Source organism: Hippocampus bargibanti, linkage group LG09 (genome assembly GCF_051943395.1).
Source record: "Hippocampus bargibanti isolate YZ-2025 linkage group LG09, ASM5194339v1, whole genome shotgun sequence".
NCBI classification, from domain to species: Eukaryota; Metazoa; Chordata; class Actinopteri; order Syngnathiformes; family Syngnathidae; genus Hippocampus; species Hippocampus bargibanti.
The window spans coordinates 17253325-17396944 of record NC_142742.1 but is presented as its reverse complement, the minus strand read 5'-3'; the positions used below and the strand labels follow the sequence as shown (position 1 = coordinate 17396944).

General features: G+C 42.0%; 3 protein-coding genes and 2 pseudogenes across 4 annotated transcripts; 4 read left to right on the top strand and 1 right to left on the bottom strand.

Annotated features, from left to right (window-relative positions):
- Positions 1-1560: 1560 nt before the first annotated feature.
- Positions 1561-3179, bottom strand: LOC148893855 (uncharacterized; annotated as a pseudogene). Its single transcript, XR_016116102.1, has 2 exons — positions 2564-3179; positions 1561-1661 (listed from the first exon to the last, which is right to left on the bottom strand). The product of XR_016116102.1 is annotated as an uncharacterized LOC148893855 (transcript).
- A 24073-nt stretch (positions 3180-27252) lies between these two features.
- kif6 (kinesin family member 6) lies at positions 27253-92579 on the top strand. Its single transcript, XM_089004396.1, has 22 exons — positions 27253-27384; positions 31978-32087; positions 34489-34563; positions 38636-38783; positions 39288-39397; positions 45357-45486; positions 47874-48080; positions 56449-56592; positions 56704-56790; positions 60683-60786; positions 62703-62808; positions 64466-64619; positions 68495-68692; positions 75096-75198; positions 76586-76641; positions 83260-83310; positions 83468-83555; positions 83665-83800; positions 84567-84649; positions 85667-85747; positions 89068-89183; positions 91983-92579. Exons 1-22 carry the CDS (start codon positions 27325-27327, stop codon positions 91997-91999), a joined length of 2364 nt encoding a protein of 787 aa, XP_088860522.1. The 5' UTR covers positions 27253-27324; the 3' UTR covers positions 92000-92579.
- Positions 50003-50553, top strand: LOC148893854 (zinc finger protein 445-like; annotated as a pseudogene).
- A 4226-nt stretch (positions 92580-96805) lies between the features above and the next one.
- On the top strand, positions 96806-113332 carry LOC148893852 (potassium channel, subfamily K, member 16-like). Its single transcript, XM_089004477.1, has 5 exons — positions 96806-97440; positions 99397-99511; positions 99583-99749; positions 99854-100022; positions 109982-113332. Exons 1-5 carry the CDS (start codon positions 97126-97128, stop codon positions 110188-110190), a joined length of 975 nt encoding a protein of 324 aa, XP_088860603.1. The 5' UTR covers positions 96806-97125; the 3' UTR covers positions 110191-113332.
- Positions 113333-113385: 53 nt separating this feature from the next.
- Positions 113386-123094, top strand: kcnk17 (potassium channel, subfamily K, member 17). Its single transcript, XM_089004942.1, has 6 exons — positions 113386-113601; positions 117895-117960; positions 121903-122017; positions 122148-122314; positions 122376-122544; positions 122614-123094. The coding sequence occupies exons 1-6, from the start codon at positions 113386-113388 to the stop codon at positions 122850-122852; spliced, it is 972 nt and encodes a 323-aa protein (XP_088861068.1). The 3' UTR covers positions 122853-123094.
- Positions 123095-143620: the final 20526 nt, after the last annotated feature.

Genomic DNA, 143620 nt, shown 5'->3' with positions numbered 1-143620 from the left:
TCGACCACTGGGCCTCACTATACTGACTCTAACAACAACCACAGCACCACCACCACCACCAAAAACATCAACAAAACAACAACAACAACAACAACAACAACAACAACCATCATCATCATCATCATCATGTCTGAGTTTGTGTAAATCGGACTTTTGATGAATCAGAATCAGAATCATCTTTATTGCCAAGTATGTAGAACACACAAGGAATTTGTTTTCGGTCGAACACGCTGCACTAGTATCATCAGCAAAAATATTGCAAAGAGGCACTATACAATTCCATTTGGGCTACTGTTCAAAGAGTTATTCGCTTGGGGGAAGAAGCTCTTGAAATGTCTGCTGGATTTGGTGCGCATGGATCGGTAGCGCCTGCCTGAGGGGAGTAGCTGGAAAAGGTGGTGGGCAGGGTGCGGGGGGTCCAGTATGATTTTCCGCACCCTAGTTTGGAGTCTTGCAGTGTGCAAGTCCTCGAGAGTGGGTAGGGCGGTGCCAATATTTTTTTTCCGCCGTCCTAACTGTCCGTTGAAGTCGGATTTTGTCCATTTTTTGTGGCGGCCCCGAACCAAACAGTGATGGAAGAACGCAGGATGGATTCGATGATAGCCGTGTAGAAATGTTGCAGCACCTCCTGTGGCAGACCATGCTTCTTTAGCAGCGTCAGGAAGTACATTCTCTGTTGGGCCTTTTTTAGGATAGAGTTGGTGTTGACTTCCCACTTCATGTCCTGGGAGACTGTGATTCCCAGGAACTTGAAGGTCTCAACGGTTGACACCAGGCAGTTGGATAGTGTGAGGGGTAGCTGTGGTGATGGATGTTTCCTGAAGTCCACCATCATCTCAACTGTCTTGAGCGCGTTCAGCGCCAGGTTGTGACGGCTGCACCAGAGGTTCAGCTGCTCCACTTGTTGTCGGTACGCAGACTCGTCGCCGTCTTTGATGAGACCGATGACCATGGTGTCGTCTGCGAACTTTATGAATTTGACAGCTGGGTGCGTTGAGGTGCAGTCATTCATGTAGAGAGAGAAGAGCAATGGAGAGAGGACGCATCCCTGCGGGGCTCCAGAGCTCGTGGTTCGTGTTGAGGATGATATTTTCCCCAGTCTGACCTGTTGTGTCCGTCCTGTCAGGAAGCTGAGTACCCACTGGCAGATCGTAGGGAACATTCCAAGCTGGAGAAGTTTGGGGATGAGGAGTTCTGGGATGATGGTATTGCACGCAGAGCTGTAGTCCACAAACAGGATCCTTGCGTAGGTTCCTGTGTTGTCGAGGTGGTCGAGGATGTGGTGCAGTCCGATGTTGACTGCATCCTCCACAGACCTGTTTGCCCGGTAGGCAAACTGAAGAGGATCTAGCAGAGGTGATGTTCTTTAGGTGGTTCAGCACGAGGCGTTCAAAGGACTTCATGACCACAGACGTCAGAGCAACAGGTCTGTAGTCGTTCAATCCCGAGGGTGCTGGTTTCTTTGGAACTGGGACGATAGTAGACTGTTTGAAGCAGGATAGGACTTCACACTGCTCCAGGGATCTGTTGAAGATTCGTGTGAAGACCGGAGCCAGCTGGTCAGCGCAGACTTTCAGGCAGGAGGGGGACACTCTGTCAGGTCCCGCAGCTTTCTTGATCTTCTGCTGCTTGAAGAGCCGCCTCACGCCCAGTTCGTGGATCTGTAGGGCATAGGGCGGAGATACGGTAGTTTCTGGTAATGGTGGGCATATGAGGGAAATGGGGGTTCCCTTTTTAAATCGGCAAAAGAATGTATTAAGGTCATCAGCCAGACCATTGTCGTACACTGCCTGGGGTGATGGTAAACGATAATTTGTTATTGCTTTCAGGCCATTCCACACCGATGCAGAGTCGTTAGCGGAGAATTGTTTGTTAAGCCTCTCCGCATAACTCTTCTTTGCGATGTTAATTTCCTTTGTCAATCTGTTTCGGGCGAGTTTGTAAAGCGCTCGATCGCCGCGTCTAAATGCGGACTCTTTCTCTTTCCTAAACTGCCTGGGTTTGGGAATGAACCACGGCTTGTTGTTGTTGAATGAGCGGAAGGACTTTGTTGGTACACACATGTCCTCACAGAAACTAATGTATGATGTTACAGTGTCTGTGTATTCATCCAATGTGCCCGTTGAAGTTTCAAAGACGCTCCAATCAGTGCAGTCTAAGCATTCTTGTAGCGCTAACTTTGCTTCATCAGTCCATTTTTTAACTGTCTTGAGTACCGGTTTTACACATTTGAGTTTCTGTCTGTATGTGGGAATTATGTGGATTAAATAGTGGTCAGAAGGACCCAATGCTGCATGCGCCACAGACCGGTATGCACCTTTCAGTGCTGTGTAACACTGATCTAGAATGTTTATTTCTCTGGTGAAACAGTCAATATGCTGCTTGTATTTGGGAAGTTCACGGTTTAGACGCGTTTGATTAAAATCGCCCAAAATGATCAAGGGTGACTCTGTGTATTTTACTTCGAGTTCGTTTACATGGTCCGCTAGCGTTTGTATACACGCGTTAGCATTAGCTTGTGGCGCGATGTACACGGCGACGAGAATAAAGGAAGCAAACTCACGTGGCGAGTAGAATGGCTTGCAGTTGAGAGACAGCGATTCCAAGCCAGGGCTGCAGTGTGCGTCGAGCATCGTGACATCGGTGCACCATTCTTCGTTGATGTAGAAGCATATTCCACCACCTTTGGATTTCCCCGATTGCCCCGTGTCGCGGTCGGCTCTGAGGAGACGGAAGCCGGGTAGCTGTAGCGCGGAATCCGGGTGGCGGTCACTGAGCCAGGTCTCAGTGAAGCACAGCTCAGCAGAGCGTGCAAATGTTTTATTGGTTTTTGTGAGAAGAAGTTCGTCCATCTTGTTTGGTAGTGAACGTAGATTAGCGAGGTGGATCGATGGGAGCGGCGTTCGAAATCCACGCTGCCGTAGCTTGACGAGCACGCCGGCTCGCTTACCCCTCCTACGCCGACGTCTCAAAGCTCCGTACAGAGCTGCTACGCCGCTCGCGAGCAGCCCCGAAAAACCTTGTAGATTTTGGTGTGTCGGTGAAAATAGTCCAAAAGTGGATTCCCCAATGCTCAGTAACTCTTCCCTCTTGTAACTGAGTCGCGTAGGGTCGCAAAAAACAAATGAAAATGACAAAACCAGGAACAATACTAGGGAGCGTATGACCGAGGTTGCCATTCGCGGCGCCATCTTGGATGAATTTGCTGCTCTTTGCAATAGACATAAATGGCATATACAATTCCATAAATCCTCTGTGTCACTGCAAACATGCAGTGTCCTCAGAGTGACACCACCGTAAATGAAGTGTTTTTTTTCCAATGAAGTCAGTAATAAGGGAGGTACAGTTTTGAACACCTCACTGCCTGATTTCAATCAGGGAAATAGATGATCCTACGACTGTCATCGTGCCACGGTTAAAGACTGGAAGTCTGAACAATTTGTGATAATATCACATTTTCGCTCATTCTGCACAGAAAGCCAAGAACAACATCGAGTTGGTTGCATCTGTGTTTCGATGTTTCAAGACGTGCCTTGAATTGACAAGTTGAACATGTGAAAAGGTCTCGTCAACACCTTGTGATCCCAGGAGCGTCTGGGAGAACAGCATAATTTCTAACTGATTTAACAGACATGCACATGTCCTGTAGGTCTAGTCAATGAGCTATAATGTAAAGTGAAAGAGAAAGTAGAGGAGGGGATACATGATATTTAAACTAGACAGCTTAGATAGTTTTCAAATGGGTTTCCCTTTAAAATACCCCTGCTCTTGCAAAATAGAGGTTAAGACTTCATTTTGTCTCATGGATCTAGTCTACAGACGCATGCTTTATAATAATGCTTAATAATAATAATAAATAATACAGTGATGAGAAGGTTTCTTCAGCCGTCATTTGTACTTTTTTGAAGGTGTCGAACGTTTCGCCTCCTATCCAAGAAGCTTCGTCAGCCTACAGACGACAGCTGAAGAAACCTCATCGATGGACCACTCCTGTACGACTGAGAGCTTACACAGACGTAAATAATAATACATTTCATTTATAAGCGCCTTTCAAAACTCTCAAGGACACTTTACAGTCTTAGGATATTTTTTTCTACGGCTGATCAGCGGCAGCCTCACGCACCAGTGTTCACTAAACCCGGAAGTAACATCAATGGCCCAGTGGGAGTTTGAAAAGACACCTACTATTGCACTATTATATTACTTCTCATCCTAACAAGTAACACATGAATGTGTTGAGTACACTGCCAAAATACTTTTAAAAGGAAAGTTTATCCCAAAACTTCTTTTCAACATATTCTATGTTCTGCTAGTCTCAATGTGGCATTCCGATTAGTAGTGTATTTGTGCAACATGAGTTAAGCAGAAAAATGCACCTGTTTTTGTCCATATCAACGGGCAGCCATTTTTCCACTTGCTGTCAACTGAAAATGACTCAGCAAACAATCGTGGCACAGCATCAGCAAACAGGACACTATCAGCTCCTGTCATCACAGTCAAAGTGATGCCAATGATGATGATGTCATGTACATGTGCGCACGGAAATTGAACTAATATTTTATTTGGAGACAACATTCTTATCATTCAGAAACAAAGCTGACCAATATGGAAAGATGATCAATTTTCATGTTGATCAGGCGGTTGCTGCTCAATGAATGAATATATTGATGACATCACATCCAAGATGCTTGCGTTAACTCAGACATTGTTAAATTGGTAAGCAAAGGATGTATAAAACATAACAATGGTACTGTATGACCAAGTACATTAAACGGCACATGCATAAATTAACCGTAAATTTTTCCGATCCGCTTTATCCTCACAAGAGTCGCGGGAGGAGATGGTGCCAACCAGCCCTATTTGGGCAGCCGGCGGCGTACACCCTGAAACGATTGCCAACTAATCACAGGATAAACAGAGACTAATAACCATCCGCGCTCACAAGCACACCTAGCGACAATTTAGAGTGTTCAATCAGCCTGCCACGCCTGTTTTTGGAAAGTGAAAGGAAACCCGAATGTCGGGAGAATTCTTCTGCAGGCACAAGGACAACATGCAAGCTCCACACCGGTAAGCTGGAGACGGAACCCTGCTGAACTTCTCCACTGTGAGGTTGATGCCCTAACCACTCAACTGTAGCCCCAACTGCATAAATAAAATGAAATGAAAATAAAAATACTGTGTGTGAGTTTTTCTTCGATGAGTCATCCCAGGATTATTATCAGATGACGCCTCCATTAAAACCAGAGGCAGTTTTTGTGTACTGGAAGACAAAAGTGGCAATTGAACTGACACAAGTTTTACAGGCCCTTTTTATCATGTTAAGATTTTTGCACATCTCCTGTACTGTTATGATTCCTCCAGTATCTGCCATAAATAATGATCACTACACAACAGTAAGACCAATATTTTTTATTCCCCCACCCCAAAAAAAAGAAAAAAGGGCACTTTAGTTTCTTACTCTACACCATTACTCTTTATAGATCCATATCTTGCCTCGTGCTGACACTGCATGAGTCTCACAACAAAGAATTGCTAATACCTCTTGTCCTAATTTCTTCCATATAACCCCTCTAACCAGACAGTGTATACTGTGTTACAACAGTACTATGATATTGAATATCTTAAAAGTATAATCAATTTTACATGTTTATGAGGACAGATTCTGTTCCCCTGATTCAAGGCATCCTGGGTGACACTTTCTTCATAAACTATTATAGCCCAAGTGATTTTTTTTCCAAATTGGCTTCCAGTGTCGAGTCATCCTCTGCCACGGAATCCCAAATTTATGCCCAGACGTTACTCAGATGTGTTTGCCTTGTAAAGTGCCAGTTGAATTGTTTCCTGTTATTTAAAGCGTCTTGTTTCTCCTCACTCGGCATTCTCTGTACAGCTGACCCCGCTGTGCTCTTTGACACAGCACAGAGGCACTCTTTTGTCCATGGAACTGCATGCTCTGCTAGTCCCCCCTCACCCCCAATGGTAATCTGCTCTCTATTTTATCCTGTTGTATGTAACCTCTCTTTGATGTCATGTGATGGTAGAGAGTGAAGGTCAATCTGTCTAAATCAAAACATCCACATTAGTTTTAACCCTGAAACAATAGCAGGTCAATTGTCTATGTTGCTTCCTTTCTCCTTTTCCTGGAATGGGATCATGCTCTTTGGTCAGCATTCTTACACTGGGTATTCAATGTAATGTAACATCCACCCATCTATTATCTGATCTGTTTATCCTCAACAGGGGTCGTGGGTGTCCTGGAGCCTATCCCAGTTGTCTTTGGGCAGCAGAGAGGTATACCTTGAACTGGTTGGCACAAATAGACAACCATCCATTCGCATTCACAAAAAGCTGATTACCCGAAACAGAACTCAAATGCACAACTTCTGCACATTAATATAGACATGCTAATTAGTCAAGCACCGTGCAACCCCAACAACATTCTTTTGTGATTGTTCTCATTATAATCACAGAGTTGAAGCCTATTCCCTCCATCCATCCATCCATCCATCCATCCATCCATCCATCCATCCATGCATCCACCCACCCACCCAGCCACCCACCGACCCATCCATCCATCCATCCATCCATCCATCCATCCATCCATCCATCCACCCATCCATTGTCCCAGCCGCTTATTCTCACAAGGGTCGCTCCCTGGGACGAATCATTTTAAGTATGTTACGAACACACAAGGAATTTGTCACGACTCGTCTGAGCCACTCGAGTAGTCCAGCAAACAAGTCAGTCTGACAAAATACAGTTTACATTTACAACATAAACACAGTCGTTTTTCCTTCCGGGCTTCCCGATCCTAAGCTTTAACAATCCAGTTACTGAGGTTGTTCGTGCAGCAGGACTGTTGAGGCCACAACATCTTAGCTGCAAAGAACACTTTGTCACTCTCATTTAATGCTTAACATGCTTTCTAAAGGTCTCAATCATCGGTTGATGGAAACCAAAAAATATGCCAGCATAACTGCACCACTGGAGCATTATTTTATTTGCAGGTTCTTCAAATGAGTTGTATGTCTGTATTTTGACATATGCATGCTGAGGTTTACAGATTTTCAGTGACAACATCATCTGCACCAACCTGTGCATAGAAACTCTTTGGCCTAATTCATTGTGACATTTTGAAACAGATCAATATCTGGATGCTCACATATCCCACAGGACTACTCGTGTAGTACCAAGACAAGTTGATTTACCGAGACGTCATGTCGGTTCGAGTTTTTACCATTCGTCACATTGTGGGATGGTAGGAGCATAGCAGACAAATAACTGCATTTTTCTATCATTTTTTTTATCATCCTTTGACCTCAGGGGCTTCAAGGGGTAACCCTGTGCTTGATTTGTGTGAAATTTTGAGTAAGGCCGTAATTCGGCACACAAGCGCATAACATGTATATTGCTGTGACAAGGAATTTGGATGCAACAATGCTCTAAAACAGCAGGGATTTGACCGGCCTACAATGGCCTACCTCAAATTCCTTGCAGGCATTTCCTCGGTTTTTATGTAAGACTGTTTGTGTGCTGAACCATCACCTGGCCCTGGCTCCTGTCAGTAAGCACAAAAGTTGCCAGCATTTGGTGGGTTTGTGACGGAAAATGTGGAGAAAGTGGATTTAATATCGGCACGGCCAATAAAGGCCTGAGTGTGTCATTCCAGCTGCAAATATTTATCTTGTCCTCTTTCAACCCTGTCTCATTTCATATCTATTTATTTTTGCTCTATTACACCACACGGTCTTGTGCTACTCTTTCATTACTATAAAAACTCACATGGAAATTGTCATCACTGTTACTCCCATGCCTCACACGTGCAGCAGGCCAAGCGCATGCAGCTGCTGCACTCGTGAAGAGATGGAAGGAAGGAAATACAGGTTGATGGATGTGGGTCTCAACTCAATCAACAACCATACACTGTACACTGAAAGAACACACCCGCCGAATGAATTAAACTACAGAAGGACCTCAAATTTGCAATTCCTCAAGAGTTCACATACTTTTACACAATAGCCCAATATTTGCAAGAAGAAGATTCCTGGGTAGTCTCACTAAATTTGGTATATTCAGAAGGAAATATTTACTTTGGTTCAGTGGTAAACACATTTTTAGATGTTTATGGGTGTTAAAATCCACATTGTACCTGGGAATTTTGTGCAGATTTATGCAATTTAATACCACCATCCCCACTACAATTAGAAAACATCAAGCTGTACACAAAATGGCATGAAGCAGCATGCAAATTTGACCGAACATAATCATTTGTGACTCTAAAGTGTCCTTGAGAGTTTTGAAATAATAATAATAATAACAATAATAATAATAATAATAATAATAATAATAATAATAATAATAATAATAATAATAATAATAATAATAATAATAATAATAATAATAATAATAATACAGTGATGAGAAGGTTTCTTCAGCCGTCATTTGTACTTTTTTGAAGGTGTCGGACGTTTCGCATCCTATCCAAGAAGCTTCGTCAGCCTACAGACGACAGCTGAAGAAACCTCATCGATGGACCACTCCTGTACGACTGAGAGCTTACACAGACGTAAATAATAATACATTTCATTTATAAGCGCCTTTCAAAATTATTATTATTATTATTATTATTATTATTATTATTATTATTATTATTTGTTTGATGAGCCTCATTTGGGGGTCTTATTTGCTGAAATCAAACTGTGTTAAAATTCAGAACATAATGTCTTGAATCATTGCTCAGCACAATTTGAAAGAGTGCATTTGAACCAAAGCTACTTTATTATTATTATTATTATTATTATTATTATTATTATTATTATTATTATTATTATTATTATTATTATTATTCACATTAGGGGATTTATTGACAAGTGATGACTTGGAAATTCTTCAGATGGCGTTTAGTCCAACAAAGATGGCTTGCAAGCCCCTGGTGGCTCATCATTGTTAAAATCATGTCAACGGTTATACTGTGGAAAAGATTAAAATGATAAATGTCTGAATTTCTTCGGGGACTTGTATCTCAAAATGCAAACAAATCAGGTCCTTCGAGGTTGACATTTTTGTTTCCACCGCAGTTGCATTTCGCTTGCCCTAAATATGTTGCAATATTTTGGAATCAGATACTTAGCAAGTCTCGACATAATACCGATTATGCAATGATGACCTCGAAAATCCTGTCCCGCTAAAAATATCCACCAAAGGAGACGCTGCAAAAAAAGATAATAATAAACAAGGTATGTGTCATGTTTCTCAACCAAATGGATTCATTGTACATGCCGGGAATAGTGTGCAAGTACTCAGATGAATATTCCTCAAGCAGTATTCAAAGAAAGCTGTATGATAACTAACAGTCATTGACAAGCAAAAAGGCAACTAAACAAGAGTGTTGTTAGCAGTGGAAGATTCTGAAAAGTAAAGATGCTGAAATAAAAGGTTTTATCTGACTGCTTGAAACAACAATAGACATGAATGCCTCTTCATACGAAATGTTACAAAACGTCTCACCAGGAAAATGTTTTCACCAGTCGGTCGCCCGGTCACGATGCTGAAGTTTGCCTTGGACATTTTTGAAGAATTGTTAAAAGCCGACAAAAAGCAAACGTCCTTTGATCAGTTCTTTACAAAAAGGCAGGCAAAACTCACTTCTGCGAGATAATATACTAACGTGGTCAAAAGCTGTTAAATGACCGTCATTTTTAGTACTTATCCTATTCTGTTTTTTTACATGATGCACAACTCTCATTTATTGTGCAAAGAAATTTCTACAGCCAATTAATTTCATAAGCGCCTTTCATGGTCTGATACAAGCCACAGTGAGTAGTAGAGCTTTGAAAGGCGCTTATAAATAAAATGTATCAGTAGTAGTAGTAATAGTAGTAGTAGGAGGAGGAGGAGTATTAAGAGTAGTAGTAGTAGTAGTAGTAGTACTAGTCGTAGTAGAATTACCGGTAGTAGTAGTGCTTAAAATGGCGCTTATAAATGAAATGTATCATCCATCCATCCATTTTCCGTACCGCTTATTTTGTGTTTTGAAAAAATATATTATGTAAACTTTATTTCATTCATTGAAGGTGTTCCTTATAGTCTGGTGCGCCTTATACATGGAAACAGTTTGAAAATACACCATTCATTTGGAGTGTGCCTTTACTCCGGTGCGCCTTATCCACCCATCCATCCATTTTCCGTACCGCTTATTCCTCATTAGGGTAGCAGGGGTGCTGGAGCCAATCCCAACTGTCTTCGGGCACAAGGCGGGGGACACCCTGAATTGGTTGCCAGCCAATCGCAGGGCACACCTAGGGACAATTTGAGGTGGTCAATCTGCGTGCTATGCATGTTTTTGGAGTGTGGGAGGAAACCGGAGGACTTGGAGAAAACCCACGCGGGCCCGGGGAGAACATGCAAACTCCACACAGGGAGGCCGGACCGGGACACGAACCGGCGACCTCTGCACTGCGAAGCCGGTGTGCTAACCATTCGAATACCAATGTATTATTATTATTATTATTATTATTATTATTATATAATGAAGTCCAAGATGGCGCCCGAGTAGGCAGCCGTCAGCAAGTGCTCTCAGGAGCCTTGTTTTTTTTGTTTTTGTTTTTGTCTTGTTTTGTCTTTTCTTTTGTCACTTTGTGTTGTTGTGTGTCGTGTGGAATGGATGCGGATTGTTTTTCAGCATTTTTGACCACGACATTCATCAAGGAGGAGACTGTGCTGAGCGGTTGCGCCTTTTCGGCAGCATGAATATGCCAGTACTGTTTTTCAATGGGAGGAATGTCGGTGCCATTCGACTGTCATCGCTGGACACCAAAGGGGCCATTGTGCTTTTTTGCACCTGTAATGGGCAGCATCTTCACGGTCCCGCTTTGTTCAGCGGAAAGGTCGGTGCTGTTGGACAGTCTGCAGCTGGATGGATGCATGGCTTGAGGAGCCCGAGATAAGAAGAAAGGAACGTCAGCGCAGAGTGCCGATGCGTATGTGGAACTGTTGCGGCTTGGAATTGAAGCAGATTTATGTGGAACAGGAGATGTGAGACAATCTCTTTTCGTCAATGGATGCTACAGCTGCGTGTTTGATTTCAACATTTAGCTTGTAGTTGACGTGCACGTTACACCATGATGTCCCTGATCCACTGGTGGAAGGACACTTTAATCCTCTCCTCTTTCATCTAGAAATGCTTCATGTCATCACAAAGAGGGTACAGCAAGTCTTGAAGAATGAATGACTCTGTCTTTGTTTTGTCATATTGTCTTTGTATCATATTATTTGTTATTTAGGTTTTTTTTTTGTTCTTTTGACTTCAAGACGGCGCCTCGAGAGTGGCTGCCTTTCCAGCAGCTCATGTATTTTGTTTTGCTACTTTCATTCCTTTCATCACTTTGCTGCTGTGAAATGTAAATTTCTCCACTGTGAGACTAATAAAGGCAAATCCAATCCAATTATTATTAGCATTAGCATTTGCTATCTATTAGCATTTGCTCGCTATTTGCTATCTATGAGCAATCTGGCTGGCTAGCTAGCGATCTATTCACTATCCAGCTGGCTGGCAATCTAGCTAGGTATCTGTTGGCTATCAATTGGCTAGCTAGCTTGCTTTCTATCTGAGTTACTTCTGGGTTGAGTGAAGGCTGGCACATGTGGCTGCCGCTGCTCACCCACAGAAAAACTTATCCTGTGTCTGTAAAGTGACCTTGAGAGTTTCTAAAAGAAATGTATTATTATTATTATTATTATTATTATTATTATTATTATTGAAAAGTACATTTTTCTGAAATTCAATTTTTCCCTGACACTTTCTTTTCCAGAATAACAAATCTAAATGAAACCCAGCCCATGTCTCAATGCTGGTCTATCCTCAAACTCACCTCTCCCTAAGAGAGTCATATACAGTATTTGAGGAATGCAGACTGAAGTTTGATATGGCCTGGCCTAGCAAGCAAAACAGAGGGCAGAAGCCTCAGAAAATAACACAGAACCAAAGCCCAAAAGAATTCCCTTGGACACAACGACTGACCAGAAAGCTGTGCAGTGGAGGAGAAGTCTGCCTTAAATAGCTCCCTCAGACTCCACTGCTGTAGTTTGCCTCTGATAGACAGACAGTCAGCCCTTTGGTTTTATGCGTTGTTTTACCATAACTGAATTTAAATTCAATACATATGCAGCCACAGCGGAAGTAATATTCTCGATGAAAGTCTGTGTCAAACGGAAAGTGTTTTTGGGCAACATTTGACCATAAAAGGGTGTTCTTGACTAATGTTTTTTTTTACTTGGGATGAACAATCAAAGAAACAAACAAACAAATAAATAATTATAAGTAACCTGATCCTGTTTATCTGTATGAGAGACTCATTGGACTCAATTCAAGGTCTAGTCTGTGCTGTAGAAGATTTGAACAGCCTCACACATTTCTACGTCTCTCATGGGTTAATTCTTTCTTCAAATCAAAATCATGCAGGGCCAAAATTTGCAGTATGTATAATATCATCAAGAACGAAATAAGTAGTTTTTGCAAAATAAAGCCAAACTACAGCTCATAACCTTGTGTATACGTAGGGATTGAGAATCTGCAATTAACGGGTACCAGTTTTAAACTGACAATTTCGTTTTGATCATTTTTCATTGTAATTCGTTTCTGCCATTTTGAGGGAAAGAGAGGCTGGGAAGTTCCACAATTTTCCATAAACATGCCACGAACTCTGGCATAGCAGCTCTGTTAAAATTCATGACCCCTAAAACACTGATTTCTGTTTGGCCTATTGCAGGTACGTGCTTACTGTCCTAAAAATGTTTCAAAATATGGTCAGGAGAAAAATTAGTTATCCAGCAAAACAAAACATCAATAAACACCACAATAGTTTAATTTTGAGATCCAAAAATGGCAACTTTTGCATTTACCAAAGATTTTATGACAGCCATGTTTCCTGTGCCTTTCCTTGACCTCCAGCCAGACACCATCAATGATTATGGACATTTACATGTTCTCTTTCGGCAGCCATCTTTATAAATCTCATGTACCGGCCCTGAAGGAAAGTACCAGCATCATCACTTTACAAATTATAGCTTTGCCATTCATCACAGAGTATGACTTTTATCGAGTCCGTGAATGCCGATGCAACCTTGTCTTTTTCTCTTTCGCTATTGTATGTGGATCCCATTGACAGTGTCTTCTAGCGTTTTTGCAGATGTTAACTCCAATTTCCCTTCAACAGGCATTGTTTGGTATTGCTGTGTATTTTTTTTCCATTTTGTGACGTATTGCTTTAAGTTTTCTGTCCTGATGCTTTGATGTCTTCCTTGGTTTCCCAATGTGCTTGCCTTGAAAAACTTTCCATGTTGTTTGTACTTGGTACAGCTTTTTAGATACAGCTGTCTGTGAACCACTAGCATCTTTTGCAGCAATGCATGCTGATTTACCTCATTGTTGAAGTTTTATCGTCCTCCATTCTTCAAGTTGACATCTCACATGTTGGAGCCATGATACTTATCAGTCACACTTGTTGCAACAGCTCTCAAACGTCTGATCATTTCGTTTAACTGCAGACCATTAAGTAAATCTAATCTGATGCAGATGTTAGTTTAAGGAATATCATTTTGTGTAGTGATTCCATGTATCGTATTGTTCGCACTATAAGGCGCACCTAAAAGCATTCCATTTTCTCAAAAGCTTACAATGACTTATGATCCTATGCGCCTTATATATGTATCAATCTTCCGATTTCTTAGACCAAGTATTTAAAAAATTCTATAAAGCACTACAACTTACAGCTATGCATACGCTCCCCAATTTACAAACATTCGAATTAAGAATAACGGTACATAGTACGAACAATTTTGCGGGTACAGTATGTCGAAGAATGTTCAGACAGAGATGCTGTAAGCTAGATTTTGTATTGCGGGCCTTTTTCCGGCCGAGCTCGCTTGCGATTGGCTGCTTACTGTGCTTCACGCACACGTACGCACACAGACACATTAGCTTTTTCAAGGGCTGGATGTTTACACAACAGACACCAATGCTGACCAATCAGCGCTATGTGTGATGCCAATGATTTCAGGCCCCGATCCGCCGAGCTCGCTTACGATTAGCTGCGTAGAGTATGTGGGTGGGGAGGAAATCCCTCTTCCCCGTTGACGCTCTGAGGAGGAGGCGCGACTTGGCTTACAATTGGCTGTGTGGAGTATGTGGGCGAGGAGGAAATCCCCCTTCCCAGTTGATGCTCAAGGAGGACGCGATGCATTACAAAAAGTAATGGACGCTGGCACGTAATTCAGGAATTATGTGCCAGCAGCTTCCGTAATGGCTTACTGAAGACCCAAGGATATATCTCACCATACTCCAGTAGTTAGAGCATTTGTGTTTTATACTCCTCCGTTCAGTATTTGACTTAAACATACATTCCAAACGAAATATCGCACTGAAGCAACTTATGAACAAACTCACCTCACAAACGACCACTCGGAATGTATCTCGTCCGTAAGGTGGGGAGCGTCTGTAGCGGTTGTGAAAGCTGTATTGTATTGTATTCCATTTAGTGGCTCCATACCAAACCGCAGACATTAATGTAACTTCTGTACTATGATGAGATGCGCCTAGTAAATTACAACCCTATTTAAAAATGCCATTCAGTAAAGGTGCAGTTCACACTCTGAAGCCCCTTATGGTTAGAATTTTTTTTATTTTTTTCTCAGAATTGAGTGATTCCATAAAATATATCCCTTTGCTTGTTCTAAAAATGTACCTCTTACCGAGTGACACATTTTGTTTTCTTGATTTCTTTCAGTTTTTTAAGCGTCATCTGAGACTGATAATCAAAGTTTGTAGATACACCGCACTGCACGACAAAGCAGTTGAATAGGAAAGCTTCAACAAAAATGGATCTGATTGATGAGTGCCCCCCGAGGCAAAGTCGAACTGTGCACTAGTGTTAAATCATGTCGATAAAGACAGTGCGGAACCATCTCTGTTTAGATGTTCTGCAACAACGCAAAGAAAATTGCCACCAACATGATTTTACAAACACCAAATCTCTTTATGTTTCATCTCCAAGTAGGCAATGACAAGTGGCCTCTAGCAGCTTGCTGCCATGACAGCAGGATATGGTTTCTGATCGTGCATTGGTCAAAGAGGATTCCTGCGCGAACTACAGCCAAAGATGGAACAACACACAGGGATCCACACAACCTCAAATATCAAATCACAGAGTGGCAGAATCCTCTTTGGTTTTTAATATTGGCCTATCCAGTTTCGAGGGAACAATGTAAGATGCCTTCTTAACTGATTGATCAACGTTTGTTGCTCAGCTTGTCGCATGCCCGCAATCATGTTCAACGTTGCAGTCAACGTCTATAAATATATCGCAGGCAGTCACACAGAGCACCAGGGACACACAAAACTCGACATGCGCAGTCAGTCAGCAAACCACAGTTTGGGCTGAATAAACAAGCCGTGGCAAGGACTGTTCATGACTGTTCCACACATTATTTGTCTCTTTCTCCTGATTTTAAGAGGTGATTGCAATTGAATCAATGTTTTGCTTACGATCTCTATCGATTGACACTCCGCAGTGGCAGACCCTATCCATCCATTATCTAACACCCCGTGACCCTGTTCAGAGTAAGCGATGTTAACATGGATGCATGGACTGTAGCGGATTCTAGCATATAAATCTGATGAGTTATCGCATTGCATAAGTGAAATGAATGCTTTTCGTTTTGGTTTGTGCTGTACAAGTTGTATAAATATTTGAAGAGAAGGTTTCTTCAGCCGTCATCTGTACAAAAGTGAAGGTTTCGGACGTTTCGCCTCCTATCCAAGAGGCTTCGTCAGCGAACTAAAGTCTGACTGGTCGTATCGGCCCCATTTATATATCCCTAATGTCCAGACCTGGTGGCGCCGGACACAGCTATGATAGGTCCCTACTCTCAGGTTGGGGGGGGGCGTGGGACCCCCCCCCCCTGTGGCCCCACTGATTGTTCCTACATTCCTGACTAACGATTGGCCTATTACACCCACTCCCCCCGGTATCACCTCATCAGCATAACGACCCTCATCAGCATTGCGAAAGTTGCCTAACCTGTTTTGCCTGAGCAGGCTATTGTATGAACGATCCAAATTGAACCTCACACCACCAGACCGGTTTAATGAAGGATTTTGTTGTTTTATAAGAATCGCCTCTTTCACCCCCCTTTCAAACCATCTATGTTCTTTCGCTAAGATTTTAACCTCATTGTCGTCAAATTTTTGTCATAATTAAGAAACAAGAAATTCAATCCTTCACAGATCATCTCAACTCTGTAGACTTCAACATTAAATTTACTCGTGAGGACATTCAAGAGAACCAACTAGCCTTCTTGGATTGTAAAGTAATTATAAAAGAGGACAGAGCGCTAAAAACAGAAGTCTTTAGGAAGGCTACGCACACTGACCAATACTTACTTTTTGACTCTAACCACCCTTTACAACATAAACTAGGAGTTATCAGAACCCTCCAGCATAGGGCTAAACTAATACCAACTAGCACTGAAGGTAGAGAAAAGGAGGCAAAACATATCAGGAGAGCACTCACTAACTGTGGGTACCCTCAGTGGTCATTCAACAAATGTCAGAAAGAAAGAATAGCGAACGAAACCAATAATTCTCAAGATTCTAAAAGGAGAGGAGTAGCAGTACCGTACATTGCAGGAGTTTCTGAAAAATTACAAAGAGTCCTTTGGCAACATAAAATTCCTACTTATTTCAAACCGATAAACACGTTAAGGCAAAAATTAGTGCATCCAAAAGATAGGCTACCAAATGAAAAACAAAGTAATGTAGTTTATTCCATACATTGTAAGAATGAAAATTGTAAAGAGCAGTACATTGGGGAGACTCAACAAATTCTCAAAAAAAGACTTTATCAACATCGCAGGGATAATACTAGTGGGCCTCAATCGGCAGTACATTTGCACCTAAAAGCTAGCAACCACTCATTTGACGACAATGAGGTTAAAATCTTAGCGAAAGAACATAGATGGTTTGAAAGGGGGGTGAAAGAGGCGATTCTTATAAAACAACAAAATCCTTCATTAAACCGGTCTGGTGGTGTGAGGTTCAATTTGGATCGTTCATACAATAGCCTGCTCAGGCAAAACAGGTTAGGCAACTTTCGCAATGCTGATGAGGGTCGTTATGCTGATGAGGTGATACCGGGGGGAGTGGGTGTAATAGGCCAATCGTTAGTCAGGAATGTAGGAACAATCAGTGGGGCCACAGGGGGGGGGGGTCCCACGCCCCCCCCCAACCTGAGAGTAGGGACCTATCATAGCTGTGTCCGGCGCCACCAGGTCTGGACATTAGGGATATATAAATGGGGCCGATACGACCAGTCAGACTTTAGTTCGCTGACGAAGCCTCTTGGATAGGAGGCGAAACGTCCGAAACCTTCACTTTTGTACAGATGACGGCTGAAGAAACCTTCTCATCGATGGACCACTCCTGTACGACTGAGAGCTTACACAGACATAAATATTTGAATGAAAGATGCATGTGTGTGAATGTGATCACGTCTCTGTGCGTATTGAATATTCATCAAGTGCCATATACTGTATACTCTTACGTTGATAGACATGCTATTGACATTGCCATTGGCTGTCCCTGTACTGTGTAAATATGTGGAAGTGAAACCACAGTTAAACTACAGCTAGCACAAACTTATTTACGTATTTATGCTTATATTATGTTAACAGTATATGAATGATTTCACGGAAAGTAAATGTTTTAATGTGCATCATCCATGAAGAATTAAAGAGTGTTGCCACACCTTAGAAACTTGCTGTCTGCAACTCCCCTGACCCCCCTTGGGGTGAAACCTCAGCTATTTCAAATCTTCTTCTTTTCCTTTCGGCTTTTCCCTTCAAGGGGTCGCCACAGCGAATCAGTAACCTCCATCTTCAGAGGTATGATACGCATGTTGTTTTGGCCCAGCTTTTACGTCGGATGCCCTTCCTGACACAACCCTCTGTATTTATCCGGGCTTGGGACCGGCACAAGAAGACTTATATCCCTTTGTGGCTACAGAACAAGCAACACACTCAGTAAAAGGCTCCCAAACACAAAATGATTTCAAATGATATTTAAAATAAGAGATCACATTTCCTCCAAGAAGCCCAGACCAGCGCATGGATTGTGTTTACCGCTTTTCTTGTGCTTGTCTGGCTATACTGTATAATTGCTTTAACGAGAGGGGATATGGTCAATCCTTCAAACCACTGTCAGTTTTTGAGGGAGCACAATACGAACAAGATTAATCACAAAGATTTGAATCGATGAGAAGGTTTCATCAGCCGTCATCTGTACAAAAGTGAAGGTTTCGGACGTTTCGCCTCCTATCCAAGAAACCTTCACTTTTGTACAGATGACGGCTGAAGAAACCTTCTCATCGATGGACCACTCCTGTACGACTGAGAGCTTACACAGACAAAGATTTGAATGCATTACAATTTGCCTCATGCACAGTTCTCATGCACAGTGGGAATCAAATTGCCAAATCTCTGAAAATGAAGAGTCAAAAATGGTGCAGATTGCATTTGTTGTGCGTTCATACATTAGAACACAAACCAAAGCGGTTCTTAACACAATCGTGTTAACTGAACAACAACACACAAAAAATGATTTTATGATTATCTTTGCTTTTTGTCTGTTTGTGCGTGCGTGCGCACGTGCATTTGCAAATGTAACTAATGCTGCTGAAAACCTCGAAAAAGTGCTTTGAAACTTGCCAAGACAAGCAGCAGGTAGTCAGACATCATTCTAATACAGTAAAGTCACACTCATTAATTATTTTTTTGACTTGTAGTGTTTCAAAAACAAAAGTGCCGAACAAATTGTCTCTTTCAAGTCACTTGGCAAACCCAGAATACCGGCAGTAAATCTTTTGTCCAGTCATCAGCTCATCTGTATTCGAGCACCAACATGTCAGCAATAGTCAACCGAAAGGGTCCACTGTCTTCTCAGAGAGCCATTGTCTCTCACATAATAGAAAATACCCCCCAAAACAAAGTCCGGCACGAAGGAATGCAGGACGTGTGTTACCATTGTGAAACACATTCTGTCGAGTAGATTACCCACACAGTCCTCTCCGCAATATTTCTCCCTCTCCGGGCACTATCACGGTTGTTTTCCTACAATTATTATGTTAAACAATTTTTCGTCTTTCCACAATTTCAAAGTAGTATTGAAGGACAACCAACATCACTTTTTTGTTTCCTAAAAAACGCTTTATAGCATCTAAAATACCCAAAACACGCAGGCTGATATTTGCAAATGCAAAACACCAATAAAAATGACTTAAAGTGTCCAAAATCTGCAAAAAAAATTGAGCTGTGAATTCGGCATTTTCAGAAAGTCCCGCCCCCAGTTCGTGACGTCACCCCAAGACATCTTGCCTTGCTCGAGAATCAAAACAATGGCTTCAGATTCGGAGAAGATGTATTCTTGTTACACATCCAGTTATGAATATGATTCAAATAGTTCTGAAGAGGAAAGCATACATGCAATCGATTAAAGAAGGTCTTCAGGGTCATTTTGAGTGATCAAGACTGAGGTGTAGTGTCACAGAAAATGCAGAAGATGGCGGCAGAGCTCCGTTGGAAATAGTTTTATTCTTCACTTTGGAATTTTTGTCAACGAATATCAAAGAGTTGTCTCTGTGTAACATACAACCATTCACCATTGCGTTATTTATGTTTTCCTTCTAATTTCGCCATCAACACGGATCAACACGAAATTTTCAGACCAAACAAAGTACCGCAAAATGCATTGAGGTGATGCAAGGTATGTCCTTTCTCGGTGAGGGGCGTTCCTTCAGTGACGTAGGGTGAGGACTCGTCACCAACTCAAAAACAAGACTTCCGGAATGTTCAGCGTGAGTCTTAAAATGTAAAATATCGCTATATGCGGTGGAATTTTTGTAAAATACGCTCAGTAGAAGTCATTTCAAGCGATTTTACAAATTATGGACACAACTTGTCCGGAGACGTCGGTTGTCCTTTAAGTAAGAAGAATGCCTCCTGCTTGGCTACATTTGGCATCCATCCAAAGATCAGATGAAATAGTGGAAACTGCATGACACACCTATGCTGAAACGGGAGACAATGGTAAAACCATCACTCTACTAACAACCTCTTAAAAGCCTGATGTATGGTTCTTTAACTTGACAGTATGATGATTATTAAATATTCATTCTAGTGTGGGATGTGTTGTTGTTCAATTTCACCCATCTACTATTAAAGATGGAGTTTGCGGATAACAAAAAAAAAAGTATTTATTATGTACGTATGAATGATACGAGAGTAGAATTTTAAATGTTATTTTTAAATCATCCTTCTCCAAAACCATCATATATCTAATTTGATTGGCATCATTATTTGAAAATGCATCACACACGGACAAAAATATCCGATCAGAAACTTAAGAGACAGAAGGTTTGACTGAAGAGGTTGTCTGTCATTTGTTATGCACACATGGTTACACGCCAAAGCTTTGCTCAGACTTGTTTGCTTTGCTGGATTATTCACCTCTGGATAACTACAAAAAAATGAAAAAAGAGGGACAGCTTTTGAGGCATAACAAAGGGAAAAAGGGAAAAACACGTCTAGCACAGTGTCCTATTTGGTGGTAACATTTAGGACTTTGCCTGTTGGCCAATTTGGCAGACCTCACTGCCAGATTCCAATGTTCAAGCTACACAACAATTGACAATTTAAACCAGAAAGTCTAAAAATTCACCTGCCCGGAACTTCTTTAAATAATGGTGCAGCTGATCGAATGCAACACAGATCTAGTGTTTTGACTGAATCCAGGCACAATTGTGGAATGTGTGAGGAAGCACAGCAGAAGTGGGATCATAATATATATGTTAATGTACTCGACATAAGATAGTATGTTGCAAACTCTACACTGGAGCCGAGAGTTGAATTCAAAACCTCAGAACTGTGAAGCAGAATGTCAACCACTAGTTTTATCATGCTGCTGTCCTCAATTGTAGTAACTACAAGTACCTGCAGCTACTTTCCCCGACTGCATTTACTCTGACAGACTTGTTCCTGGTGCAACGAAAACAAAGGTTCTCATTTTGAGAATGATTGATGATAAGGTTTCTTCAGCCGTCATCTGTACTTTTTGAAGGTGTCGGACGTTTCGCCTCCTATCCAAGAGGCTTCAACAGCGAACTAAAGTCTGACTGGTCGTGTGCCCGAAGACGGTTGGGATAGGCTACAGCACCCCGTGACTATAATGAGGACCAAGCGGTTTGGAAAATGGATGGATGGACATTAGGTACACATAGACCAGTATTTTGCAACCTTCATTGAGCCAAGGCACAATACAATACAATCAATACAATATGTCTGTGTAAGCTCTCAGTTGTACAGGAGTGGTCCATCGATGAGAAGGTTTCTTCAGCCGTCATCTGTATTTGAAGGTTTCGGACGTTTCGCCTCCTATCCAAGAGGCTTCGTCAGCGAACTCAAGTCTGACTGGTCGTATCGTCCCTATTTATATATCCCTAATATCCAGACATGGCGGCACAGCTATGATAGGTCCCTACTCTCAGGTTGGAGGGAGCAGAGGACCACTCCCTGTGGCCCCACTGATTGTTCCTACATTCCTGACTAACGACTGGCCTATTTGCCCCACTCCCACCGGTATCACCTCATCAGCATTACGAATGTTGCCTAACCTGTTTTGCCTAAGCAGGCTATTGTAAGAACGATCCAAATTGAACCTCACCCCACCAGACCGGTTTAATGAAGGATTTTGTTGTTTTATAAGAATCGCTTCTTTTACCCCCCCTTTCAAACCATCCATGTTCTTTCACTAAGATTTTAACCTCATTGTCGTCAAATGAGTGGTTGCTTGCTTTTAGGTGCAAATGTACTGCCGATTGAGGCCCACTTGTATTGTCCCTGCGATGTTGATAGTCTTTTTTTGAGAATTTGTTGAGTCTCCCCAATGTACTGCTCTTTACAATTTTCATTGTTACAATGTATGGAATAAACTACATTACTTTGTTTTTCATTTGGTAGCCTATCTTTTGGATGCACTAATTTTTGCCTTAACATGTTTATCCGTTTGAAATAAGTAGGAATTTTGTGTTGCCAAAGGACTCTTTGTAATTTTTCAGAAACTCCTGCAATGTAAGGTACTGCTACTTCCTCTCCTTTTTGTATCTTGAGAATTTTTGGTTTCATTCCCTATTCTTTCTTTCTGACATTTGTTTAATGACCACTGAGGGTCCCCACAGTTAGTGAGTGCTCTCCTGATATATTTTGACTCCTTTTCTCTACCTTCAATGCTAGTTGGTATTAGTTTAGCCCTATGCTGGAGGGTTCTGATAACTCATAGTTTGTGTTGTAAAGGGTGGTTAGAGTCAAAAAGTAAGTATTGGTCAGTGTGCGTACCCTTCCTAAAGACTTCTGTTTTTAGCGCTCTGTCCTATTTTATAATTACTTTACAATCCAAGAATGCTAGATGGTTCTCTTTTAGAACGATTGCATTGTAGCAGTTGAGGAATGAGAACACACAGTCGATTGGAGTACGTCTTTATTCCAACTGCTAACAATGAGAAAGTGAAGTAAAACCGAAACTGCAGTGAAATATATGTGACATAAACCCGCCCCCTCCTGTACACCTGCTGGGTGAGATGCCCGGTCCCAGTGCCCGCCACACAGCCCCCCCCCCAGAACACCCAGAAGGACAGTCAAGGCGAAAATCTTGCAGGGGGCTTGACCAGCCTGCCACAACGACTATGCAGTCCGTCGTTCAGTGGTAAAGGTGAAATTGCTCGGGCAGGTGATCCGGGTGAGAACTGAGTGGGGGAACGACACTCATGCCGCGGAGAGGCTGGAGGTTTTGGAGGGCGTCCGCGACGTGGGACCTGGGCCGGCGAAACGTCCTCGCCTGCAATTATGTGAGCCGGCTTGAGTCTGTCTATAGAAACGCCCTCCCTTCTCCCACCCATATCGAGCACAAAACTCTTTTCCCCGTGTTCGAGCACTCTAAACGGGCCATCATACGGCGGCCGGAGGGGAGAGCGGTGGGCATCATGACGCACGAAGATGAAACGGGCTGACCTGAGAGCAGACGGAACGAATATTTTGGGGACGCCGTGGTGAAATGGTGCTGGAGCCAGGGGCTCCCCTGGCAAAAGGGGGAAAGAAGGTGCACCCGAAGCTTCAGGCAGGAATTCACCAGGGATGCGGAGTGGCTGACCGAGTACTAACTCTGCCGGAGCGGCGTTAAGGTCTTCTTTAGGAGCTGAACGTAACCCGAGCAGGACCCACGGAAGCCGGTCAACCCAGTTACCGTCCGATAGTGCGGCCCGTAGCGCGGCTTTAAGTGACCGGTGGAAACGTTCACACATCCTGTTAGCCTGTGGGTGGTAGGCCATAGTGCGGTGTACCTGCACACCCAAGGACTGCGCCATGGCCGACCAGAGCTCGGACACAAACTGGGGGCCTCTGTCCGAAGTGATATCGGACGGCGTGCCGAAACGTGGGACCCAGGATGACAGAAATGCGCGGGCAATGTCTGTCGAGGTTGTGGAGGACAGGGGGACAGCTTCCGGCCACCTAGTCCGATCGACCATAGTGAGGAGATGTGTTCAACCCTGCGAAGGAGGGAGGGGCCCGACCAGGTCCACATGGACGTGGTCAAATCTCCTGGCCGGAATCGGAAAAGTTTCTAGGTTCGCCCGGGTGTGCCTGTGGACTTTGGCGCGCTGACATGCCACGCATGCAGCTGCCCACTTCCTGACGTCCTTTCTTAACCCAGGCCAGACAAACTTGGCCCCAAGTATTTTGACTGACGCCCGGACGCCAGGGTGTGAAAGGGAATGAATTGAATCAAAAATTTGCCGACGCCACTCCTGCGGAACCACGGGACGAGTGCGACCCGTAGACACATCACAGAGGAGAGCGGGACCCCCTTCACACACTGCCACCTCCTCCAGTTTCAGGGCCGTGCCTGCTGCCTTGAGTTCGTGGATGTCCGGATCCTCAGATTGGGCCGTGGCCATCTCTGAGAAATCCACCCCGAGCTGGACTGGACAAACGATCGTGCGTGACAGGCAATCGGCCACAGGGTTACATTTGCTGGCCACATGCCGAATGTCTGTTGTGAATTCGGAAATAGCCGCTAGATGCCGTTGCTGTCGGGCCGACCACGGTTCGGTCACCTTGGACATGGCGAATGTAAGGGGTTTATGATCGACGTAGGCGGTGAACCGGCGCCCCTCGAGGAGGAAACGAAAATGGCGCGTTGCAAGATAGAGTGCTAACAACTCTCTGTCGAAAACACTATACTTGCGTTCGTTATCTTGCAGCTTCCGACTGAAAAATGCAAGGGGCTGCCATTCGTTCTCCACAAGCCGCTCAACCACCGCCCCTACGGCAACATCAGACGCGTCGGTAGTCAAGGCCACCTGTGCGGTTGAGATCGGGTGGACCAGAAGAGTTGCACCCGCAAGAGCCTCCTTGGCTCGTTCAAAGGACTGCACTCGTTGCGGGGCCCACTCGACGGGGTCATTAGCCTTCTTTTTTCTCAAGGCGCCGTAGAGGGGTTGTAGGAGGTCGGCTGCGTGAGGAAGAAACCGGTTGTAAAAATTTATCATGCCCAAAAACTCCTGCAAAGCTTTAACTGTGGCTGGGCGGGGGAAATTCACCACAGCCTGCACTTTGGCGGGTAAGGGGATGGCACCCTGTGGAGAAATGCGGTGCCCCAAGAAATCGATCTTGGGCAAACCAAATTGGCACTTCACAGGGTTAACGATAAGGCCATGCACATCAAGATGCTTGAAAACCATCCTTAAGTGCGACAGGTGTTCCTCTGGTGAAGGGCTGGCCACAAGAATGTCGTTGAGGTAGACGAACACAAAATCTAGGCCTCGCAAGACTGAGTCCATCAGTCTTTGAAAGGTCTGTGCCGCCCCCTTCAGGCCAAAAGGCATACGGAGGAATTCAAAAAGGCCAAAAGGGGTTATTACTGCAGTTTTTGGCACATCTTCTGCCCGTACCGGAACCTGGTGATAACTGCGAACGAGATCAACTTTGGAAAAGATCACGGCTCCGGCCAAACGTGCGGAAAAGTCCTGGATGTGCGGAATTGGGTAACGGTCGTGTGTGGTTACATTATTAAGCCGACGAAAATCACCGCACGGCCGCCAAGAACCGTCACTTTTGGGCACCATGTGCAATGGTGAGGCCCACGGGCTGTTGGAACGCCTCACGATGCCCAAGCGCTCCATCGTCGCGCACTCCCCTTTCGCCATTGCCAATTTTGCCGCGTCGAGGCGACGAGCGCGGGCAAAAACTGGCGGGCCAACCGTGGGAATGAAATGTTGTACCCCGTGTTTTGTATTGGCATTGGAAAAGGCGGGTGTGGTTAACGACGGATAATCGGTCAGCAGGCGTTCATAAACGTTACCTGACGTTAAATAATTTGCGTGCGTCAAGGCTCCAAGCCCTCCAGCCTCACATGGGAAAGTGGCGAAAAAGATGGCGTCGATCAAACGACGGTTAGCAATGTCCACAAGCAGTCCATGAGCGCATAAAAAATCCGCGCCGATTATCGGAACTGTAATTGAGGCCACAATAAAGTCCCACTCGAATTTTCGTTCGTGGAAACACACAGTTACCGACCTGGTGCCAAAGCTGGCAATGGGCGAGCCGTTAGCTGCGCGCAGGGGAGGCCCACATCCACCTGCCGTCTTGTCCGAGGCCGTGGGCGTCAGCAGGCTTACTTGTGCCCCGCTGTCCACCAGAAAACGTCTACCTGACGAGGAGTCTGTGATAAAAAGCAGCTCGCTTTCGTTGCCGGCACCCACGGCCGCTATTGGGTGCCGGCGCTGGCGTTTCCCGGAGCCTCGTAGGTGCAGGGTGGTGTGCAGCGTCGGGCCTTGGCGCCAAACCGCTGGTGGAAAAAACAGAGGGCTTTCTCGTGTCGCTTCCGCGTGACCACTCCGGCTACTAGGGTCGGGTCGATGTTCGCTGCCGCCCCGCCGAGGGGTTCGGCCGTCACGCTTTGCACGGCGAACCTCCGTGTCGCCAGCAGCACCCGGTCCGCTTCTTCAGCCAAACCTCGGTAGTCGCCGGTGGCTAGGCACGTCGAGTTGGCTAGCACGGCGCGCACAGAGGCCGGTAGCTGGCGAAGGAACACGTGGGGGAACAGGAATCCGCCGTCATCCGAACCCAGTAGTGACAACATTTTGTCCATCAGGTCCACTGCTGTTCCGTCGCCGAGTCCGGGAAGAGAACGAAGCCTGTCTGCTCTCTCAGAGGCCGACAACGTGAACCGTCGGAGCAGCAGGTGTTTGAGCGCTGCGTATTTTTCGCTCGGTGGAGGTGCATGCAAGAGAGGCAGCACACGACGAGTCGTCTGTTCGTTGAGAGACGCCACGACCAGATAATATTTCGGCTCATCTGTCGTGACGCCTCGTAGGTGGAAAAGCGCTTCCACATGTCGGAACCACGAAGCCGGGTCGCTACTCCAAAACTCGGGCAGCTTCGCTGCGTAGGCGGCAGCTGCGAGCTGAGGCGCCGGTCGTGGCGGCATGGCCGTGGAAGATATCTCTTCGTCTGCTGTCATGAACATTTCGAACGTCGGGGTCACCAGTGTAGCAGTTGAGGAATGAGAACACACGGTCGATTGGAGTACGTCTTTATTCCAACTGCTAACAATGAGAAAGTGAAGTAAAACCGAAACTGCAGTGAAATATATGTGACATAAACCCGCCCCCTCCTGTACACCTGCTGGGTGAGATGCCCGGTCCCAGTGCCCGCCACAGCATTATAATTAATTTTCTTGCATTTCCTAACAGATGATGCAATAATGTTAAGTTATTTTTCTACACATAGAAATGTATGCAAGTATGACAGCTGACGTTTAACCAATTTGCATTATGAATAACTGTCAAGGCTCAGTAACCTGATGAATATTGAGTAACGGGTGTTGACTTGAGCATACAAATACTGGTAAAAAAAACATGTTTACAATTTGACTGTCTTTTTTAAGCAACCATGAAGGTACGCACACACAAACAACCTCGAAACTGGTGTGACTGACGTGTCGGCTTTGCCAACACACGTTTTTTTTCTCCCTTCTCCCAGAGACCATTTTCTCAATATAAACGATCTTTGTAAATCGCCACCACCCGCCCCCTTCACTCGATTTTTGGTCACTAGGCAACCAAATTGAACGCACTCCAGCATCCAGCCAACTGTCGCGAGTCAGCGCAAGTCAGCATACAAAACGGAAAGTAAACAATTGGCCTTTCGAAAGATATAATGGTAAAACAGACGATTCAAATATATGCCCGTATAAAGCCCACCAAGAAAAATACCGCGGTAAGTTAACACGTGTACTCGACAGTATGGGCGCAAATGCACGCATGAACGGAAACTTTACTGCCGAACTTGTGTGTCCTGTGTCACGTCCCAAGAATTGCACGGGGAAAAACACAGCTACAGTTTAAATGTTTAACCCAATTGAAAATCATGCTTTGGCCTCCCATTTTTAATTTGCAGTGTCGATTTGTTATGCATCAACGACAAGCGCAAAAATACATTTTGATTTATAAGCGCCTTTCAAAACTCTCAAGGTCACTTTACAGACATAATATCCTCTTTTCTTGGCTGTTCTTGAATGCACCATAAAAGTAAAAACGTGTGTTTTGCAGATTTTTTGTTATTAATAATCAATAATGATATAAAGTAATTCATTAAATAGATTTTATTGTTTTCAAAACGACCACCAGATTATTACTGAATGACACCTGTTGAAATCAACCTCACAGAACAACAGAAAATTTTGAGCAGATCACATTATAAATCCAACACATTTCATTATGTTGGAACATCATCTAAAAAATCTCAACGAGACCTGATGCTTGCCCTCTATACAACAGGTGTTAAATTCGAGGTCAAGGGGGCCAGATCCAGCCCACCACATTATTTTATATGGACTGTGAAAGTAAATCATGTGTGTCAACTTTCATAATCCTTGTACCAAATTTTTGACAAATCATGAGTTGAGGTTTTACAATATTTTGTGTTACTTTTTTAACATAACTATTTTTTAATCAGAAATAATTCGACAACCTATTGTACTTCCGATTATTAGCCATCAATTTGTGCGTATTTGTATGAGATGATGAAAAATCCATTTCGTATCACACTCATAATAACTCGATGAGGGCAGCTTTTATTGCAGTACAAGTGGCCGACAGCAAAAATGATAGACGTACTGTACAGAAGAATGTGTTTTTTCTTTTTGTGTGCATTATGTAATCTCATCTTTACCAGTTATTAGGTAAATTTGGCTTTTATTGGGTTGACATGCAAAAAGCCCCGGAAAAGACTTCCTGCAATCCAGTTTATTGCCTGGCTACGGCAACTGATGGAAGGAATAAATCAAATTACACAGATGGGTTCCGTGGCCATTTAGCATGTAGGGACAATATCTAGCACAATGAAATGACCACAGCCACATCATTGAGGATTTTTGGACGCTCTGCGCATATACATGCGAAAGTAACAAAACAAAGGACTGTCAATGCAAACAATCTAATCATTAATGTTGTATTCTTTTCTTTGCCTCAACCCCCATGGTCTTATAATTGCATTAGTGTCTTGGTCACATATGCCACCACATATGTTGAGGATCAAAACCAAAGAACGAGAGTGTTCAACGTGACCCAGCTGACCTCACTTTCAATGTCAACCACTGCCTTAATGTTTGTTGGTTTAATGTTTGGCAGTTTTTTGAGTATCCCTTGGGGCATGACTTTGGCCTTAGTAAGCACATTTCTAAAGTGCATTTGCTACACAGCACAACAATGATATATATATATATATACACCCCCCCCCCATTTCTATAGCCTTCCACATGATATGCGTTCCAGCTTTTCTTTTTGGGGCAGACAGTAACCGCACCACAAAATGCTAAATTTGCAGCCTACAAATGGCTGTTGTATTTCAGGATTCAGCATGGACTTCATGTATGGGACTATGACATTATTGACAACGTTTGAAACAAACATCCCCATACTTTTTGTGGATTAGCTGGAGTCAATTTTACCTGTCTTCAAGCAAGCGCCAGGGTGCATCGTGATCTGGTCGTCTTCCACTTGCAGTTCCCAAATTACATTATTCAGTTTGTCCATGACAGGCATGCTTTTGGAATGTGGTTGGGCTGAACCATATATCATTTTGGGATCAAAATTATGATCTCGGACCAAACGATTTTGTAAAAAGCATTCTTATGCTCATAAGCTCACTAACTAGAAGCATGTTGCTACTTTTGAACAGGTCCCGGGGTCCTTGGCTTTTTATTTGTTGAAGTGATTTCATTTTATAAAAGAACAGACATGTTTATAATTGGATTAGCCTTTATTAGTCTCACAGTGGAGACATTTTACAGCAGCAAAGTTATGAAAGTAAGACGAAAGGAATGGAATACGTAGAAAAACAAAATACGGAACTGCTGTAAAGGCAGCCCTATCTTGAAATCAAAAGAACAACAACAAAAAATAGGTACAATGTGACACAACACAAAACACACCGACAGTCTTTCAATCTAAAGCACTTTATGTACCCTCTGTTTTTTGTATGAAGCAGTTCTAGATAAGAGGAGAGGATCAAAGCAACCTTTTCACCAGTGGATCAGGAACATTATGGTGGAATTTGCACGTCTGCTACAAGCTAAATGTTGGAAGCAAACACAAAGCTGTACCATCCATAGACAAAAAGAAATTGTTTCACATCTCCTGTCCCACATAAATCCACATCAATTCCAAGCTGCGACAGTTCCACATATGCATCAGTGCTCGGCGCTGACGCTCCTTTCGTCGATTGCAGGCTCCTCAAGTCATGCATACATCCATCCGCAGAATGTCCAACAGCACCGACCTTTTCGCTGAACAGTGTGGGACTGTGAAAATGCTGCCAATTACGGGTGCAAAAAAGCACAATCGACCCATAGCTGTGCAGGGATGACAGTCAAATGGCACCGACATTCCTCCCAATCAAAAACAGTGCTGGCATATTTGTGGTGCCGAAAAGGCACAACCGTTCAGCACAGTCTCCTCCTTGAGATAATAATAATAATGAGATATGGCAATATATGAATGAATAGAAGCAGAGTGACAAAGGATACTTTCTGATCCTTTACACTAGAACTATTCACCTTTTTGGCAACCCAGTGACATAGTGGGTAGCGCATTGACCCTACAGTGAAGAAGTACCGGGTTCAAATCCAGCTGTGTGGAATTTGAATGTTCTCCACACGATCCAGGTCTTCTGGTTTCCTCCCACTTTCCAAAAACACGGATGGCAGACTGATTCTCTTCTTTTCCTTTCGGCCTTTCCGTTCAGAGGTGGCCACAGCAAATCAGTGTCCTCCAACTAACCCGGTTTTGTGCACCCTCTTCTCTCACACCAGCTACCTTCATGTCCTCTTTGACAACATCCATAAACCTCCTCTTTGATCTTCCTCCCGGTCTCCTGCCTTGCAGTTCAAAGCTCTTCATCCTTCTCCCGATATAGTCACTCTCTCTCCTCTGGACATGTCCAAAGTATCTCAGTGTGGCTTCTCTGAACGTCTCTCCAAAGCCTCGAATATGAGTTGTCCCTCTTATGTACTCATTCCTGATCCTATCCAACCTGGTCACTCCCAAAGACAGCATTAGCATCTTCGTCTCTGCTACTTCCAGCTCTGCTTCCTGTCTTTTCTTCAGTGGCACTGTCTCTAGTCCAAACATCATGGCTGGTCTCACCAACGTTTTATACACCTTTCCTTTCATCGTAGCTGAAACCCTTTTATCACACATCACACCTGACATTTTTCTCCAGCCATTCCAGCCTGTCTGTACATGCTTCTTCACCTCTTTTCCACACTCTCCATTGCTCTGGACAGATAAACCCAAGTACTTAAAATTCTGCACCTTCTTTATCTCTTCTCCCTGAAGCATCACTCTTGTATTTGGGTCCCTCTCATTCACACAGATATATTCCGTCTGCGACTGATCTTCATTCCTCTCCTTTCCAGGGCAAACCTCCACCTCTCGAGTTTCTTCCCGACCGGTTCCCTGCTCTCGCTACAGATCACAATGTCATCTGGAAACATCATGGTCCAAGGATATTCTTGTCTAGCATCAGCTGTCAGCCTGTCTATCACCATAGCGAATAAGAGGGGGCTCAGAGCTGACTCCTGGTGGAGTTCCAACTCCACCTTGAATTCGTCCGTCACACCGACAGCACACCTGACAACTTTCTTACAGTCATGATACATGTCTTGCACCACTCTGGCAGACTGATTGAACACTTTAAAAGGTCCCGAGGTGTAAATGTGAACGCGAATGGTTGTTTATCGCTGTGTGTCCTGTGTTTTGCTGCCAACTAGTTCTGGGTGTACTGCCTACTGCGTGAAGACAGTGATAGATAGGCTCGAGCACCCTTATGAGGATAAAGCAGTTCCAACATGTACAAATGTCAAAATCAGTTCATTTGACTTAAAATATTTAGATATACACCAGGGGTCTCCAAAGTTGGTCCTCAAGGGCCGCTGTCCTGCCTGTTTTCCAGCTCATTCTGGAGCAATGCACCTGATTCAAATCATCAGGAACCGTTTTGATGCCGCTTCAGAGCTGGCTAATGAGCTGATGATCTGAATCAAGTGTGTTGTAGCCGGAGCAGTGGAGAACAGACGGTACAGTGGCTCTCCAGGCCTGGATATGGGTATCCCTCATACAAACTATTACATTTTGCACAATTATACGCGTGCCGACGTACTAATCACTAGCAGCCACACTGCTGTTTTTATGCAAAAAACACACAAAACCTTTTTTTCACGCTGAGATGGCTTGTAACATTATACATTGAGTTTTGGAGGGTACGTGGCACCACAGGTTGATTGACTCCTGTTGTTTCTGCCTCCCTTAGGTGTACTCGGTCAACAATGACCCACAAACAAGTGCAGCGCTGGATTTTGTGGTACCCAAGGACATGGCTGATGGCTTTGTAAACAACAAGAGGGAGTGCTTCAGTTTCAGGTACTACTGTTAGAGATTGATTTAAAATGTAATGCTGAAAACCCCGAGAGGTCAAGAATGAACTTGGACACCGATTTTTTGGAGTACCGTATTTTCCGTTATATCAGGCGCACCCAAAAGCTATGATTTTCTTCAAAAGATGACCCTGTGCCTTATATGCAGACACGCCTTACATGTGAAGTAATATTGAGCTACAACAGGTCTCACAACTACTGTCAGCAGTCACCGACTCTATTTCGCCCTGTAGAAGATGTAGTGCGTAACCCCAGGCTCAATATAGCGCCTTATAATGTGGTGAGCCTTATATTTTGAAAAAATATATTATATATATTATGTAAACTTTCTTTTATTCATTGAAGGTGTTCCTTATAGTCTGGTGCGCCTTATACATGGAAACAGTTTGAAAATACACCATTCATTTGGGGTGTGCCTTTACTCCGGTGCGCCTTATCCACCCATCCATCCATTTTCCATACTGCTTATTCCTCATTAGGGTCACGGGGGTGCTGGAGCCAATCCCAACTGTCTTCGGGCACAAGGCGGGATACACCCTGAATTGGTTGCCAACCAATCGCAGGGCACACAAAGACTTACAACAGTCACTCTCACACTCACACCTAGGGACAATTTGAGGTGGTCAATCTACCTGCCATGCATGTTTTTGGAATGTGGGAGGAAACCGGAGGACCCGGAGAAAACCCATGCGGGCCCGAGGAGAACATGCAAACTCCACACAGGGAGGCCGGACCGGGACGCGAACCGGCGACCTCTGCACGGTGAAGCCGGTGTGCTAACCACTCGACTAACGGGCTGCGGTGCGCCTTATACACCGGAAAATACGGTGCCTTTCTATTCTTCTAATCCCGGTGCGTTTCATCTCCACGTCTGTCTTTTTGCACACATTTTATATATCCTAAACATCTGGCTCGTACATTTACGGTCCATTATACATCTTGCGAACAACCTCTTCTTCCTTTAAATACATTTAAATACCTGCATCTCTTCAGATAAATTTAAAACGGCACTTTCTGGATCTATTTCTGTCTGGCTTTGTACAATTTACATAGTGTGCACCGCTATGATTGTCTTAAAGTGATGTCACACTTCAGGATCTCGCTTCGGGTCGAACATTACTTTTTTGAATTTTAGAAATATTTATTCTTTTTTAAAAATCTTACTTTATCAGAATCAGAATCATCTTTATTGCCAAGTATGTAGTATGTAGTATGTAGTATGTAGTATGTAGTTCTGTGTTGATTGTGGTATAAAATGACTTCATTGGGGATCCATTTTCAGAATCAGAATCATCTTTATTGCCAAGTATGTAGAACACACAAGGAATTTGTTTCCGGTAGAACACGCTGCACTAGTATCGTTGTCAAAAAAAACTGCTAAGTGGCACTATACAGTTCCATTCCGATCCACTTATCCTCCCAAGGGTCATGGACGAGCTGTAGCCTACCCCAGCTGTCTTTTGGGGTACATTCTGAACTGGTTGCCAACCAATTGCACGGCACACATAGACGAACAACGATTTGCACTCACAATCACACCTATGGGCACTCTAGAGAAATCTGAATTCTGCGTTTTTGGAATGTGGGAAGAAACTGGTGTACCCAAAGGAAACGCATAATATGCAAACTCCACCCTTGGAAGGACGAATTGAACCCTGCACCTCCGCACTGTAAGGTCGTCATCCTAACGAGGTTGACCACTTCAATCTCAATCTCCAAATGGCTATCCCATCCAATTTCTTTCACCTCATTTGGGTGTGCTGCGTCTGAGCATGAGGCGAGGTACACTCTGTACATGAATTACACTTGGGCTTGAAGTAAATAGCAGTAAGACTGCTGGAACGGCCCAAAATAAAGAATTGAAAAGTTAAAATTGTTGTTACCCAGGTTGCATATCAAGAATAATCCGTCTACCAGCTCTGTCATTGCTGAACCAGAACATCTGGTGGTGAAAGCTGCAGCCTTATATACCCTCTGGGCAGGGCTCACGCCACGCTTCCAAGCCCTAAATTCACAGTTAGGGAGTCAGACACTAGTGGACATGGAGCGTCTTTGCAAACCACAAGCTCTTATAATAGCTTGCGGAGGTTCCCTTATGCCCTTGTATAAATACAATTTCCACATTTAAGAAACCTGCTGGGCGGATTCCATTCACATCGCTCTCATCTTTTATTCTTTTTTGGGGGGCTTGGCGAAAGCAAGGTTCAAGACTACTTTAAAAAAAAAAAAGGACAATGACTTTGAATCTAGTTTTGGAAGAGTGCACAAGTTTAACAATTTTGTGTGTGTCCCGTTAGATGAATTATGTTGTAGTCATAGTTGTCGTAGTAGTAGTAGTATAAAAACATTTGAAGATCAAAGAAAATACAATTTCTTCTTTTGCCCAGGTTCCAAAAAGTGTTCGATCAAGCAACAAACCAAGAAGACATTTTCGAACACATCGCAAAACCAGTTGCAGACAGGTAAAAGTGGCATCCCACTATTGCTTTGATCTGATATTTTCTTGTTAAAAAAGTTATTACTGTGGGCATTTATTATTATTTTAAATATTTTAATTTTTATTCACATATAATAAAATGCAAGATTCTCCCATCTTTGGATAACACAACTCATCCGAGTTTAAGTCCTTTCACATGAACTTCACCGAGCGTAACGAACAGGAAATCAGCTCAACTCAGTGTTTCAAGATGCAAATGAAGGATGCCTGATTTTTGGTGTACTTGACAAACTTAAACCACTAAGTGGTCTCAACTGGCAAGCAAGATGGAACGTCCTGCCATTGTGAGTGTCAGAATTTTTACAAGCCACAGCACAGAGGATCGCTGTGAGCCATTTTCATCTAAAGTGACAAAGTGCTGTATCATGAGACAAACCTCCTCAAAAGTCACTCTCTATATGAGCTAAATACAATGTGAGCTTTCAAAGAAATTTAAAAGTACAATAAAAAAGTTATTTTTCTGCCATGGCTCTCTATCCCTCACAATTCTCAAATAAATATTATTACTGTAAAGTAGAAAATTGTAACATTTAAACGCTACCGCATACAAGATGCAGTGGAGGTTCCTTTCCAAATGACTACTATATGGTCCTCTTTGCTTTCCACACTGTTCGTTCGTTCGTTCGTTCGTTCGTTCATTCGTTCGTTCGTTCGTTCGTTCGTTCGTTCGTTCGTTCGTTCGTTCGTACGTTCGTTCGTTCGTTTGTTCGTACGTAGGTAGGTATGTATGTATGTATGTATGTATGTATGTATGTATGTATGTATGTATGTATGTATGTATGTATGTATGTATGTATGTGTGTGTGTATGTATGTATGTATGTATGTATGTATGTATGTATGTATGTATGTATGTATGTATGTATGTATGTATGTATGTGTGTATGTATGTATGTATGTATGTATGTATGTATGTGTATGTATGTATGTATGTATGTATGTATGTATGTATGTATGTATGTATGTATGTATGTATGTGTGTATGTATGTATGTATTTAGTAATTGAATGTATGCAGTTATTGCCCGACTGATATTAAAGGAAATTGAACCCAAATTGCTTGGACAAGCAGCAGTTAAAAATTCACCTCTTTAAACTTTTCCGCCCCAAACTTAGTTCATTCCAGCTTTAATGCCTGCCAAATTGGCAACTTGCTATCCAGTAGGGAAATCAGCCACGAGAAGGAGTTCACATGGAATTTCCTGTCATTAAAGTTGGTTGTTGTAATGTAACAAGGTGTTTCCTCCTCCTTCTATGCCCCCCTCCCCCATTCATCAGTGTGACTATAAATTTGAGTGGTTGTTTTTCTACTCCCCAAAAAACAGTATTTGCCCTGTGATAGGCTGACGACTAGTCCTGGGTGTACCCTGCCTCTGGTGCAGTCAATGGGCTGGGATAGGCTCGTTCTCACCCATGGTGAGGATATGTGAAATACAGAAAATAGGGACTCATTCACCATGCTAATTAAAGGTCGCTACAGAGGCTGTGATACAACTGCTCTGCATTATATAACATTGTTATTAGTAGGAGTATTTTTTTCGATTAACTCATTCACTGCTGTTCATGAATTTATTCGGGAATTGAAAATATGACGTAGAAAAAAAAACTGGACTCTTGTACTGTAAATATGGGTTGATGCAATCCAGCTACATATATCAAAATACCTTTTCTTAACACTTGCACGATGTACAGTTTTTATGAAATGGTTTTGCACATTTACAGTACACAGCTCAGTCTGCTGACATTTTTTACTGTGCTTAGAATGTCTTGTTTTTCTATGCTTTCACCCCCCCCCCCCCCGACCCCATCCCTTCAAATTTCCCCATTGTGGGATGAATAAAGTTTTTCTGATTCTGATTTTTTGAGTGCCATTCCCGAATTTCTTCAGGTTTTGTTTTTGTTTTTTTCATGCTTGGGTGCCGATAAAGCACTGGTCATGGCCCCTGGCAATGTTTTTTTCCACAATGGGGCAGCATTTCTCCTTTTCCATGTTAGCGCTTTGTTACAGCTTCAGCTGTTGTTAAAGCACTATATAAACCAATATGTGTCTGTATTGCATTGTATATTGGACAGCCACCCTCATTTCAAGCTCATATAATTCTAGACCCATATAACTTAGGAATTAACTGTTTTTTTTCTGATGAAAGAAGAGGGTCTTAGGTTTCTAACACTGTATCGAATGTTTATGTAGACCTAAAACTCAATATTATGTGGGTCCTGGAATTCAAGTGACAATGACAAAAACCCTGGCACTGGAGTGGACACATATTTGCAAATGTCTGGCGGTGAATGAGTTAATACTTCCATTAGAACATGTGAAAACCTTCAGGTTGGCTGGGCCAAGTTGGGGTTTGGGTTGTCTTCATCCGTCATACATTTAGCAGTCACCCCTGGTTCACAGCAGTTGACTGGACTACACCCTGCAGTTTAAGATTTTCGCCCCTAATGTCATTCCCATGCTGCTTTCAATATTTCATTTCCCTCTATTGCACCGAAGTACTATTGGGTTCCATTTGCTCCATTCGGAGCCAAACCAAAATATACCAGTTGAGTGGGTTTTCTTTCACTCACACTTGAAGACGTTTTCCTTCATCAGATATCTGTCGCCATATCGTCTCTCCACTCGAGTACATCCATCTTTTCCAGGAGATTTATAATGTCACATTTAATTTACTCTGACTTTGATCGAATAAGGCAGCGGTAGGGAACTCCAAGTTACTCGAGAACCGTATCGCGTCTGTTTTAGATCCCTCCCTGCTTGATCACACCTGATTGAAACAATCAGATCATCAGCAAACTCTGAAAATGATAAGGATAAATTGAATCAGGTGTGTTGGAATAGGTAGTTGCCGAACCCTGTAGTAAAAGGTCTTCAATAAAAATGCATTCCGAAGAAACGGTGATGGTGATGTCATTGAAATTGCAAATGACCCAAATGCAGTAAAGTCTCGTTATATCGATATTCAAGGGAGTCCGAAAAAATATCGATATAACCGGGACTATCGATATATCCGACCCTGTTTGCATGTAATTTTCCCCGTGCGTGCATAGAAATAGTATCGATATAACCGGGACTATCGCTATATCCGATATCGATATCACGAGACTTTACTGTATTAACTTTACACAGTTGTAAAACAGGAAGATAGTTTTGAAAGTAGCACTATTGAATAATTCATGACCTCTGCTAAGCCAATATACTTTAAACTATTTTACTTAATGGGATTACACAATGATTACACAATGATTTTTTTTTTGTAGAAAGGGCTCAGCTTGAGCCATGCAAGACTCCGTTACAATTTTAAAGGCATTGAATAATTTATTTTTATTTTATGAGACTGGCCAGTCTGCAGTCCAAACATGTCACCTATCTCCCAACATGTTTCACGTTATTAATCAGAATCACAATCATTATCCAATGACAGTTGTGAGACAATGTGGAAAGTATCAAGAAGTGTGAAAATGATGAGTGGTAGAGGACAATGCTATAACAGTTTTTCTGTCGCTGCAGAAAATCATTGCACCATTTTAAAGTCACTGATAGAAGAAGTTGACGTGTGCAATCCTACAAATATCCTTGAGAGCTTTCAAAGGTCTCGTATTGTGGAATATAGCTCAGTGAATTTTTGTGCATAACTGGAGCTACAATCATTATTGCAGGACTGCTATTCCATAATTGCAAAGAGCCGCTACATAGGTAGATTTGGGTTCCTTATTCTCGAGGTAATGCCTGGAAGGAAGAGGCTGTTTGGGTGTAAATGTTGCAGGCATAACATTATAAGGTAATGATTAGTTGCTTAAAACAGTTTATCAATTAATCATAAATTGAACATGATTTACAAGTACGTACACTATTCTCCTTTTTTGTTTGTTTTTATTTATGTTTAACTTCCCAAGATCAATGGAATTGCAGGTCTGTGGGAATGGGATCCACTTTCATTTTACGAGTCATTATCTCGTGTTCCGCTGATGCAAGTGTTCTCAGTGTTATATAGTATCTTGTATCGTGGTGTTGTATTAATAAGTTTTATCTCTGCAGTGTATTGGCTGGCTACAATGGCACCATCTTTGCATATGGCCAAACAGGAAGTGGGAAAACCTTCACCATCACAGGAGGGGCAGAGCGCTACAGTGATCGTGGCATTATTCCCCGCACCCTTTCATACCTCTATGAGCGTTTCATTCAGGTCAGAGCATCAGCACTTATCAATCACAACTGTGTTGACTCTAATTTTGTCGAATCTTCTCACCAATGAAATCAGGATTTTTTGTTCTTTGGCTCTCGTATTTTCATGTTTTTCCAAACATTGATAAATCATGCACACATGCACTTTCATATTCCACTCCAACAAATTTGTGGGGTTCACACAATTGTCTATTATAGGGAAGAGCTTAGTGTAGATCAGTGATGACACCCTGCTAATTGTTAAATGGTCTTTAGACTTTCAGGCAATATTGTGAAAAGGAGAACATGATTCTTTACAAAAGATGCCAGATCCAAGATGTTGAGAGGTAGCCGAGGTCAGAGGTCAGGTCTGTACCTATTTTTTCAGTGCTTTTGAAACTGATTTCAATAACTGATACATAATAAGCAATTCATTCACAGCTATAATTCACTCGCAACTGCCCAACGTAAAACACTTTGTTTAATTCATTCAGGCAGCTTTTAATATGTGCATTCTGCCCCACAGGACAGCAGTACAATGTATCGTACTCACATATCTTACTTGGAGATTTACAACGAAATGGGTTACGACCTCCTGGATTCCAGACATGAAGCATCTCGACTGGAGGACCTACAGTGAGCATGTTTTTCAGAACTCTTTTTGATGACAGATATAAAGTGAGATTTTACAATTTTTGGCCACCCCTACTCTGTCCACTCCTCTCTTCAACGTCTTTCAAAACCATAGGGGTATTTGTCGAGGAAAAACATTTTGACCCCAAAACCCAAGTATATTAGCTATCTTGATGTAGCAGTTTTTAATCCAGTTGTGAGGTAGAAATTTTCACCAAACAATGCAGGAAAATGTAAAATCCTGAAGGAACTTCTGGCAGTCTGTTGTCACAATCCGATCACAGTGACAAAAAATCAGGGTTATGTGGATTTCGTGGGTTTTCAAAGGTCAGTGACCAAATAGTCCAAAACTATAAACAGTATATATTACAAAATATATTACAAAAGTTGCTGATAGTGTAATGGTACAAACGCCAGATTTGTGTGCGTGTGGCATGGGATCAGTTTATACTCTGTGAAGGAGTGAATGTGGGTGTGAATGGTTGTTTGCGTCCGCATGTGCCCTGTGACTTTCTGGTGACCAATTCAGGGTCTGCCTTCCGCACGACGTCAATTAGTATATGCTCCAGCAACTGGCCCCGCGCCCTTGTTCAAGATGAGTGGTGTTGACAATTGATGGAGGAAATATATTACGCAATGTTATGTTTTGTTTTGTTTTTGCAATCAGAGAGAGGATAAGTGCATCACACGCACACGCACACACACACACACATACACACACACACACACACACACACACACACACACGCGCACACACATACACAAACACACAAACACACACACATACACACACACACACATGCAACACACACACACTCACACATGCACACACACACATCCACCGACACACACACACACACACACACACACACACACACACACACACACACACACACACACACACACATAGGCGCATCCGCTTGTACACACAGGTCTTCTGTAATCTGCAGCTAAACATAAATGGACACAAAATTATGTGAATACATTCATTTGGATGTTTTGGACTCAATCAGGTGCCAAAAATCTGAAAAAAGATCTGGACATCTCTATATGCTCTGTAGAACTATTTAATTGTTACCAAAAAAGATTACCGGTACACGTCACTGTCGCCTTCTCTGCCAGATGCTGAGGAAGGTCAGCCCTGTCCAAAGTGGTTCCTGTTCTTATACTATCATAACCACTCCCATACACATCTGTGTGACTCCATGGTCTTAGCTGCATTCAATTGGTATCTGTGTCAAAAAGTGACACAGATACAAGTCGAAAGGATATAATGGCTATACTGTCACTCAATTAGATAGGTGACTATCTAATTATGAGTGCCAAAGAGGCCTTAATCTCAGAATGACATGGCAAAGATAATGGTTGGCAGATCTATTGTAACTGTGAAAAGACAAATTACCAACACTTCCATCATTGTATGATACGTGTGAGCCCAAGGGAGACTTATTCCTCCACTGCCATTTAAGAAGCTGGAATCTACTGTATGGTGAAAATGGTCATTGTAGTATTTGCCAGTCTAATATGGACTGCCAACAGGAATCACACTATTCAATCGCAATTCATGCAGATGAAATTCATCATAGATTTTACACTGAAGGGGAGAAGAAAAGCTTTTATAAAGAAATGCTTTTTCATCGCGCTTATTACCGACACTCTTTGTAGTCTAGATATAAATCACATTTTTTTTGTCTTCAGCCGTTTCTTTTTTCTGTCTTCCTCTTTTGTTACTTTACTGTCTGCCTCTCCCTCTACGTCATCTGTCCTATTTGACTTTATTGTCTTGTTTGGAGTGATTTTTTTTTTCCGTCACAGGAAATATATCAGTTAAATAGATATTACACGTTTATGCAACCAATTTGCACTTTGTTCTGTATTCAGGCCGTGTTTCAATTTGAGGCACTTCTCTATTTTGCAGATGATTCTGCTCAAGGTTTAGATACCCACAAATCACAGTCTTCCGGAAATAGCCAGTGCCCGACCTTAACCATGTTGTGGCTACATTTGCTGATTCAAGGAGAAACTGTGGCTGAGTTGGTCTGCCTTTCTCTTCTACTTCCCGTGTCTCGTGACATCAGTGCACTCTCCTATCCTCCTCTGTAACATTCGACTATGACACGACAGACAAAATGTCTCAAAATATGAGACATTAAATTGACTTTTTGGTTGTGTTACATATTTTATTTAAATAGAATTTAATATTTTTGACAGGGTTAATTGGGAAATTAATGGTGGTGAAAAGAGCAACAATCACAATATTCTGTGAGAACGTCGCCTTTGGGTGTTAATGTGCATAATGTTCTTGACTCATTTTAGTGTCAGCATCCTTCGAGGTACTCCAAGAACTAAATCAGATCGAGTTGTGTAGAGATATTTATTTGACACATTCTTCATGAATAATTATAATTTATAGTGTTATATCTGTAATGAAGATGATTTATTTATTTATTTTTTCAAGATGGCGCCCCCCTGTGTGGCTGCCTCCACAGCAGCTCTTTCCCTTTCTTGTCTACTTTTTCACTTCTTTACTTTTCCGTTTTTGCTTTGCCTAATCTCGTTCCATAAACCTACGGAGAGGAGATGGGCATCTTTTCTTTTGCTCATCGCCGTTATTTTTTACTTTTTCATCGCTCCTGTGAACGGGGAATCCACGCGCACGCGGAATCCCATTGTTTACAGTCGAGACCAGCTACTAGCGTGGCGGACTAATAGCGGACTAGCGGCCGCCGCACCAGACATCCCCGATGAACTGAAGAGGAGGAAACGAGGATGTCGGGCCGGGAAAGATCGCCGCAAAAGAACGAGGAAATACCGACACGTTCTCCCGTCCGTCATCATGGGGAACGTGAGATCGCTCCCGAATAAAATGGACGAGCTGGCGGCGCTAACACGGCACCAGAGGGAGTACCGGGAAGCCAGCTTGCTACTCGTCACGGAGACATGGCTTTCGGCAATCACTCCGGATGCCCACGCAGAGTTGGAGGGCTTCCAACTCGTACGAACGGACAGAAATGAAGGCAGCGGTAAGCAGAAAGGAGGGGGGATTGCTGTATTTGTGAATGACAAATACAGCAATCCTGGGCACATCACGGTGAAGGAAAAACTTTGCACTCGGGACATCGAGCTGCTAGCCGTTAGCCTCCGGCCGCATTACCTGCCACGGGAATTCTCACACGTCATAGCCGTGACGACGTACATTCCCCCTACGGCAAATTGCGGCGCTGCCTCCGATGCCCTCATATCTGTTGTAAACAAGCTGCAAACCCAGTCCCCCAACGCATTGTTTATCATCTCAGGGGACTTCAATCACATTTCCCTGAAATTCTCCCTCCCAACATTCACACAGTATGTAACTTGTGCCACCAGAGACAATAACATATTGGACCTATTTTATTCAAACACCAAGGATGCATACAAACCCTCCCCCCTCTCGGAAGAGCAGACCACAATATGGTTTATCTCCAGCCTGTGTACAAACCCCTTGTCCAGAGGCAACCAGCTGTGACCCGCACGATCAAAAGATGGTCCACAGAAGCTGAAGAAGCTCTGCGGGACTGTTTTGATTCAACCAGGTGGGAGCTCTTTACTGAGATTCATGGGAAAGACATTGACTCACTCACCAACACCATCACAGACTACATTAACTTTTGTGAACAAAACACCGTACCCACCAGGACTGTGCGGTGTTTTGCCAACAACAAACCATGGATTAATCCCGACATAAAAGTCCTCCTGAAGGAGAAGAAAAGGGCTTTTGTGTCGGGCAACAGAGAGGAACTGAAGGCCGTGCAGGTCTAACTGAGGAGGAAGATCAGAGAGGGGAAGAAGGCCTACAGGATGAAAACGGAGGAGCAGCTGCAAGCCAGCAATGTCGCTGGTGTCTGGAAGGGCCTGAAAAACATCTCAGGCCACAAAAGCCCAGTGACATTGAACGAAAAAGACAAAGACTGGGCAGATGAACTCAACCGCTTTTTCAATCGGTTTGACAAGACGCCAGCCGCCCCCGGCCCACCGTCAACTTCACCTGTAGCTGCACCTGCACCAACTCTCACTGTGGCCTTACCCTCCCTGCCCCCTCTCACGACCAGCTTTCCACAACCAACATCTGCCCTCCCAACCGTTGCCACACCCTCAGCCGCCACTCTGCCTCCTGGTTCCTGCCTGTCTGTCACAACTGCGCAGGTGAGGAACCAACTGAGGAGGATGCAGGTGAGGAAGGCAGCAGGTCCGGATGATATCAGTTCCCGACTCCTCAAGACCTGCTCCGACCAGCTGTGTGTCATTGTCCAGCACTTGTTCAACCTGAGCCTGAAGCTGGGCAGAGTTCCACAGCTGTGGAAAACGTCATGCCTGGTCCCAGTGCCCAAGATTGCCAACCCCAAAGAGCTCAACAGCTACAGACCGGTGGCGCTGACGTCTCACCTGATGAAGACGCTGGAGAGACTCGTCCTCGCCCACCTGCTACCGCTGGCAAGCTCATCGCTGGACCCGCTACAGTTTGCCTACCAGCCCAGCATCGGTGTGGAGGATGCCATCATCTACCTCCTCCATACGGCGTTGCTGCACCTGGAGAATGCTGGGAGCACGGTGAGGATCACATTCTTCGATTTCTCCAGTGCCTTCAACACCATCCAGCCAAGTCTACTGGGGGACAAGCTGAGCCATGCTGGATTACAGATTACCTCACGAACAGGCCACAGTACGTGAGAGTAAAGAACTGTGAGTCGGGCAGGCTTCTCTGCAGCACCGGAGCGCCGCAGGGAACAGTCCTGGCTCCATTCCTCTTCACCCTCTACACCCCGGACTTCAATTACAACACCCAAACCTGCCACCTGCAGAAGTTCTCTGACGATTCAGCTATTGTCGGCCTCATTACAGAGGGAGACGATAGGGAGTACAGGGGACTGACAAAGGACTTTGTGGACTGGTGCCAGCAGAATCACCTCCAGATCAACACCGGCAAAACCAAGGAGCTGGTGGTGGACTTCTGCAGGAAACAATCGTCACCTGCACCATTGAACATCCAGGGTTCGGACATTGAGAGGGTGACCTCCTACAAGTACCTGGGTGTTACTCTCAACAATAAACTGGACTGGACAACAAACACGGATGCCCTAATCAAAAAGGGACAGAGTCGCCTCTTCCTCCTCAGGAAACTGAGGTCTTTTGGAGTTCAGGGGTCACTCCTAAAGACTTTCTATGACTCTGTGGTGGCTTCAGCCATCCACTATGGCATTGTCTGCTGGTCAGGCAGCATCACCACCCGGGACAGAAAAAGACTGGAGCGCTTTGTCAAGCGGGCCAGTTCTGTCGTGGGCTGCTCGCTGGACTCTCTAGAGGAGGTGGGCAACAGACGGACGCTAGCTAAACTAAAAGCTATGACGGACAGCCCCTCCCACCCCCTCCTGCCCATCCTGACAGCTCTGGGTAGCTCCTTTAGCCAGAGACTATTACACCCGCGCTGCAAGAAGGAGAGGTACCGCCGCTCGTTCCTACCGACTGCTGTCAGGCTTCACAATTCCCAATGATCAAATGTGAAAAAAAAAAAAAAAAAAAAAAAAACTGGACACTTGTAAATATGGGTTGTTGCAATATATCTAAATGCATTTCTTGATTCTGCACTATGTACAGTCTTGTTTATAGAACGGTTTTTGCACATCTACATTTGCACAGTATACAGTTGACATTTTTATTTTGTTATGCTTAGAATATCTTGTTTTCTATCCTTTCACTCCCACCCCAACCCCATCCCTCTTCAATTGCTGCTGTGGACTGCAAATTTCCCCATTGCGGGGAAAATAAAGGTATTCTGATTCTGGTTATTCTGATTCTGATGGATGTCAATGGTTTGGACATTGTATTCGCTGGTTTCGGCTGATCTCATGCGTCCTTGTGTTTTATTTGAAGTACATTTATATTCATGTGTTTTTTTAAACAATGTTGCATGTTTTTCTTTTCGCAGAAAAGTAATTATCATGGAAGACACTGACCAGAATATCCACCTAAGGAACCTTTCCCTGCAGCAGTCTGCAAATGAAGAGGAGGCTCTCAATCTGTTGTTTTTGGGTGACACCAATAGAATGATTGCTGAAGTAAGTAGGGGTGTGTCGAATGAGGACGTTGTCGGATTATCATACACAGTCAAACAAATTAATAACACCGGGAAACAATTTAAAAACCAAATTCTGTTAAAGTAGATTTTCATGATGGTTGAAACTAAAATTAGACATTCATATAATGAAATTCTATTATCTTTACTCTCAAGTGTTATTAACATTATTTGTATTTGTTTTTTCAACTGTAAACACATCTGTGTCTTTTCGGATCTACAGAAGCTGAATAATAATTACGGTTGTTGTAGTAGTAGCCATTACAATCCCAGCACCCTTACTTTTTGGACAGCTGATTTCTCATCCTGTTCACCCAAACCCACCTTGTTCCTAAAAATATCATGATGAGCCTTGCCAGAGGTTGTTTTCGGTATTTGCTGCAGGTCATTAAAAAATGTAACCTCTCTTTGTAATAGGCAAATTATGTACTTCATAGAACAGATTGTTTTGAATGGAGTACCTGCCTACCAATTACATTTGATATGAACCAAGTTCATGTATGTAAAACGTGACAAAAATGTGTGAGCTATCGCTCCATCTGACCAACACACATGCCCATACATACAGTACATACAGCAAACGAAGGCTTTGGGTTGGCCAAATTCTTCGTTTGCTGCGTTTTCAGAAATTTTAGATCTCCTGCTTTGCGAGATTGTCACATGTCGTCGCCGTCCTGGGCGCGCCCCGCCCCTCCTGTCATCTCCTCCGCTGCTCCCTGGAGACGGCCCCTCCCATCATCACGCACCTGGGTTCCCACAGCTGTCATTCCCTTGATTGTGCCTTCTGACTATATCTACCGATCGCGCAATACAGTCTCCGTCGGAGTATTCAGAAAGCTAACCTCGCGACCTCCCTTCCGTCAGGTCTGCATTCTTTTTCCCTCACTCATCGCCATTGGTTTTGTTTGTGCACATGCTCACAGTAAAGACTTTTCTTGACTCACAAGTATCTGTCTCGCCGTGTACTTTGGATCCGAACCCACGCTTTCCCTCGTCTCTTGAGTCCTGCCTCCTAGCCTCAAGAGACGCAACAGAGATGAGTTGCATTACATAGGCTGCACTTACCAAAGGGCAAGGGTGCAAACAATATCTGCATTGTCAATTTCTCACTGCTAAATTTATCCCAGAAGTCTTTGCTCCACACAGAGCAGAATTCCAACATATTTTCAGAAACCATCTTTCAATCCCTACTGTATGAACTCATTTGTTTATGGCTATACCACAACTGTTTCATTGGAAATAAATTTCACCTTCACTATGGTACTTCCACCTTTCATTTGACCCCCATTTTTCTGTTCTCCTTGTCCTTACTTCAACCTTTTGGTGCAAAGAAGCTGATTTCAATTTTCTCTTGTTTTGGCTGTTGTAGTGATGGATTGCTGAGTTGTACTAACAAAGTGTGTGGTCAACACACTTTACATCAACAATGCGTTGATCAACATGTGGTCAACTCACAACAAAAGAAAGTCCCACATTTCTTCAATACTGATTCAATCCTTAGTGCTTTTGGCAAATTATGATGTTGAGTCTATTTCAATTTTCTAACACAATACGGGTAATGTATTATAGTCAAATGTAGGCTCACTACTCTGTGTCAAATTTTATACAAGGAGACACAGATAGGGTGAACCAATTAGAGGTAAAATATTCAGCGCGACCCGATCCGAGATTCACCTCCCTTGATTAGCACTGTAGCCTCATTGTGGAAAATTTGGACATAAATCAAGATGATAGCTTTATCTTACACCGTCTTGACACCATGAAACAGTTTAGGGGTCATAACACTATTTCATCATGAACATCCTGCATTTTTTTTCTTTGTGCGACTCTTTCCACGATAGGTCTTCGTCAGGGAGTTTTCACTTGCATTTACAGTATTTGTTCTCAGACAATGTCAGGGCAATAAAGCCCTCATTTTGAGTACAACTGAATTCTAATTAAAATTAAGCATGTATCGGAGTAGCTGTTGCATGTCCAAATAGTTTTCATTGACCATCATGTATATGTATCACATCTTGCTTTCGTTAATAAAGCTTGTTTGTTCAGAATGAATCACACTCTATTTTTTGTTTGTTCAGAATGAATCACACTCTATTTTTTGTCTCCATCCTGTCACAACCCACTGTAATTGGTGACCATCTTAAAATCCACCTCAGCTTTTGCTAAACTGTCACCATCTGTTAACCTCTCATTGTTTCCGCATGCGCCAACATATGTTTTACAGAGCAGATGCAAAAAAAAAAAAAACACGAGGATAAAAAGAAACACATCTGTTGTTTGAATGAATCACAGATGAAAAACTATTTTTCCACCTCAGCCCCAATACATGATGATGTTGGTACTTATTGTCTTTTCTTTTCCGATCTTCAGACTCCCATGAACCAGGCCTCTACACGGTCCCACTGTATATTCACTGTGCACTTGTGTAGGCGAGAGCCAGGCTCTGCTACACTACGGCGCTCCAAGCTCCACTTGGTGGACCTGGCTGGATCGGATCGTGTCAGCAAGACAGGCCTAAATGGGCAATTGCTCACTGAAGCCAAATACATCAACCTCTCCCTCCATTACTTAGAACAGGTATGTCATGATGCCAAAAGAAATGTTAAAGTAAGACCGATCTCACTTTTTTGTTTCCTAACTGACATCAGAAAAACGTTTTATAGCATCTAAAATACCCAAAATACGCAGTATGATAATTTTAGTCAAATGCAAAACACCAATAAAAATGACTTAAAGTGTCCAAAATCTGCAAAGAAAAAGAACCTGGAAGTGGCCAGTTTCAGAAAGTCCCGCCCCCTTCTTCGTGGTGTCACCCCAAGACGACTTGCCTTGCTGGAGAACCAAAACAATGGCTTCAGATTCGGAGAATATGCTTTCTTGTTACTCATCCAGTTATGAATATGATTCAAATAGTTCTGAAGAGGAAAGCATACATGTTTGCAATCGATTAAAGAATTTATTCCATGCCATTTTGAGGCAAAAGGGGGGGGGGGTGTATCACCGAAAAAGAGGCAGAAAATGGCGACAAAGCTCCATGTATGGAATTAATCAGCCCGTTTCCACAGGCTGATTAATTCATTACACGGAGCTTTGTCGCCCTCTTCTGCCTCTTTTTGGTGCAACATGAAGTTTTCAGACTGCTACAATGTGTCCTTTTTTCGGTCAGGTGCGTTCCTTCAGTGACGTAGGGTGAGGACTCAAAAACAAGACTTCCGGAATATTCAGCGCAAGTCTTAAAACGTAAAATATAGCTATATGCGGTGGAATCTTTGTAAAATACGCTCAGTAGAAGTCATTTGAAGCCATTTTACAAATTATGGACACAACTTGTCCGGGGACGTCGGTTGTCCTTTAAATAATTTTGTGTGTTCTGGATTTGGGATGGGAGAAAGGTGCGCATTTCTCCCCATCCAAAACAGAAGAGTCAGGCGACCACTAATTGTCTCTGAGAAGGTGATTGCAACCACCTGGGAATGGCCAATTGCTGCTGATTGGCCAGAAGCTCAGGTGAACCACCTTTAAAACCAGACTGAGGAAGTCATTTGGAGGAGGAAGAAGAGGGAGAAAGGACAGCCCGGAGAGCAGTGTTACCTGTTGTCTGCCGAAAACCGACATCCCTTGAGACTTCAAATAAAGAAAACTCAAAATATCCTTTCTGGATCTGGCTGAGTGAACTTTTATCATCTTTCCACCTGCTTGCTGTCTCGCCGCACAATTGGTGGCAGTAGTGGGATCGTTTCACCCTGCATGAAGAAGGTGCGATCGTTACGCCTTGCTGAAGTGGAAAAGATAAGAGAATGAAGATGAAGAAGGCGGGACGAGGAAGAAGTCATGCAGCACGGGCCAACCAAACTGACCTGGAGAATTCTGAAGAGGATCAAGGAAACCAGCAGCTTGAGTTGCCCCAAGAAGATGCTGTTCTTTTTTTCCATGAGGCGTGTGACAGTTCCCAAGCCAAGGCTGGAACCGAGCAGAGTGAGATGGAACCAGTGGTGAAGCCTAAGACTCAGACAGTGTGTACAAGCACAGCTCAACTTGATGAGGAATTGGTGAACGAAATCAGAAATTTCATGCAATATTCTAAACATAGAGAGGGGATGTTGATTGAACAGATCAACCAATTAAGAGATCAGATGCACCACAACAAGCAAGAATGGACATTTGATAGTCAATCGAGTCAACATTATCCTCCTCTAAAACCACAGCCCCAAAACACTGACCCTCGAACATCCAGGCCAACAAACCTTCCTCCAGCACAATAAACCCCCATGTTTGGTTACCTACCATATGCCCAACCCCCACAGTTTCCTTGTCCAAGACAAGCTGCAGTTCCCATTGTTTCTGAACCGAGAATTCCAGAACTGAGAGAGGGTGAGGATGCAGAAAGTTTTTTTGTCAGGTTTGAAAGAATAGCTAAAACCTGGTGGTGGAATTATAAAGAGTGGGTTGCTCGAGTAGTGACCTTGCTGACTGGAAAGGCACTTGAGGCATATGCTGGCATGGATGAAGAGCAGGCCCAGTCCTACGAAGCCATTAAAGCAGCAGTATTAATCAAATACATTACTGAAGAAACTTATCGACAGAGGCTTTGACTACGATTGTTCCAATGGGAGCGACTGTCACAGAAAGTTATAATCGACTGAAAGGACTGTACAGAAGTTGTACGCGCCCTGATCACCGCAGCTAAAATCAGATTGGAGAAGTCGTCATTCTGGAGCAGTATTTGTAAATTCTTCAACCTGAAGTCCGCATTTGGGTTAAGGAGCACAAGTCTAAGACTGGAGAAGAGGCAGCGGAGTTGGCTGAGCGCTATGTAGCAGCACACCGGGAGTCATACAAGAGAAGAGGACCATCTGCGTAGCTGAAATATGAGAGCCCTCAAACCATTCAACAGGCAGACAGGGGTAAAGCTGACAATCGGGCTCGGAGACAGTCTTTAGTTTCAACCAAAAGGTGACTTTATTTGTTTCAATTGTCAGCAACATGGCCACAAGGCTTCCATGTGTCCTGTATGAAAATCCAGAGCCGTAGAATTTTGTTCAGTACCTAAAGCTGGGCAGGAAATCTTCCCAAATGGAAATTATTGAAAACAAAGACATACAACATCTGTCACGGTAAATGGGAAAGTGGTAAAAGGACTGGCTGACACAGGCAGCAATCAAACGTTAGACAGAGCAATTTTAGTCAGTAATGACATGCTCAATTATGATCAAGTTGTAAATATCACTTACAGTCAGGATTATCCCACCACTAATATGACTTTTGAGATTAACGGCCAATTTTTCATACTTAAGGTTGGCGTGTTGAAGAATGTATTTTATGAGGTCGTGTTGGGGGATGACTTGCCTGTATTGGACCATGTTGTCCGTAAAATTGCGAAGGATTGTACATGTATGGCAGTCACGAGGCATCAAACAAAAGGGTTGGAACCATTACCTAATCTCGATGATACACTTGTACAAGCAGGAGTCAAAATAAAAGAAAAGTGGACGGCAGCGCAGGCAGGAAAAGAACTGGAGATGTGTTCCTTCTAGCATTCCAATGAAAACTGGTATGGAGGCCACAAGCATTAAATATTTAAAAAAAATTATCCAACTTTGAAATCACTGTTTGAGAAAGTTTATGAGGTCGATGGGGTGTCAGTGAATAACACAAAGTGTTTAGGAAAAATCACAGGAGACCCCTTTATGTTAAAAAACGACTTATTGTCACACCCTCCTCAGCTCCAGGAGTGTGCCCCACCCCTCCTGTCACTTCCTCCTCTGCGCCAGGAGTGGGCCCCTCCCCTCCCTGCTCTCCGGACTCACTCACCTGATTTTCATTCCGTTAATTGTGCCTTCTGGCTATAAAAGCCACCCATTCTCGCTCGGTCCGCGCCGGTGTCTTCTCCGTAGATCACTGTCACCCAGCAGTATGCAGGTCTGTTACGCTGGTTGCCTGGTTTCTGTTTGATTTTCTGTTTGCTTTGTGTGTCTCAGTAAAAGCCCTTCTTGAATTTACCATCTCCACCGTGTATTTCGGATCCAACCCCTACTACTTTTCTTCGTCCCTCGAGTCCTGTCACCACTCCTCGAGCGGACGTGACACTTATTGTATCTCTCTGACACTGCAACACCTAGATTAGTTATCCCTACCATTTACAGGCAGCTCATTTAGGACACACTTTTCCATGGGCCGGACATCTAGGATAGGCAAAGACGTATGACAGAGTCAGTCAGCGATTCTGTTGGCCAGGGCTCTATAAAGATGTACAAAAATATTGCAGGCTATGTGGCACTTGTCAAATGGTTGCACCAGCAAAAAAATATCTGATAGGGGCCATTTACAGCCATTACCTATCATGAGTGTCCCATATGACAGGATAGCCATGGACATTATTGGTCCATTGCCAAAGAGTAGCTCAGGATGCAAGTATGCTCTTGTAATCTGTGATTATGCAACCAGGTACCTAGATGTTTACCCATTACGTTCTGTGCAGGTGAAACATGTAGTCCGATGTTTGGTTGAGTTATTCTCGAACAGGCATACATAAAGAGATATTAACAGACCACCTATATAGCCAGTCAGCTTGGAGTTAAAGGAATAAGAACCACTCCATACCATCCTGAAACCGATGGTCTTATTGAAAGATTTAATGGGACATTACAACAAATGCTGAGGAAGTTCATTCGTGAAACTGGTAAAGACTGGGACAAATGGCTGCCTTTTCTTATCGAAAAGTGCCCCAAGCGTCAACTGGTTTTTCTCCTTTTGAGTTGCTTTATGGTAGACAGGTCCGTGGACCCCTGGATATGCTGAAGGAGAACTGGGTGGCTGGAGAGGCGACGTCACGCAGTGTCATATCCTATATTCTTCAAATGAGGGACAAGCCGGAGAATTTCAGGGAGATGGCAAAGAAGCACCTGGAGGAGAGTCAATGAAACCAAAAGGTGTGGTATGATAAACACGCCAGAGAGAGAGATTTCCACCCTGGACAGAGGGTGTTCATATTGTTACCTACGGGACCAAGTAAGCTACTGGCAAAGTGGCAGGGCCCATACACTGTGACTAGGAGAATAGGACCTGTCACATATGAGATTCTCTGCCCTGACACACAAAAGAAAAAGCAGGTTCTCCATGTGAATCTCCTGAAGTTGTATGCAGAGTAACAATCGGAACCATTGAGCTCCCAGAGCCTATTCATCAGAGAAATCTCGGTTACTGAGAGGGAGGAGATGGATGACGCTGTGATGACACCCAAGAGGGAAGGGGGTACTTCTAAAGAGACGTTGTTGCACCTGAGCCCAAAGCAACACATTCAGTTGACAGAGGTAAGGGAATCATTTCCTTCCCTATTCAAAGATAAACCCGGACGAACTGATCTCATCACCCACAAGGTTGAGCCCAAAGAAGATAAACCTGTACGTTTGAGGCCATATCGGATTCCAGAGTGGCATGTTGAACCACTGAAGCAGGAGATACGAGCAATGCTTGATGTGGGGATCATCGAACCATCTAAAAGTGAGTGGTCTAACCCAATAGTGTTAGGACCTAAAAAGGACCCCACTCAGCTACGATTTTGCTCAGACATGAGAAAGCTCAATAGTGTCTCATGTTTTGACTCCTACCCTATGCCTCGGATTGATGAGCTGCTGGAAAGATTAGGGCGAGCAAAATGTATTATAATGCTTGATCTGTGTCAAGGATACTGGCAGGTCCCTCTCGACCCCACCTACAAAAAATACACAGCTTTTCAGATTCCGGGGTTAGGGCTCTTCCACTACACAGTTTTACCATTAGGTCTGCATGGAGCACCAGCGAACTTTCAAAGATTAATGGATATTATCCGTAAGGACTTTTCCAGTTTCTCAGCTGCCTATCTCTACAACGTATTGATCTACAGTGAAGGTCGGGAGGAACATCTGCACATGAAGACCGTCCTTGGGAAAATACAAGCGGCTGGACTCACTATTAATGAGAAAAATGCTCCTGGGCACAAGAATAGGTGAGTTACCTGGGACATTTGATTGGGAAAGGAAAGATTCAGCCCCAGGTGGAGAAATTGAAGTCAGTGGAGAACATACCAGCCCCCCAGACCAAGAAGCAATTGGGATCATTTCATGGGCTGATTGGTTGGTTTAGGAGGTTTATTCCACACTTTGCTACATTACCTGGTCCTTTAACTGACCTCACAAGGAAGAACATCAAATCTCCTCTACCATGGATGTTTTGCAAGGTGGTGATGGCGGGTGCGGATCCCAAAAAGCAGGCAGGAGGGAGCAGGAGGTTGTGTTTGACAAATTGTATTAAAATAAAGTCAGCAGGAACAAAATGTAAAACATCAAAAATCATCTGAACAGAAAAAATACACAGCATCAAAAGAAAACTAAGATTAAAAGTCCGCCAAGATGAAACAAACATGCACACATGCATATAACATGCATCAACATGCACAATGCATACAACAATGATCCGACACCGGATGGTCGTGCCGGGAGTCCTTTTAAGTGTCACTGATTGTAACAACCAGCATCTGCGAGGCAGCAGGGAGGCTGACAGCGCTACTCGGTGGTCGCCAATCCGAACATGGCAGTCCGCCAAGGCTCTGGACGACCAGCACCTGTGTGGGTACAGGCAGGGCCAATAGCGCCACCCGTTGGTCGCCAACCAGATCATGACAATACTCCCCCTTCAAGAGACTGCTTCCAGAAGTCCCAACAGTCTCCCAAAAGGTCCACTTGCCAGGGAACAATAGTGGAGACGGCAACCGCTGCCTCTCCAGCATACGATGGGCGGCGGACCGATGGGAACGGGACTCGACCTGACGTGGACGTGGGCGCGGCACGGATCGTCGTGGGTGTGAGTGCGATCCCTCTCGCACATTCATGTGACGATGCATGGCTCAAGGCGGACGTCGAACTGCCAGGCGCAGAGTGGCACCCCGGACTGCCGTATGGGACCAGGTCTCGGCCGGACGCCGACGTGGGCGTGAACTGCCCGGCACCAGGGAAACGAGACCAATCCTGAGCCGCTCCGGGATCCAGCGGTGAGTGGGGTCTCGGACTGACGTTGACGCAGACGTTGCACGGCTCGTCGTGGATGCGACTCAATTCCACATGCATGACGACAGCGTGGCTTGACGTGGGTGTGCACTGCCAGATACACAGTGTCACCCTGGACGGTCACCTGGAAGGAGGTCTCGGCCGGACGTTGACGTGGACGTTACGGCTCGTCGAGTGACGCAATTCAAACTCGATGAGGCGTGGGCTAACGTGGACGTTGCACTGCCAGGCACAGAGTGGAAATGAGACCGGTCTGTTGTACCTGCGGGATCCGATGGTGGGTCGAGTCATTCTGTCACATTTTGCAAGGTGGTGATGGCGGGTGCGGATCCCAAAATGCAGGCAGGAGGGAGCAGGAGGTTGTGTTTGACAAATTGTATTAAAATAAAGTCAGCAGGAACAAAATGTAAAACATCAAAATCATCTGAACAGAAACAATATAAAGTATCAAAAGAAAACCAAGGTTAAAAGTCCGCCAAGATGAAACTAACATGCACACATGCATATAACATGCATCAACATTCACAATGCATACAACAATGACCCGACACCGGATGGTCATGCCGGGAGTCCTTTTAAGTGTCACTGATTGTAACGACCAACACCTACAAGGCAGCAGGCAGGCTGACAGCGCTACCCGGTGGCCGCCAATCCGAATGTGGCAGTCCGCCAAGCCTCGGGATGACCAGCACCTGTGCAGGTGCAGGCGGTTCCAACAGCCCCACCCGTTGGTCGCCAACCAGATCATGGACAGCAGCGTGTGAACAAGCTTTTAGGGCCTTGAAGTTTTTCATCTGTCAAGCTCCTGTCCTGCAGAGTGTAGATTTTTCCAAGGAGTTTCTAGTCCATGTGGATGCTTCGGATGTTGGTCTTGGTGCAGTTCCGGTACAGGGCAGTGCTGGAGAAGAGAGACCCATCCTGTTCCTGAGTAGGAAACTCTTTGAGAGGGAGAAGAAACACTCCACAATTGAGAAGGAAGCCCTAGCCATCAAGTGGGCAATTGACTCACTCTGTTACTACCTCCTTGGTCGGGAATTCAGATTACAGACTGACCATCGAGCCCTGAAGTGGATGCACTCCATGCAACACCAGAATGCCAGAATATTGTGGTGGTGTCTTGCCCTTCAGCCATACCAGTTCACCATTGAGCATTGCCAGGGTAAGAAAAATATTATTGCTGATTATTTGTCAAGAATGTCTGAACTCTGAGGACAGGGTGTGAATCATGTCATGATGCCAAAAGAAATGTTAAATAATGTTGTGTTTTCTGGATTTTGGATGGGAGAAAGGTGCGCATTTCTCCCCATCCAAAACAGAAGAGTTGGGGGACCACTAATTGTCTCTCAGAAGGTGATTGTAACCACCTGGGAATGGCCAATTGCCTCTGGGACCTGATTGGCCAGAAGCTCAGTTTCTGAGTTGCTTCATATTTTTTTAAGGTTAGAAATAACATATTCTGGTGGTCCAGTGGTTAGCACGTCCACATCACAGTACCCCTGCATCCCAATGTAGAGTTTGCATGTTCTTCTTCCGCCTCCGTGAGTTTTCTCTGGATCATCCGTTTTCCTCCCACATTCCAAAAACATGCATGAACACTCTAAATGGTGTGAGTGTGGATGGTTGCTTGTTTCTGTGAGCCCTGTGATTGGCAGGCAACCGGTTCACGGTGTTCCCTGCCTACTGCCCGAAGACAGCTGGAATAGGTCACCCCCCACTCCAACCCTAGTGTGGATAGAACGGAAAATGAATTAATGTGATTTCAAAAATTGGCAGTCCTGCAAATAATAGCAGGACCCACCATATAAGTGTTTCCTTCAACTCCCATATGACTGTTATTTTGTGAGCTGTCCGATCCTTCATTTGCACATACAGCATTTGCCTCTTTTCACTTTGCTTTGATTCAGGTCATCATTGCCCTGTCAGAGAGGAATCGCTGCCATATTCCATACAGGAACTCGATGCTGACCTCTGTGCTAAGAGATAGCCTTGGAGGCAACTGCAAGACCACTATGATTGCTACCTTGGCAGTTGATAAGAGGAACCTAGATGTAAGACAGATATGTCTACTGCAAGTCATATCTTGGATATTTGTCCAGATTGTAGACAAAATACAGATTTTTTGTTAACCTTTCCAACTTTTGATTTTACAAAAAATATAGGAGTCCATCTCAACATGCCGCTTTGCCCAGCGTGTGGCTATTATCAAGAATGAGGCAATATTGAATGAAGAACTTGATCCCGCTTTGGTGAGACAGCCGCATACTCTTCAATAGCTCACTAGTCAGTCTTAAATACTAAACCTCAAACACAATTACACCACATCTGCAATTACAGCCGGGCCTTTCACATGGCTTCTAAGTTTTAATTTGATCAGCAAATTAGTTTTCACTTCAACTTCAAATGGAACAAAGTGTATACTCCCATGTGTTTGAAGTGTCCTCTTCAGCAAGCCAAAACCGCTTTTTCCAATTCAACATTTTTTTGGTCTTCAACACATTGTTGCCTGCCTTTTTTGGTTATATTTCAAAATTTCACAGATTGCATTTTTATTCTCTCCTTATCTTGTGTACATGGCTTCGAATTTGTTGTGATATTTTTTAGCTCAGTACCTAATATATTTACAAAGCATCCAACTGAACAGTATTGAATTTTTGGCTTTACATGCTAACAAGAAGTCCAAGTCCAGTTGTGGTAAATGCAGAGATACAGTGACATCAGCTTACCAGGTTTTAAAGACACCCCGCAAGTTAGTTCATGGACCAATACACATCGACCAATACACATCAAACAAGACCTACCCTTACTCCATTTATTCAGTAACATACATTACATAGTAATAGAACGGTGACGTGTGACTATTAGATCCATGAGCCCGCCACTGTATTCCCCTTCACATTTGTCTCCCAAATGTGGTGGTGGGGGGCGGGAAGGCCTGATTCGCACATCCATCTCACAGTTGAGATGAGAATGACAATCAAATTTATGTTTATATTCATCAAGATGACAGAGTACCTACCATCTTTGTAATGTAGTAAAAAAAGTGAAGGAAATGTGTGAAACAAAAATTAACAGCTCGAGCATTGTGTAAGAATAAAAACTTTATTCACTTGTTTAAAGTTTTCAAATGTCTCAACAAATCATTGCTTTTCAGGCTTGGTTGCATGGTTAAAATATACAGTAAAAAGTGTTCCAGACAAGTATGGTTTCCTCAAGAGCGTTAAGGGTTGTCCCAACCGTAAACTTAAAAACTTAAATTTTGTCTTGTTTCTTCTTAAAGCCATGACCTCACTGTTGAAATTATGGTCTTCAAAGCCATACTTATACTATATTGAGTTGACCTGTGTCATGATAAAATTGCTGAAATGGTCAAAATCATTCATTTTAAGATGCAACAATTTACCCTAACCTCCCTTTCTTAAATTTAAACACCATATCATCTACCCGGGAATGCAGCAATGATTACTACATACATATAAATGCTATACCGTGTTTGGGAGCAAGGTAACTCCATTGCTTCACTTTTTGTTTGTATTCTTACTGTTTTGTCATATTGTGGAAATGTGCCCCCACCCCCACCCTTCCCCACATTTGTCCAAAATGTACATATCCTACCATTTTGTTGAGGCCAAACAAAAGCCCTTTTAGCTATTGTGAGAAAACATGCCTCTGTTTCCCTCATCAAGTAGGGCCCCATAATTGCAGCATGTTTGTGTGTGGCAAACTATGCAACAGTTGTGAATTTAAAATGTAACCTGTACTTATACAGGAGTGCTTAAAGTTTACTGCCTGTGTGAGTGTGTGTGTGTGTGTGTGTGTGTGTGTGTGTGTGTGTGTGTGTGTGTGTGTGTTTGTGCCTGTGCAATCTCTGCGTGTTTGTGTGTGTGCGTGTGTGTGTGTGTGGGTGTGTGTGTGTGTGTGTGTCTGTGGCCACAAAATAGTTTTCAAAAACAATTTGTGTTTAAGTCATCACTACTTTGGTGTGTTGTAAGTTTATTGACATCCGTTTGTGACATATAATTTTCACATAATAAGAGCAAAATTAATTTGTCCGAACCATTTCCATGCAATAAAATCTGTATGTTGCCACATTGCACTAACTTGGACCACGAAATGCTATGCTGACATCATCAGTCACACTTTCGTAGTGCTTTTCCCGAGTACGGTGTTTGAAATTCCGCCATGGGGTTGTGGGACGCATGTGGGCTGCGCCCCCTGAAATAGACTACTGCTGATTGTGCTGTCCAACCACTGGTGGTCAGCTTTTGAGGATGCAGCTGGAAGTCTTACATCAGGCCACAGGTTCTAAAAAAAGGTACCTTCTGCAGCATGCGACCACAATGTCAACTGTGATATTTATGGTTCAAAAAATAAATTATAAAGTGGACTATAAATAAATATTGTTTCAGGCCTGCCCCAAAACACACCTCAGGTCGCTTCATTCTGGGTAATGGGCAATTTACACGGTTTGACATTAGGCGAGATTCCCACCTTGCACTTATCTAATGCGTTTGCTTGAATAGGAGACGTCTTATGATGAAGAAGGTAGTGTGTCGCTGACACCCAGTTGGTGTTTTTAGTCAGGAGAACGTTACAGACAATTATAACTCTCCATGCTGTTTTTTTATCAGGGAAACAGGATGCATGTCATAAAACTATTTTATAGGGCTTTTGAATTGGAAATTTAAGGTACCTGCCTGACTTGTTTTTTGAGGCATGGCGCTGACAGCCTCTTGTTTTTCTTTTGAAAGAGGAATGACTGGTGTTGCGTGCCTCGTGGTAGTGGACTGGGCGTACAAATCAGTCCGAATAAGGGATTGTGTTTGTGGATCCAAAGAATTGGAAATTTACAAATGTAAAATGTCACAAAGAAACTAGCTATAGTGAAAGGACTAGCAAAGAGACTAGCAACAATTGTTTTATTGTTCTGTGTATTGTTCTTTTAATTGTAAAGTGCCTTTGTGTGTTCAGAAAGGCGCTTGTAAATTAAATGTATTACTATTATTATAAAGAATAAGAACTTAATTGGATGAACGAACAAGGCTATTGTATCTACCCCGGTCAATGATGACGCCTCGTACTGATGTCCAAAACGTTTATTGTGGAACACTGTGAAAACTAAGACATTTAAAACAACAATCGACATTACAACAATATGTTCGACAAGACATACAACAAATAAGCAAATTGATAACGTAGTAGATAAACTTTAATGACATAGACTTTATCGTTCCCTTTCTCTGGCGATTTCTCTCGCAATTTGTCTCGTTCTGTCTCTCTCTCTAGCGTTTTCTCTGGTACATTGAAACACATGACACGGAATCGGAAGTGATCATGACATAATAATTCCATCTGTGCTGTATGTCATGCATATTAGCATATTTGACAATAAAGCTGACTTTGACTTTTGACTTTGACAAAATATAAATTAAGTATTAAAGATGATTTTAAGAAAAAAACATACATGTGAAGGTTCACATAGAAACGTTAAACACTTTTACAAAATAACACAACCAAATAAATTATATTTTTGTTTTCATGGCAACCAATGACAATATTGGCGCCAGTTACAGCGATAGTAATGTTCTTGCTTGTAACTTGGGACTGATAATGTAAATGGAACCTTTTTTTTCAACCATATTTAGAGGAACCAACACATACTCAGGCTGGTAAGTTCTGTAAATGTTGAACTTGCAGTTTGCCTGAGTGCGCCCGATTTCTCATCATATCCCAAATGCTTCATTTCTAAACCCTACCTAAAGTGATGCGCGATCATTTCAATCAACATTCGCTAGTACAGAGGCTTTTTTTTCCTAAAGTCATGTATGGAAAAACAATGTATGGAGTCAGATAACATCAGACAGACTTAATATGCAGCCACCAGAGACAGTTTGTTTGGCCCCCTTCGTTTTCTGGTTGCTGCATCCAACTGTCTGGAATCACTTAAATGTTCCTAAAAATGCATTAGCGTGATAGACCACAATATTATCTCATCACTTGGCAGCGGTGACATGACCTGGATTTGTGTGTAAATTGGAGGATGCTCCGAGTAATGTCAGATATCAAAATGCTCATTCACCTCTGTCATGTTTACATTCTGTGTACTTGCATGTTAACCCCTTGTTTTTGTGCAAATTACAGTTGATTGCGCGCCTAAAGCAGGAGGTGCAGTCTCTGAAGGAGGAGCTGACCCTGCTGACAGGAGAAGAGAGGGATGAGCAACTAACGATCAAGGAGATTAAGAAGTATGTGTTGTTTGTAAATTGTAAATCCAGGACTTTGGTCTGCTGCCCTCTAATTCTGCTATGCCTAAATACAAAATAACGAGTCAGAGCGGTTTAGTTTTTAGAGTTTGCAATGCACATTTCAGTTTTCCTGCCACATGATCTCCAGTCCTCTCTAATCTGTTTGTTACCCCACAGTTTTCATCACATATCGCTTCTCACTTATAAGCAGAGAAACCCCATTTGTTAGTAGTATAAGGCAGTGGCGGTCCGTGCATTTCACACCTAGGCCTTCAGTGAAGTCCTACTTAGTCCGACTTGAACAAATATCCCTCGTAATACCATAATTTATGGCACAACGGCTGGAGATATCATTTACAAAAGCACACGCACGCAGTACTGGGCGTGGCATCACCTTAATCGTCTACAACACAGGCTATTTTCCGGAGCAAATACACATCAATAAATCTGCATCAGCAATTAGAACTTCTCACTATACATGATACTGCAAACACTTAAAAATAAAAGGAAATTTAAAATCATTTGTCCACAAAGTTTTATGAAGTCCACCAAGAATATGCAATCTTTAACAAGATTTTACGCTAAATTACAAAACGTCAGTTTAATATAAGAAAAACAACAAGACGTTCACAAAACAAACTATTTGTTGAAAATAAAAGTAAACCAATCTTTTTCATTTGTTCTTGAGAATAGGCCTACCTACATGCGACAGTGAGTTGTCCTCTCCTTCAGCCATTGTGCGTTAAAAAAGCGAGTAGATATACTTGGTTTTTCTGCTAAAGTTTCCGGGTCTGATCTGTTGTAGCTTGGTTGATTTGCATAGCGCTGCCTCCGCTGAGGGATGAGGTAAAGTGAGTATCCAATCACAGGACGCGTACATGTCATGTTCAACGCGAGGCCCTCTCGCTGGCCTTACTGTGCCAACTCGTGATCTGATTGGCTATCGCAACTATATATCAACTACATGTGCCCGTTCATGTACAGCGCACAGATGCCCTCACTGTTGATTCTGAAGGCGTCGGTCAGATTTCATACAGCCTGGCGACACAAGCTAGCTGAATTCTGATTGGATTAAAAACTCTGACCTACTACAACACTGAAAGGAGCATAACCAAATGGATATAACATCAAGAAGACAGTATGTAGAATAATTATATATATATATATACAGTAAAGTCTCGTTATATCGATATTCAAGGGAGTCCGAAAAAATATCGATATAACCGGGACTATCGATATATCCGACCCTGTTTGCATGTAATTTTCTCAGTGCGTGCATAGAAATAGTATCGATATAACCGGGACTATCGATATATCCGATATCGATAGAACGAGACTTTACTGTATATATATATATATATATATATATATATATATAGAAAAAATACTTTTTTTAATGAAATTGACTTTTATTATAATTATGATAATGATGTCTGATTATGTTAGGCCAGCAGAGAAGGCCTTGCTTGCTCTGACGGCCCACCACTGGTGTAAGGATATTTTCCCCTCCTCAGATGATGAGGCACAGCCTGACAGAGCTAAACTTTGCTCTAAAAACCTCTCATTTTGCAGAAGATCAAACTGAGACTGCAATGTTCGCTTCGGTGCTTTGTCATTATGTTTGGATGAATAATAAAGACGTCACATTTTTGCTTTGCTATGATCTGCTTGGAGAGTTGCCTCCTAGACGTTTCAGGGTTTGCTTCCAAAACTTGGGGAACCAATGTTTGGACTACCATCCAGTGATAGTTTATCAACTGACTGCCCCGCTGGAAAACAATTTCAAGTAATTTGTTGTCATTGAACCAACCCAAATTAAATACTTAAATATAGATTATTTTTGTTGAGCTGGTGTTGAGTGAGACTGATTATAACTTGTGAGTGTGGTGTTTTAAACTGTTTGTCTGTGTGATTAGGTTGGAAGAGTCAGTCGAAGCCTTTCTCGATGATCCTGGACCAGACATGACACTGACTTTGGGACCAGACATGAGAAAAATTCGGTACTGTTTTTATCTGCTCAAGGTAATAGATTGACAATTTCTCCATCTTTGTCTCATATCTGTTTCTTCTCTCGATTGCTCTGATGGACGAATAATCGTCGTTTTCCATCAGGTTGTGTAATACAGGACTGTAAGAAATTCTTCATACAGTCCATTTGCGCTTTGTGATCTTAAAAAAAGGAGGGTACAGTCCTTTCTGTGTCTTATCAGGGTTAATGTACTGCATAGCGTACCACCCAGATATACCACCAACATGTTTGTGATGATTTATGATAGTTGTTGTAAACTAACATTTTTTTTTCCTTTATGAGCACATATTAAGACGTTCGTAAAGTCCAGAATAATGAGGTGCCCATTGTATTATTTCTATTATTTTCAGAAACTTAAGAGGATAAAAGTAGAGATGTCTTGATGAATTTTGGGGACAATCAATTACAGTTTTCAAAAATGAAGCGTGTTTGACTGTTAAGCCATACATGTTAAGTTTCAGAAATCATAAATAGGGAGATTTTCGTACTTGCGACTCTGTAGTGTGTGTTAAAATAATGTGAGTGTTACAAAAGTGGAAATTAGAAATAAATAAAACAAAAATGTTTCATTGTTTATACATTCAATTACTATACAAATGTATTTCGTTTTTTACATTGTTTCACCTTAGAAATGAACTGTGTGTATTGTGTCAAAAGTTGCTTTATAAAGTGAGTATTGTGGTCAAAATCGGGAGTCTCCCTACCAAATTGTGAGACTTAACTTGTATGTTAAGCCTGTTTATATTGTCTTCCGCTGCCTTGGGCTGGCTGCATTGGCTAGCCATTTATGCAGTAATGTAAATGTAAATGTAATGTAAAGTCACGTAATGGTAATGTACAGTTCGATAAAAATAAACATGTAAAATGAAAAATACTCCTGATTGTTAGATCTTCCTGATGAGTTGAACGTTTTAAGCAAGTCAAACTGACTGGTCATTGCTCATCTGGGCTTCTACCGATCTGTTACGGAACTGTTCGAATGAACAATTCTTTTAAGATGGATGCCCTTCATGGCGCTCTTCTCTCCATTTGCACTGAGCTTGAGACTGGCCTTCAGTTTGTCATGCTATGTTGACCCGTACCCATTTTTCTAATGTCCCTTTACGTGTCTTTTTAACTGTTGAGAGGGAGTGAGCGAGCAAAGAACTCACTGTATGTACCAGATGACCATTTCAATGAAACAGAAAACCAAAATGATATCTTAGCGTATTGTGTCTTTGTTAAGACAATGAATCAAAGGTGTTCCGATTTGACTTAATGTTCCATTAGAGTTTAGTACTTTTGTGGTATGTCCCATTTGAATTCATGCCAAAGGTAAAGTTTTTCCACTTCACACTTCATCATATTGTATCGTTATGCACTGTGCTTTGCAAACTATTATTATATTTCTAGTGGCTTCATCAGGTACCACTAGATTAGAATATTTGCTTCCGCCTTACCTATATACTGTATTATGTGCCGCGTGCTGTCAAATGCTGCAAAAACCCTTGAATGTGCTTGCTTATCAGTGTTTGTGAGCCTGAAACTTTTTTGAGCGTTGTTGACCAGTCTATGTTAAATTTCTCCTTGTTTGCATGTCAGGCAATCAACATGTTTCAGAAATGTGTCTTGTTTGTTTGTTTGTTTTTTTTTTGTTTGGGGGGTGAGCAGACAATGATCCTTGGCAACAGAAGTGGAAATTGCAGTAACCATGATATACAGCAGTCACCAGAAGCCATAACAGGGGGAAAAGATCCTGGGCACCACTGTACAGAGGAAGTTAACAAACTCAAGGAATTGTTGGAGCAGCGTGATAATGAAATTAGTATCCTTTGACATGTTAGAAACAAAAAAAATACTTGGTTTATTTTTCATGAAAGTGGAATATTGCTGCATCCCGAAAGACTTTTGTTTCATGTTTATTGTCCTGTGATCATCTACATTGTTGCCATATTCTGATGACAGTGGTCATGATTGAATCTTCTTTATTTAAAAAAAATCACTCTCAAACAGTTTTGTTTCTCACCGCAAGTGCCTACCAATGACAAGGACAGCTTTGCTTTCTTCGGAGGTCACAGTGCGGTCCATTAAAATTGGAGCAACATGTGGACCTTAATTTCAGTCTTGTGTCTCACCGCACTGGTTTAATGGTATGCTCTATATTTCCCATGATGTCTGCTTTATTGGACAACTTAATGAAAAATGACAAAAAAAGATGGAGCAGAAAGATTGAATGAACAGCATAAGATATGCGTGACCACAATATTTGTACTCAATGGCTTTTGAGGGAGTCCGTTGATCCAATGTGGAGCCCCACCAAGACATATTTTCACCCTATACTTCACGCTTATGGCGTGCTTAGCATAAATGAAGATATCAGATGCCAGACATCTCCATGATGGAAAAACCTGGAATTTGAATCAGAACTTGTATGAAACAATGACGTGAAACCCAGGCATAGTGAGTTGCTGGTGGGTTTAAAACTTGGCAGTTTCAAAAATTAGTGCAAAGTACTGTAATTGATGGATGATCATACCGTTGTTTCCACTAACTTCACCCTTTTTGTTGGCTGACATCATTATAAAAGTTCTCCTCATACTTTATTTATCACATGAAATAATGGACTGTTATTTTCTACAAAAAAACTAAATGCACTGCTGACCACCACAGTTTTTGTGATGTTGTCTCTCCGCAGCTAGACATCTGCTAATGTCATGAGTGACCACGCAAGAGGGATATACAAATTTATTATAATGGAATGTGCTTCACTCACCAAATGTACACGAGGCTGTATTCAGTGTAGTCAAGAATCATTGTTTTATTCATATAATTCCGTACATAGTATGAAAATCACTCAATAAATAAGGTGATGATGTTTTTTACAGTATGATGACTTCTAATATTCCCCATGGTCGAGTGGTTAGCGCGCCGACTTCACAGTGCAAAAGCTCTTGGGTTTGATTCCATCTTCGGCCCTTGGGGAATTTGCATATTCTACGACGTGCCTCTGTGGGTTTTCTCTGGGTACTCCAGTTTCTTCCCACATTCCAAAACATGCATGGAAGGCTGATTGAAAACTCCAAATTGTTCCTTGGTGTGAGTGTAAGCGCAGCTGGTTGTTCATCTGTGTGCCCTGCGATTGGTTGGCAATCGGTTCAGCGTCTGCCACATGCACCCGAAGACAGCTCCAGCATGCCCCACCACCCCTGTAAGGATAATGAATGGATGGATGGACTTCAAAGACACATATGAGTTTACGTTATCTTTTTTTTTCTTTCAACGTTGTCTCCCATATCTGTGATACAATTTTCCCATCTGCGCACAAGTAAGTCTGTGTAAAAGTATTTTAACTGATGTATTAGCCAGTCGCTCACAACACATTTGACTGAATTGTCACTTTGAAACTTTATGCCTCTCTTAAATGCTTCAAAAGGACCAAACTGGTAAAAGTCTGAGGCTATACGGGTGATGGCGAAGCAGTTCCTGGTCCAGCTCATTGATGGTCTGCAGTCTCTGGGTTGCTGTATGAGGGCTTGGGTTGTCATAATGCAAGATGGCTCCTTGTGGTTGATCACTTCTCCATTTGTTCTTTGTGTCTCTTGACCTGCTTCAGCAGTTCACAGTAGTTGGCACCAAGTTTGGAAGTGACGATAGTTAAAAGTGATGTGAACGATGGCCTGTGCACAGAAAAGTGTGGTATAGTGCTGGGAGACTACATAAAAAAGTAAACTTTTATCTGTATTAGAAGTCGCTATACCAAAAAAATTGCCTAATTTATTGAATGCCCCACATAAGAATCGCTGGCTTTGTTTGGTAAATTCCACATTTTTCCACAAATCCATAATTGTTACTTTGTCCATATGTGTCTGCGTTTCTTTGATGATGCATTGTTAATGTTTTAGGGTCTTCTAAAAAGTGCTGAGTATGAAGAATTCTGCCCAACGGCAATGATGTATGGTATATTCACTTGTAAACAAGGGGATGTTTTCACTCATAAGCCTCTACATTTGCCAACTTTGTGTTTTACAGTCTATTTTGAGCCAAGGCACATATTCCCCCCCTCCCACCCCCAAAATCCCTAGGCACACCACCAAACAAAAATATCACAAAAAGTTTAGATACAGGACAAATAAAGACTTTCTTATCTTATCAACTTAATGAAGTATTGATGAGTTCTTTTGAATTCACCCACTTATGGTATTATTTTGGAAAATGGCAAAAAATGAATGAAGAAGTTATTTGTACCCTCTGCAAGTGCATCTTGTGGAGGAGATTTTCATTGTTCTGCTCATGACTACAGCGTATGTGGGGTCTATTGTCATAGCCAATGCCACTTCTGTGTGAAGTGCAGTCTAAATCAGTGCAGAGGCAGCCAAGACTGGGTCTTGGTATTTTCATGGTCGCACGCAACTGGCAATAATTGTACACTGTTGTGTAAAACTCCAAGACAATGACGTCTCTCATCAATTACTTGAAAAAAAAACACTTGTGGTAGAGGCAGCAACATTTTTGTCATATGTACCAAAAAGCAGGATGCAGTAGGCAATCAAATGAGGAGTCAATATATGGCATCCCCAAAAAGGGTTTGAAGTATAATAAGAGCAGGGAGGTCTTGGACATGAGCTGTAAACCATGGCAGATAAACCGCAAGCCGCATCACAGTGGCAGTTCTCCCGTTTTAGATTTCTTGCCAATGTCTATGTCATACTCACCCAAGTGCACCCGACCTTACGAGCATTTTGACACTTGGATTTCAGTAGACAAACACATACAATCTCATCAGTGGAGAAGATTTTGTGGAATCTTGGCAAAGTCCCTGCAGCCTCTCTGGCTCCCCTTCTCTCCACTGATTCTTCCCAGACCATGACATCTTCCTGCGTCTGTAATGTCTGACAGAGAGCACATGTCAGCAATCTGCCATTATTAAATGCCTACTATTGTGCATGTCGTGAGGAAACTAATATGCTGCTGCCCTTTATTTTTTTGTCATTTTTGGCTCACCGTATGGAAATTCTGTCTACAAGTAACACACATTCATCAGTCTAGCTTCTAACCCTATCTACGGACCTTCAGATACAACATGTTTTGTCATCTAAAGCACAGGTCACCAACCCCCGGGCCGCGGACCGGTACCGGTCCGTGGGTCATTTGGTACCGGGCCGCGGAGAAAGAATGAATAATTTACATAATTTCCATTTTATTTATTATCTGAGTCCGAACAAAGTTTTAATTTGAAAAATGAAAAATTACCAGATTACATCCGTCTATGACTTACACTTGACGCATGTCAAAACGCTTGTCTAGGTCACATGATACATACCGCTAAAATTAGCCCACCGTAAGCTAGCAAAATGTTACATATGTTGTAGTTGGCGAGATGTTAACAGGACTCTGCGAATAAAGTTGTATAAAAATACACAATGGATTCACATTTATTATTATACTATTTAAAAGAAAGAAAAAAAAACAGTTTCCATGCCTGTCGTATCATTTCATTTTATTGTATTTATCCGCCGGTCCGTGAAAATATTGTCTGACATTAACCCGGTCAGTGGCGCAAAAAAGGTTGGGGACCACTGATCTAAACATTCATGTCCTTTAGATTCTAAAGGACATGAATGACTTCCCACTAACTACACATATTTCATGTTAGTACTCACAAACAAAATACACATTTGCTCTTTAACACAGTTCCTGCAGGTGTCCTTGTTAAGATTTTGAAGAAGGAGAAAAAAAGGGCCAACGATGCAACAGCGCAGCTTGCAAGGATTTCCAATGTGCAGAAGAATGCGACTAAGAATGATGCTGGTTTGTCTGCATTGCAACTGCCACAGATTGAAAACAACAACCCCTCGTCACCAGATACTGAGGGACGAGCTGTGCAGTACATGAGAAGAGGTACTTAAAGTTACTTTCCTTTTCTAATTGTCTGTATTGCACATCTTTCAGGATAGCCTTTACCTGTAGCACAGGCTCAAAGTCAAGGCCCAGGGGCCAGATTTGGACCAGCACATCATTTGATGTGGCCTGCGCAAGCAAATCAACCATATCAACTTCCATGATCCTTGCTGAAGTGCCTGTAGAAGCTGCAATACGCTCTAGCACACCCCACGACGCTTGTGAAGATAAAACCGTTGAAAATGTATGGATGAAAATGAAAGGGTGAAAGGTTTCACAAAATTCAATGTCATAATGGGTCACCACAGTGAACCGTAACTACAAGGTGCCCTGCGACAAAAATTAGTTTGACATATAAGACATATAAGATTGACTCAATATCAGTTTTCACAGCTGATAGTGTGTGTTTGCAATATTTATACCTTTTACGTTTTTTACACAGATTTTTATTGTCTAAGAATCCATTTGAATTCCATTCATCTTTTTATACTGCAAAGATCTAGTGAACATTTGTTAAATTCCGATGCCGATCTAGGATTTTCCCCAGTCAAAGGACACTCGGGAAGGTGAACATTCCTTGGAGTTTTCTCATTTTTGCCATCTCCCTCATTATTAATTTAGAGGATTGCTCAAAAACTGAAGAGTAGTTCAATGCCACGATAACAGTCAAAAATAGTTCTGGGTTTGAACACGGTCAGTGCCAGGTGGGAAGTTTTAACGTGGAGAAAATATACAGAAAGGGTTTTCCTAATTCTTATAAAATCAAACATCATCAGGTCAGGTTTTCAGCACTTCATCTTGCTGCCGTGAAATAGTAAGTTAGTAAGTTTGTGAACTGAGTAGATGGTTAGCAGATGTTGTCTCATGTGGAACTAAGTTTTTCTTGCTGGAGGAGAATTTGTGGTGGATTAGATGCAGTGGCAGCAGTCCAGTTAATTGTCCTCCTATAGAATGTGAGCCCAAGTATTTGCTGTGGCGACCCCTGAAGGGAAAAGCCGAAAGGAAAAGAAGGAGAATGTGAGCCCAAGTTGATTTTTCGTGTGCAGGTTGAGCACGAAAAATCCCTGATGTTTTGATAGTGGACAATGGACAGACAACCTGGAATCCCCTTAATTTATGTCAATAGATAGGAAGGTGGGCGTTCCATCACTACTGATGTGTAGTCCATTAGCTGTTCCGGATGTATGGCCATTTTGGGGACGAAAGACGGGGAAAAATGAAACATGATGGATGAAGCACAGATCAAAGTGGGTCCATCACTGCTTGTCAACGCTTTGTCCGTCATTTTTTCTTTGTTTACCGTCATTTGTCAGTGGTCAACAAACATGTTTGACATTTTTCCTTTACATACTGGATGCAGAATCTTTTATCGAATTTTGCTGTGCAGAGTCAGTTTTTTTGTCATCTCATTACCTGGCAGATTGCTCCCAGATGTGTCTTTGTGTTCTCAAAGTAGAGCGTCATCATCACACTGCCACATCCTCTCTCGGGGCTTTAGATCATAATCTAAATGGGAGGAAAACAGAGCATGCTGGCGTGATGAAGATTGCAGGACAAGTAACTCCAGGTTTCTTGCGGGCTAGTCACTGTACTTTTCACCCTACTTTGAATACAACCGGAATGCAGAGGTTAGTGAGAGTCAAGCCATTTAAGACTTTAGACAAGCTCCCGAGCTGAGACAGTTCCATTTGACTTTTCCTGCCTGGTTTCGTCCAAGTGGATGATAATGAACATGAGCTCTCAGAACTAGTTCAGTCCTAGCCACCGGGCATTATGCATTTTGAGCCAGCAACTCATCAAACCGAATCTGTGCTGCTGTCTGCTTAACCACAGTACCTTATCCTCTCATTTTTGTATATCTGTGCCCAGTGCTGTAAAAAAGGCCAGTGGAGGGCCAATTGTTAACAGTGTCTCTCAAAGAGGAGCGTATTTGAAAAATAAACACACATTTGAATCCAGTCCAGACAGATGAATGGAAGCAAATCAATCAGTCTGAGAAATGGAACATGGAACATTATGAGGGATGTTAGTGGGCCGGTTCTCGTATGTATGACATTATAGTAGTCTTTTTGAATGGTAGCTGATTATAATACAGACCATAGTTTCACCTGGTCTTACTCATCTTTGTCTACTGCTTCATGGTACATAATATCCTCCTGTGCAAGTGAGGCATCTGTTGCTCTTTGACCACTCAAATCACAGACAGCACTCAGATCTATCTGGTCTCTCTGCCAAATGTAGTTTTTTTACTTTTTGTCTGTGCAAAAATCTTTCATTGAAAGCAAGGATGTACAAGTTCAATGCTGGTGGGTCATCAGTGCAAGAGCTCATTTTGTTCCTCTTTTTGTCTTAATAATCATGATGACATCATGATATTGGTACGATCTACTATGTACCATGTTTATCATTTTAATGTCATTATTGATCTGTTTAGGACCAACAGATGGGTCTGTCAGGCTCCTCGGACAGCGGCACACCTGCTGGTCATCTGGGCATTCGTAGGCTGTCTTTTAAAATAACTCCCGACCCAACAACTTCGTGTCCTGTCATTGTCATTGTTTTTTTTGGTTAGAATTTGCGCCATTTCCTGCCATTAATTTTTTGGGTATTACTTACACCTTGTCTTAGCATATGCCATGGGGTTTACTTTGGATTCTTGTTGTTTTCAGAACGTTTTTCTGGATGAAGTTTTCAGAAAACAGTTTGTCAAGTTCACCCTGCTCCTCCCTCCTGCATGTTCTTCGGAGTCCTCCACCATAACGTTGGTGACACAAAATGTTGCCCCAAATATTTTCAAGCCTACTTCTTTTGTAGTGTGGGAGCGAATACGATCCAGTGTAACTGCAGCTGGCCGCTGTGTCCGCCACCAATAGAGTTGAATAGACACAATTCTTTTCCCCCCTATATCATTTCATAGTTTGTATTTTTCCCAGTTTTTGTATTTTTCCCAGTTTTTACCCGATTTATCCTGATACATTCACCGTTTTGTGGACAACAAATATTGAATATTTGCCTGTGGTTTTTGAATAATTGTTGCGATTGTTAAAAAGAAAAAAAAAATCATTTAGTCATTCAGAGTGTCGTGTCCACAGGCCAACAGTTACACATCCCTGGATGAAAGCATGTATTGACACTAAAAGAGTCTCTAATTTAGCAAAACACTTTTTTAATTTTCATCTTGTGGACATTTGGTTTGCAACACATGTAAGAATGCTTTTACAAGCCCTTCAGTGATCATGTTCTGGACTAAATCAAAACAATTTTGAATCCAGTCATGGTCCACTTGCATAAATATACCTACTCCACATGAGACGCATGACTGACATTAAAATCCATGGAAATGTTCCAGCCGCTCCATAATCAAATCAGAGGACTCGGGTCACTCCTGTCCGTCTCCAGCACACCATGCATTAAAAGGAGTCTTTTGCTTTCCAACCATAATAAGTGACCCTGTGAACAAATTTTGGTCAAAGTTAGTTTTGGCAACGAAACTCAATAAAACCTGGAGTACAGCCTTTGAATAACATTTTCACACTTTTCATATTCATGGATAAATTCTGTTATGAAACAAATATTAAATAGCAGGTGGGAAAACTGACCTTATGACCTTGACAATGAAGTGAAGGGCCAGTCTAATGCTTTAACTCTGGACGAGCAAATGAATGCTTTCCGGGGATTAATTCACTTCCATATCCTATAGCACAATGGATGATGGCTGCTTGTACAGAATGTGGATCTTTTACAGAGATTCAAGAGCATAGACTGTGTATGATTGGGTACATATGTGTATATATATATATATATATATATATATATATATATATATATATATATATATATATATATATATATATATATATATATATATATATATATATATAGATAGATCGCAAACTGGTCAGTTTCGCTACCTATTACAATATTATAAGCCACTGCACTAGCGGCTAGTGTTGTTTTACTGTCACGTATAGCATGAACAATGTTATTCAACTTCTTCATGACACTGTAAATAAGTGGGAAAGGCAGGAAGAAGCAAAGCCCTAAAATTACTTGCCGTTTTGCATATTAATCGATTTTCTTCAATTAGCACATTTTGAAGATTAAGAGTAGCCATAATCAAAATCACAATAAAATATTTGTCCAGCCATATGTCATACTATACACCAAATAGCAAAATTGAGACTGGCCATTCATATCCCAAAATGGCCTTTGTCACCTATGCGTGGGAAGTTGATGCGAAGCTATTTGGTGGTCATGCCCGATGGCTAGGCGGCCATGCTAGTGCATTTATTGATCATATTAATTTCTGAAATTTGTATTGGCCCATTCCAGCCAGCAATGTCAAAATGAAAGAAACACATTTAAGGAGGCTTCTCATTGTTTTAGTATGCGTGCAACTGTTTGCCCAGTTAAAATATGACCTCGCTATTTCATTTTTATGTTACATTTTCATGATGAGTGAGTGATCTTAATGACACCAAAGGCATTTTATCATGGTATTGACCCACTTTTCTATTTTCGAGCTGGATAACTCATTGGGTGGCTAAATCTGAAATACATTTCTCTTTTCCTGTATTCAAAACCCTCCTATGTGCCTTTGAGTATAACAGATTTCCCTGTTGAAAAACTGTAAATGTAATGATGACCTTTCCATGGAAACGCTTCCTGCTATAATTTGCCCGCCTCTTTCCGGAGCACACCATTCCATGTCAGGGTCCTAACTTTGCCAACACATAAAACATGGATCATAGGGAGTTCATTTTCATTTTGATGTCCACACTGGAAGTAGCCTTACTACAAAATGTCGATGTCGTCAGAGTTACAGTTCCATTGTGTCCGATTCATGTTGCAGATGAATCTACTTCACGAGTTTCCTTTCGGGTTGATTTATTTTGTCTTTGGCAAGTACAGATGGGTGTATTTTTTTCAGTGTCCTTATGATTGTTTTCAGAGCTAATGAACATACAAGGTGTTCCTGAAGTCATTCAGGTCCACGATCACTCGTGTTTGGCTTATTAGGGCTGACAGAAGACGTCAAGACTTACATCTTACTATAAACTTTGCTGATGAGTCTAGCAGACCTTCTACATGCACCATAACATCTATGAAGGAGGCTGTGGCTTTTGTCGCAGTCTAACTGTCAGAAGAGCACAGAAGAAGCATGCCCAAAATGGTTTCTCCTTACCGTCACCCTTTTGTAAACAGTTATAGGTCATGTCGCGTAGAAATAAATGTATTTTTATGGAAAACAAACTGTTGTTCGAATACATTCCATTGTGTGAGTTGCTCACGGAGGGGGCCACGGCAAAGAATTACTAAAGTTATCCATGTGATCTGATTACCCCACAAATTATGTTCGTGCAACATAAAAGACGTCATATCAAAACTATTCTCGGAATGTTGCCCTTTAAAAGTCGAATGAAGTGCATTTCCCTTAAGCACCCAAAAGACTCAACTGTTGAGGTTGGCTCACGCAAGACATGCTTTTGAGATCCCTGCTGGTTTCAATCAGGACTTTCCGAAAATCACGACTGAATTCCCCACTGTCCTTATTCCACATGAATAATTGTCCTTTGTGTCTGCTTTGTTGCAAAATTGTACACATTTCACTAAAGTGCAATGGAATTAATCTGAAGTCATGTGTGAAACTTTTCATGCCACTGGGAAACTGCACGATAATACCAGGTAAGGTATTGCTTTATGACTTTTTGATAGCCTTCATCATGCCGAACATTACATGCATAATCGAGGGGAAACTGTTTCTTTGTTCATTAACAATTGTAAATTGTGTTTTTTTTTACCTCAAAAATTATAACAAATATTTTGCCTAGTAATCTACAGAAGCACTGTTGTCCTTTCCACTACATCTTTTGTATTCAGGACATGAAGGTTCTTTCCAATTAGTTTCCTATTTACAAGTAAAACAATGAACGACCTTTCCGTTAAACTTTGTAAGCAGAGGTTTACCACTTTGAAAAAAAGTGGCTGTTAAACAATATGAGCTCATTGAAAAGCAAACGCCACTGGAGGATTTTCATCTTAATTTGTGTTCTTTCCTTGCATGTGGTAAATTGCTATTTTTTTGGTGAGGAGAGTTTTGTTCTTATCTTGCTGATGTGTACTAAATGGATGTATACTGTAGACAGATGTCTCTGTGTGGAATGGAAACATGTCCCCTATTGTTACCCTAAGTTATAGATGGGAGCTTAACAAAACCAATAAGGTTTGAACTCACATCTGGCATCCAGACCGAAATTAGATACACCTGTGGCAATGGATCAATTTGATATCAGTTGACTAATTCATACCAAAAGTATGGCACACTAAGAGTTGTGTTTGGATGGACTGTGGTTGAGGTTGAAGTGCGGAATGATTCACCCCGTCCGTCTTTCATTGTTAACAGGAGCACAGCTCTCAGTCGGGAAACAAGAGGCCTTTGAGACCTTTATCAAAGACCACGAGGACCATCACATCACCGAAGACAACAAGAATCTGCTAAAGCAGAGGTACTTTACACACAGCAACGTAGTTCCGCAGCAACAAGATGGCGGCCAAGCACTACTTCTGTCTAAATAAAGAGCTTCAACTCAATTCAAGCAATTTTCTTGGCGGCAAGAATGTCTGGCTGCCGCTGCTCACCCGCAGAAAAACGTATCCTGTAAAGCAAGGGTGTCAAAGTCATTTCTTTGCCGCGGGCTACATTGTAGTTATGGTTTCCTCTCAGGGGCCGTTATGAATTTGGGGAGCCATTAGAATGTTTCATCCCCTCCACATTTTACATATAGAGCACACAACAAATTCATGAATAACTAGTTTTCAAGTAGTAAAAGTAGAAAATAATGACTGTTATTGTGGTTTACATGGGACAGTTTGACATTTTGGTTCACAGTTTAACAAGCATCATGGAATTTCACAAGTTGGATTTACTTTCGCAGACCGAATAAAATGATGTGGTGGGCCAGATTTGGCCCCCGGCCTTGACTTTGACACTTATGCTGTAAAGTGTCCTTGAGAGTTTTGCTTTAAAATGAATTGTATTATTATTATTATTATTATTATTATTATTATTATTATTATTATTATTATTATTATTATTATTATTATTATTATTATTATTATTATTATTATTATTATTATTCGGCGGCCCGGTAGTCAAGTGATTAGCACGCTGGTTTTACAGTGCAGAGGTTGTGAGTTCAAGACCAGGTCCGGCCTCCCTGTGTGGAGTTTGTATGTTCTCCCGCGTGGGATAATTTGGAGTCTACAATCTGCGTGCCATGCATGTTTTTGAAATGTGGGAGTAAACCGGAGGAACCGGAGAAAACCCACCCAGGGAGGCCAGATCGGGTCTCTCCAAAAGCTAGTGCGATAGACTCCAGCACAGTCATGACTGTTGAGGATAAAAATGAAGGAATGATGTCTGACAAAAAGGACTGAGCAGTTAAAGTCAAAGGTCAAACCTATGCAATGGTATTTTTACATAATAATAATAATACATTTTATTTCAAGCACCTTTCAAAGCTCTCAATGACACTTTACAGTCACAGACAAGCATAGATACAATAATAAATAAAACTGAGTTTCTCCAACTATGATTTGGCATTTAGGCCAGGAAAAGAGCCTCGTTGGAAGCAACGTTTGGTACATTTCATTTCTTTAAATCCCGGACTGTCCCCTCGGAACAGGCTAATTGAACTGAGATGGAGAAAAGTGTGCTGTAATTCTTGATCCTTGTTAAGTTGGTGTGGATGGGGGGGAGGGGTGCCAGCCTGCTTTAAAAATATTTGCCTGAAGATGTATCAAAGAAAAAGTGTTTTATATGATTTCCAGTGAAATGTGTATATAATGTGCAAGGAATTAGAAAATAGTTAACACCCTTATTGTTGAAAATAGGTCAACAGAAGCCAGAAAACTTGGGGAGCAACTTCATGATGCCAAACAAAAAATCAGTAAGTTGTTTCCATCAATAGAATCACATTATGTTTGGTTCAAATTTGCCCGATTGCTTCCTTTGAAATCCCACTAATCAACTAATTGTTTTTCATCATAGATGAAAATAAACGTTTCTAGATTCAGTTTTCTTTTTTTTCCGCTGATTCTAATCACGCTCATTTTAATCATCATCATCAGCGCCATCATCATCATTATCGTGATCATCATGATCATCATCATCATAATGACAATAACCACCAAGTTTCTTGTGACCCCTATTTCAGACACACTTGTCTTAAAAACAAACTTTTTCAACATTATTAATATGGTTTATTTATATCGACTGTTTTTATTGAAATGCTAATCTTGACTTGCTTATCACAACAACATTCAAAAGTATAAATAAACTGTTTTTTGTTTAATTGATGCCCCGTCTCATTTACAAGAGTCAATTGATGAAAATAGCATGAGGTACACAGGCTCACGTGTGACAAAAATACATTAACTTTTGTGGGCGAGAGCCCTTTACATTTTTCTATTTGAATCTGCGTTTTCTTTTGTTATTTTATCTTTTTTTTTTGCAGTGTGAGAGCTGCAATGTAGCAAGAAAAGTCAGTAAATTATGTATGTACGTATTTGTAAATAATGACAGCAGAGGACACAGAGCAGTCTAAAATGCAACATAAGCATAAAAAAACCTATGCGGTTCACCATGGCTCTCCTGGTCTGAATATGTAGAAAACATAAAGTACATGCATACATCAGATTATGATGACTCATGATTTCCGCCAATAATCGCACCGGCGGTTTGAAATGATTGTAATCTGAAACATATAAATATACAGTGCACATCAATGGTACTCTTGATTCTGTATTTTAAGGTTGATTTGATTATGGTAAAACACCCAGCAAACGTCTTGGTGCAGTTCAATACGACTGCATTAAGAGACACTTGGAGCTACATTCCTTCGAGATGAGGACTGTTTTTAATGGACGGTGGTTGCCTCTTCTGACTGGAAAGTAGTGCTGTAATATTAAGCTCGTTGTGCTCGCCTGCCATCTTGGAAGCTCTGCTTGGAAACTAAATGCAATATTTGTCTCTTGGTTGATGTAGAGCGGAGGAACAGCACAATATAGATAAAAGCTTTTTACTGCTTTTCTCTGCTGTTGGATGTTTTCGGCATTTGGCTCAAAATCAAAGCGGGGCAGAGTAGCCTCTGCAGACATTTGTCCAAACATTTCCTCGGTTTACAGGGTTATTCTTGGCCACTTTGGATACTCATGGAATCGAAACGCACCAAAGGAGCATATGCTTTGAGCCCTCAGGTCCAAAAAGCACACAGACATTTATTTCGAAGGACATATTGAACCGTGTGCATGGCAACCAGTTATGAACAGGAAGGAACATCTTGATTGCTGCAGCAGGCCTGAAGAATTTAAGCGAGACATTCCCATATTGATCTGATGGCATTTTCTCCATATAGGATGGTTTTGAAAGCAGCATTCTCAGAGTACAACATGTGTTCTTTGTGTCCCTTTCCCCATAAGATATGAAACATGTCCATTGTTCAATAAACGTTTATAACCCGCTTACACGTCAATCCGGTAAGGGCACAGAATGCTAATAAATAACACGCAACTCAAAAAATGAATTTGCAACCGCTGTTTAATGAACAGGCTATAGATTTTTTTCTGACGCACATTCCACTCACCACACATGGATAGCATTTATCATCTCGCCATGGTGCAGCATTACGAGTTGAACCTCCGGATGACAAATAGTTGATGTGGCTAATCTTGAAACCCGTGCTTTACATCCACAGCATGACTTCTGAGAAAATTGAGAATAGGGGGGGTGCTGATCTACGTTTGAGGAAGTTTGGCGTCTACAGACGTGCCTTAGAGAGGTGAAATGCTTGGACGAAAGTGTAATGCAGCATTGCACGTGGTTGATACTTGAGACAATGGTGAAATCTTTCATTTATCACAAATCTTTGTGTCTGTGTATATGTGTGTGTGTGTTTGTGCGTGTCTGCGTGTGTGTCTGCATGTGTCTGTGTGTGTGCATGCGCGTGTGTGTGTGTGTGTGTGTGTGTGTGTGTGTGTGTGTGTGTGTGTGTGTGTGTGTGTGTGTGTGTGTGTGTGTGTGTGTGTGTGTGTGTTTCAGCATGTCATCATTGTTATCCTTGCATTCCATGATTTTAAAGTGAATTAATTTATCATACTTGGTTGGATCCTGATTTGTTGACTGTCGGTCAGAAGCAAACACGGGGCTTTGGCTTTTAAAAATCACACCGTAGCCTCACTGATGCAAGGCTTGGCCATATGATCTTTCCGCTGCATATTCCTGGAAAATGATCTGAAGCTAATCATCTGCAGAGCCTCCAAGGTCAAACACAAACTACTTTTACCAGCTAAATGACCTCCGATTTGTTTGTGTTTGGAAAGGATTTTCCCATGACACGGATGGGGAAAGAAAAAAAGTCCTCAAATGTTCTTTTCAATGTAATCATAAAAGCCCTACTGCAGGCAATATTTTAACTGGCATTATTGAAACCTAAATGCGACAAAGCAGTCTTGATCGACATTGTCGCAGCCACAGGAACACAGATGTGTTTCTCACACAGCTTCCTGTTAACATTCTTCATGTTGCAAGTGTAAAAAGAAGTTAGCCTCAGCTATTTGCCTGCTACCACCCAAGCTGTAATCTTCTGATTAAGAGAAAAGCAAACACGAAATGCCTAAAACCACAGTTTTGCACTGCTAAAGTGAGAACTTAACTAATTTTGGAAAACCATGAAAAAGTGCTCAATACCAGCTCCTAAATTCAACTCTCATGAGCCAATTTTGTAGTCATCATTTGATTAGTCCACACAAATGTAGATTTAGTAATACTATGCATTTAACAGGTAGTGAAGAAAGAAGTTTCGTTTAACAACTTTTTCCATTTCTGGCAATTCGAAAGGGTTCATAGTAGGTTTGGGGCATTATTTGAATTTTTACCAATTCCATTTCCAATTTCAGTTCTTTATATTTGATTTTGAAGTGCAATTCTTAAACAATATATACAGTATGTATGTCTGTATGTATGTATGTATGTATGTATGTATGTATGTATGTATGTATGTATCTATGGATGGATGGATGTATAGACGCAGTAGCATATGTTACTGAAAATGAGAACAAAAGACTGATCAGTATAAAAGAAACATATTGCTCAACTGTCTCAATAAAAAAAAGATACTATTGGTCAGTGCACACATTTTTTAACAGATGATTAACATCAAGTGTTGAACGAATGCTGTTTTGGGGGTCTTGTGAAACCTGTGATATTTTAAAAGTGGTTGGTTATTTGCATTTGAAGTTGTTTGTACTCACCCGATTACAATTTTGCCAAAATGCAGTGCATTTTAGGTTGCGAAGGGGAGCTGGGCAAATAATGGCACTTGATTAACGTTTACATGTTGTTCGAACTCATTTGCACGATATCGTATTGTCAGTCTTGCAATGAAGCAACTTATCACTACTTGGAACAAATATCAGCCACATTTCTGATCGGTGTCTTGTGCATGTGCACACACTTTGATAGCCGAAAGATGGCTTCTTTATCAAGATGGCGGCGCGTGAACACGCAGCGGCTCCCCTCTCCCGGCAAATTGCCGTTTTCATGTTTATTATGTTTGTTAAAGTCATTATAAGTGCCTTGCATGCTGGGTCCGAGAGGACAGTAATTTCATCTGTGCTGTATGTCATGCATATTAGCATATTTGACAATAAAGCTGACATTGACTTTTGACTTTGAGGTTGATAGAAGGGGTATCCAAACAGGGAATTGATTTTTTTATCATTCGGAGGATTTCGGGAGAATCGCCAAGTCTAGTTTGTAGTGATAATGCCCAGCTGATGAAAACGTTCGCTGTGATGTCACTTGCAATAAAGGATGAGTTTGACACCTCTGGTTTATATCATGCTCTTGTCCTGGAGGTATTCAATGGTGTGACGGCACCTGCAGCTCCCAGTTGGAAGGTATCGCCACACGCAAGGTTTCAGAGCTTGCACTTTAAACCTTCAACTGGCTGCAGGATCACTTAACAGAGTCCTTCAACTGTACAGTGTCCATGTTCGAGACCTGGTGAATGTCATGGAAACTGACCACAAATGATCCGGCCACCCAATACCTTGAAGAGGTCTCATTCACACACGTAATTGTCTGAGTAATTTACTCGTCTTGCTATCTGATATACTGTCCATTTCATTTCATCTAAATCTGAAATTGCTTCCTCTATGGTTTATATTGTTTATACACCAGTGTTCCTAACTGCGATTGAGTTCAGTCGGTCACCATTAAGTCCGGTTGTGGCTCATCCATGTCGCTCACTTTTGAAATTCGATCTTTTTATTTGGGGAATTCAAGCTTTTAATGATTGGCAAAGAGCATGATGAAAAGATGAGTTACCCATATGTTAACCCAGTGTGAGACCCATAAGTGAGGCAATGATCCAATTAGCCTTTTGGATAACAGATGCCTTCTTGCTCATATTCTTTCTTTCAATGTTATGCAGATATGTCACCTCAGTTGATGCTTTTGATGTTGAGTTGATGTGTGTCTTTTGAGTTGATGTTTTTGTGATCTGGGAATTTGGGAACTGTTCCTATCATCAGTGAAAGTTTTCCTGTGTCATTGTGGGACACTGTCAATTCTCAGCCGTGGCCAGTCATGGCTCACTCGTTTATTCAGTTCTCATTGCTTACATATATAAACTGGAAGGCGAGTGTTCTAGTGGCCGCTTGTGTTTAGCACTATTGTAAGCATGTTAAAGCACAGGTTTTTCCAAAGAGTTTTTTTTTCTTGGACAATCACTTTCTTTGTTCTCTTGTTGTTTTTGATACTCCACTAAGCACCAACACATATCATTTTCTTGCTGTAGATTCATGTGCCAGTAAAATGAAAGATTCTCAGATACATGTAAGAGAGTGAGATGCAAACACAATGTCACGTTTACAAAATGACTTGTCCACAGTAGATGAAAGTCATTAAAGCTAATCAGTATCATCTTTTGGTGCTTCGATTCGATGTCAATGGTTAGACAACAAGTCATTTGACAATTTGCACGTGAATGTTTATTTTCAAAGTCATTGTTGCTCAGAGACAAGAATAATAATCAACATGATAAACGCTGACACGCATGTCCAAATAGTTATGGTGCTGGTAGTGTCAAGATTAATTCTGCAATGTTTTTTTTTCTTTTGGGATGGGGGCTGGACAAATTACATTTTTCATAGTCAGCCAAATCCTTCAGAACCATTGGGATAACATTTCATCGATTTTGTACGTTTTTTTTTCTTTTTTTAAGTTAAAGAAATGGAATGTTATGCAACAGAAATTTTGTTCAACCGACCTGAAGACAGTTGCAGGCCTGAGGATGATATCCAGTCCCTGGTGTTGTCTATGTATTGCAGATTTATTAATCTCAAAGGATTTGCAAAATATCATTGAAAATTGATTTGTGATTTTTTTTTTTCCAAATACTTTTGGTCACTTACAAAGTAAAACACAATAGATCACATCTTGTTCATTTCTTTTCAAATTCATTGTGGTGGCGTTTAGCGCCAAAACTGTTACAACCGTGTCAATGTCCCAGTATTTGTGAACCTAAGTGTAACTTCAAACTGACAAATGTAGTGTGTACTAACCACCAGTGAAAAAAATATATTTCTAACTGAACATTTCCATTCAAGAAGAGGCAAATAAATGTGTTGTGCATAACTGCAGTTACAATGCTGTGTCGCATGTGGTCAAAATATTTGGTATCCCTTTGTTCATATAATAAATATACGCTCCATTTTCACTTAAATTAACTAACTAGAAAGTAATAGAAATAACAAATAACAATGCAAACCCAGGCAAAGAACTCATAAAACGGTTAATGGTGGTTTCCTGAACTTTTTTTGCACAGTCCACTGAGCACAACTCAACAATTTCCACTCTGGCATTTTTAGCTGTTATTTATTACAGTGTTCCCTCGCTATTTCACAGTTCGGTTATTAAGGATTTCATTGTATCTCAGATTTACATTTGTGCCCATAACATAACGTATTGCAGTTTTAACAGATTTTCCTTTGCTGTTTGTTCCTTCTAAGCTGAACCAGTCAAAAAATGAACATTAGGATATCATTTGGTATGAGTGAGAATGTGTCTTCGAGGAGGCAAAATGTGCTCGCCTCTCATTAATTTCCAAATGCAGTCCATGTTCTAAACCACTCAACGGTTTGTGATTGAACTGTTTCCATCTGGACTGCCTGACACCCTGGCGTACGATATACCCAGTTGGAGCACCTACAGCAATGGTTCTTAACCTGTGGGTACAGCGTGCACCAATATTCTGTTTTTAGTGTTCTCTGGTCAATCGAATGACACTTTGAGAAATATTCGGTTCACAAACTCAGAACATTGGTCAAATGTGTCGTTATTTTATTGAGAGTGCCACCCCTAATGGAGCACAATGCATTCACTCCAAGGTGGACAGCAAACAACTGCGTTTAGAAATTGTGAGCGGAGCACGTTTGGAAGTTTTAGAAAGAGCACTATTATGTCCAAATGTTCATAATTTTGTTTCATCTTCTCGCTTGGTCAGATGAGTTTAAGAAGCAGTTGGAAGTGCGTCGCAGGCAGCGGGCAGCTTCAGGTATGTTTGTTGCGCATCCCCCAAAAGAATCAAAACTTAATACAAATTTCAGATGACCCCTAGAACCTCATTCTAGTCTATACTCAAGTATAATTAATTGATCGCAAATCCTCAATGTTGAATACTCTTAATGCACTGTGATATTCATGATGCATAGGTGTGATTGAAAATCATAACGATGTTGGGGCGGAGATGGATCCAGTGGAGGAAAACCTGCGTGAACGCATTGAAAAAGAAAAAAAGATGTGAGGTTTATTCAACTCACAGTCATGGGCAATTGCCTCTCTCTACTCCCAATACCTACAGAGTGAAGCTAATGCTAGCAAATATCGTGTTGCTCATGTCCTCCATTAGCTATGAGAGATCTGCCTGTCACTTGAAAGCGTTGAGAACGGAGATTGAACATCTCCAACTGTTGCTGGAGAGGGCCAAGGTTAAACTCCACAAGGATTTCCAAAAGTGGTGGAACGAGGAGGCTTCCGATGTGCAGGTGAGTGAGCTCATCTCTCTTCTCTACCCATCTGGAAATAGCACATAAAGTATGGCTAGGAACACATAATGGTTAAATCAGTGTCAAATCTGAAGTGCAGTTTTAAATGTGTTCTTTTGTGGGTGAAGTTTTTTTTTCTTTTCTTTTTTTGAACATCAATCGTGGCCTCTAAGGACACTGAAGTGTATGTAAGTTGATATGCACATGTCCCTGACTTTGGAGGCCCTTTATGGCACCAGTGTGACCTTCCCAGCCACTGTTTAACATTCTACAGGGGAGGTACTTGGTCATTTTTCATTTGTAGGAGAAAAGTACAATGTGTTCCAAAACGATTATGCATTCAGAATAGGATTTATGTTCAATAGACATTAGGGTTTTAGTTGTTCCTGTGATTTTGGATTTGTTATCCTGTCTGTTTATGATATCAATCACAGAAAGGTTTGAGAGTTATAAAACTGTGTTGAATCAGAGAGAGGAGTGAAAAATTGTGATTCCGATGTCATATTATCAGTCTAACTCTAATGCATGGCCACACAAGAATTACTTCACAACCATGTGATGAAAGAACTCAGCTGGCATATATTAAGACTTTATCATCATAAACAAATGGAACATAATGAACCCAGGAGCAAATGACCTTTGCTGGAAAAAGGCCACCTTGTTGTTGGAAGTACTGTGCATGTGCAATTGATTTCAACAATGAAACCGTGTCCAGTGGTATTTTTGCTCATTAATTTGTCTCTGTGACACGTGACATGATGTATAGAAGTCAAAAAATGAAGCTGGAGGTCGGACAAGAGCCCAGTGTGAAACCTCGCCGCCATCTCCACACAGCACTCCACATTTTGAGTGAGTTTCTTTCATTTCTCTCTTAAGTCAATGTTTATGGTTTTAAATAGCAGCCTCCCCCAACCAAACTAAGCCGTACCAGGTTAATTTTTATTTGAGCCAGAATTGTTGCAGAGAAAATTACCAACATTTTTTTACATACATATGATCACATTTCAGTTTTTTTAAGTTTAAAGCTGTATAGTTAAATAGCTTTTTTATGCATTGTAAACCAAGTTTCCTGATATACACGCCAAAAAAATGATGGTACCCATCTTTTGAAAGAAATCTGGAAGAACTTGAATTGAACTTAAGTAATAATAAATACACATTTTATGAAAATCAACGAAAGAAATGTAGACTTTCTTTTTAAGCAGTGGTTCCACAGAAATATTTCAGGAAAAAAAATCAAAAAGCGGATCTAGAAAAGATAAAAATAACTAAATGCTGTCTTCACAGTCCCCAATCATCACAAATGTCTTCAAAGTTTTGATCAGACAGTTGGCCCATTTAAATGGTATCAGAGTTGTTTGGTGTGTACCACACTAAACATGGACCAGAAGCAAAGGAGGGAGTTGTCTCAGGAGATGAGAAAAAAAAGTAGAGATAAGCCCATGAAAGGTCAAACCATCTCCAATCAGTTTAATGTTCTTGTGATTACAGTTGCACATATCATTCAGACAGAAATTTAAGATCCACAACACTATAGCCAGCCTCCATATACATGAGGAAAATTGATGACAAAGATGGATAATTCAAAAACCAAAAGAACCGAGAACAAGAAATGAAATATGAATTCCAAGGTCAAGGTCCATCAGTATCAAATCGCAGCATTGGATGTTGTTTAAACCAAAGTTGACTTCATGAGAAACCACTGTTGACAATAAATCATGAAAAAGTTACAATGGAATTTATCAAACTGCATGATGACGTGCCATAAAGCTGCTGGGGAAATTCTGAAATTTATTTTTGACAAAAATGACAAATGAATGCATAAAGAGTCTTTTAATCCCAATGTCACATTTCTTTCCATTTAAGAACTCTCATTCCCAAGGCAGCATTGCCCAAAATGATGCCAGAGGAGCAAGTGTCTGACCTCACTTCTTCATCAGAGTGGAGGTAAACAGATTATTTCTTAAATCATAGCAATCGGTAAATATTGGTAAATATTTTTATAAATGATTCTTAAAAACTATGTAATTGATTAGAGGTGGAACAGTAGTGGATTAGTTAGCATGTCTCCCTCACACTGAAGAGGTAGCAGGTTTGATTCCAGCTAGGAATCAGCTAGGAAGGCCGGCTTCCTATTTGGAGTTTGCATGTTCTCCCCGTGCCTACTTCGGTTTCCTCCTACATTCCAAAAACATGCATGGATGGTTGATGACTCTTGTGAAGAGTTGAAGATAACTGAATAAAAAAATGGATGGATCCATGTATGGATGTTGTTCAATGGTACAAAAGTTTGTTTTGTTTTTTGTATGTTGGGAAACATTTATTGACTTCATGAACATTCCCGGTTTAGTGTACAGTGTCACAGAGAGCTGGACTTTATCCAACATGGCTTCGGGTTATAAACAGCGACATTCAGGACTGTTGAGAGTACAAACACAATAATAATAATAATAATAATAATAATAATAATAATAATAATAATAATAATAATAATAATAATAATAATAATAATAATAATAATAAATTTCATTTACAAGCGCCTTTCAAAGCACCCAAGGACAATTTACAATTAAAATAACAATAAACACCAGAACAATTAAACCATAAATAAAATAATAAAGAATAAAAGAGTTGATTAAACTAAACTGTGAATGCAATTTTAAACAGATGGGTTTTGAGGTGGGATTTGAAGGTGAGAAGAGAGTCAATATTTCAGATGTTTCGGATGGGTGGAATTGAGTTCCAGAGTTTAGGAGCAGAGCAGCTGCAAGCTCTGCACCCCATCTTAGTGAGAGGGCACACAGACGTGAGCGGAGGATGGTGATCTGAGGGGCCGGGAGGGAACAGAAATTTGAAGGTCAGACAGATAGGGGACACAGTTGAACTGTCAATAGTAAGTTTATGTATGGCTTCAAATGTAAATTTATCCACTGCAAGGCTAATAAAGGTAAATCCAAAATGTAAATAGAATTATTTTGAATTTTAGTCTTAGTTTGACAGGAAGCCAGTGGAGCTGCTGAAGGACGGACGGGGGTGATGTGGTGAAAGGGGGGGGGGGGTCATTATGGTCCGGGCTGAGGAGGTCTGGACTAATTGGAGTTTATGGAGACATTTTTGATGGACACCAAAAAGTAGTGAGTTGCAATAGTCAATACGGGAGGTGATGAGACTATGGACGAGGTTAGCAGAGGTGATAGGGATGAAAGAGAGACGGAGACGATTTATATTATTGAGATGGAAATATGCGGATCGTGTATATTATTTATATGGCAGTGGAAAGATAGTGAGCTAACGAGGATGACACCCAGGCTCTTGACCTAAAGGGAGGGGGACACAGTTGAACTGTCAATAGTAAGGGAGAACTGCTGGCTTTGTGTCGAGTGGATTTTGACCCGACGAGGAGAAGCTGAGTTTTTTTCGCTGTTGAGTTTGAGGAACGGAGTGATGCTACAGGGAGAAGAGGTAAAGAAGGTGGAGGATTTTAAATACTCGGGGTCCACTGTCCAAAGCAATGGAGAGTGTGGAAAAGAGGTGAAGAAGCGTGTCCAGGCAGGCTGGAACGGCTGGAGAAAAATGTCAGGTGTGATGTGTGATAGAAGGGTTTCAGCTAGGATGAAAGGAAAGGTGTATAAAACAGTGGTGAGACCAGCCATGATGTTTGGACTGGAGACAGTGCCACTGAAGAAAAGACAGGAAGCAGAGATGGAGGTAGCAGAGCTGAAGATCTTGAGGTTTTCTTTCGGAGTGACCAGGTTGGATAGTATCAGGAATGAGTATATTAGAGGGACAGCTATGGCCAGACTGAGATGGTTTGGACATGTCCACAGGAGAGAGAATGACTATATCGGGAGAAGGATGCTGAGCGTGGAAATGCCAGGCAGGAGACTCAGAGGAAGATATAAGAGAAGGTTTATGGATGTCAAAGGTTTATGGTTGTCAAAGAGGACATGAAGGTAGTTGGTGTGAGAGAAGAGGTAGTTGGTGTGAGAGAAGAGGATGCAAAAAAAAAACGGGTTAGATGGAGGACACTGATTCGCTGTGGCGACCCCTGAAGGGAAAAGCCGAAAGGAAAAGAAGTAGAAGAAGGCAGTGTGAAACGGATGAAGGTAGAAGAGAGGCATCGGGTTTGCTGGAGAGGTAGAGTTGGATGTCATCCGCGAATCACTGAAAGTGTATGCCAAAATGATGGAAAATGTTGCCAAGGGGAAGACGGTAGGTAATAAAGAGAAGGGCCTTGGGGCCCACCAGAAGACGCCAGAGAGGGCCGTGAAATGAAGGAGTACACACAGTAATCAATCCAATTGTATACATTCAACAAAAGGAAGGTCATGGTGTTGTCATTGCATTTTGATGGTGCTTGAAAATCATTATAGACGTGAGAGGTTTGCTTGACAATGTCGTTTCAAGCATATTCCATTTACTATATGACACATTCAAAGCACTATTCAGGTGAAAATACAGATAGAAGGTCTAATTCCAAGTGCTACCAATTACTACAGAGCCACTTTGTATCCAAAGCAATGCTAAATTTGACAACTGTACATAACCATGATAATACCCATGGGAGAAAGAATTCATGTTGTAATACATCTTATTTCTTTGAAGTGGGCAATCTTTTTGCTTTTAAAACAGTCTTAAAAGCCCCTTAGGTTTTTATTTTGTATCAAAATTCCATTATTGATAAAATTTCTTAAGTATTGGGAAAAGAACAACCCACAACCATAATGAGTACAAGCGTGAAAGAAAATGGATGGCTGGAAGTCTGGAACAAGAACTAAATAGACCAAAAGGGCTTTAAAAATCTTTCCTATAAAAACACTCGCACACATTTTCAAAGTTAAGGATTACTGAATGTATGCCACAATGTTTTTATTGCATAAAACATATTCGTGGCAGCACAGTGTATGTTATCTTGTATGTCTTAGAGTAGAGAAATTCTACATTGGACTCTTGGCAATCCTTTCTGTGTGGAGTTGTCATGTTCTGTCTATACTTGGCTGAAATAACCTCCCACATTTCAAAAACCTTTCGCTTTACTGAAGACTCAAAGTTTCCCGCACTTGTGAATGTCACTGCCTGTTTGTCTATCCGTGACCTGTAAGTGACCCGTCTTGGCAGTACATCACCAAAATTCAACTGGGATAGCCTCAACACACATGAGCCGTACATTATCCTAAACAAGATAAGCAGTGGACTAATGAATGAAGACAAAAAAAAAACAATGTGCATCTTGTCCAGCCACATGAAGCTATGCATTTGTGTTTCAGGGCCCTTTCCAAGTCATCTCTCTCACCATCTTCTATCCCTCTGACTGGAGACCGGCAGGCGGATGCTGACATCCTGGCCTTCATCAGAGCCCGGCAAAACCTCCTCAGCAGAGCAGGTAACGCACAAACACAATGAACACTGTAGAGTAGTAATTCCCAACCAATGACTAACAGCACATTAGCGTACCTTGAGGCATCACCAGTGCCATGAGAAATGTTCCAATTTTACTGAATTGATCCTTATGTATCAGTGACAAATCAAATAACACAGTTGTCAAAATCAAGGCCTAGGGGCCTCTGGCCCACCTTGTGATTATGTGGCTGACAAAAGCAAATTATGCATGTCAACTTCCATCTTAACTTTGCTCACTAAAATCTGTACCACAATTTCAAATTACGATATTTATTTGGGTTCTCTATCATAAACGGCAGATGAAATAAGCCGTAACTACAATGCAGCCCGTGACAAAAATAGTTTGATGTCAATGTATCATGTCATTGTTTATCTTTAACCATGATGTTGAGTGACAAGCAGAATAAATGAAATATCTTCCACTTAATCGTACAAGGTATATTAACCTGTAGATCCGAAGGTTATAGCTAATCCTAACCAAAACAGTTTGTGAGTAAATTGAGAAAGGGACATTGTTTTTTCATTGTACAGTTTGTTGATGCAGTCACCCCTCACTTTTCTCGGTTGATGGGGAACGGGACCACCCGTGAAAGACAAAAATCCCGAAAGTAGGGTTCGCTCCCACCTCTATCCCCCTCGTATAAATTTTTGTACAAGGGTTTATGGGTAACCAATCATCCTACAGCCATGTACAATATATTTGAGTCAATCGGCATTGTTTTCTGAACACAGTGCTTTTGAGAAAAAAAAATGTGATGCCCCCAGGCCACGAAAATCAAGCTGAGAAATAGCGAGGGATCACTGTAGTCCTTTTTGTGACATTTTTGTTTGGATGTCTGCCTTGAAATGTTAAGATTTCTGACCCAAGTTTACCCAGCTAAAGTATTTTTCATCTGACCCTCACCAAGTTTGTTCGGGTGTGCCCTAAGGTTCTGTTCTGGGCCCCCTCGTTTTCATTCACTACTTCCTCACCCTTTCAACATTTTCCCGTAAACTTAATATCCTCTTTAATTGCTTACTTTTCTTGGATACACAGCATGCCATGTCCTCCGTCACCTGATGTTTTAGCAGTAAATTACTGTAAGTGGAAAAATTTCTCTTGTGGTTGCACTCATTATCCAAAGTTGACAATTTCTCGATTCCTGAGTTCCCCCATTCAATAAGCATACATATGTCACAACCCCATCGGTTTACTTCCAATTGCAATACCAAAGGACTACACCTATCCTTCTCCCCCGCGGCCACTTCTGTCCACCTTTATCTTTGTCCACAGGCCTTGTTCCCTCCCATTATGACTTCTGCAACGGTCCCTCTCTCAGCTTCAATGAGTCCAAAACTCTGCTGCATGTATCATAACGAGAACCCCCCCTCCATAAGATTTATTGTTTCCAGGTTAAATCAAGGATAAAATGTCAGCTTCTGCGCCCTCTCAAAGCCATTCACAATCTTGCCCTTCCATACTTGTCTGACTTGCTCCACTACGCTACTCTAGTTCACGCAGGACCTTAAGCCCGCTTCTGTTTTTGACTCTCGTTTTGTCCAATGGCCTTGGGATTCTTGAAAAGCACTAACAAGTAAAATGCATCATTATTAGGATTACAATGTGTGTGCTTTGGCTCAGTTGAGTTGTCGAAACACTGGGGAGGCTGATCGGTTGAAACATTTAATTTAACAATCAACACTGCCCTCTTGAGGGAACAGGAACGTGTCTTTTCCACAGGCTCTTGTATTGAATGAATGATTACTTTCTGTCAAACACAACCCTGTATACACCACAAATTATTTTAGTTCAGTTTATCTTTTTTTTCTTACGCCGTGTAGCACGATCTGTCGAGCAGACATACTTTCAAGTTTTATTTCGGTTCTCTTTTATGTACCACTAATTCTTGGTCAGACCTTCACATTGACCGTTTGAGAAGCTGCTTGCTTTGGCATATATTTCGGTGGATTTTAGATCTTGTGGTTTGCAACCAGCTATTCAGATAGTCTGAGATCATGGAGTATACACAGAGAGACAAGGAGAGTGAGTTTCGAAGACATCAGACAGGAAAACAAATTAAGGAAGAAATTTGCCTTCAGAGGTTCCAGCTTTTCTTTCCACTATCTACTTCTTTTGTGACAAAAGGCTAATTTGCATGCTTGACGTAATGGTGATTTTAGTCCCACAGCAAGTTTCTTCCTGGGGTTATTTTGTTACATCTCTATTTGTCGAAAAGGTTTAAATCCCAAATGGAGAATAATAATAATAATAATCATACATTTAATTTCCAAGCGCCTTTCAGAACACTCAAGGACACTTTACAATTAAAAGAATAATACACATAACAATAAAACCAGAAATAAAATGATAAATAACAAAATAGCTGATTTAAATTAAACCGTGAATGCAATTTTAAACAGATGGGTTTTGAGGTAGGATTTGAAAGTGGGAAGACAGTCAATATTACGGATATTGGGTGCAAGTGAGTTCCAGAGTGTGGGAGCAGAGCAGCTGAAAGCTCTGCACCCCATCATGGTAAGTCGAGCAGAGGACACACAGAAGTGCTTAATCCTACTGAAACAAAATGCAAATGTAAATGTCGGCACTATAGAGAATCAAGTTTTCATATATATATATATATATATATATATATATATATATATATATATATATATATATATATATATATATATATATATATATATATATATATATATATATATATATATATATATATATATATATATATATATTGTCATTGATTTCCTAAAAAAGTGGTATTATGTGACTTTCTTATTTCAGGTGCCCTTCAGAAATAACATCAAGTTATGTTAGTGGGAATCCCAGGAGACTTCAAGTTATCCTTCTTACAAAAAGACACAAGGAACTTTGTTGCCACTCAATTATGGAGACACGAAGAAGAAGCATCACAAGTGGTTCCGAAGCATCGACTCAAGAAAAGGGTCCGGTGCCGACACATATCTTACTAGAGTCATTGCCAGTGTACTGTTTGAGCAACAGAACTACTGTATATAAATCAACGCGCCGTCATCCATTTGATCTGAACAAATGTTGTTCTAAGATATCAGAAGACAGACAACCAGAGGAAGCCAGCTGTCGTCAGCATATCATCAGTTGTAACCTCTTTAAGTGTTGAACACCAACATGATTTATGTGTGGCAAATTTTCGGTGACCATGAATATAAATAGCTCTGAAAATAAGGGGAGAAAAAAACATTGCTTTCGATTAACGGCAAACTCATTCACTGCCACTCACACATTTATTCAGAAATTGAAAATATGATGTAGAGCGCCATACCCAAATGTGTTCGGGTTTTGTTTTGTATTTAAAAAGAAGAAGAAAAAAACATAATAATAATAATAATAATAATAATAATAATAATAATAATAATAATAATAATAATACATTTAATTTACAAGCACCTTTCAAAGCACCAAAGGACACTTTACAATTAAAAGAACAATAAACACCACATCAATAAAACCATAAATAAAATGATTCATCATAAAAGAGCTGATGAAATTAAACTGAATGCAATTTTAAACAGATGGGTTTTGAGGTGGGATTTGAAAGTGGGAATAGAGTCAATATTTCGGATGTTGGGTGGAAGTGAGTTCCAGAGTTTGGGAGACTTTGGACAAGGATAGCAGAGGTGTGATGGGCAAGAGAGGGACAGAGATGATTGATATTACGGGGGTGGAAATATAGGGTACTGATTTTTCATCCTTTGGTGCCGATAAAGCACTGGCCACGCCCTCTGGCATTTTTTTTGTTTTCCACAAGGGGGCAGTATTTCCCTTTTTTCATGTAAGCGCTTTGTTCCAGCTTCAGCTGTTGTTAAAGCGCTGTATAAACCAATATGTATTGCACTGTGATTTGAACAGCCGCCTTCATTTCAAGCTCATTTAACTCCACACCCATATAATATAGGAATTATTTAGGTTAGGAATAATTAAGGTTTCTAACGCTGTATTGAATGTACATGTGGTCCTAAAACTCAATATTCTATGGGTCCTCGAATTTGATTGACAATGACAAAAACCCTGGCACTGGAGTGGACACATTTTTGCACGTCTGGCAGTGAATGAGTGAAGAGATAACATTGTTTTACTTTATCATCCATTGGAATTGGAGCTCGTTCACCCAGAGAAGTAGTACGAAAAGGATCAATTGATATTATTGTTTGTATCGTGGTGGTTATACTGCAGATAAACTAGTGTAAACATACTACAATTATGTATCCTTGTACAATATCAGTAATAGCCCAAAAATAACCTTTGCTAAAGTATTCCTCAGGTTTTTTTATCACCTTTATAGGGCGATTGTTTTACAATTCTGACACAGAGCTAATATTGGCTTTCAGCAGTTAAAATTACAATGCAGCTATCTTCAAATTAGTCCATGGAAAAGTACTTCTTTGAGCCTTGATTGTACATCTCTGGTCGGACCGGCAGGTTTGAACAAGACCCAGTTGTGCGATTGATGCTTTTTTCTTTCCTACATTAATGTAAATTCCATCCCAGCGAGGCAGATTCATCCCATCCGGCTGCCTGAAAGCTCTTGACTGATTCATTACTTCTGTCAGCCTCTGCGGGTCATGAAAATAAAGGCATCTAGCTTCCTCAGAGCTATTGCTGTACAACCAGCTCCAAAGAGAGAGCAACCACGTGGGAACAATCTGTTTGTATGACTTTGCATTGATTTGTTTGACAGATGAAGCAGCTGCACAATTTGCATCAGCACATCGGGGTTGCCTTGGAGAAAGACTGTGTCTTTGTGAAGTCATGCCAGATGTTATGTTATCTGCTGGTTATCTTCATGTTTATCTGTTTTGAGCAACATTTTCTGACGGTGCAATTTATGTGAAATTGCCAGCCAATCGCAGGACAGAAAGATCGCAGGTCTGACAGACATGTACAACCATCCACGGGAATACTCACACCAAGGGACAATTTAGAGTGCTTAATCAGTCCATCACGCATGCTTTAGGAATGTTATGAGGAAACTGGAATGCCCAGGAAAATACCTGCCTACGGTATGGGAGGAACATGCAAAATCCACACAGGAAAGCCAGAGCTGGAATCGAACCCAATACCTCTGCACTGTGACATCAAAGACCCACCAGACCGCCTACATTCAAATTAATTCACCAATTTTGTATTTATTTTTTTGTGCAAATTTTCTCTGATTTCGAATTTGATGCTTGCAACGCTTGCTAATGTTGAACTGTGCTTCAGCTATTGTTAAAGCGCTATATAAATCAATACATATTGTATTGATTGATGAGAAGGTTTCTTCAGCCGTCATCTGTACAAATTTGAAGGTTTCGGACGTTTCACCTCCTATCCAAGAGGCTTCGTCAGCGAACTAAAGTCTGACTGGTCCTATCGGCCCTATTTATATATCCCTAATGTCCAGACATGGCGGCTCTCTTAGGTTGGGGGGAGCAGAGGACCACTCCCTGTGGCCCCACTGATTGTTCCTACATTCCTGACTAACGACTGGCCTATTTGTCCCACTCCCACCGGTATCACTGTGGGTACCCTCAGTGGTCATTCAACAAATGTCAGAAAGAAAGAATAGGGAATGAAACCAAAAATTCTCAAGATACAAAAAGGAGAGGAGTAGCAGTACCTTACATTGCAGGAGTTTCTCAAAAATTACAAAGAGTCCTTTGGCAACACAAAATTCCTACTTATTTCAAACCAATAAACACGTTAAGGCAAAAATTAGTGCATCCAAAAGATATGCTACCAAATAAAAAACAAAGTAATGTAGTTTATTCAATACATTGTAAGAATGAAAATTGTAAAGAGCAGTACATTGGGGAGACTCAACAAATTCTCAAAAAAAGACATTATCAACATCGCAGGGATAATACAAGTGGGCCTCAATCGGCAGTACATTTGCATCTAAAAGCTAGCAACCACTCATTTGACGACAATGAGGTTAAAATCTTAGTGAAATAACATAGATGGTTTGAAAGGGGGGTAAAAGAACCGATTCTTATAAAACAACAAAATCCTTCATTGAACCGGTCTGGTGGGGTGAGGTTCAATTTGGATTGTTCATACAATAGCCTGCTTAGGCAAAACAGGTTAGGCAACATTCGTAATGCTGATGAGGTGATACCGGTGGGAGTGGGGGAAATGGGCCAGTCGTTAGTCAGGAATGTAGGAACAATCAGTGGGGCCACAGGGAGTGGTCCTCTGCTCCCTCCAACCTGAGAGTAGGGACCTATCATAGCTGTGTCCAGCGCCGCCATGTCTGGATATTAGGGATATATAAATAGGGACGATACGACCAGTCAGACTTTAGTTTGCTGACGAAGCCTCTTGGATAGGAGGCGAAACGTCCGAAACCTTCAATTTTGTACAGATGACGGCTGAAGAAACCTTCTCATCGATTGACCACTCCTGTACGACTGAGAGCTTACACAGACATATTGTGCCTTGGCTCAATGAAGGTTGCAAAACACTGGTCTATGTGTACCTAATGTCCATCCATCCATTTTCCAAACCGCTTGGTCCTCATTATAGTCACTGAGTGCTGTAGCCTATCCCAACCGTCTTCGGGCACCTTGAATTGTTTGCCAGCCAATCACAGGTCACACAAAGACAAACAATCATCAGCACTCACGCGTCGAGGGACAATTTGGAGTGTTCAATCAGCCTGCATGCATATTTTTAGAATGTGGGAGAAAACTGGAAGACCCGGAGAAAACCCACATGGGCCGGGAAGAACATGCAAACTCCACACAGGGAGGCCAAAGCAGGATTTGAACTCAAGACCTCTGCACAGTGAAGTTGGCGTGCTAACCACTCAACTACCGGGCTGCCCCTATCTAATGTGATGATTGTTAAATTAGCGTTGTGTTGTAAACATTCGCAAATGTCACAAAGCTAACAGTGTTCTTTTTCCCAAAAGCAATGGTAATACATCTTAAAAAGAAAGATTGGACCTTTCCATTCAGTCATCCATTTTAAAGACTGCTTATCCTGTTTATGGTCAAAGGGGGCCAGAACCTATCCTAAAAAGGCAGACCATACCTTAAACTGCCCCGAGGTCAGTTGGAGGGCAAATGTAAGACAAACAAACATTCACACCATTACCATCAGTGACCCTCCAAGGATTGCAGTCCTGTTAAATTCATTGTTGTTGGCCTGCTGTGGTTCTTTTCTTCCTTTGTCGAGACAAAATCCACAGAAATCCAATAGGTTCCATTTTGAGGCATCTTTGGCTCACAATCAAATAACTCACAGCCCACCTCTCCAAAATGTCAACTTATTTCTTCTCCCTCAACCATAACACGAACACCTTCTCAATGTGGTAAAGACGTTCGAGGATTGTTCGAGCAGGGGTGATTGACTTAGAAAAAAACAAATGAAGCTTTCAGACTTAATGACATTAAATTACTCCCCTTTGACACATGTCAACTTGTGGCACAAGTCTGTATTATTTTGACAATTTCCACCATGGTTTTATATCATTTGTGGTGGGGGTACATTCTCCTCGGGTTTCCACTCGACTTGTCGGTGTCCTTGCAGTACACAGCTCTACTGAACTGCCTAACCGCACATTCAGGTGAAATATTAACTTTTGTTCCCCAGACAAGATGCTTCCTTATTAGTAGAAACGGTTGAAACCGTGTCCAGATGTCTCCCTAATGGAAAGGAGGTGTTTGGTCATCACCCAAGCGACCCATAAATCATGTCCCAGTATATACTAGGCTTTTCTAACCAATCAGAGGAAGAGCAGTGAGTACGGATGCTCTACCTTTGGAAAGGAATCCACAGGTCGAAGGATGCAGCTTTATTCAAGACCTTGACTTGTATATTAAACTCAGATATTAGAAAAATACTTCTTTCACCTATTGTAATGGCACCACTCTCTGTGGGATATGTCCAAATATGCTGATCATTGATGTCTATTCAAAGCCCTTTGGCGTTAAATATTTTCATCAGATATACGTCTCAATCTGATCATCAGCCCGTGTGCCCATCGGGGCTCAGGGGAACGATTTTGATGGCGAGGATCCAGCTGGTCCGTGTCAAAGTGAGCTGGACTGTACTTTTGGCTCTGGCTCACCTCACCTACCTGCTATTTGGAGCCATCATTTTCCAGATACTGGAACGAGAGGCAGAGAGCAACAATCGAAACCACTTCCAACTGGAGAAGTTGAATTTCTTGGCTAATTACACCTGCCTGGATGGACCTGCTTTGGAGAAGTTTGTTCAGGTTTGGCTTGTTTCTGTTCCTGTCTTGTTAAACTGCTGGCTGGCGAGAAAAATCTTGTCATGAAGGCAATGATACACAGACGGCATCGTTAAAGTAGCTGTAACCCTGTCAACAGCTTGTAGACACAAGTCTGTTTTAATCATTGAGTAAATTTGCAGAGGAAAAGAAAAAAAGTAAAAGATCAATATGGGTGAAGGACCCGTTAATAAAATGATCGAATAAATCAACCTTGTCAGGGTTTTACTGTGTATGTCTTGTACTTTACTGTTAGCCGAATTCGAGTCATGTAATACAAGTGCTGTTTTGGAGGAATTCAAACTTGAAATGAATCAAATAGATGGCTTGATTAGAAACATTTTTCTTGCCGCAGGCATATTAAAAAAGCTGAGAGTTGATTGTGATATTATGGCATCAACATTTTATTAGTCTGTGTTTGTCTTTTCTTGTCCTGTATATAGCTCACAGCCTCTACGGCAGCCAGGAATTGTCATTTTTACTCAAATTCCAGGACCCAGAGAATATTAAATTTTAGGACTACATAAACATTCCACGCAGCGTAAGAAACCTTAGACTCTCTTCTTTCATCAGAAAGAAAAAGAGTTCATTCCTAAATTATATGGATGTGGAGTAATATGTGGGGCAAGTTGGGGCAGCTGTACAAAAGGCAAATGCCAGAAAAATGGCCAGAGGTCTTACCAGCGCTTTTTCAGCACCCCCGCAAGGAAAAACCAAATCCCGAACAAATTCGGGAATGCCGCTCCACGTCATATTTTCAATTGCCGAATAAATTCGGGAATGTCTGAGTTAATTGATTAATGTTGATACACAAAGGAAGCCAGAATGTGTTCTATTTTTTTGATTGCCAACCATTTAATTGTTCAGCCTGTCACAGTATGTCTCTGACATACAACAGCAAATATATATTAACACAATAAAAATACAGTAAAGTCTCGTTATATCGATATTCAAGGGAGTCCGAAAAAATATCGATATAACCGGGACTATCGATATATCCGACCCTGTTTGCATGTAATTTTCTCCGTGCGTGCATAGAAATAGTATCGATATAACCGGGACTATCGATATATCCGATATCGATATAACGAGACTTTACTGTATGGGGATAAAACATTGGTCAACTGTACTAATAATACTGTACTGGTACTGTAATAATAATAATAACAATAATAATAATGTCGCGGCTTGGAATTGAAGCGGATTTATGTGGGACAGGAGATGTGAGACAATCTCTTTTCGTCAATGCGTGCTGCGTGTTTGCTTTCAACATTTAGCTTGTAGCAGTCGTGTACATTCCACCATGATGTCCCTTATCCACTGGTGAAAAAGACACTTTGATCCTCTCCTTTTTCATCTCCTCTTTCTAGAACTGCTTCATGTCACAAAGAGGATACAGCAAGTGCTTAAGAATGAATGACTCTCTGTGTCTTTGTGTTGTCATGTTATTTGTTATGTTGTTGTTGTTTTTTTTTTACTTCAAGATGGCGACGCGAGAGTGGCTGCCTTTCCAGCAGCTCCTGTATTTTGTTTTTCTACTTCTTTATTTCCTTTCCTCTTACTTTCATAATTTTGCTGCTGTGAAATGAAAATGTATCCACTGCGAGACAAATAAAGGTACATCCAATCCATCCAATCCAATACAGTTGTACAATGTAATAATAATCAGACAAATGGAGTGAAGCTGGATAATTTCCTGCATATCCCCTGATACTCCTTGGGCACACCTGTGTGCTTTTTTTCAACCACATGTTAAACGTTGTCTGTTATCATCCTGTTTAATTGTCCCTTGTTTTTGTTTGTTTGTTTGTTTGTTTTTTCTGTGGAGTTCAGCAAGGGAACAAGGAACTAATAAGGGAGCCACATTTCTAAATGGTATTTCATAAAAGATAATTGTATTTTAAAAAAAAAAGGAAAAAGGGGTTTACTCTGCATTTGCAGGTGATTTTAGATGCCTGGGAGAGGGGCGTGAATCCTTCAGGCAACTCGACGAACCCCAGTAATTGGGATTTCAGCAGTGCCTTCTTTTTCGCTGGCACTGTGGTCACAACGATAGGTGAGAGCCTGTTGGCCTACCATTGAATGTCCTGACCTGTCCTGAATGGCAAATCTTCTATTGATTCACAGGTTATGGCAACCTCTCTCCCAGCACTGTGTCCGGTCAGGTATTCTGTGTCTTTTACGCTCTGTGTGGCATCCCGCTCAACCTGGCCTTCCTCAAACAGCTGGGGAAATGTCTCACCATTCACCTGGGACGTCTGGAACGAGGCATGGTCTCTGTCGTTCCACATAAGGTAATCCTGTTATGTTTATATACATGCTATAAACCTCTTAGGATATAACGACTGTTTTGTTCGGCTCTGCTTGGAATGTTTAAGTATGCTGTGCTCCTCTATAGCAAACTGTCGAGGCGTTGGCAGTGAGCTCCTTCTTTATCACTGGTAGCCTGCTGTTTCTGGTCATCCCTCCGCTTCTGTTCAGTTACGTGGAAGGCTGGACATTTGGCGAGGGCTTCTACTTTGCTTTCATTACCCTCAGCACCATTGGGTTTGGAGATTATGTGGTGGGTGAGTATAAATCGCAAACCAAGCCCGTCTGACGCGATTCACATTGATTGGCTTGGGTGAGGAAGATCACAAATAGCTTGGATGGAAAGAGTTTCCTGCATGGTTGATGCAACATTCACATTTGCCTCACGGAATTTGGTGAAATGCTTCTCTAATTTGCCAATGGATTACACTCTACAGACGTGTATCATTAATAATAACAGCAACAGCCTCACAATGGGAGACGTCACAAACATGTTTTACTTATTTTGTCTGTTAAGTTACTTTTTTGCAACACACCAAAAAGTGAGACGCTTAACCTATAGATCTCCCACTTGACTCGCACTCTTGCCTTGCATAAAATGTCATTTTAGCCCAGTAACCTGTTTACGTGAGCACGGATTAAATCATTTTCAAATGCATTTATGTTGTTGTAAGTGTCTTGGAGAGGTGGCAGTGGTGTTCCTGACTGGGTTATTCAACAAGATCTTAGATGGTGAGCAGATGCCTGAAGAATGGAGACGAAGTGTACTCGTGCCCATTTTTAAGAACAAAGGAGATGTGCAGAGTTGTACTAATTACAGAGAAATAAAGTTGATGAGCCATACAATGAAACTCTGGGAAAGAGTAGTTGAAGCTATACTAAGAGCAGAAGTGAACATTTGTGAGCAGCAGTATGGCTTCATGCCAAAAAAGAGTACGACAGATGCAATGTTGGCTTTAAAAATGCTGATAGAGAAGTACAGAGAAGGTCAGAAGGAATTGCATTGTGTCTTTGTAGATCTGGAGAAAGCGTATGACAGGGTGCCCAGAGAAGAGCTGTGGCATTGCATGCGGAAGTCTGGAGTGACGGAAAAGTATGTTAGAGCGGTACAAGACATGTATCATGACTGTAAGACAGTTGTGAGGTGTGCTGTCGGTATGACTGAGGAATTCAAGGTGGAGGTGGGACTCCACCAGGGGTAAGCTCTGAGCCCCTTCTTGTTTGCTATGGTGATGGCCAGGCTGACAGACGATATTGTTGCGCTCTCCACTATAGTAAGGGAGATACGGTGTTGTGGGATCCAGAAAAAAACCACAAGACAAGCAATGTGATACGTCTTGACTCAACAGTGGTTTACTTCGAATGCCCCGATCTAATGCAAACGTACGCGCACAACAATTTCCGGTCCAACGATCTAAATCGGTCCGACACGAAACATGAACCGAAGCAGGCGTTCCATGTTTAAATAAACATTTTCGATATATATCATTTGTAAACCAATAGAACTACGCGAATGTAACCAAAATAGGAAATACGATAATTTACAACCTGTCACATACTCCCCCTCAAAATAGATGTTGTCCCCAACATATGTACTAGTAAATACATAAATACGCTGGACGACGTGCCCAAAACAATGACGCACGGTATTATGAACTGCATCCAAATATGAACTATAATAATGAACAGTTTACAGACTGGAACTCTTTTCATACATTCTGTTTACATTATAACAATCAACAATTCACAGACTGGAACTCTTTTCATACATTCCGTTTTACTTATACAGGGCTCATCGGGGTCTTCTTGTTTCCATCTCACTGTTCTATTAAACCGAAGTGTCGATTAACCATTTCTGTAGTATTTCGTGGCATAATAGGGGTGTGCGCCATACATCCAAGGCATTGTCTGTTCACCATGATATGGTACTGTCCCTACATTGTAGCAAGATGGCGAACCAAGGCGATCATACGTGAATACCTTGGGTCTCCTGTGTTCTCGTCGTGGCCGTTGATTTCCCCCAATATCAGGATTACTGGGGGGTGGCTGGGGAAAAGGGGGACACACTGTCACAGGTGGATCATTTTCCGGACCAATGTTGCCCTCCTGAGATTGGTCAACTTCCGCAGCTCCCGGCTCCGTCCCCGGCAGTTCATTCCCCAGTTGATTGTCATCATGGTGGGTTGTCTCCACAAAGCTCACGTCCCGCGGTTCTGGTGAGTCTGGTCGGGTGCTCTGGCGATGCAACACTGGATAATACTCATCCTCCTCATCATCCTCTTCCGGATCCATTTCCGGCATCTTGTTCGGTCGTTGCCGAGTGGACTTTTCCTTGGACTGGGACTGTAGTGAAGTCTCTAATGGCAAATGATCACATGGCAGCAAGAGATTGCGGTGGAGTATCCTAGATCTGCCCTTCCCCCTCTCAGGTTTCAGCTCATAAACTGGAATGTCTTGGCTGACTTGACGAACCACTGTATGAACAACATCCTCCCAGTGGTTTCTCAGTTTGCCTGAACCTCCACGTGGGGTTAAGTTTCGAACCAGAACACGATCACCGGGCAACAGGGTAGAATACTTTAGTTTACTGTCATATAGTCTCTTACTCCTGGCAGCAGCTTTGTTGTTATTTTCTTGCGTGATCGCATACGCTTCCTCCATGCCCTGTTTCCACTTCTTCACATAGTCCTTCTGGTTGGTTTCACCCTGGTTCGAGTCTGGATTCAAACTAAACAACATATCAACTGGCAAACGTGGTGAACGTCCATAAAGTAAGTAAAAAGGTGAGAACCCTGTCACCTCACTTTTGGTACAGTTGTAAGCATAAACGAGTTTGTTTAGTGAGTCTTTCCAGTTACTCTTTTGTTTCTCTGTCAGTGTCTTTAACATCTGGATCAGTGTTCGATTAAATCGTTCAACTTGTCCATTTCCCTGTGGATGGTAGGGGGTTGTCCTTGAACCCGCAACCCCACAATATTCCTTCAGTTGAGCAAAAAGTTGATTTTCAAATTCACCACCCTGATCATGGTGAATTCGAAGGGGGAACCCAAACTTTAAAGCATAGTCATTAAAGATTTTGTCTGCCGCTGTTTTGCCAGCTTTGGACGTTGTAGCATAAACTTGAGCGAAACGTGTAAAATGGTCTACTAGCACAAGCACGTATTCATAACCACCCTTACATTTGTCAAGATGCAAAAAGTCAACGGAGACAAGTTCAAAAGGCTGAGTAGTCACAATATTAGTAAGAGGGGCTCTGGTCTCACGGTTGGGCTTTTTGTGTTTTAGGCACACACACTCTCTCAGTACATAGTCCTCTATTTCTTTTTGCATAAAGGGCCAGTAAAAACGATCCCTTACAAGGGAAAGAGTCCTTTCTACACCATGGTGGCCCATTTCATCATGCAGCTCTTTTAACACTGTCACCTTGTGTTTTTCAGGAAGCAGTAGTTGGGTTCTGTTTGCCGTTTTTCTGTACAAAACACCTCTGTCATTAAAGTGTAGCTTGTCCCATTCCCTCACAAGACAAACAACTTGAGGACAATGCTTTCTTAGTTCAGTACCTAGCGGTTTCGTCTCCGCCAGTTTGTATCTAATAATATGTCCTATAATGGGGTCAGTCTCTTGATCTAGCTTGATCTGTCCAACAGTCAATGGGGCTATCGGTGTGTTTAGTGACACCTCGGCACACATAGCTGAGATTCCCATAGACCAAGCTGCACTAGACTCGTTCTGTTGGTCAACCGCTTGTACGGCAGCACTCACAGCATCATACGACATTTCTTTTGTACATCCTTCCATATATGTTACCATATCAAGGGGCATCCTAGATAAACTGTCTGCATCAACATTTTCCTTACCGGGACGATATTTAACAGTAAAATTAAAATCAGAAAGTTCTGCGACCCACCTGCACCCAGTTGCATTTAACTTAGCAGTCGACAGTACATACGTGAGTGGATTATTGTCACTATACACAGTGAAGAATGGTGCATAGTACAAATAATCACGAAACTTGTCTGTGATCGCCCACTTAAGCGCCAAAAATTCCAACTTGCCCGAGTGTAAATTATAATTCTTCTCAGCTGCAGTTAATGTCCGAGAGCCATAGGCTATCACGCGAAGTTTGCCATTTTGTCTTTGGTACAACACAGCACCTAAACCCCGGTTAGAGGCATCTGTATGCAAAATGAAAGGATGCGCGAAGTCAGGAAAACCTAAAACTGGTGGTTGAACTAAACAGTCTATTAGCTGCTCTAACACTGACTGATGCTCATCACCCCACTCAATACGTGTGTTGGAAGACACACTGTTATGTCTCACTTTCCATTTTTGTCTTTGATGCTGCTGAGTCTCAACATTCAGAGGGGCTTTAAGCAAAGCATACAAGGGACTAGCGATACAAGAGAAATCTTTGATGTATTGCCTATAATAGCTTAATAGTCCCAAAATGGCTCGAAGCTCACCGACAGTGCCTGGCTGCTTGTTTTTCAGGGCACGCACTGCTGCTGTATCTGCCGGGTCCATTCTGCTCCCCTCAGCAGAGACAATCCTGCCGAGGTACCTCACTTCCGGCTTAAAGAGGTCACACTTTCGGGCTTTGAGTTTTATTCCATTTTCCCTGAGACGTCGCAACACTCGTCTGACGTCCTCAACGTGGTTGTCAAATGTCCCGCTGAAAACAAGAATGTCATCAAGATAGGGGACACATATTTCGTCCCGTAACCCCTCCAGACATTGTTCCATACACCGCTGGAACGCTGCTGGTGCATTCATGAGTCCAAACGGAATTCGAATCCATTCATAAAGGCCCCAAGGGGTCACGAAGGCAGTCAGGTGTCGGCTCCCTTTGGACATGAACCCCTGGTGGTATGCTTTGCCTTGGTCCAGCAGCGAGAAGATGGTGTTACCCCCAAGGCTATCCACCACGTCCTGTACCCGTGGGATGGGGTGCCGGTCAGGGTGTGTTTTCCGGTTCAGCTCTCTGTAATCAATACATAAGCGCAGTGTACCATCTTTTTTCCTGACACAGACGACAGGGGATGAGTAGGAGGAAGTGGACTTTTCCACCCACCCCTGCGCTATCAAGTCCTGTAAATAGTCTTTCACCTCTCTGTACATTGGCTTTGGGACAGACATATATGTCTTTGAAACAGGCTCAGTGTCTTTCAACAAAATGTCCATTTGTAGGTTTTCCACACACCCTATGTCGTCGTCCGATTTTGAAAATGATGCCGATTCCTCTCTCAACATCTGCTGAACGGTCTTTCTTTTATCTTCGTCCAAATGAGAAAGGTCAATTGGGGGGTCCCACTGCTCACTGAGAGCGATGGTGGTATTCTGGACATGGACCTCATTGACAACCACTGAAGGAAGGTCCCTTTTAAATATGTTAAGTGGGTAGACAGACCCTACCGACTGCACTGTACCAATAATAGCCTTTACTGGAAACCTAATATCATGATTAGTAGGGTTCTGGACACTAACAACTATCCTAGGGATGGAACCTGCCTTAACTGAGACCAACGAGTCACAAAGCTCGAGGCCATCTGGCCACTGTGGGTTTTCACTTGGCTCAAAAACCAATGTAACATCTTCCTTAAAGGGCTTAGCCTGTACTTTGCATGGAATAATAAGTGAGCTATGCCTGGCTATAGTGAATCTCTCATTTGTTGTTTTTACACGGTACTCATGTGCTTGTCCCAGACTAACTGCTTTTATGAAAGTGGCAGCTTTATTGCGCTTAAGGTGGGGAAAAGCTAGTCTAACCGATTTCAAGAGCTTTTCTGTATCCCCTGTTTGTGACTCATTAGAGAGGCTATCTAACACAAGACGCTCAATGACATTAAACCCTATGATAGGACACTGTTGCTGGTCACCTTTTAGTACTAATACTGGTACAAGTAGCCCTGGATCATTAGCACCAAGTTTAAATGATATCTCAAGCCATCCTACATAAGGCATATCCGTTCCATTAGCTGCCACAATATTGAGAGTGTTATCAGGGTCAATAAGTTCATTCACATTTTTCAATGACACGTCAGGTAAGTTTGTTTGTTTCCATAACTCATCTACAGCACACACCTGGGACCCCGAGTCCCAGAGTGCTTCAACCCTTTTGTTACCCAAAAAGCACCGAATAAGACATTTCTTTCCCACTAACTCCCTGACCGAAGGTAATTTGCCACACTGGTTCTTATCTGTACGCTCGACAAATGACTGCTTATGTCTCTTCTGAACGGGGCCACGTGTGTGGGGCTTACATTCCATTTTCATAGCACCACTGTAACACTGGGACCTATCTGTCTCTGTGGTCACACCATGTCCCACTGGAGTAACCCTTTCTAGTTTAAAGCATGGTTCCTAGCTGAGTTCTGTGCTTTGCAGCCTGCTCTGAAATGTTCACTACTTCCACATTTAAAACAGTGCTGACAATATTCTTCACCTGTCTGAATACAAGAATAACACCTGGGCTGAGGGCGACGGGGCATGTAGTACTGCGGAGGGGCGAACCGCTGCTGGAACTGTGCTGCCCCCCTCATCGGCCTGGGCCCTGGTGCTGGGTGGTACTGCTGAAGAGCTGATGGGGAGTGCTGGGTGTAGTAGTGCCTGGCTGGTGGATCTACCTGATATTGTGAAGGTGGAGTGAAGGCGACCTGTTCAGGGTAGTGGTCAGGCAGGCGTTCAGGTCCTCCGCTGGTGGGCTGAGAAGTGGCTGTTGGTTTCTGAATAGTCTCTTTGATCTGGGACACTTCTGCACGCAGCTCTTTTAACAGCATCATCTCTGACCTCATCTCTTTGATCTCTGAAAGGAGTTCATTCGGCACAGTAACAGTATTCTGCTTTAAGACTGTCTTCTTCCCAATCGGGACTGGTGTGTCATCTACCTGGACAGTGTTCAGCGTTGTCACCCGTGCAGCAGCATTTTTCTTTTTTTCCTGTCGCTCTTTTTCATTTGCACATGCCATGTTTAGTTTTTCTAACAGTACTTCATCTGATGTGGTGGTTAGCAGGAGGAAAGGTTGCATGTCACTCTTTACATTGTCACTCTGTAACCCCGTCAGAACTGTGTGCAGGAATAAACTCTGGACCAACGTGGGATCATACTTCACCCCTGATTCAGCTTCTTGAGATGCAAAAAGAATCCTTTGACGAAGATCCATTGCACGCAGTAGAAATTTCTGTGGGGACTCTTTATTAGTCTGCACTTCCGATGAGAGCTGCTTGTACAACTCAGTGGCTCCTCTCTCTTGATAGTGAGATCGGAGAATCCTTCGTAAAGAAGTTAGGGTAAGATTTTCTTTCCCTTCGAGGTAGCTTCTCAACTGCAGACCTGGTGTTATGGCACGAACCACTGCATCGATGATCTCATCCCCCTGGTAGCCTTTACTGAGCCCACTTTCTATCTGTCTGACCAAATTAGGAAATGTGAGTTTATCTTTTTGTCCGAGTTCACCTATTTGTCCAGATATTTTGAAATCTTTGCGCCAGGGGGCAGTGTCTGGGGGCACTATGCTTCTCTTTCGCACTGCATCCCGACCTTTTTCACTTGGTTTGGCTATTCCTGGTTCAAAATCTTTTATACTTTCAATCAAGTCCTTTATACGTAGCAAATCTGACATTCCTCCATCTTCTAGCTCTAATTCAGCTCTTTCAATGTAGGTTGACACAATATTAATTAGTTGGCCTCGAGTCTTTCCTGTAAGTTGCTCTCTTTCCAGTCCAGATATTTGGATTTCAGCACATAACTCTGACAACTGTTGAAAATTCAGTCCAAATAACTTGCCTTTGATGTCCAACTGTAATTCCTCTAACGCCATTTTCGAGAGGGTAGACGCAGTTCAGCTGGCCGGATTCACTTCAAAGTCTTCCAGTGCCCTCTAGTGGTGGCTGTACGCACAGAGATGCAACTAGAGCACATGTAGAAACAAACCAGTAAACGGCGACGCCACTCCGACTGGGTTGATTGGGGATATTCGGCGCGAGCTTCTACCCACGGCGAGTAGACAACACTCGAACGCAAATATCCCAGCGGTGCCTCCAAAATGTTGCGCTCTCCACTATAGTAAGGGAGATACGGTGTTGTGGGATCCAGAAAAAAACCACAAGACAAGCAATGTGATACGTCTTGACTCAACAGTGGTTTACTTCGAATGCCCCGATCTAATGCAAACGTACGCGCACAACAATTTCCGGTCCAACGATCTAAATCGGTCCGACACGAAACATGAACCGAAGCAGGCGTTCCATGTTTAAATAAACATTTTCGATATATATCATTTGTAAACCAATAGAACTACGCGAATGTAACCAAAATAGGAAATACGATAATTTACAACCTGTCACAATATTAGACAAGAATCTCCTTGGACCATGATGTTTGCAGATGACATTGTGATCTGTAGCGAGAACAGGGAACAGGTGGCAGAGAAACTAGAGCTGCGGAGATATTCCCTGGAAAGGAGAGGAACGAAGATCAGTCGCAGCAAGACGTAATACATGTGTGTGAATGAGAGGGATCCAAGTGCAAGAGTGATGTTACAGGGAGAAGAGATAAAGAAGGTGGAGGATTTTAAGTACTTGGGGTCAACTGTCCAGAGCAATGGAGAGTGTGGAAAAGAGGTCAAGAAGCGTGTCCAGGCAGGCTGGAGCGGCTGGAGAAAAATGTCAGGTGTGATGTGTGATAGAAGGGTTTCAGCTAGGATGAAAGGAAAAGTGTATAAAACCGTGGTGAGACCAGCCATGATGTTTGGACTGGAGACAGTGCCACTGAAGAAAAGACAGGAAACAGAGCTGGAGGTAGCAGAGCTGAAGATGTTGAGGTTTTCTTTGGGAGTGACCAGGTTGGATAGGATCAGGAATGAGTACATTAGAGGGACAACTCATATTAGAGGCTTTGGAGAGAAAGTCAGAGAGGCCAGACTGAGATGGTTTGGACATGTCCAGAGGAGAGAGAGTGACTATATCGGGAGAAGGATGCTGAGTCTTGAACTGCCAGGCAGGAGACCGAGAGGAAGACCGAAGAGGAGGTTTATGGATGTGGTCAAAGAGGACATGTAGGTAGCTGGCGTGAGAGAAGAGGATGCACAAAACCGGGATAGATGGAGGACATTGATTCGCTGTGGCGACCCTGAGGGGAAAAGCCGAAAGTAAAAGAAGAAATGCATTTATGTTGTTTCTTGCCACATCTCATCTCATCTCATTTTCCGTACCGCTTATTCCTCATTAGGGTCGCGGGGGTTGCTGGAGCCTATCTCAGCTGTCTTCGGGCACAAGGCGGGGGACACCCTGAATTGGTTGCCAGCCAGTCGCAGGGCACACAAAGACGTACAACAGTCACTCTCACACTCACACCTAGGGACAATTTGGAGTGGTCAATCTGCCTGCCATGCATGTTTTTGGAGTGTGGGAGGAAACCGGAGGACCCGGAGAAAACCCACGCGGGTCCGGGGAGAACATGCAAACTCCACACAGGGAGGCCGGACCGGGACGCGAACCGGCGACCTCTGCACTGTGAAGCCGGTGTGCTAACCACTCGACTACCGGGCTGCCCTCTTGCCACATCTATTTTTGTTAATTATATATAATTATATTATTGTTAATTATATCCGATAATTTGAACCTATTTAATACTTTGTTTTGACTTTATTTAGATTTTTTTTTTTTTTAATCTGTGTTCATATGAACACGTTTGACGTAAATGGGTTCAGGGTGTGCTTGACTGAAGCACGGCAAATCATCAATTTTCACTCAAATCTCACTGGAACTCTTCATACATAGACCAGTAGTATCTTAATATGGTGTAATAATGTGTACCCGACCTGCAGAGTTATTGTATTTGACAATTTAGAAATGTCACTCAAACTGGGCTGTTCAAGAAAATTATTGATTATATCTTCGTTCAACTGTGATGAATATTTATTTTCCGACATGAACTGTGTACTCAACACTGAAAAAACATAGTAAAAAATCCATCTGAGGGAGTAGTTTTCATGGATTGCACTCAGCTTTGCTCTTTTAGGTCACGAGCATTTGCCAGGTCAGTAACACAATTAGACACTGGTGTTCTAATTAAAATCCACCTTACCATCAAGATAACCAAGCATAAAATGGTAAAGCTAACACTTGTTGTTGATTTAAGGTTGAGCATGTGATCTGTGAGTACTGGAAGCTTGTCAAAGGAAAGTACGCTAAGAAGCGATTTTTTTTTTTATCACAGGGACCGACCCAGGCAAGGAATACATCTCCCTGTACCGAAGCCTGGCGGGCATTTGGATCATTTTTGCCTTGGCTTGGCTTGCTCTGATCCTCAGCATGGGATCAAGAATCATGGCTCATGTGATCGGCTTGACTCATCCAGGCTTTAAGAAACAAGAGGGGGAGGAGGATGTGTCATCCAGTAAACTGGAAGACACTTCAAAGATCTGACACTCGACCTTGGTTGGAATATTCATGCGCTGAAGTTAATCTGAAGTATATATTTCACGCTGTTTCGTTTTATCCCCAGGGGGATATTCTATTTACTCTTGAGACTTTTTACGTGGCGTGCATGATTGTACAACATGCAAACTCATTCTCCCCTCAGTCATGAATATTGTACATTTGCTTCTTTGCGATCCAACTTTGTTTAGGCAAGCAAAACACTCCTGTTTGACGAGTCTACCTTAAAAAGACATACAGAGTCACCAAACATTGGACAAACAGTGAAGTCTTAGAACGCTTGGGAGTGCTGTGTAATTTTTGTCATCATTCTAACAGTGTCTGAAACTCATGACATAAAGTTACCAGACACCAGGGCAGACAACTCTGAAAAGTTGCCAGCCCAGCCATAAAGTTGCCTGCCCCATTTTTCACAACTTGAAACACAATAAGACGACTAATCGCAAAAAAAACAAACATTGTTGCAAATTATTAAGAATTGATAATCAGAATATAATAACAGAACAACAATTTAAAATGAAGTAATTGATGTCCCGACCACAAATGCTCCCTTGCTTAATTTATCTTAAATATCCCTTGCTGATGATTTTGCCCCAGTTATCATTTGTCCATACACTGTTCGGCATGATGCACTATGCAATGTTTGCGTTGCGTCGTCTGCTACAAGCCAAGTGAACTCTTCTTTCCACGATGCTGTACATTTACGTTTTGTAGCGTCATAAATTTTGTTAGTTTCTTTTGAATCTTTTTTCTGGGGCTTTGACGCTCATGAAAGTCCGGAATCACAAAGGTTTTCGATGCCAGCTTCTGATTGGCTGCCGAGTATGCAAATTGCTGAAAGAAAATCTTTATTGTTTTTTGTTTTTATTTTTTTTCTTCTTGAAAAAGTTTTCGGCCACTCGGGCGGAGACGTTTTGTAAGTTGTACGTCCGACGTAAAAGTTGCACGTCCCGGGTGTTCCATCACGTCAAAGGTCCCAGTTCGACAAGAAGAGAGAGAGCCCCAAAGGATGATACTGCGGACGCCGTGCTTCACTGTTCTGAAAATATGGTGTTGTTTTTGGGGTTGTCCCGGTTGTGTAGGCACAAAGCATAGTTTTTGGGACCTTGGTTTTAGCAGATCAAAATATTTCCCCCATATTCGTTTGGGAGATTTCAAGTGTTTTTTTAACAAAATCTCATCATGTTTCGAGTTTTGTTTCATGTTTCTTTATCCATCAACAGTCACATCACCACCTTGGCAGCTTCCTTGGTCGTTTTCATCAGTTTTGGAGCGAAGGACGGGTCTTTGACATGTCACTTTTGTGGCATATTGTGTGTGTGTGTGTGTGTGTGTGTGTGTGTGTGTGTGTGTGTGTGTGTGTGTGTGTGTGTGTGTGTGTGTGTGTGTGTGCGTGTGCGTGTGTGTGTGTGTGCGTGTGTTTGTGTGTGTGTGTGTGTTTTTATCGCTGCATACAGTCAGATTGATAAAAGCATAACGTGCACATGTGCGGTAAGATGTCTGCATTTCTGCTTGTGTTACCATTTTTTTCATATTTGGCATACTACAACTTTTATACGGGAATTGTAATCATTTTTAAGGGCAGCTATTAGCCTTGGTTGACAGGTATGGGCTAGTGATGTATGACGTGAATACAAAAACGTTAGGAAAACGGCGCTTATACTTTAAAGGACAACCGACGTCTCCGGACAAGTTGTGTCCATAATTTGTAAAATGGCTTCAAATGACTTCTACTGAGCGCATTTTACAAAGATACCACCACATATAGCTATAGTTTACGTTTTAAGACTCACGCTGAATATTCAGGATAGCTATAGTTTACGTTTTAAGACTCACGCTGAATATTCAGGAAGTCCGTACGTGACGTCACTAAAGGACCGCCCTTGACCGTAAAAAAAGACGCTTTGTAGCGGTCCTTCCATCACGTCCATGTATTTTGCTGTACTTGTGTTGTCTGGGGGGCACCCAAAAGCCATCAGAAGGCCAGAAGAGGGCGTCCAAGCGCCATATAAGGAATTTATCAGCCTGTAGAAACGGAGGTGGCCACAGGAGGTCGCCATTTTGTGCCTCTTTTTTTGGGTGAGAGATTTTCCTCCAATGTTGCCTCAAAATGGCACAAATAAATTCTTTAAACTATTGCAAACATGTATGATTTCCTCTTCAGAACTATTTGAATCATATTAATAACTGGATGTGTAACAAGAAAGCATATTCTCCGAATCTGAAGCCATTGTTTTGATTCTCCAGCAATGCAAGACGTCTTGGCGTGACGTCACGAACTGGGGGCGGGACTTTCTGAAAATGCCCAATTCGCAGCTCAATTTTTTTGCAGATTTTGGACACTTTAAGTCATTTTTATTGGTGTTTTGCATTTGACTAAAAATATCATACTGCATGTTTTGGGTATTTTAAATGCTATAAAACGTTTTTTCTGGTGTCATTTAAAAAACAAAAAAGTGACGTCGGTTGTCCTTTAAATGTTGGCAAATGTGTGTATTCCCTCTTGAAATGAAGTTATGGGCCACATTAATGGTGCACATTTTTATTCAGCCCACAAAAACCTGCCATTTGACCAGGGGTGCAAAGACTTACTATTCTCCCTGCTCGGAATACGCATTAACACAAGTCAACATCTGTGTCTGTGTGCCAACGGAAAACTCCAGTGAATAGTGCGTGTTTGTGCTATCTAAAGCAAACACATTAATCAGCTTGTGAGGTAGCCTGAGAGCACATTACATGCAGAAATGGTCCCAGGAAGAAAAAAAAAGGGAGAAAAGCGGCTCATTTTAGTAGGTTGTCTTATAAGATAGACATTAGTGTCTCTGTCACCCCCTTCCGTTTCAACTACATAGAAAACTTGCCTTTATTGATGATTTTTATAAACAGTATCACTTCAAGTTTCGTTTTGTGAATAATATTCAAATATTCACATGACGCATGTCAGGAATTGTATGTATCCCAAACTGAAAATAGTCACATCTGACGTCATGCTACTGTCCAGCCATAACTTTGGCAAATTTGCATGAGAGGCCTATGTTGTGATTCAAACGGTAGCACGGGTGGAGTTTGATTTGCTTTTGCATTTGTACAGTCAACTCTTTCACTTTCTTGGCCAAAGCCGATAGCTCTGGCCTCTAGCTGGAGTTTTAACACCCCCCCCCCCCCCCCCCAAAGAAAATCAAGATGGGAATAAAGGAAATATTTAAGTCCGCCCGAGTGCCATCCATCCTTATACTGGGGTTGGTTTATGTGGCCTACGTACTCATTGGTGGGGTGGTATTTTGGAAGTTGGAGGGGGATCTCGGGGAGAAGGACATCAGTCTCTTGTTGATGAACAAGGAGAAGCTGTTGTCAACTTACACATGTCTGGACCAAGATGGCCTTGAGGAGGCGGCACAGGTGAGGAAGATCAATAACACTAACCGGTGTGCTGTCCAACCATTAAATCCCTCTGTGTAGATAGATGAACGTTCATCCCAGTGACGTGCAGTCAGTGGAGGCAGGTGAGGCAGTGCCTCACCTGTCATCATCGAAAGCTGTCATGGAAATATCAAATGAAAAAATAAATTAAACAGTTATATGTATTTAGTGATTTGTATTTTAAAGTTCTTGTCCATTTAACTTCACCGTTTTAGGATTTTTTTCAAAATCGCTGAATTTTCACATTTACCGTTCAAATACGAAGTAGAGACGAGCGGTGACGTCATTGATGACGCCAGTGCCTCACCAGCCATGAACCTCACCGCACGTCACTGGTTCATCCAGCCATCCGTTTTGTAACCGCTTAACCTGACTCGGGTCTGAGGTAAGCTGATGCCTATCCCATTTTACTGTGAGCAAACGAAACCATTCACATTCGCATTATTTGGGCAATTCAGCTTCCTTGACCAAATCTTACGAGCATGGTTTTGAAATGTGGGAGGAAGGATAACTGGAGAAAAGTCACGCAAGCATCACACAACGAGGCTCAGCCCCAGATTGGAGTCCTAATTGTGACGGTAACATATAGCGTTACTGATGGGGTAGCGGTTCAATCTCCAGACTTCTCTTCTGTTCTGCCATTTCCCTATAGCTCAGGAGATGGGCACTCCGGTTCCTCGGGAGCCATATCCTGCGCGTTTTAGATTGCTTCCAACACAACCGATCGATTCAAATAATCAGCTCATCTCTCTTGGCGTAGGGAGAGCTCTAAAAATGGCGGGACATGGCAATCAAGAAACCAGAGTTACATACTCTCGCTTTATCAGACATATCCAAAGTAAGGCCCGGGGGCCAAATGCGGCATTTTCTTTAGACCTGCAGCCTCCGTGAAAAAATCATGTAGGTCTGACCCACATGCAGAATGAATACATTGGGCAATAGCGTTGTTACATGTGTTTGCTAAGTGATGCCATCAGGAGGCTAAATTAGGAAAGGCTAATTAGTATATGGGTAATTAACTGAATGGGCCCCCAAGTCATTTGTCATTGACATAAGCCTGAATACGTTTTCACTCCATAATAATAAACATTTAAAAATCCAATCATCTAATATTTATGTTATAGTTTAAATGAGCCTAGCACTTGTTATAATGAATATTACTTGTTTATTTCTCTGTTATTGTGTTTATAATTCTGTAAATATTAAACTGACATGGTGAGATCTATTTTTGTCTCAAATATAATTGTCACCCGAGTGCTGTTCAACTGTTACAAAAAAGGTTGTGTAAAAAAAGTTACGTGAATATTCAATTTGGATTTTCAACGTCCACAATTTTGATATGAACGTTTCAAATGAATCCAAACACATGCTTAACATAGCTGAAATTAAAACAAAAAAAAGCACATGTGAAATACAGAATGGCTCGTTGAAATGTATTTACATTTATTGATGTTATATGTAAAAAAAAAAAAAAAAAAACGTCTGCCAATATTGGCCCTCCCTACATTATTAACACACCAAATCTGGCCCCCTTTTCAAAACGTTTGGACACCCCTGCTCTATATACAGTAACCACCCGTTTATCGCAGTTAATGGGGGGCCAGAACCCCCCGCGATAGGTAAAAATCCGCGAAGTGGTGAGGTCCCAGCCCCACCGCCGCCCATGATCACGCCCACAACCCTCTACCTGAGGAATTTGTGTGCAATCCTTTGTGAGTATCAGCATGATTAAAATATATAAACAGTATGTATGCTTAATATATTTTAAGACAGACTATAGGAGTACACACAACTGCTTAAATGTTAAAAAGAAAACGTTATACAGTTATTAACATTCTTCAACATTGTCTTTATGCAGCTGTGACAGTGTAGCATCCATTAGCCTCCAGCGACCTGTTTACCAGCTGCTTTGGTCCCTTCACAGTCAATATGTTTCTGTTTAGAAAATTAAAGAGGCGCCGAGACATATGCTGCTTTTTTGTACAAACCCAATGCCATTTGTGATAATACTAGTGCAGTGTGTTCTACTGAAGACAAATTCCTTGTGTGTTCGACACACTTGGCCAATAAAGATGATTCTGATTCTGATCATGAATCTCTCTCTCTCTCTCTATTTCTTTTTTCTCTCTTTCTTTCTTTCTCTCTTTCTTTCTTTCTCTCTCTCTCTCTCTCTCTCTCTCTCTCTCTCTCTCTCTCTCTCTCTCTCTCTCTCTCTCTCTCTCTCTCTCTCTCGTGCAAACACACACTTCCCCTAGCACACACACACATACATTCCTGCTTCAATTTTTTGTGAGGTCCGGTTAACTCCAGGTAAGGAGTGAGGACGACCGTTGCTGAAAAGTTTAGAGAAGAACTAGTGTTACATCTGAACACTAAATGTCACCCCATTCCCGACTTCAACTTCTTTAAAAATAAAGAAATAAAAAGTGCACTTGAAATTGAAATGACATCAGCAGTGAGGTTTCTGAATGGGTACATTCAAAGTCCTCACCCCTGTAGTGAATTTGGTTAAAATAGCGTTTTACTTTTTGCGGTATGAACTTTTTCCGCTCATTAACCACGCACATACATACACACACACAAACACACGCTGTGAGTAAAAAGTGTGTGTATCCAATTGAAATGAAAATACACACCAAAAAATCATTTTGAGTGAATTTGTGAGGACCTCTCTGAAACGAATGCATATATAGACCCTCTATAAGCCTTTAGAATTAAAAACTTGTGAGGACCGACCAAAATGTCCTCACAACGTATGGTATAAAATGTTAGTGGTCCTCACAAGACAAGTCATACAAACACACACACACTAAATGGAAAGCATTGATTTAGGCAAGTACAGTATTTGAATAGACTGATCAAACAGTAACCCACGTGATTAGACAGAGGAGGGTGCTGGACGGGTCTCCAAAGATGCACAGCCAATCCACATGGCTGTAAATCATGAATTATGGCGCTGTCATTGGTCAACGTCAGCGCTGGGAACCAATCAATCAATCTACAGCCAAGTACAAAACCTCTGAGCCATTTAGCATTTTTTTTCTGAACGTTTAAGTGATAAGTGAACGGCGAAGTAGTGGGGATTAATGAATAGTCTTTTCAGACAAAACCAATTTGGTAACTTAAGTTGTCAGACGGAAGACTTATGGAATTTCTAACACTTTATAAGTGGGGAAATGTATGAATGCTAAGATAAGTTATAAATGGATTTAAGAAAGAAACATAGAATACTTTATATTGCACATTAACTTTAAACACGTGGGGCTGTATGATGGCATCACATTTCTGAGGTAGAATCTCCATGTTCTGCATTTATTGAGGTTACATTTGGTTTTGCTCCCTTTAGTGCCTTTTTTTGTTTTGGCATCTGCGTCCCTTGTGTTTAACCAATCGGCTCCCTCATCCCTTTGTATCTGTCACGTTTTGCGTGATGGTGATGGCAGATGCGGATCCCAAAAAGCAGGCAGGAAGGAGGAGCAGGTTGTATTTGAGAAATTGTATTAAAATAAAGTCAACAGGAACAAATCTGAACAGAAAAAATACAAAGTATCAAAAGAAAACCAAGTGTAAAAGTCCGGCAAGGTTAAACAAACACATGCACAGCATACAATGCATACAATTGCATACAAAGCATACAACAAACAATGACCCGACACCGGATGGTCGTGCCGGGAGTCCTTTTAAGTGTCAGTGATTAAAACGACCAGTACCTGCAAGGCTGCAGGCAGGGCTGACGTCGCTACCCGTTGGTCACCAACCCGAACGTGGCAGTCTCCAAGGCTCGGGACGACCAGCACCTGTGCAGGTGCAGGCGGGGCCGACAGCGCCACCCGTTGGTCACCAACCAGATCATGATAGTACCCCCCCCCCTTCAAGGGACTGCTTCCAGAAGTCCCAACAGTTTCCCAAAAGGTCCCCCCCCCACGCGCCCCCCCAGATGTTGGACAACGGCCCGGTCTACACCGTGCGGGAGATACTGGACTCCAGGCGCATGGGCAGGGGAGTGCAGTACCTGGTCGATTGGGAGGGCTATGGGCCAGAGGAACATCAGTGGGTCCCCCGTTCCTGGATCCTCGACCCATCTCTCACCCGGGCATTCCATTTGGCTCACCCCTCCAAACCGGGTGGGCCGCCAAGAGGCGTCCGTTGAAGGGGGGGGGCACTGTCACATCCTCGTCAACGCCAGGAGCGTGCCCATCCCCTCCCTTCCTGGCTCTCCTGACTCACGCACCTGTTCCCCATTTCCTTAATTGTGCCTTCTGGCTATAAAAGCCACCCTTACCGTTCAGTTGTTGTCGGTGTATTCCAGGAAGTTCCCCGTCACCCCTCCGCACGCAGGTCTGTTTTTGTCGTCGCCCTCTACCTTGCCTTATTTTCTGTCCATGCCATATGTGTCTCAGTAAAGACTGTTTTTGGAATCACTGTCTCCACCGTGTATTTTGGATCCGACCTTAACCACCTTCCGTCATCCCTTGAGTCCTGTCGCCACTCCTCAAGCGGACGTGACATTATCTTGTCCGGGTGTTTGCAATTGTCAAGTCACTTTGCTTGTGTTTAGTTCCCTGGGTTCTGTCAGTATTGATCGAATCATTTTGTGTGTTTGTGTGCTTTTGTCGTGTTTTGTTTTCTGTCATTTTTTTTCCTGATTTGGTTCCTTGCGGGTTTTAAGACTTTCAATTAGTTTTTTTCTCAGTGTACAGTGTACTTGTATTTTTGTTACATATATTTTGTTAGGTCCAACTTGCTTTCCCTGCCTCACTGCTTCTTGGTCCCTCCATCTACCATCACGCAAAACGAGACACTACATTTCCGGCTTCCCGTGTAGTTTCCAAAAACATGGTTCAGTGCGTGGGTTCAGTTCCCTCTCTGTGACAGTGTAAATGATAGTTTGTCAAATGTTCCCCGTGAGTGATTGGTTTCCATTCCAGACTTTAGTCTGCCTGAAGTAATCTGGGGTTTAGCTACATTGGACACTGCACAGGATACTTTATATAGAAAATGGATAGAAGAATGGATGCATAGAGCAAACAGAAGAACTAAGATAGACAAGATCTTGAGCATGACATCTGTTTAAATTCTACACTTCAAGTCTTGCCTGCCAATATTTGAAGGATTCCATTCTTAAGTCTGCCATTGCCTTCATTTATCATTGCAAGCCTATAAATGGGGGACAACCTGATTTTCATCTGACCGCTTTGCTTTTTTGCTGCTTGTACAATTTGCTTTCAGACTACATGTCTCCTATTAAAATACTTAAACAGATGCTCTTTTACGCTGTTGCTATGCAAAACATATTTGTTTGCTCTTGGTCGCTTTCTGCAATTGTTTTATTTAGTGCGTGCCGGTGAGCCTGTGAAAGAGTTTCATTTTAATTTAGCATGAGATTCATTTGCAATTGGCATGTCATCATCACAATTCCTCTTGCCGGCTGGCTGCTCATTTATTTCTCTACAGGATGTCACACATATTGAAAAGTGATGGGCCAAAAAGCCCTGACCGTGTTCTGTTCATATTTGGGCCCTCGGGTCACATTTGAACCATCATTCACTTCCAAATGCGCACCGCATCCTTGAGTTTTATTTACCTCATATCCTCGCCAAAGGAAAGTTTGCTTTGGTGACGATGACAGCTCGAATAACTGCATGTCACAGTCTTATGCTCAATTTTCAGTTTCTCTGAGAGTCGCGGCCAAAATAACTGCTCCCACCAAGTTAAAGCCCATCTTTCATCGTGTCACTTTAATATTTCCATCCCATCGTTTGTGGAATCAACATTGTATTTGGCGAGAGAATCGAGTAAGACAATGCCTATGATGTCAAGCTGAGAAAAAGGAAAGAAAGGGTCACCGATATTGTCAGGGTGCAAGCCTTTTACGTTCAATTATCCTAACTTGCACAAATATGTGCATAGACTCTTGCCTCTCATTCTGCTCAGTCTTATCATCTGATTTAAACTCTCTTCTCGCCACCTTTCTGCCGTTTCTCCACAGGGAGAGCAAGAATAAGGTTGATTGCATCATTAGTGTTTTAACGATTCTATTCCGATTGTTGGTTAACTTTTTGATAGCCAACCGTGTTCTAATAAATGTGCCACTTTCGGTTTGTCAAAGAAATGGAATGGAGTTAATTGCGATCCAGTAGTGGCAGAAGTGCTCACTTGAATGCAAACAGACTGGTAAAAAGCAGAAGCACCGTTTTAACTACTGAGCTTGAGTAAACCAGTATAAGGTTCAAAATTTGTTTTTTGTTGCTTCTCGGGTTTCCCATTGCCCCCCCGCCCCCACTCGTCGTTTTTGTTATTCTTTATTTTTTATTATTCCCCTTCTACCCTCTTTGGGACCAGTGCTTTGTGTTGTAGCTTAATAAATCATCCTGCACGAACCTCTGTCGCGTTGCTGGCTGTAGGGGTGGCAGCCGTAGAATTAAAAAAAAAGTCTGGCGTAGGGGCGGTCGTAACTCGCGCCGGTCGTAAATCGGATGTTACCTGTATCTACTTTCAAGAATAGATGGATATCATTCAGAAAGGTTGGACAGCTCCGAAGCAAATAATGTAGCAAATTTATGAGGTTATCATGAATCCACATGTTCATAGTAAAACTTTGAACAGTTTAATGACAGTATTGTATTTCTGAAGTTTCTACAAGTCACAAGTTATTTCCATGCTATCGGCATGCACTACTGAAGGCCAAGCGATGAAATCCACGGCCGCCACTGGTTTGCACTAAGAACTGAGGACGACGGGGCTAATGATCAGATTTTAGATTTTCGGAAGGTATAGCTTGTTTTAAAGGTTGGCACAAGACACAAAGCATTCACCGAGCATTATTCTTTGGATCAACCAATTCAATTCAATTCTCAAATGGGCCATGAAGGGAGAATATCTTGCTTCTACTAATCAGCCGCATTTACATCTTTATGTTACTTGTTGCTTAATCTACGGAGGTTCAAAAGTCATAGACCTACTTTAACAAAGAAATGCAAGTGTCCTTTAGAGTTTGAAAATGCGCTTGTAAATATAATGTAAATACAAAAATATACAGTGATACCTCATCTTACAAACTTAATTGGTTCCCAGAAAGTGTGTGTAAGGCAAAAAGTTTGTCTACCAAGCATTTATTTCCCATAAAAAAAACATTAAAATGAGAATAATCAGTTCCCAGGTCCCCATAAAAGTTAAATTTCTACCAAATATGCCTTAAAATTACACACAATATACCTTATTTTATGTATAATAAATGTGCTATTGTATTGTAATTAAATAAATAAACTCTACTACATAATAAAGTTGTTTTATTTACCTTTATGATGGTAGTTGTCAATGGCTGACGAACTTCCAGGTTGCCTCTTGATGATATTCGAGTGATAATACCCACACTCACAATGTCCCCTGCTAGCTGCTTTTCGTTAATCCTAATCAACAGAAGTTTTTCAACCTCTTTTATTGCCTGAGACCGTTGCTTAGACAACACAGAAACACCCTTAACCACACGTAGCAATGGTCGACTTTGCATACTGGTAGTCACACAAACGCACACCTCGTTTGTGATTCTCGATGATCTTCTTTTGTTCGACCGTAATCTAGTTTTGTGTCTTCTTCGTCTTACCACTAGCCTGTGGTGGGGTCTTTTTCGGTCTCATAATGGCAAAAGTATCCTTGACAACAAACCACTTAAGGAAAGGGGTGATGAAAACTAGTCCGCCAGCTGTCCGACCGTGTGGTTTGGTGTTCTTCCGCCAAAAACTAGTCCCCCAGCCACCGTGATGCTCCATGTGGTTTGGTCCGTTTGTATGCCAAATTTATATTCTAGCTAATTTAATCTTCGTAAGGGGAAAGGTTCGTAAGCTAAAGCGTTCTTAAACTGAGGTATCACTGTACAAAAAAGTAGTAGCTATCAGTCATTAAATGTAAGGCTGAAAAGTAAAAGAGTTGTCAGAAATGTAAATACACCAAATCCAGTTAAATTCAAAATTCTGGAACAAATTCTTCCAAAGTAGTGTTGAACTGTGGATTTGTTTTTTCTTACTTGCCTCATTGCTGTTATATGTTGTAGCTCGCAAGCTCATGAGTGTAGGGCAGTTCTCTTTCCTTGTTCTAGTTCACACCGAGATTACGATTGTTAAGCAAGTCTGTAATTGCTGAGAACAGTTCAATTCTGAGAATTGTCTTGACCGGAACACAAACCCCAAGAAAACAAATGTCAACACTGAGTCGGCAGGCATCGTAGTTTTTGTTTTTGTTTGTTTGTTTGTTTTTTGTGTGTTGTTTTGCTTCCACCTCCAGGTTATTCGAGATGCTTCTAAAGTGGGCCTGAGTTTGAAAGGCAATGGCACCACAGACGGATTCTGGAAATTCACCAGCTCGGCTGTGTTTGCCGCCACTGTGGTCACAACCATAGGTTAGTTAGTAAGCTTGATACACATGGGTGAAGGGTATTCCTGCTTTTATGCGGAGGCGCTGCAGGGAAGACAAATGTGCAGGGATGACAAATGTTGAGAATACAACCTTCAAATATTTATCATTTACAGGTTATGGAAACATGAGTCCCAGCTCTACCACTGGTCAGATCTTTTGCGTGTTCTTCGCCCTTTTTGGCATCCCACTCAATATGGTGGTGCTCAACAGGGTGGGCAAGTACATGGTCGTCATTGAGCGGAACACCTCCGACTTCCTCGAGAGGAAGACTGGCAAACGGGTGAGGATCTCTTTCAGGATGATTTTTTTTGTCGCTTCACCGCCTCCTTTTCTCCGCTTAGAGTTGTTCACGCTTCTTCGTCCACTCGGTGTCCTACGTTTCTGGAGCCATCTTCTTCTTCATTGTTCCCATGCTGGTGTTCCAGCTTCATGAAGGGTGGACCTACTCAGAGGCTATCTACTACTGCTTCATCACGCTCAGCACCATCGGCTTTGGGGACTTTGTGGCCGGTACATCTCAGAGCGCGCTCATCAAAGCTTTATCGCCTCCATCGTCATATTTAAATGTTTTGTTTTCAGATAATAACCCAGATCAAGTGTACCCACAGTGGTACAGCGTCCTCATGGCCTCATGGATATTCTTCGGCCTAGCTTGGTTGGCACTCATTATCAACCACTCTATTGATATCCTTGAGAAGCTCAACTGTCTTGTGAAACAGTGGTGGGAGGGTGACAAACGGGAGGAACAGGAGAGTCATAACCAGAGCACAGAGCTGAAGGAGCATGAACATGTCAAGCAGCCACCTTTAACTCAGTAAGAAAAAACAAGCGGTCTTCCTTACTCATAAGGACATGATGAATGTGCATGCATATCAATTGTGTTTATACTGTACTCACTTTGATGATTTATACACTATTTGGTCATGTCATAGCTGACAGTCACAGAATTATAGTACTGTAGTTGCATGGAACTCTTATCTGCTGAAAATTCAGTTGATTTGTGCTATTATTGTCATCCATTTTCCGTACCACTAATTCCTCATTAGGGTCGCGGGGCTATTACAAGAAAATAACTTAATTGCAATATTGTGAAAATGTTTTTATATGTCAGTAAAAAGCTAACTGACTGATTTTCCTGTCTCAGTTTGACTTATGTTGCACAAATCTTGCCTTGTTCACTTCCATTTTTTTCTCTTTAAATATGATTTGGTTTCTCTTCGCTGGAGTTCTCTGTGCCGTCAGAAGCCCCATTTCCACTAGGTGGCAGTATTACATAAACAGCGCCAAAAGGAACTGAAACTGGAGCTGTCGGCTCTACTAGAATTGTCTTTCCATAGCTGCGGTCAGTTGTATTTTTTACGAGACGTACAGTTTGCTCTCTCGTTTAAGTTTAATTGTATTCAAATCCACATTTACTGCAACATTTATTTTGCTGGATTGGAAACGTACTTCTTTCCTCATGAGGAAATGAACTTGATGGGTTCTCACAAAGGTCACAGTGGGCCTTCCAAAGGACAAACTATTTCATCATTCGTTTATTTAATTGAAAGTCAGTGAGGAGTGCCAATGCCAAAGGCAGATGGCAGGCAGAAGTCCCGGCAGAATGGAAAATTACAAGATGCCAAAAGCCACAAATATAGAGTCATGCAAGGGTCAAAGAATAATTGGGTGAGCTATTAGGAAAAGTGCAAAATTCCAAAGTATGGAGGAGGACAGAAATGGCATTCTGTGTATCTTTCCCCTCCTTTGCTTAGTTATGGGTAAGTTATGGGGAGTGAAAGTGACGGGATTGCAACCATTGCACAAGAAAAAATATTTGGCCACGGTTCAGTGAGGACACAGTATTCGTAATGGGAATGGTGTTTCTTTTTTACGTTTCAGTAACTTATTATATGAAATCAGCTGTGGGAACTCTGTCATGACTGTATGTAACCTTAAATAGTGTTGCATCGAAACGAATACAGTACTGGCATCCTGGAGGGCCGAGATACGCCAGTACTACTGCTGCAGAGTACGAATAAATAATGTGCCGGTGCCATTTACCAATTATGTATCATTTGGTTTACAACACACTAATTCCATTAACACACCAAAAACAATCGCTGAAAGAAGACATTTTGCACAACTGAAGTTGAGTGAAGGGTATGACAGGAAACCGACTGGTCGAATAAAACAGTTGGTTCCCAGAAGAGCGCTATCACTGAATCATGATTATTACCAGTACTCATTTTTATTTCAAAGAAAAGTGACTACACTTGTCACCAGGAGTATTATAATTCCTTATAGTCTAGACAAGGGAAGTAAGTTGGCTGTATCTTTATTGATAAGACAGTCGAAGAATTCCACTTTTGGTTGGCACAGTATTTCCATCGTCACTTTATATCATTAAATGCTTTCAAGCCTGTGCTTAACTTGTTAGCTGCAAACAAAGTGCCAGAGTTTTTTGCAACACATCACTCAGTAGACGTCAAGGCTGAGTGTTAAGTGTCGTGATTATGTATGAAAATGTGACAAACGGAAAATGTTCCATGATATCCCATCAAAGTACATTTTTAGCTCATTGAATGGTAAAGCGAACTTAAACTTCAATGGGGTGGGACACAAGTTGCACACAGGATTCAAATGTGATGTCACATGATAGGGCCCTATTTCAATCTCATCTCATCTCATTTTCCGTACCGCTTATTCCTCATTAGGGTTGCTGGGGTTGCTGGAGCCTATCTCAGCTGTCTTCGGGCACGAGGCAGGGGACACCCTGAATTGGTTGCCAGCCAATCGCAGGGCACACAAAGACATACAACAGTCACTCTCACACTCACACCTAGGGACAATTAGGAGTGGTCAATCTGCCTGCCATGCATGTTTTTGGAGTGTGGGAGGAAACCGGAGGACCCGGAGAAAACCCACGCGGGTCCGGGGAGAACATGCAAACTCCACACAGGGAGGCCGGACCGGGACGCGACCGGCGACCTCTGCACTGTGAAACCGGTGTGCTAACCACTCGGCTACCGGGCCGCCTCCTATTTCAATCATAGAATTTAATATTTTTGATGTCCAAATGTTGCATGGAAATTAAAGTGGTTTTTTACAAAACACATCTATTTAACACTATTTAACCTATTTAACACAGTTGTACAGGAAATACAATGTTGGGTGCAGGAGGGAAGTGTAATAAATAATAATAATAATAATAATAATAATAATAATAATATGTTTAATTTCAAGCGTCTTTCAAAACGCCCAAGGACACTTGACAATAAAAACAAAGCACACAACAATAAAATCATAGTAAAATGATAAATAATAAAATAGCAGATAGAACTAGACATTGAAATCAATTTTAAACAGATGGGTTTTGAGGTGGGATTTGAAAATAGGGAGGGTGTATTAATACGGATGTTAGGTGGAAGTGAATTCCAGAGTTTGGGAGCAGAGCGGCTGAAAGCTCTGCATCCCATCGTGGTGAGACAGGCAGAGGGCACATAGAGGTGAAGGGAGGATGTGGATCTGAGGGACCGAGAGGGAACGGAGATTTGAAGCAGGTCAGAAAGATAGGGAGGGGCAAGGTTATGGATGGCTTTGAATGTAAACAGAAGTATTTTGAATTCAGTCCGATGTTTGACAGGGAGCCAGTGGAGCTGCTGGAGGACGGGGGTGATGTGGTGAAAGAGGGGTTTTTAGTGATGGGTTTTAGTGAAAAATTTTGAACTAGTTGGAGTTGATGGAGAAATTTCTGATTGTCACCGAAGAGAACTGAGTCATCTCATCTCATCTTGGCATCATTTTAACAGTGTCACATTCTGATTGGCAACCAACGGGTGGCACTGTTGGCCCCGCCTGCAGCTGCACAGGTGTTGGTCGTTTTAATGAGTGACAGTTAAAAAGACTCCCGGCACGACCATTCAGTGTCGGGTCATTGTATTTGTTTCACCCTGTCAGGTTTGTCTTGCGTGATTGTGTGACTAGAGTCAGATTCACGTCTACGATATCCACGTCAGGCCGAGACCTGTTGCCAGGTGGCCATCCAGGGTGCCACTCGGTGCCTGGCGGAGCACATCCCTGTATAGCTATGCTTCCTTGTGTGTTTGTTTGAATCGAGTCACATCCATGACGAGCCATGCCACGTCCGCGTCAGGCCGAGACCCGACTCACCGCTGGATCCTGCAGGTGTAAAGGTCTGGTCTCATTTCCAACCTGTGCCAGGCAGTGCACGTCCTTGTTGGGCCATGCCTCGTCGCGTGATTGTTTGAATGGAGTCATATTCACGTCCACGACGAGCCATGCCGCGTCCAAGTCCACGTCAGGCCGAGACCTGTTCCCATGTGGCCGTCCGGGGTGCCACTCGGTGCCTGGCAGTGCACGTCCCCGTCCAGCTATGCTTCGTTGTGTGTTTGAATTGAGTCACATCCACGACGAGCCATGCCACATCCACGTCAGACCGAGACCCGACTAACTGCTGGATACCGCAGGTGCAAAGGACTGGTATCGTTTCTACCCTGTGCCTGGCAGGGCATGTCCACGTTGAGCCATGTTTTGTCATGTGTTTGTGTGAATTGAGTCACGTTCGCATCCATGACAAGCTGTGCCACGTCCACGTCCACATCAGGACGAGTCCCGTTCCCATCGGGCCGTCACCTTTCTGTTCCCCAGTGAGGTGAAGGACGCCATCGCCTTTTATTTCATGTTCCCTGGAGAGGCAAGGATTGCCGTCTCCTTCTCGTTACCCGGTGAATCTAAGGACACTGTCACCTTTTATTTCCTGCAGAGGGTTGCTGTCTCCTTCTCGCTCCCCGGTGAGGCGAAGGACGCCGTCGCCTTTTATTTCCTGGAGAGGCAAGGGTTGCCTTATCCTTTTCGTTCCCTGGCGAGGCGTGTCTTTGGGAGACTGTTGGGACTTCTGCAATCAGTCCCGTGAGGGGGAGGGGTTACTGTCACGTTCTGGTTAGCGACCAACGGGTGGCTCTGTCGGCCCCGCCAACATTCGGTATCGGGTCATTGTATTTGTTTCATTCTGTCAGGTTTGTCTCATCTTGTCAAATTTTACTCATGATTTTGTTTGCTACTTTGATGTTCAAGAATTTGTTCCTGCTGACTTTATTTTAATACAATTTGTTAAATACACCCTGCTCCTCCCTCCTCCCGCCTGCTTTTTTGGGGGGATCCACAACCATCCTCCACCTCGCAAATCTTGACAAATAGAGAATTCCTTGTATGGAAGCACTGTACATTCCTTTAGAGAATTGCACAAAGAGGCAAATTTCAGGGGTCTCAAACTCCGGTCCTCGAGGGCCTCATCCTACATGTTTTCCAGGTCTCCCTGTTGCAACACACTTGTTGCAACACAGACTCAGGTGTGTTGCAACAGGGAGACTTGGAAAACATGTAGGACTAGATCCTCGAGGACCGGAGTTTGAGACCCCTGCGCTAGAGTAAATGTCCACAGCAGTTTAAGAACTGCAGACTATATTTATACTGTAGCAACCAACATGAAATCCAGAAAGGTGTCAATGTGGGAAGAACTAGCAGATGTGACAGAAGATCACATGCTACAGCTTCGTGTTTGCTTTCAACATTTAGCTTGTAGCAGACATACACATTTCACCATGACGTCCCTGATCCACTGATGAAAAGGACACTTTGATCATCTCCTCTTTCATTAAGAACTGCTTCATACAACAAAGAAGGTGGAGAAAGTGCTTAAAATTGAATGACAGTGTCTTTGTGTTATCATATTTTTTTTCTTTTGACTTCAAGATGGCACCGCGAGAGTTGCTGCCTTCTTTTTCTCTTCCTTCCATAACTTTGCTGCTGTGAAATGTAAATTTCTCCACTGCGAGACTACTAAAGGCTCATGCAATCCAATCACTCTTAACCAGTGACACACATTATTTGCAGCTAAAACATACACGATATGGAATGTTGAGGAGAGGAAAGAAAGCACCAGTGCAAAAATGTAAAATGGGTAGATCAGGCAAAACAACATAAGTTAATGACAGAAACATTGTGACTGTCATTGTGACTCATCACACCCAATCCAAGTGACATCATGACCTCTGGACGGTAAAAGTAAAGAGAAAGTCTGCTGTTTGCACAAGATGTCATGTCCAAAACCGGTGGTGGCTGCACCCAAAGATGCAAACTACTCATTAGTGAGAAGAAAAACAAGGTCAGACTGGAAAATACAGAGACAATCCTGAAAAGATTATGGAATGAGTGTTATGGATTGTGGATGCAAAATTAACCTTTACCAAAGTTGATGGAAAGTTTGAAGCTTGGGGAAAGAACAAAACTCCGAAATGCGAACATTGAAACTCATTGGTGATAGGAGGCTAATAATAATAAGATTAATGTGAAATCAAACTATGAGTAATCATACATATTAAAAGAAAAGTTGCACCCAGATTGGATTGGATTGGATTAGCCTTTATTAGTCTCACAATGGAGAAATTTACATTTCACAGCAGCAAAGTGATGAAAGGAATGAAAGTAAAAAAAAAGAAATACATGAGCTGCTTGAGTATTATGCCCCAAAACACTGCAAACAAATACAGTAATCAACAGTTTTTGCAGTTAATGGGGAAGAGGACCACGTGCGATAGACAGAAATTTGCAAAGTAGGGTTTGTCCCAACCACACCTCTCTTCAAGAAATTTGTGTGTCATCGTTTTTAAGTACCAGCATGATTAAAACATGCAAAGAGTATTTATACGTTATATATTTGAGACAAAGACAACAACAGTACGCATATTTACTTAAATATTTCTTTATAAAACCTTATCATGAACATTTGGAGGTGCAGGGTTCGATTCTATTTTCAGGTTTCCTTTGCAGCGTTTGCATGATTTCCCCTTGACTGTGTTGAAATAAACATGCATGGCAGACTGATTGGACACTCAAAATTCGCACTTGCCATGAGTGTGTTCGCGGATAGTTTTTCGTCTGTTTGTACCTTGCGATTGGCTGGCAAACGGTTCAGGTCCCTGTCTATTGCTCAAAGAGGGCTGGCATCACCTCTTGGACCCCCTCGCTGGCCTTGTTAGAATGAAGCAGATCAGAAAATGGATGGATGGATGGAAGGACGGATGGATGGAAATTAAAAATAACTTTTTGTGGAATGTAAATTTCTGAACTGTGAGACTAATAAAGGCTAATCTAATCTAATTTAGTGTCTCGAAGACTAGCAGTTTTCTTGTGTCTCTTTGGCAGTGACCACAGCGGATACGAGTCACAAATGTAGAGGAGGACACCATTCTGAGTCACCTGTGTTAAAAGGTCAGGCCTGATGAGGACGGTATCTGCAAAGGAGCAAAGAGCAGTGTGGGTGTATTTAGATTTTTTTGAAAAGATAATTGTCCTAGATGTGGAGAATGCAGGAATAACATTGCATCATTATGGTTGTGTTTATCGTTTCACTCATATTGGTTCTTGCCTTCAGAAAATAGCTTGGGTTTCACGCAAGTGGTGATTTTGTATCTGTTCATGTTGTATTCGCTATGCATTGGTGAAATCATATGTTTTAGTTGCGTTTGCAATTCGTTACAGTAGTGACAACTAAAATTGTCATGCCATTCTAGATAAGAATTTAATGGCAGGTAACTAGGTGCCAGTAAAACTTTTATGACGGATGACGAAGCGCCATCGCACCTTATGGAGAGTAATTTTCCTCCTGGCTGTGGAACAGGGAACTGGCTCTACACCCTAAGCAGGGTCCCCGAGGGTGTGTAGACGTTTGCCCAACGATACTACAGGTGCTTTGTGGACTTCAAGAATGTTTTCGACAAAGTCCTCTGTGGGATCTTGTGAACAGGGTTTGGGTCAGACCAATTCAGATTTCTTTTCCCAGTGGCGTAGGTCTCCTTTGTCGTTCCTAACCTTCAGTGATGGATTTTCTGAAGGCGTAGAAGGATTCTGGAGCGTGTTGACCTCAGCATTGTATTCTATCTTTTTACAGATTATGTGGTTCTTTGGCTACATGCCGCAATCATTAACATTCAGTGTAGCAGTTCACAATTGACTGTCATGTGGTTAGGCTTAGAATCAATCGTCACCCCCAAATATGAGACTGTGGTGGTCAGTAAGAAAAGGGGGGAGTATCCTCTCCAGGTTGAGGATGAGATTCTTCTTAAAGCTACTGCATCCTCGACCCTACCAAATAGACGGTGTTTCCGGAACATATTTTAAAAATAAACAATCCCATATTTTTCTCCAATTGTCATGGAATACCGTTCTTGCTGTTGAGTTGAGGACAAAGTATAGTCTCACTTGTCATTGAATATATTCATTTCAATGAAGCAAAGATACCAGAGGAGCCCATTGTTTCCTGAATTAAAGTCAAAAGTTGCTAAAACCTTCGATTATAAGCCATATCCTTTCATCACCGTGTTACAATGAATGTATTGCATTGACGCTTTTAGCTTCTTAAACCTGACAGGACTTTGATTTTGGTGCTTCAATTTCTTGTCTACACATAACACCTTGATTATTGTTCAAAGAATGAATTCATCAAGAGTTTTGCTGCGGGTTTATGGGGTTTCCCTCCCATAACCCACCTGATTTGAAATATCAGTTGTGTTCGTAGGCTTCTGCAGAACTTGCTCGTGTGCATTCCAGGAGAGACACATCTAAAACAGAAACTTTTTTGATCAATGAAATATATTTGGAAATTTATGTCAGCCATCCATCCATTTTCCAGACCGCTTATTCCTCATTTGGGTTTCGGGGGGTGTTAGGGCCTATCCCAGCCGTCTTCGGGCACAAGGCGGGGGACACGCTGAACCAGTCACTCTCACACTCACACCTATGGACAATTAAGAGTGTTCAATCAGCCTGCCGTGCATGTTTTTGGAATGTGCGAGGAAACGTAGGACCTGGAGAAAACCCACGCGAGCCCTGGGAGAACATGCAAACTCCACACAGGAAGGCTGGACTGAGTCTTGAACTCACAACCTCTGCACTGTGAAGCCGGCGTGCTAACTGGCCATTAGGGATATATAAATGGGGCCGATACGACCAGTCAGACTTTAGTTCGCTGACGAAGCCTCTTGGATCGGAGGCGAAACGTCCGAAACCTTCACATTTGTACAGATGACGGCTGAAGAAACCTTCTCATCGATATCTAATCTAATGTAATCTATCTATCTATCTATCTATCGATTGATCTATCGATCTGTCGATCGGTCAGCCTGTCAGCCTGTCAGCCTGTCAGCCTATCTGTCTGCGTGTGTGTGGGTGTGTGTGCGTGTGTGTGGGCGCGTGTGTGCGTGTGTGTGGGCGCGTGTGCGCACGCGTGTGGCTCTCACAGAAAAAAAACAACACAGAAAGCTCTCTTAGTCAAAAAGGTTCCCGACCCCTGACCTAAAGAAAACCCATGCAGGCTGAGGTAAAACATGAAAACTCCACACATGGAGGGTGGAGCTGGGATTGAAGCCACTACCTCTGCATTATGAGGTCAACGCCCTAACCACTGGACCACCGGGCTGCCCAGATAGATAGATAAACTGTATTTTAAAAGGGAGTTCAACAACATGTCAGTATATATATATATATATATATATATATATATATATATATACAGTATTCTAAAATATCAAGGATGAGGTCTCTCAAGGAACGGAATTGGTGGCCTGAATACGAAAGCATTCTCTAGTTGAACTCCAATACTCTGGAAGAGGTGACATGTTGAAACCTTGACTAAAGACTTAATTTTTACACTCTTGCAATTTATAAAATAACAATGCTCCCCTCTCTCTTCCTCTCTCTCTTCCCCTTTCCTCTCTGATCCGGATTGCTGTGGTCAGGTTTTGAGGAAGAATCGCTCTCCATGTACGCTAACTCACATTGTACAGTGCCATAATATGGGATGAACATTGCTAATTTAGCTTCCACGTGTTATCTTCGAAGGGCCATTTCTCCATCTATGGTTTCTTCTGACAATTTCGTGCTTTTCCCCTAAAATATTTCTTTTTTTTTCTGCGAGCCCATGAAGCCCTTTGAGACTTTTTTTGGGTGTGATTAAAAGCCATCTTGTATGTACGGGATGTATGCTGTGCGGATACAATATATGCTGTAATGTATTGACCAGCATCCTTTTTGCAGTATACTTCTGTGGCATCCTCTCTTCACTGTTCTTGTGTCGTCGTGAGTTTCAAGCCCTTTGAAGTATCAAAGGCTTCCTTTGAAAATGTGTTTGCTCTTATATTGAGTCTTTGTTTACTTCAAGTTTGTGGCATCGTATCTCCGAGATTCACGTGTCAGTCCTGAGTGCAAGGCCATTTGATGTCTTAAAGCCTTCCTTTGAAAGTCTGTTTTTCTTATCTGCTTTTATTTTTCGTGATTGTGATTAATTGTTGCTTCATTTATGTATCTATTTATTTATGTGTTCATTTGTTTTGTTTGATTATTTATTTAATTGTTTATTGCTAATAGTTAATGAGAATTTCATGTGAGAAATTTGCTACAAAATGTTGTTCTATTTGGTGACATAATGGCAATTGAAAGATCATGAGTCAAAGGTCCCTTAGATTTTCCTTTCTAATTTTTATTATCATTGAGCTTCCTTTTCATGTTGGAGAACCACTTCAAAAGATAATCATTTATCAGGATACATGCGCTTGTATAGATTTTTGAGTTTTCAGGCATGTCAAGGCACTGAAAAAGTGACAAAGAGACTTCCCACGGTCATATTGCTTGAATCTGTATTTTAAAGCATTCCAAAGTGCTGAATAATGAGATCTCATATTCATGGAACTGTATAGTCCCACTTAGCAGTTTTTTTTTGACGACGATACTAGTGCAGCGTGTTCTACCGGAAACAAATTCCTTGTGTGTTCTACATACGTGGAAATAAAGATGATTCTGATTCTGATTCTGATGTGTACTGTTTTAAAGCAATGAAAAAGAATGGCTGAGGATAGTGTTAAATTGATCAAACGTCTTGGAAAGAAAATTAGAAGTGAAACAAGTTACCAGGCTGGTTATTCCTTAACTGCAGTGCAAATGAGCAATAAATACCTGCAAGGCGATACGCAATAAACGCATTCTGGGAACCTATTCAACAGACAAACAAAGCATTTTGTGACAGTTGTTGCGACACCTATTTAGCACACTCCTTGACCAATGTTTTATCCCCATACAGTAAAGTCTCGTTATATCGATATCAGATATATCGATAGTCCCGGTTATATCGATACTATTTCTATGCACGCACGGAGAAAATTACATGCAAACAGGGTCGGATATATCGATAGTCCCGGTTATATCGATATTTTTTTCGGACTCCCTTGAATATCGATATAACGAGACTTTACTGTATTTCAAATTAGTGTGCTGATTTATGAGCCCAATGTGAGTCCCTTTCCAGACACTGTCACTGGCCTTCAACTCTGCTTTGGGAGCCAATCGGATGACAAAAAAACAACTTCTGCATCCAACATCGATGTACACTATTTGCTTACCTCTCCCATCCTCTGCTATACACTGTACTACAAGCTGAATGATGACACGACTTAACCTCTCCACACCGCTGACTCATTCTTTTTCAACCTGTTTTTTTTTTTACTTCAATCAGCTGATGACTGCACCATGGCACGGGTCTTACCACGAAGTCATGCATTCAGAAAGGAGCGTGAGGGCTCCGGGCAAGAATGAAAAGAAGGTCTTTTATGAGTCTGATGAGTATGCAAAATCAATTCAGAGGTTAAACACAATATTCCCTTGCATCCAACAAATTGGCCCTTTTTGCCAACACGTGCAAGTTAGTGTATGTTGAGATGTTACAATGAGGCCGTTTAAATACTGACAAAAAGCAAAAAAAACTGTGCTGAGTCATGCCTTGACCTGCATGTTTGTTGTATGGCTGCTCCTCTGCCCATCTTTGTTTATCTTAACATCAGCATGGACCTGTTATGCACAAAACATACTGTGATGGACATGAGCATAACAAAATGACGTTGGCCATACTGTAGCAGCAAGGTCATACAGATACATTTTCGCACAAATCATCCCTGCAGACACACAACTGTTAGTCCACCGTGAACCGCCTAAAAACGATCACCATCCTCTCCTGTAAAGGCCCTGACATCTCACTCACATGCCAAAACAGGTCAATACGCGAAGCCCCAATAGGTCAAAACCATACTGTGAATAACTCATCACTGTGATTCTTTCTACTGTACTAAATGATGGGTACAAATATGTGTCATACTTCCGTAAGTCGATTTAACAGGAATATGTAAAATGACCATGACCTATTAACACCGCTTTACAGTATGCGCTACTGACGCAATGTGTGTCTAAATTACGTGGCGGTGCCTCAGAAGAAATGCTTTGAGAATATAACGGCGGGTCTATCACAGTGATGTCCGAAGATCCATGACCTGCCACAGGAGGCACTTCATGGCTTCCTATCACTGTCTGATGAGAGGTGCTTAGAAAGACAAGGTGTATTGTCATCATTTCATCTATTTATCCTCTTCAAACCCACACACACACACACACACACGCACACACACACACACACACACACACACACACACACACACACACACACACACACACACACACACACACACACACACACACACACACACACACACACACACACACACACACATGCACATACACACACAGTTTATTATAGTCATTACAGATCTCAGTCAACAATGACTTGTACTGTTTTCATGGCATACTGTTTTTATCCGCTGTGGTTCAGCTGCTGCTCTTGGCTGACATGGTGGTTTGTTTTATTCCCCTAAATTTCCAAGCATTTTGGCTTCTCCATCGAAGATGGATAAACTGCTACATTTTCTATCCGTGTGTAAATTGAATATTTTTTCTCAGGTTGTGTAGACCTGGTGGGCTACAAATTCCAACATTTGTTTGTTAATTGAATGAATATTTTTTTTTTACCCATTTGATTTAATGGGTAAACAAATTGTCTAACTGGGGACAAGTAGTCACTTTAAGGTCTTTTGGCATTTCGAAAGAGGACCGGTGACTCCTGTGTGTTTTGTCTCACCATATCTGCTTCTAAGTAACTGAACTTGACAGTGTGTTTACGAGTCAGTCACGAGCTAACAATAGGTGACTGATTGGTAAAAAACAAAAAGCAAAACTACCAGACAACAAACAGTGCATCCTTCAACGTAAATAATGGAAGAAGATTGAGAATTGTAAACCTGCATTTTGTGGGGAAAATGGCCTTTGTTTTGACAACCATTGACCACAGGAATTTGATCTTCATCCACAATCATGTCATACAAGAAAACAGGTTCCTCATAAACTCCCCCGTGGTTGCAGATGAGAGTGGGGACGCTGTTCTTCACATTCTAACAATGGAAATTGGAAAATAAAGAGTCCACACAGTTGTATGTGCTCCCCCCGCCCACAAATAATGCAGACCACAGCCAGTTTCACAGTGGAGTCCCTGTCCCATTTTCAGTCATGCTTGTTGTCACACGAAACAAATTTGGAGATAAGCTTGTATAGTCACGTAACAGTGTAGCCTTTGGAAACCAGTTTGTTACGTGTTGGGGAAACACAGAGGATGCATAGACTTTGACATTCCCTCTCTCACTCTCACTCTGTATATATATATATATATATATATATATATATATATATATATATATATATATATATATATATATATATATATATATTGTATTTTGTCATATATATATATATATATATATATATATATGGTTGCAACAGATCCCGGGAACAACATCGGATATCTCGGTCCAGAAAAGCGCAGTGCTGGGAACAGCACGGATACTGCGCAGAACCCTCAAGCTTCCTGGCCTCTGGTAGAGGACCCGAGCTGAAATGGGAACAGACACCACCCATGGTGGGTGAGACGAGGATTTTTTTTTTTTTTTATATATATATATATATTTTATTATTATTATTTTTTTTTTCGTACCGCTTTATCCTTATTAGGGCCGCCGGGGTAGGCGGCCCTAAACCCTAAACCGACCGATTGCAGGGCACACAGAAATGAACAACCATCCACACTCACACCTAGGGACAATTTGAAGCCTGTCATGCATCATTTTGGAATGTGGGATGCGTCGTAGTGGGGGTTATATCGTCACAAAGCTTGGGCATATGCCTTTTGAGAGGGCTTGAACATTCTTCCATTCTGGAGTTACCTGTGGTGAGAGGCTACGAGTAGGTGTTGGCATTGTTATTGGCCCTTGGTTTGGTGCCTGTATGTTGGGGTTCACCACAGTGGATGAGAGGGTAGCCTCCTTCTGCCTTTGAGGGTCAAGACGGGTGTTGTTTGTGTCTCTGCATCAACAACTATTCAAATTTCCCACATTTTGCAGTCCTCGGAGGGGGTGCTGGAGACCGCTCCCCCAGGGACTCTGTTGTTCTGTTGAGGGACTTAGATTCTCACAGGGTAATTACAATGAATCCTAGAAATGCCTAATTAGGAGGCCTGGCGCGCTTGCGTAAGAGAAGATGAGAAAAAAAGAAATGCATTGTGATGTACCATAATTCTTATTCTTTGAGTTTTGTTTGACAAAATCATGTCACAGACCTGTACTTAATTTATGCGGGAAAAAATGCGTAATATAGCACCTTTCAAAATGTTACATTTTGATTGTTCCATATGAGTGATGTAAAATAATGTACATGCTTCTACAAAATATGAAAATAATATGTCACAAGGTTTGTAAAAAAAATCATGTTTCTGAAAGTTAAAAAACATGCACAATCATTATGCAGTGCAGGTGGTAAAATTACTTCACACCAGGAAACCTGTAGGATAAGTAATATTCAGAAAAAGGTCATGTGCACGAGCAGAATGGATCCACATTCACATCGAGTCAAGAGCTATAAATCTGAACACCAAAAACTTGGAAGGGAAGAATTACTTTTAAGATGTTTAAAGGTTACATTAACGTGTAAGGCATACTGGAAATCTTTCACAATCTACATTAGATCTTATATTCAATATTATACATTTTCATCACCAATGTTTCAATTAAACTATGCTGCTAAGATTCAAACTCTGAAACTTTGGACGGAGTGCTTCTGAAGTCAAGGCATCACATGCTCGTGACTGTCCCAGGGTAAAGGGCAAAGATATTAAGTGAAAGTAGCAACTGCTGTCAGAGGAGCGGTGTATGTTGAAAATTCTGATTCATACTTGGACATTTTATCAGATAAAATGTGTAATAAATTCAGAGTAAAATGAAATTGCGTCACTGTCTGAGTATGACAATAATCCTACTTAATGTTGTGTTCTGTTGACATATTACGCAACTTCTAAAAACTTGTGATTCTGTGTGGTGTGTGTGTGTGTGTGTGTGTGTGTGTGTGTGTGTGTGTGTGTGTGTGTGTGTGTGTGTGTGTGTGTGTGTGTGTGTGTGTGTGTGTGTGCGTGTGTGTGTGTGTGTGTGTGTGTGTGTGTGTGTGTGTGTGTGTGTGTGTGTGTGTGTGTGCTTGCATGTGCGTGTTCGTGTGTGTGTGCCTCCACTGGGATCACCACCTTATCGTGGTGTGGCACTTTGCGCGTCTCCATGACCCCGAGAGCTATGTCGGCTGGAGTCTTGTAGTCCTGGCAGGGTCACCCGAGCCGAACAGGTCAGAGGGTAGAGGCCAGACAAAGAGTGATCCCAAATTCGCACCCGGGGGGATGCATAGGCAGAGTCCAACAGATCGGACCACCGGCAGCCCCCTGCAACTGCACTCACCTGAAGGTCGTCTTGAGTCCTCACTCATGCCACTGGAATACAGTGGGTGTGGCCAAGTATGTGGGGGAAGGAATTGCGCGCCCCATCTCTCACACTAAATCCACTAGCAGCGCAGGTTTCAGTTTCCGCCATATAAGTCCACTGGCGATAGGATAAAGTGACGGGGGCAGGTCATGGATGTGACTGGAAGCTTCTAGCTTGATTCCTACACAGGGGCGGTACAGGATTGAAGGCAGTTGCGAAGATGGGATGGAGCAACATTGTCCTTCGGCAGCATCCTGTGCGTCTGAGAAGCCCGATTCAGGGTCCGCACTGCTCACCCCTTATAGGGGAAGGGTCTAGAAAAGGTGACCTAAACATTGCTTGTTCCACCACACCTGGGTGGCCCACCGCAGCCACCAAGGCATCCCCCCTCTGCGGTCGAAAACAAAATATAATCCAACCCATGACTATGAACCTGGCTTCCTCGAGTCACGGGGGTGCTGGAACCCATCCCAGCTGTCTTCGGGCAGTAGGCAGGGGACACCCTAAACCGTTTGCCAGTCAATCGTAGGGCACAGAGAGACGAACAAGCATCCACACTTTCATTCACACTGAGGGACAAATTCAAGTGTTCTATCAGCCTGCATGCTTATGGAATGTGGGAAGAAGCTGAGTACCCGGGGAAAATCCACACAGGCCCGGGGACAATTTGCAAACGCCGGGGGATTGAATCCGACACTTCTGCATTGTGAAGTCGGTGTGCTAACCACTCAGGTACCAGATGGCCATTTCATGTAATATACTTTATATTATTATATTTAATGTTTAAACATAAGATTTCATCAATGTGCTACAATGCCACATTTTTTGACAATACTAAATACGCATTTTGGTGTCTGAGGCTCCTGTTAATGCTTTATTGGTAAAAATATTTCCCATTCTTGCTTTATGTACAATTTCAGTTCTTCGTTGATGTATATTGCATTTCATAATGCGCAACATATTTTCAATGTGATGCGGTTCGAGACAGTTACTTATTTTACTACGAAGCCACATTGCTGTAACACTTAGGATGAATCATATTCTTTTGTGTGCAGTACTTGTGTACTGCAATTGGCTGGCAAAAAGGTAAAGGTTGCCTGACGTCGTAGAGCATTCCCATGATCCTCATGAAGATAAGCAGATTAAAGAAATGGATAGATGGATGAAAAATGTCATTGAAATTGGGGTTTGGAATTACAGTACATTCCATAAAACTTTAAATGGCATGCAATTCCTCATCCCACTTTTATCAACTCAGAAGCTCATTCATGTCTTTGCAGAAGCAACGTGTGGACGCATAGCACATTTTGGAACAAGCTCAAATTACAAATTTTCCTCAAAATCATTAAACCCTTTTCATTGTGTCCTCTAAATGTGTCTTGTTTGGTTCATTGCCTGTGTTAGGGCAATTCACTACATGAACACATTTTAAACACCTTTTCTATTTCTTTACACATCATTTTATTTTCTCGGACTTCTGACCCTAACAGCCTGAAAAATAAGAACAACTTCTTCCCACTGCCCATTCTTGCAGGATAAGTCATAATTTGGTTTTGAGGTAAGTCTGTTGGAATTTCCTTTCGCAGTTCATGTTTTATGTAATCACAATGTTAACCCTCAAACTGAACCTAGTTTTAGGATACTTTTAGCCATTATAAACCTTGAACAGGGACATACACAAAATTGTGTTAAGAATAATTGGAGTGGGTTAACAAAAGTAGTAGTAGTACTAATAATAACACTACTACTACTACTACTACTACTACTACTACTACTATTACTACTACAGGCTACAGCAGTCCACTGTAACCCGACAATGACTTACAAAGATCCAAAGCTGGGTGGGGGAATTTGTCCATCGGAAAAATATTCGGTGCAAACAGCATAAATTGATTTAATAACAAACTAGATGACGGCTGCTGAGGCCCCTTATGAGCTGGCTCAGGCAGCCTGAAGGTGTGCCTGAGCCAGCAGTGACTTCTGGTGACATCAAAACATCACAACAAAAGCAATTCAACAGAATGCAGATTTCCTTAGCGCAGAGGGGGGAAAGAAATACACAGGAAGAAAAAAAAACAATAGATGTAGGAAACAGTCACCTTGTGTTCTCACATGGTCCATCGTACATGCATGGACGTCAAAAATAAAACTTTCAAGAGAATGAAATTATGATACAAAACAGGAAGAACACACTCTCCACATGTAAAACATTGAAGTGACAGAGAAATGAATTGGCAACTTTGATTCTTGTGAATGACATGACATCAGTTTTGCAGAAAGATGTTTTACACCAACATGGAACCAGATTCCATCTGATCAAGTCTGCTTTAATTTGGGAAAGGAGGGGGTAGTGATTTTCAAGCAAAATGTTATCTAAGTCTTTTGGAATATTCACGCCCAAATATCTGATCCTCTCAGAGCCCCATTTGAGGTTGACTTCATCTCCTCTCATCTTACTCGAAGAAAAATTAAATGACAATATGAGAGTTTTATGGATGTTTAATTTGTATCCCGAGAATCCTCGTATGCCCTGATGGTCGAGAACAGTTCCTGGAGAAAGGTAGATGGTTTTCCCAAATATATTAATATATCGTCCGCGAATAGGGCTACTTTGTGGGTGGGTGTCTTGTCCAACGGTTATACCCTTGATCTATTCTTTTTGCCTTATCCATTGACTTAGAAGTTATATAAAAATGGCAAATAATAGTGGGGAACAGTGACGTGCGGTGAGGTTCATGGCTGGTGAGGCACTGATGTCATCACTGTCAGATTTACAAACATGAACTCCACAGAGTAGCTTATTCACCATTTGATTGGCAACAGTTAACGTGTTTTGTTTAAAATGTCATGTCAGCATTCTTTGTATACTGTATACAAACTGTAGCATAGAAAAAAATAATTAAAAAAATTATTATCATGTTACCTTTACTTATAAATGAAGTCCAACGCCTTGCTAGAATTGATGTAAAAAGTTTGTAGGTTCAAGATACTAATAGGGCGGTAATTTGCACATTCGGTTTTGTCCTTCCCATCTTTTGGTATCAAAGCTATGTTCGCCTCTCTCCAAGAAGGGGGGATGGTTCCAGTTGCTAGGACCCAATTAAATGTTCTCAATAATATTGGAGATAAGATGTCGCAATAGGTCTTATACCATTCAGCGGGGAAGCCGTCAGTGTCCGGGCATTTATTTAGCTTTAGTCTGGAAATAGCCTTCTGCAATTCACCTGGAGTCACCTCAGCCATAAGAACCTCCTTTTGATCTCCCGAGACTGTTAAGTGAGGTTGAGTGATTCCAACATAGCCTCGGGAGCTTCCCCGTCGTCAGGAATCATTTGGATATAGAGGTCCTTATAATATCTTTCAAAGCAACTTTGGATGTCCTTGAAGACAAATTTCATCTGGACAAAATTAATTTTATGAACCGCCCTCTCTGCTTGTTGTTTCCTTAATTCATATGCCAGGTTTTTCGTTGCTTTGCTGCCCGCCTCATAGTAATTTTGCTTTAAAAAAGTATGTTTTTTTCTGGATGTCTATGTCATGAATATCTTGTATCTGTTTTTTAACTGCCGTAATTTCTTGGGCCACCTTTGATTGGGCATTTTTTTGTGTTGACTCTCTAGTTGCTGTAATGATTTTTCAAGGTTCTCCAGTTTTTCCTGTCTGATTTTGTTTTGTTTCATCTTCCCCTTTAATGCATTTAAGTTTAGTCTCCAGGCATAACGTCTGTGTAAGCTCTCAGTCGTACAGGAGTGGTCCATCGATGAGAAGGTTTCTTCAGCCGTCATCTGTACAAAAGTGAAGGTTTCGGACGTTTCGCCTCCTATCCAAGAGGCTTCGTCAGCGAACTAAAGTCTGACTGGTCGTAATAGGCCAGTCGTTAGTCAGGAATGTAGGAACAATCAGTGGGGCCACAGGGAGGGGTCCTCTGCCCCACCAACCTGAGAGTAGGGACCTATCATAGCTGTGTCCGGCGCCACCATGTCTGGACATTAGGGATATGTAAATGGGGCCGATACGACCAGTCAGACTTTAGTTCGCTGACGAAGCCTCTTGGATAAGAGGCGAAACGTCCGAAACCTTCACTTTTGTACAGATGACGGCTGAAGAAACCTTCTCATCGATCTCCAGGCATAAGGCCCTTTATTGCATTTTATTTATAAGTCCAAATAGACTGGGCTATGGTCCAATAGGTCCATTATTCCAATTTTACATGTCCTTATAAGGCCGATGTCCATGTACATGAAAAAAAATAATGAATCCTTGAATAACTATTATGTGGCGTTGAGTAAAATGTATAGTCTCTAGTAGTTGGGTTAATCTCTCTCCATACATCACATATGCCCATCTCCTTTGTCATCTTTCCCACGTTATCCGCCAACGGGTTCTTGTGCTGTTGTGTTGTTTTTGACACATCTTTTTTAATGTTCAATCTCATATTAAATTCACCACCACATATGACCAATCCTTGGGCCTTAGTAATCATCAGGTCGAAGATATGTCAGTAAAATCTCCATGTTGCCCCAGGTGGTGCATAAACATTTATCAGAGTCACCTCCCTTCCTTGTCTTTAATTTCTGTCTGCAACTCAAATATTACTTTTGTAGAAATAATGGTAGAAACTCCTCTCCTGTGTCCCTTCTGATAGGAAGCATAAAACACCTGCTTGAATCATTTAAATGGGTTTCTTGTAAAAACATTATGTCGACTTTTTCTTTCGCCATTTTGCCCAGAATTTCGTTTCTCTTGATTGGGTTCAGGATACCTTTTACATTATACGAAGCAAACCTAAGTGGGGGTTTGCAACTTTCCATCATCTAATGGGAAATATCTATTGCTGAAGCAACCCCTTTTCCACTCTAACTTTAATATGGTAGCAGAAAAATCAACAATAATACAAAAAATATTTAGGAAAAATATTTTTTTGACATGTAAAGTTCTCAGTTATGTCATTGTTTGGAGACTTTGGACACATTTTCAGCACTTGATGACTCCACTGTGTTCTATGCTACTCGGATGTCCCTAGAATGATCTGTAGCTTTCTCCTGTTGGTGATGACATCATTCTGCTGTTTTGGACCATATTTGTATTGAAGATAAATGTTAGGACGTTATGAAGAGAATGTTTAAAAAAATCCTCGTAATTTTAGCTCCTCAACAGATAGTATAATGGTATGCTATGAAAGGGGACTGCTTATTTTTGCCTTGAATGACACAACAGCTGCTTTTACTTTGGAAAACAAACATTTCAATTGAATAGATAAGGACCCAAACATTAACTTAATCATAATTAATTAGCTTGGAAATCATTGACAAAATAATCAATAAATAATATAACTTGGCAGCCCATTGGTTAGAACGTTGACCTCACAATTCAGAGGTATTGGGTTCAATCCCCGGTCTGTCTTCCCTGTGTGGAGGCTTCATGTTCTCCCTGGGCCAGCATGGATTCTCTCCGGGTCGTCCAATCACCTTCCACATTTCAAATACATGCATGGCAAGCTGATAGAACACTTCAAATTGTCCCCAGGTGTGAGCGTGGATGGTTGTTCATCTCTGTCTGCACTGGAATTGGGTTGAAGGTGACCCCCGCCAACTGCCTGAATACGGCTGAGATAGGCTCCAACACCCCCCGCGACTCCCGTGAGGATGAGTGGATAATGTACGAATGAATGAATGAAATAACTGTCAGTAACAAACCGATATACTTTGTAAAGTTGTGTTTATTATATTGTTGAATGCTGTTTGAAGTAAACTTTCTCGGAGCCCAGCCAGTGTGCAAAAAGTGTTTATTATTTCCATCACAAAAAAAGGCTTTTAACAGGGGCTTTAAATTGGTATACCATGATATAGTCCACAGCAATG

What these genes read in the sequence shown, in the direction of transcription:
- kif6 (XM_089004396.1), top strand. Translation starts at nt 27,325, where the DNA reads ATGGTAAAACAGACGATTCAAATATATGCCCGTATAAAGCCCACCAAG. An exon ending in ATTGAAAAAGAAAAAAAGAT is followed by an intron (nt 83,556 to 83,664) that starts GTGAGGTTTATT and finishes GTCCTCCATTAG; the next exon opens with CTATGAGAGATCTGCCTGTC. An exon ending in ACTTCTTCATCAGAGTGGAG is followed by an intron (nt 85,748 to 89,067) that starts GTAAACAGATTA and finishes TTTGTGTTTCAG; the next exon opens with GGCCCTTTCCAAGTCATCTC.
- kcnk17 (XM_089004942.1), top strand. Translation starts at nt 113,386, where the DNA reads ATGGGAATAAAGGAAATATTTAAGTCCGCCCGAGTGCCATCCATCCTT. An exon ending in CGTCACCCCTCCGCACGCAG is followed by an intron (nt 117,961 to 121,902) that starts GTCTGTTTTTGT and finishes TTCCACCTCCAG; the next exon opens with GTTATTCGAGATGCTTCTAA. An exon ending in CACTGTGGTCACAACCATAG is followed by an intron (nt 122,018 to 122,147) that starts GTTAGTTAGTAA and finishes TATCATTTACAG; the next exon opens with GTTATGGAAACATGAGTCCC.
- LOC148893852 (XM_089004477.1), top strand. Translation starts at nt 97,126, where the DNA reads ATGTCTATTCAAAGCCCTTTGGCGTTAAATATTTTCATCAGATATACG. An exon ending in CTTTGGAGAAGTTTGTTCAG is followed by an intron (nt 97,441 to 99,396) that starts GTTTGGCTTGTT and finishes CTGCATTTGCAG; the next exon opens with GTGATTTTAGATGCCTGGGA. An exon ending in GTTTGGAGATTATGTGGTGG is followed by an intron (nt 100,023 to 109,981) that starts GTGAGTATAAAT and finishes TTTTTATCACAG; the next exon opens with GGACCGACCCAGGCAAGGAA.